The sequence below is a fragment of the Oenanthe melanoleuca genome, chromosome 1 (assembly GCF_029582105.1).
Source record: "Oenanthe melanoleuca isolate GR-GAL-2019-014 chromosome 1, OMel1.0, whole genome shotgun sequence".
Lineage (NCBI taxonomy): Eukaryota > Metazoa > Chordata > Aves > Passeriformes > Muscicapidae > Oenanthe > Oenanthe melanoleuca.
Window position 1 is genome coordinate 29,094,936 of NC_079333.1, and position 134,337 is coordinate 29,229,272.

Genomic DNA, 134,337 nt, shown 5'->3' on the forward strand with positions numbered 1-134,337 from the left:
AGCCTGTCCAGATCCCTCTGCAGAGCTCTCCTCCCCTCCAGCAGATCAGCACTCCCACCCAGCTTGGTGTTTCCTTCAGACTTACCGAGGGTGCCCTTGATCCCCTCAGGTCATTGATAATTAAGTAGGACGGGCCCCAACACTGAGCCCTGGGGGACCCCACCAGTGACCAGCTGGATGTAACTCCATTCACCACCTCTCCCTGGGCCTGGCTATCCAGACAGTTTTTTACCCAGCAAACAGTGCACCTGTCCAAGCCATGAGCAGCCAGATTCTCCAGGATAATGCTGTGGGAAAACAGTGTCAAAGACTCTACTGAAGTCATCCATGGCCTTTCCCTCATCCATTGAGTGAGTCACCTTGTCATAGAAGGAGATCAGGTTGGTAAAACAGGACCTGCCTTTCCTAAACCTGTGCTAGCTGGGACTGATCACCTGGTTCTCCTGTATGTGACACATGATGGCACTCAAGATAATCTTAGGCAAAAGTTCAACCAAGAACCACATTATGATTGAAAGTATTTTTGTATTTTGTATTTTTTATAAGAACTTTATCTTCTTATCCTCAGTGGAGGCCCATGGATCTCCTCTGGGTTTCTGAGTAATTTTTAATACTTTTTTTTTTCCTTCGCAATTAGGCTTAAAATGCTTCAGCAGATTTCAGTGGGGGGACATGGATTCACATCTCATAATTTGGGTTAAACATTTTTCATGTAAATTTTCCAAATGGTTGCATTTTCTCTGGTCTAGATGTCTCACAGGGATGCAGAGGCAGCCAGACCCAATTCAAGAGATCATACGGCACCATGTGTGTTTTACTTACATATTTCTACGTGCAGAGGTGCCTTTCACCCTGCCAATGTAAGCTTAAGCAAACACACCTACAGGCATCCCTCATGTAGCTCATTTCACAAATACAGACTCTCCTTTCTCTGGAAAAGCAATTGCCTCATGGTTGAAAAAATAGATGGCTGTATTAGTTCTAATTCAAAACAAAATGCAATTTAGCTCATTAGAAATTTTGCTCAGCTGTCACTGAAGCTGGTTCATCCCACAGACTCCTCTGAATATGAGGTATCAAAAGGCCTTGAGTGTGTCAACCCTAAACATCACAGAAGACAAAGTGACATAATATTAATATCTAGCAAAATAGATGAAGAATTTTATTTGTTCTCAATGACACTGTCTGTACAGGCACTCTAAACCAAAAATTGGATGGAACAGCAACTGTGCATACTTTGGATGCACAACATGCCATGATGCCTAACAAGAAGCATTTCATGAGAATAAACAGTCACATAAGATTTTTTTGCATTCAGAAGTTAAAACCACAAATTCATGAGACAAAACGAAGAAAGGGGGATCATTCCTGGAGGTGTCTAAGTGGCCTAGGGACAGTTTCATCAAAGCAATTATATGATTTAAATGAATGTACTATTTAAACTACACTTAGGCAGGTGGGTTAGTGGCAAATTAGCTTCTCATTGGGAATCTCCCAGAAGCAGCAGACATGAGATAATGGAAACTTCCACAAGAAGGCTCAAGCTTCAGCTGGAGAGCAGACCAAGGCATAATGCATGCACACATCCCTCCTGCCCCCTGGCACTCTCATCATTGAAGAGGGCAGACTCTGTCTTCTCCCACTCTTCTACAAACAAGCAACAATCCCAGGAGGGATGCCTACAGGGAAGATCACAGAGGCTGAATTTTATGTGACAATAGTTGATCTTCCAGGCTGCTTAATGGTGGGAGATATGGATGGGCCTCTGCAGAGACCAGCTCAGTCAAGGTTAAGGTTTGTAAGCCAGGGGAGAGAAATTGTTCCCAAGAGCTACCTATCCTTCTCCATTGATTAGCTTGCATCCCAGATGATAAGTTCAGAGAACATAACACAGAGACATACATTAGAAAAGCTGACCCCCCACTTACATCATTCTGTCCTCTTTTTCTTTCCTCACTTGTTAGCCTTATTTCCCTGCACTCAGACAGTGTTAGATGGGTTACTCTTTAACCTTTAAGCCAGGGTGTTTAAAGCTCTGACTGATAGATGGGCAGGAAAAATCTGAATTGGAAACAAACTGTTCAAAAATCATTGGTGAGTACAGTTAATTTATTTGTAAAGTTCACTTTCCATTCCATGCAGGCATTATTAATATATCACGCTGTGGTGGTGGTGGGGAGGCAGGCGGGTTCCAGCATCCAGGAGTGTTCTTCAATCATTTCCCTGGTCTGCCTCCTCTGCAAGGATGAAAGAAGATGTGAGGGAACAGGAGTCAGAGAGGTATGTGCATCTGCTTTCTAAGGCTGAGAGGCAGAGGGAGCAAGATGTGGATGTGGAAGCCAGGTGGTGTGTGAAGCACAGTACAGGAGAGAGAGTTGCTGTTTTACCAGGGTGGAGGGTCATCCACAGCACTCACTACTTGTGTCACCTTCAAGGCAGTGAGAAGTTGAGAGGGCTGAAATTCTCCCTGACGCACTGGGAGAGATAAACAGAGTGGGATTTGCCACAACTGAGATGTACACAGGAGCACAGTGCAAACAGGCAAGGCTGGTTGGTGTAGCAGTGAGACATGTTATGTTTATTTCTCTGCAAGGAGTGGAAGAAATCCACTGCACTCTATTGCTCTGCTATACTGGGCAGGGAAGGAAGCTTGGCAACTGAGATCTGCCTTTTAGTCAGTGCAGGCCACCCTTGTACATTTAGACTAGTGGATGAGCCTCTTAGCAATTTCCCATCACCCTTTCCAAGAAAGATAAAATCTCCGCCTTTTAAAAGAACTGGGGAAAAGTAGCCTAAAATCTAAGGTCTCCCCGTGAGTCTCACACTGGACAACCAGACCACACCAAAATACCCTTTGGAAATGTTTTACTGTCCACTCAATGTTTGGACTTATACACATTTTTGCACGAAGGGAGCCTGTAGGTCCAGAATCAGCAGAAAACAGCTGTACCTATGGACACAGCACAGAATAGCAAGCAGTAAGGAATAGAAGTGTGGGAGTTCAGACTCTTTCCTACTTTTTCAGATAAAAACACTAAAGGAGATAAATGCCACCATTTACCACCAGCAAAAGGCAAAAGGCAAAGCTTTTGCTTTCTCCAAGTCCAAATCAGTTTTTCTCTATTCTCAGGTGTCACGGTAAGGTCCTGTGAAAAACCACTTCCCAGGAACTCTGCTTTCCAGAAGTCTCCATATTCCAAACACCTGAAACTGGGCAACTAATGGAAAGCAAGATCTGAAAGTCTTTATATTGGAAGACTCCATATAGGAGAGGAGAAATAACCTTGGTCAGAGCTTTTTACAGTAGCTCCTAAATTACCTGTGCTCCTAAGCCAAACACACATGGCCTTGCATTGCAGAGAATCCCCCAAAGATGACAGTATTCTGTCAGACTCCAAATCAAGACTGAGGGCTGGCTGCCCAGGGTGATGAGGCACAGCTGCCTCCTGAGACACCCTGGGGCAGCAGGAACCTGAGCAGATGTTCCTCCAGACAGCAGCAACCAAAGGCAAACATGCCATCTCAGTAACTCCCATGCTGTCTGTATTTTGTGATAGATCTGTGCCTGTAAGTTGGGCCAATGTCATCCAAATTCAAACAGGAAGAGTGCTTGCTGGAAGACCAAAAATATAATGAAGAAGATGTACAGAGCAGTGACGGATGCAGTACACTACCTGTGGTGCAGGGAGCACTGTACTCCTGTGTGGCAAACTCATCTGCAAAACAGAAGGGAAGGGAGAGAGTGAGCTGCCATGAGCCCTGGCACTGCTGGCAGACGGATGGGTGCCAGAGAGATGCTTTTGCCAGGCCCCCAGAGCAGGCTGGGGCCACCATCCCCAGTTTCCCCAGAGATCCCAGCTGGGGTGGGGCAGCCCCAGTCCCAGCCGTGTGTGGGGCAGTGGCAGCACAGCAGAGCCACCCGCACAGGCAGCTCCTGCAGGTTCCACACAGTGTACCCAAGGGCTGCTCACACACCTCCTCCCAGCACTCTGGGCTGAGGGGGGACACAGAGCTCTGTCACTGCCGCCCTGGCCCAGCAGCCAGCACAGCAGAGGCACGAGGAGCAGCAGCTCTGCCTGAAGCACAGGCACGGCCACACTGCAGGGCCAGAGATGAGCACGGACCCCAGCACCCAGCCCTGCCCCTCTGCACTCCCAGAGCTCAGGGCAGGGCTGGGGCGGCAGTGCCAGGCTGGGGACAGCTGTGTGTCCCCCCAGCTCCGTCCCCTGCCGTGTCCCCGTGGCTCCCACGGGCACTCACCTGTCTCGTAGTAGTCGTAGACCTTCACCTGGGCCGGCTTCAGGCCCCGCACGGGGATGTCCCGCTCCACCGTGAAGGAGAAGCTCAGGCTCTCCCTGCCCAGCTGGGGAGGACAAGCAGCAGAGGCTCAGGGGGGCTCTGCACTGCAGGGGCTCCCCTGTGCCCGGCACTGAGCCCAGGTCCCCGTGCTGTCCCCAGCCACCCCTGCCCTGGGGGGACACAGGGCTGCAGGGCTGGCTGAGGGGCAGGGCAAACCCTGGGACCATTGCCCACCCCTGGGGAGGCTCTGCTGGTGGGGAAAGCAGGGCTGATCTGTGCACAGGGTGGAGGGAACGCCTGCTGAGGGCTGGGACAGAGTTGTCTCCTATGAGACAGACGAGCTGAGTGGCTCGTTCTGTGTTTACAAGCCTGGAGATGTTAGCAATGCTCTCAATGCTATTGCCATTGTGCTGCAGGGCTCCAAGTGTGCCCCACAGCAGCCCTGAGTTATTCCTCACCTGCTCAATGTACAGCAAAACATGGTTTGTGTTCACTTCTGTTCGCTGGATCTGGTGGAACCGTGTGTTTGAGAGCTGGAAAAAGGAGATGTGGAGGAGGTTGGTGATCTGAAGGGAAATCAGTCAATCCTCCTCAGTTTCTCCCTACACTAAAAAGTGTACTTCCCAGGGCACTTGTCACTCTGTGTGAAGCCCCACATACTAAGACTTTCCCCAGCTCCCACCTCCTTCTTGACACAAAAATGGAATGAGGGACCAACATTGTCATGGTTGTCATATATCTCCCAAGGCTCCTGAGCCCCTGATACTAGACCTGATGATCTCCCTCCAGCTTTCAATCTGGGGCTGAAACAGCACATATAACTGCAAGCTACTGCAAGAGCTTAAGGAATGGGAAGGGAATGCTGGTGCTGGCATCCCTTATTCACCCCTACTCTAGATCTGAGGGGTGGGAGACCTGGAGGAAGTCATGGACAGGCCTAGGAGTGGAGAAGATACCAGGAAAAGAATGAAATGCTAGTTTAAGTAAAGAAATTGATGCCACAGATTAAAAACAAATATACTCAAATAAATGCTTCACACAGCACCCTACCTTCCCCACAGAGGACTTCAAGGGGACAAATCCTGACAGCATCTTCACATCAACAATCACCATGTTGGAGACATTGCGCTCCCCTGTGTAACTGAGGAACCAAGCAACAAAGATTCAGTGCTTTGAGTGCAACTCAAAGCTGGGCACACTTCCAGCATTCCCAGAACACATGGCACCCCACTAAGTCCTGGCAGTCCAGCACCTTCTTCTCCAGCTGTGCCAGGTGCTCCGAGTCATCTAGGCAGCTCCCACTAGCCCAGCCCTGGGCTGCCCACACAGCAGGACAAATCCTTCTGCAGAGCCTCTCCTCACAGAAGAGCTGCCTCCTGCCCACTTCCCAGGAATGTGCTGCACTCCCAGGGCTTCCAGACTGCCTCACCACAGGGACAACCAGACCTCCCCCAGCTCCCACGGCTCGACAGGAAAGCTCAGAGCAAACCGCAGACTCACCTGACATTGATGCCAATGTCAAAGACCTTGTGAGCCTTGGGGTCCCCACAGCCCTCTGGGATGGTGTGCACATGGAGCATGAAGGGAGCCTCCTCCTGCGTGGGCTGCACGTTGTACCTCAGGCTTGTCTAGGGGACAGCCAGCAGCTCTGTGTGAGCATGGGTGTGCCTGCCCAACGTGGGAGACAGGGGACCCTCTCCCCACCCAGCCCCCCACTTCTCACAGCTCCTCCACACTGCAGAGCCTTCCCTCCTGCTCTCCCACTCTCTCTTCCACATTCCCCTGCTCTTTTTATTCTCTCCCCTTTTCCCAGCCTTCCACCTCTCCCCTCTCTCCCGTTCTTTACTCTCCTGTACCTCAATGGAAGGACTCAGTGATCTCAGGGTCTTTTCCAGCCTGGATGGATGACTCTAGGATCCTGCCCTCTCCCTGGTCCTGCCTGGCCAGGCCCTCCCCTGGCAGGTGCCAGCTGTTCCCATGCCCCTCACCTGCAGGTAGACGCATCCTTCACCAGACACCTCCACGCTGTACTCCCCTGGCACCTGGGCAAGGGGCACGCGCTGCAGCAGCAGCCGGTTGCTGGGATCCACCTGGAAGTCCTGCTGGAAATCCCCTCCCGACTGCAGGGCCACTCTGGAAGCTGCCCCGCTCTTGGCATAGGTGGCGGCTCCATACAGGGACAAGGCTTGGAGAGCCACCACTGTGTCCTGAAAGAGATGAGTCCCAGCACCCAGGGGATGCAGTCAGCCTCTGCACAGCCTGCCCTCCCACAGGCTGCCCCTTCTGTCAGCTGGCACCCTCCCCTCCATCCTTCACTCTCTGCACTTTAAGTTAAGAAGAAAAGACACACAGAAAGAGCAGCTTCAGCACATCTCCCTTCCCAGGGGCACTACTTGACATAAACAGTCTATAGCTTCTCAAGACCTTGGCAGCCCTGGTAGGTACTGCAGGATCCTTTGCAGGGCTCCAGTTCCCACCTTCCTGACAAGACTTCCTGTGCTCCCAGCCGGCTCTCTGACATGTCCCATCTTGTGACCTCAGTGCGTGGGGTGGGCAGAGGGAAGCAGCTCACCTGGGTGGAGGAGAAGCCTCCACTGGGATTCTGCTGACTGCTGATCCACTTGGCAATCAGGGACGCAGAGGACAGCTCCTCCTGGGCAGGGGCTGGCTGCGAGGTGAGGTGAGCCAGGAGCACGTAGGCCGTCATCTCCACTTCTGCAGAGGGAGCTCGGGAGCGATGGTGCGGGAGATCGGCCTCGGGCTCCTTCCCAGGCCGCTGCCAGTGAACAGAGCCATCTGCACAGGAGCAGGGGAGAGACGGCAGCAATGGCTGCTATTGCACACTGCAAGGCATTCTCCACCTGCTGCCGCTCCAGCTGGCAGCACGGAGCCTGCAGGAAGAGTCTGCCACGCAGGCTGGACTGGGAAGGGCCAGGTTTACACATTTTGCAGGTTTACAGTGAGTATGAGACTGCTGAGCCTCAGGCCCAGACACCACTATCATTGGACATTTACGGACTTGGGCACTGCAGGGAACCAGAGACCTCAGGAGGATGCCACTCCTTCCCTCTGTGAGCAGAGATGCCAGGGGCTGGCAGTGACAAACTCTGTGAGGACAAATGGCCCAAAGAAGGTGAGCAGGGCTTACCAGTCACCTGCAGGTGGGGAAGGCAAAAGGTGTGGGCCATACTCCCTTCACAGTTCCACTACCCACTGCTTGGCCAAACCCTCTGTCCAGCCTGACTTTGGCAGACTAGTTCCAAGTGATTATGGGATTTTCCCTGACCACTCAGAACTGGTGCTGCAGCCTCCAAAATGCCCTGTGTGCTCATTTTCTCTCTCAGCACACCCATCTCTTCTCTGACTGACATGCATTGTGCTCTGTGTTGAGCCCGTGCCCTGGAGGCAGGAATGTCCCTGAGCATTGCCCAGCCTGTGCTAAGCAGTGCCTGGTGTGGAGAGCAGTGGGCTGAGCAGAGGTGGCAGCAGAGCCACCCGAGGGCTCAGCACCCAGGGGATGGTGCCTGGTGCTTCCTGTGAGCTCCCTCGGAGCAGAGAAGGACTGGGCTCTGAGAGGGACTTCCCATAAAAGTAATCCCTTTGCACAAGTCTTTCCTCTCCTTCCACCTTTCCCTACCCACAGAGGCCAGTCCCTGCAGCCACTGCCCCACCAACAAAAGCCATTCTCCCAGGGGAAGGTGTAAGGCTGGGGAAAGCCACATGCCACCAGGAACACTCACCCTTTCTCACAGCTTCCTTTTCAAGGGAGTCAAGCAATTCCTTGCGCTTCTCCCTGTTCCCTGCCAGGGCAAAGGCGTATGCCAGCAGTGCCTTGGTGTACACGTGGTTTTCTTTCTGATTTGCTGCTGTTTCCAGGCAGAACAGAGCATTCCGCACCACTGAGTGCTGGGGAGAGAGACAGAATTAGAGGGCTCCATCTACTACTGAGCTCCATCTTAGAACAACAGGAATTGGGATGGTATCTGTGGATCCTTAGCATCCCACTCTCTGGCCTGACAAAGATTTTACCAGTGCGTATCCTTCCCTTCAGATATAATGATTCCTAGAACAAATGGGCAGCAAAAGGCTGTTCTTTATCTCAAATCTTCTATTCTTTAACCTGTCTTGCTGTTTTTTCCAGTTTGATTTAAAGTCTGTGAAGCAGAGCTCCAATTCTTCTTCCTTGAGAAGAATTACTGGCCTGACTGTGTTCTGGGGTAAGAGGAGTTCTCTGAAATACTTTCTTGCTTTAGGTGTACTGAATACTTGCTTTCCTCCACCAGCTATCACCCTGAGACTCTTCTGTGTTTTCACCCTCTGTCTATTTTGCTTGTTTCTCCTTTTCCAGGAGATTTGGAAAAAATTTCTCTCACTGGAAGTATTGTTGTTTCTAGTTTGGTGTGAACTCTGTGTCCTCACAAGAAAAAAAAGTGTGGTTTCTTGTATTTTCTAGAATGTTTTTGTGATGTTCATATTAGCAATGCATGTATTGGTTGAAGAGTGCAATCACTACAGCAAAGTGAAATGTAGCTACTTTACGTGATCTTATGACTAACAGACACTGTTATGCCACAGCCTTTCAGCAAGACACGACTACTCCTCATTTGTGATAGAAAAGCTGCTATAAAATTGAAAAAGTAGCTCTGCAGTAAGAGTATGCCATGACCTGAAAGCTAACAGCACATTTACAGCTTAATAAAGGGTCTAGAAGGAGAACACATATTTTTCTGTTGCTTTGTGCTTTGACTTCCACTGTGTGTGTACTATAAGATGAAATCGTTTGTGACCCCTTTTGGAGAAGCAGTTCAACTGGTTTTAAGAAAGCAAAGAATAAAACCAAAATTGGTTGTGTCTGTGCCTATTGCTATTTGGAAGGGAAATGCTGGGGAGGAGGGCAGTCTAATGACAGGATATGACAGTAGGCACACATGCTAAGGACAGTGCAATTAAGGTTTTTATGAGGGTTTAATGTGGCTTATTTTACTTATAGAAATACTCTGTATGAGCCTTAATTACTTAAGGACTGTGCTAATCTTGGCTTATGCAGCTTAACTTGCAATGCCCCCATACCCCACTCAGATTGTGACAAACCCCTTCCTTCACATTCAGTGGCAGTTTTGGACTCAGACAGGGAGCTGGGAAACATCCTCCTTTTCCAATATGGTTCTGCCTGACAGCTTGGCTTCTAAACACTGCACATAACAATGAAAGAATGCTCTTCTGGTGAAGATGGTGCCATCCATGCCACCCTACTGACAAAATAATTCCTTCTGCTCCTTCTTGCTACACAGGAAAAAAGTTCAAACACAGAACACTCCCTGCTACATTTGGAGCAGAGGGATTGCAGCAGCCTGGCAACCACACTGGCCCAACAGTGCTTCTGCTGTGATTCCTACCCCAGTTTTACCTGCACCACCACCTTGTCTCAAAGTGAGTGGGCCAGAATGGCCAAACCCACACTGGTCTTAAGTGAGCCTCAGGCTTTTCACAGAGTGCCATGATGGTATTCCCTAGAGGTGCACCTTATTCTTCAAGCATTAAGGATGGGTATTTATCATAAAACTATCTAGAATAAGTAGAGAAAATGACAATGAAGGCTGAGTGTGCCATCCTTTTCTACAGACCTGTGGTGTTGTATCTGCCCAATAGGCCCAAGAGTGGTTCAACAAGATTGTACTACTCTAAGAAACAAAAGGAGATTTCTGTGGGTGTATGAAACCTATTTGGCTCACTTCAGACAATTAAATATTATTTAACTCACTGTCAATCCAGGCTGTATGGAGCAAATCCATTATCATCCACAAAAGAACTCAGAAAATGTTAAGTGAAATGTATATATAGGATGGGACAGGAGGAAAATGGAGGAAGATGTTCCTTCGTCTAGACTTAAATGGGAAGACTATTTAGACAGGATTTCTTCTCTCCAAAGATAAAGGGACCTGGTAATCTGGCTGTGGGGACACTAGCAGGGCAGGTTAGTGCCATCTGTGGCTCAGACACGTACGGTTACAGGCAGAGGAATCTCCAGCAGAGCAATAGTGATGTAGGCTGCCAGTGTGACCTCGTCATTCACTCCACCCTGCAGGGGAACACAAAAGCACTTGTTGATCCCACACAGTGCCACTGCCTTCCCCCTGTGCTACAAAACTACATCCTGCAGGGACCAATTCCCCCTGGCCTCCTTTTCATGCTGAGTCCTTTGGAAGGTGCTGCTGACTTCTTCCTGCTTCTGATAGCCCACATGTATAACACCCCACTCCTTCCCACGCCCCAAATGCTGAAATAACTCTGTTGATGCCAGGGTGACTTATGATCAAATTCCAGCCTGACAAAACCCACGTGGAGCCAACCAGGGGGCTTGTTACCTTCATAGCATTGTTCAGGAGAGTCCCAGAGCTGCGGAAACAGCCGTTCTCCTTCTGCTTCTGAGTAAGCCAGTTCAAAGCATCCTGGATGTGCCTCTCCTCTATGAAGATGTGAGGCCGGGCCTGAGCAAAGGACTTGAGGACAAAGGCTGTGAGCCTGAAAGGGACAGAGGGAACCAAGACATCCTGAGCAGGCCCTGTCTCCATCAGAGGCCATAGGACCCATTTAACTTCACCTCCATTCCAAACTCCACCATGGCCAAGTACAAGAGAGCACTGAGCAATGAGAGGGCATAAAAAGCAGAAATGAAAAGCCAGAGGTACTGAAGCCTTACCAGGTATTGCCAACTTGCCCATAACGTGGCCCAAAGGTGCTATAAGAGCCATCCCGGTGTTTGTACTTCAATTGCCTTTGATACCCTGAAATGAAGAGTGAAAACGCATTTCAGTTGCCACATTGTTTTTTGAGGAGCCATGCAAAGGAAATGCAGCAGACATGGGACACACTGTCCCCCTTGGCTATGGCACAAATGTGACCTATGCTGCTCAGTATTACAAAGGAAGTTCAGGGAAACCCCCAGCCCTGAATATCTATATTCTTGTGCTCTTCCTCTCTCCAGCAACACCTGGAAACTGGCTGTCTGTGGTCATTGCTGCTCTCTGACTTCATGAGGAGAGGTAAATGCATCCCAGACTTGAGAAATATGGAAGAATAGTTCCTAGAGAACTGATTAAAAATGTGAGTCCTACACAGGATAGGAATGCAGAAAACAGGATCATTTTCTTTGGAGGAAATGCAGTTTTGCTGCAAAAATAACTGAGTCACAACAGCCCCTTGCTGGTGGGCAGATGCCCACCTGATGGTGCTGATGTCATTTCTGTCATCATGCCCTAGCTAATGTGGTAAAATACTTTCTACACCTCAGTCCTAAGGAGAATTATAGATCCACATAAGGAGCTGCCATGATTAATGGTTGTAGTCTGATTTATGTCTTTCATATAAACATTTCCTTATGGAGGGAAATCCTGAGTTATTGCCAGCCCTGGACATTTTCTGTGTTCCTGTTTGGATGCTGTTGTCTCTCACCCTGTGTCTGAGTGTAGGATTCCCTCTTCCAGACACTGTCTTATATAGCCCCCTAACCTGGCAGTAGCCTGCTCTTTTCTGGGGACAGCCTCACACAAATCATCCAGGCCAGTGGCCAGCAGTTTCCTTATCCAGTAGCCAAGGGAAGGGATGGACAAAGGCAGAAGCTCACCGCTCACTAAGTATCCAACAGCCTTGGATTTGATCTCCTCACTCAGCTGCCCTGTCTTGTTCAGATAGTCCAGGACGTAGATGTTGGGTGCAAACAGGACCATGTTCTGCTCCCCACAGCCAAAGGGCATCTGGAGGAGCTGGTGCAGGTTCTGCATGGCAGTGCCCATGATGTCACCTGGGCAATGGGACAATTCACAGTGTAAATTGGCCATTAGACTGAGCACAGCCTGAAGTGGCAGTGTTTCAAAATAGCTTGTGACACCTTAAAGAGGTTTCACTTACCCAGCACTGAGAAATATGCTCTGGCTGAGCCATCCACCACAGTCTCTGGGAGAACCAAGGAGACTGTCTCCGACACTGACTCTTCTGGGATAAAAAGCAGATTAATTTGGTTACAATTCCACGTGTATCTACAATTCCTGGGTAGCAGCTATCCATGGTTGAGACACTATCCCCTGAAGAGGGGTTTCCTGACTTCAACAAATCCATTCATCTGTAATTTTGGTGATGAAGTTTCCTATCCTGTAAATTTTGTTTTGGGCCTGCAATACCCTCACACACAGATTGTCATGGACTTCTACATGGCACCATCAACCAGCCTTGACAAATACACCTTTTCCAGCCTATTTTTCTGGCCTTTTCTGCTTTGGTGGGCAGATCTGTCTTACTACAGAGCCCAGTTTGTGATTTTACATCTGTTAAATGAAAGGCATTAGAGATAAGCTTATCAAATCCCAAATACTCTCTCCTTGCATTGACCTGGCCAGCCTCATTTCCTAAAATATGTCCTTCTGCCTCTCTAATTGTAGACATTGTCACATTCTCAGCTCTTCTACAGGAAGAATTTTTTTCACTAACAGTTGGACATACATTTAGTTTGCTCAATTTTATCAGATCCCTAAACCTTTCTTCTCAGAGTAGAGCACTCACAAACCCTTTATTCCACCTTTGTTTTTAGTTTCTACTTCAGCAAAGAAAGTTTTGGAAAAGAAAATGGCTCTTACCAGATGCACAGAGCAGAGAGTTGTATGTGGTTTCCACTTCAGTCCCTTCCGGCTTGGGGAAAAGGGCAAGGGAAAAAAAAAAAAAAAGCAAAAAATGAGAAACAACAGTGACAAAGAAAAGGAAGAAATATCAAAAGGGAAAGTAAAAGGCAGTCTTTGAAAATTCCCTAGAAATTTTTCTCCTCCATGTGCTAAGCTGAGGATAATTGAGGACTGTAGCATACTGGCTAATTGCAAGTATGAAATGTAATAAATTTTCTTTTCTTTCTTATTACTGAGAGAAGCCCTTCAGCTTCACAGGTTGTGATGGAGATGGATGCAAGGGGATGTTATCAAGAGAGCCATGGGACCTGGTCATCCAAGCTGCCACTCACTGTGGCCAGTCTAGCAGAGCTCTGCAGGCTGAGTGCCTGGCACACTGGGAGGATGTGTGTGCAAGAACTTTGACTGCTGGCAGCTAGAGCACTCCAATGCACCTACAAGTGACACACTACAACAACCAAAGTCTAAATGTGTGCCATAGTCAGCTGGTTTATATGTTCCAGTCTTGTCTTTGAAGTCAAAAAAGAATCCCTCTTTTCTGTTGAGATGGGTGAAAATATTTTGCAGAAAACTCAGGAATCAAATGTTTAATAGAAAACTTTTTAAAATCAGAATTTATTTTAGCCACATCCCTGCACCGATTTTTTAACCTCTAGATAGGAGAGTTCCCATTGTTTCACTACTGGTTTCCAGCTATTGCCAGCTGATATTTTTCCCCAGCATGTAAACAATGTCTTCGCTTTGTCACAATCAGAGTACCTTGTCTCTCATTCTTCAGAATGAAAAGACAGAAAAGTATTAAAAGAGCAGGAAAAAAAAAGAGGAAAAAGAAAAAGTTTTTTGGATAAACTGTGACAGAGCTAAATGCTTCTGTTCGAAAAGGCACCTTCTTGTTTGTTTCAGTATGTCATGCTTATATGCAACTAAATGAGAAATCCATTGTTTTTTTTTATTTTCAGCAGGAAATTAAAACATACAATCTTTATTTTTTTGAAAGATTTTCCTTTCCAGATGAGAAATTCCTGGGTGAAAAAACTCCCTTTTCCCAAAGAGGTCTCAGTGAGGCTTGGTTTCTCAAGGGGCGGGAAGATGCCCTAGGGCCTCTGGCACACTCACTCCTCTCTCTGGGATGCACTGTGCTCCAGGGAATATTGTCATCCATGTGCTCAAGGCAATGCAGCTTCACCCCAAGCATGTTACCCTGAATCCATCCCTGCTAATTAATTGTTCAGCCTTGGAGGCTAATCTCCCATTCCATCCTGTCAGGGCTTGCTGTAGATTAATTACCACAGTAACAGGATAGGATGAGCAATCTCTCAGACACCCTGACAGAAGTAAGTCCAATACTTGTTCAGTAATTTACATTCCCCTGCCATCTGTGAGGAAAGACTTTATGGTGCTCTATCTTCCTGTATCTTCAAAGAACAAAACAGTCTTTTTCCTGAAGGGGTATGTGAAATTAGGAAAATTTCCTGAAATGTTAAACAGTTGTTCATGTATTATACATTCAAATCCATTTGTAAATAATTAAAAAAAAAAAAAAAAGCCTAGCAGATAGGACTGTTGTTCCATCATTGCATTCTGGTTAGCAAAACATTTCCTGAAGCTACATAAATGCTAGCTCTGACTTTCTGAAAACAGGAATGTCTGCAATGTAAGGAGGACTTATTATTATATAGATTTCCCTATACAACAAACTGGTACTCTTTGCTTGCTAATAGCATCAGTGGGAGTCTTATACTGTGGATTAATTTTATGACTGGCAATTTATCATGTGAAAAGCTATGTTTTTATCTTTGCAAAACACTGCTTAAGAAAAGAAGTGTACAAAAGAATGTGAAAATGAAAGGTTAGTTACACTGTTTCGAACATTCTTAGAAATGTAATAAAAACAATTCAAAACAGTGATGGTAGCTTTGTTTAGAAATATTTGTAGTTGGTAGTGACTGCTCCATATTCCAGAGTGCAGGCCATGGGCAGGAGGAGAAGCATAAGCTTTCTGTCTAGTGTTTTATTCACAGCCTATCCCTGTGATTTATTACAGGCAAAACCAAGGATTTCTCGTTTATCTCTGATGTGATGTGTCTTGGAAAAGCCTGTCATTATTGCCTGCCTTATTATTCCTGTCCCTCTATGTAATGTAAGACTCTGCTTTGACTGTGAGATGACAACATTATGAGTTATGGGCTCTATGGGCCTGTGTTAGATTTATCAGCTCTTCTTTTGTAAAAGCTTGCAGAATAAGAGTCCCACAAGCCATTATTGCTGCTCTCATGGCTAAACCAGAAAGCCTGTATCCCACAGCAGCCCTTGCAGTTATTATTGCTGTTTCCCTGTGCCACCAAAACGAGCAGACACGTACCTCCACCAGCAGCTGTCTGATGACCGTGTCCTTCCGCCCTTTCTCAGGGCTCTCCACAATGTGGTTCCCACAGGGCTGCTGGTTCTGCAGGGCCTCAGTGGTCACTGAGAACTCCACCTGCCCTGGAGGAAACAGGGGTCAGTCAGCCCTGCCAGGCAGAGCCAGGAAATACATTTGTTTTTGTGCTGGAACTCTGCAGTCCATTACAGAGAAGCTTTTCCAAGAGGAGAACTTAATCTGAGACTGGTTTTATCTTGATCCAGATACACCCTCCCAGATCACCTCCTTTGTGATGGCCACTCAAGCAGGTGCTACTCCATCAGCATGAAGAGTAGTGATGGGGAAGGTCTCATAAATCAAATGGTCTATTTCTGGGAGGCCTCAGAGAAAGCAAGCTTTGATTAAAAATATTCAGACCCAAGCACATTAAGACAAGACATTCTTAGCTCCTCAACTGAAATGTCTGGGTTCTTTGCATGCATTAAGGGAATTTGTGATTTCTATTAAATTGTTGGGAAAGCCAAGGCCTGTAACATGTTGTTTGTTTAGGACCTGGAATCACTACACCCAGTGTAATGTCTCAACCTCAGGGCTGGACTTCTGACACAGAAAAGATCCTTCCAGGTCATCTAGCTCCTCACAGCAAAGATCTGAGGCTATTCACTGATGTCTGATCCCAGCATCTTCTTGTCATCTGGTCTCTTACCTAGAGATCTGGGTGTTACTGCCCAAGCAGCAGTTTTTCTTTCATTCACACAGATGCAGTAGGATTCTTCCTGATCCCCCACTGGTACAGCCAGGAAATCAGTAGATTCAGCCAGAGACACACTGACCTGCCAGTGTACAGAGAGGGGTTGTGAGGTTTGGGCTTGCAGAGAAGCTGGAGTTATTGCAGACAATGCAGTACATGGAAATATTAGTGGGGCTGGTTATACCATGGGACTGAGGACATTATGGGCATTGCAGAGCAATATTGCCTGATAAAGGAGGAAATTACTGAAATTTGTGCAACTGTAGGAGATCAGGGAGGTGAGTGTAGAGAACAGGATCTTTGGAAAGGAAATCGATTCTGGGAAGATGAATAGCACAGACCAGTTGTGCCATGAATTAAAGATCTCCCTCGTGATTTGTTAGGTGGAGGGATAAAACACCAGCAGTGGGAAAGCTAGTAAGGCAACAAAGAAAAGTAGAATAAGGGAACAAGGAAAAGTGAAATAAAGAGCCTGAAAATAGCAAACAATTAGGAAATACAGGGACATAAATGAGAGTGCATTGCAATGACTGGATAAGCATCTCCTTGTTTCAGCTTTATTTCTTATAGAATAAAAATCTGTATTTATAAAAACTGAGCAAAAGTGATTGAGATTCTATGCTAATCCCTTCCCAAATTTTCTCTTGTCTTTGTTTTGTTAGAAAAAATGCAGGTGAGAATGGTGAAGCTATATAGCTCTGCTCAGTGTTTTAGGGACAGATGCAACAAATTTCAGGAGGTCTGCACATTCCAGCAAGTCTTCTGTGAAGTTTTGTGAGATGACACAAAAGGCTAAACACAAATATCCACCCTGGTGAACCTGGAATTTCCATTTGGGTATGCAACGATTCTGTGATCTGTGAAGAGCCCAAGTTGTCTATTTCTGTAGAACAGTGACAGGGTCTCAGTAGCAGAGCTTCAGGCTCTGAATGAAATGCAGCTTACAAAACTTTGTCAGGAAAACACACTCCCTCTTCACTGAGTACAACAAGGATTCATACATATGCACACCTACATGAAATTACATTTGCACATGGGTCATTAGCACCTTGTTAAAGAAGGCCCACTGGAGTCTCCCCATGGCAGCCAGGCTGAGCAAAGCTGTGGCATCCCTTACCCTGATGCAGGCAGGCAGGTAGTTGAAGACGGTGGCTTTCAGCGTGAAGGACTCCCCCCGCACCACAGAGTAGGGCATGGTGAGCTCCACAAAGAAGGGCTGGAAGGCTCTGAGGGATGCTGTTGGGGACAGCCCAAAGCCTGTGTCTGCTGAAGTGCAGAATGCATTGGCTTTCCACTCAGTGATGGTGTCAGGGATGGTCACTTCTAGATCAGCTTTTCCCTCTGAGCTGGTGAGGGACAGAGAACAAGATTTCTGTTATATTCTGGTGCTCATCTATTCTCCTCTCAGCCTACTGAGCAACATCTGCTGACAGCAAACCCCTGACCAGCTGGGATATGGGCATTGGCTTTTGTATGTTCCTCTAAAGCATCCTACACTTAATGTCCTTAATAGATCCCTTTGTCTACTAGAAATAGTCCTCTCACTGAAATACTGACACATCCACTGAGGCTTTAACCTAGTCCAAGGTTTTGGCCTAGTGACCATACTCTACATTCCCTTAAACACTTACTTCACTGAAACTATGTCCCAGATCCATGTCTCAGGGAAGTACTTCCGGACAGTCTCCATAGGATTGCCATCAACCATATCTTCTGCCATGTCATAAGCCAGCTCTCCATGCAGATTCATTGTAGAGACTATTCCAGCACAGGAAGAAAGGAAAAGATGTGTCAAACTCCATGCTAAACCAGGAACATACTTTCCCTCCAGATAGCTGTTACTCATAGGTCAAATTTTCAAATTGAAAGAACAGCTTTGACATCTTGGCCACTGGAAACATTAATTTCTCTGTTGCCATCTCAGTATTTAATTTTTCTTAATGTTGCTGCTTTTCTTACAGAGATTGGCTGGAGTTGAGCATTCTTCTCCCACTGCCAGCAAACCCCTCAGTGCCAAGAAACCATGCATGATGATGTTATTGAGGATATATTTCTACACCAGTACAGATTAAAATGGGAAACTTACTGTCCCCAGATATTACCATGGCACGCAGTTTAATAACCTGGTTGAAGAGCTGATTGCATTTATACATAACCAGAAAAAGAAGCCACACTTAGCTCTCCCTCTAGGAATTTTTAAAAAATGAACATGGGTCTTTACATCTCTGGCCATTAACAAATATACAGGAAGGTGCTTTCTCACAGTGTTGCATAGTGTTGTGCCTTATGAAAGGCTTTTCCATCAGCCTTAGAAGACTTTACATCTTCTCAAAGGAGGCTGTCTTGAGCCATGCTGTGATGACAAATCCTCCATTTCAAAACCAAAGGTCTGATCTCTTATGAGTAGGAGGCTAGAAGCTGTCACTGGACCAAAAGGTAAGTTGTTTAATAGGAGCTGGGGCCCTGCACCATGAAAGTCAATAACTGGAAGTGATATAGGTGAGTCTGTTATATAGTCTTTCTAATCTCAGATCTCTTCAAGGAAACAAGCAAACAAAAGCAGTATCATTCTCCAATCTTCACAGCCACAGAACCTGCAGAGAAGTGACATGTCCCTAGCCCCTCATAGTCATGTAACTGGGGAAGCTGGGAACAGAACCAAACCTCTCAGGCCCCAGTGGTAAAATATCTACCCATGGGATTGTACCACCTTCTCACTTGTCTTAGCCCACTTTTGCCCTGGTTGTTCCTCTAGCTATTGCTAGAATGTGGCTGCCTGGAAGCAAATGCTCCTTTTTTAGGTTTCCATAGCTGGACTCAGATCTGATGGGAACAAAACCCCACTGCTTTGTGCTGAAAGACTCTTTTAGTGCCTACAAGAGTCACCAAGCACAGAGTTCTAGCCAGGCACATCTGGCTGTCTGGGAAGAGGCAGGCAGAGGTGGATCAGTTGCATATTTCAAGACTAGGTCCAGAAGGGAGGGATCCTGAATTAGGTCAGCACATCTGAACACAATCAGATCTGGGTAATTAATAGTCAAAGATTCAAAGAGGGAAGGAAAGAAGCAGGGTGGTAAATTTTAGGAGGTTGTGTGAGAGGTAAAACCAAGAAGGTACTAGAACCACTGTAACTCCTTTCCATCATGTGTTCTGGGTAATGCTCGCAGAGTTCAGGCTTATGGATCTTGCTGCTAGTGAAGACTTTTAAGCCCAATTCCTAGTAAACAAAGAGAAAGAAGAACAAAAAATATGCAAAATAATGGTTTGAAAATGAACTTTTTTTAGTATGTCAAGGCTGGAGGTAGCTAAGTCTGGTATTGATCAGAATAACTAAGGCTTGTATGTAAATTCCAGGTAGGCTGGTTTGACACAGATGTGGAGTCCCTGTCATGTTATTCTCATAGTAAAGCTAAATCTTGACATGATCAGATGGAAAGGTAAGGCCACAGGCCTACCTTGGGGACAACTGCCTGGGTGAAAATGGCATGTGTGAAATGCACTGCAGTGAAGGTACCCAAAAAACTTTGTGCAGGACACTTAGGATGGGTATGCATGGATTTGTGGGTTATCAAATTGACTGATACTTTAATAAATACCTTTTTAAACCAGGGAAAGAAAACATGAGTGAATGAGGAGTTTCTATTATTATGGCACTAGAGGTAATTTCTCAGGACTGTTTCCTTACCCAAGCCCATTTGCAGGTGTCTCTACTGTGAGGAGACATTTCAAACTTTTAATGGGTTAGAGAAGCACTCAGTTACTATTTATAGGCTAAGTGGATGTGGGAACTGGGCTTGGTTATTTTCTTGCATACAAGCATGAGCAAGTTTACAACAAATGAGCTTATTTTTTTATATAAAAGCCCTTCAGGGCAGGTGAAAAGAAGACAGGAGACTGAGTTTGAAAAGGGAACAAAAGAGAAAAACGAAAGGCTGGTGCTTACTTTGAGAATGTTGTAGGCATCCCCTTCACCGTCAGAAGAGATGGGTATGTAGAGAAATCCATTTAATGACAGGTTGTCAAGTGACACACATGGATTTACATTGTCTTCTTCCAAGTAGTAGTCCCTGAAGCTATAACCCTGGCTTTCCTTCAGTGGGAGAAGATGATACACCTGGAGAAGTGCAAATATCAGGGAACAATGCAGCAGGTCACTAACAGGGACAGACACAGCCTAACACCCCATTGGTAAATGCCAGCTTCTAAAAAGCAACTGTAAGGAATGCAACTGCAAAAATACATAGCCCCATCTCCATAGTGTTGTTAGTGAGTACTTGCTTGATTCTTGTACTTGCTCATTTCCAAAAGTGGCCAAGACTCACAGAGCTGGGAGAAAGCTCATTTTCAGGCTTCATGAGGAGAACACTCTTGTCCACTGCACGGAGGGCACACAGGGATCTTGGAGAGGCATGGAGGTGCAGGTGTGTGTCAGAAGCAGGAAGACCTTCCTTGGGTGCAAAACTCAATCTCACCTGCAAATCCAAGAGGAAGTTCAAGCAACCACTTTTTCAGACACTGTTACATTATTATCCTGACTTCTAGCTGTGTGAGGCCTGCTAGTGTCTGATGCATATTCATCTTTGATCAATGTAATTAATAAAGATGAGTGATTTTCTTTTTGTTTCTGTCTTGCCCCACTTTTTATTTTCATAGCTTTGTAGCTTGTTCTGGTCACCAGTCCTCAGTCAACATCTGGTCAGAACATTTAAGCGAACCCATTGTGAATTCTGCCTTCACTCTGGAAATCTAAACTGAGCTGCTGTCCACAAGACAAACACGGGTTGCATAAGCCATGACTTATACTCACTTTATTGGGGAGGCACATTTCAACCTGGAAATCTTCTGAGCTGGCAATGACTTCCCCACTGGGTGAGGTGGTGTACACAAGCATCTGTGCCACGGGAGCAATTGCTGCCTCCACAGGGAAGCTCAGCTGAAATGTCCCATAAGCTGACAGGGAGAACAAAAGGCTATTCAATATACTGGTTCCAGGATATGCATTCGCCTTCCCCAGGTAAAAAAAAAGCCAAGTTCACTCATGCTGAACATTTTTAGTTATCTGAGGCTGGAAAACTGACACATGGCTAAAATTTATGGCTGCTGCCAAAGACACCTGCATTCAAAGGCTGATTGTGAATTGACAAAAGACATGAGTTTGGAGGGCCTCAACCTGCCTTCTAGATTCTCCCCAGTTAACATGTGGAATAATTCCTTGATGCTCCCAACACTTTTTTTCCCTCAAGCTCCAACATCTACAAAAAATGATTGAGGCAAAAAAAGTAACAGAGCTGTTGCAAAGGGTGACAGCAGTCAAGGTTGCAGAGTGGCTGAAATAATAACTTGGCAAGGTTACTGCTAAGCAAGTACTTATCTGGAACACCAAACTATTGCTCCAAACACGGTAGAAAATGCCTGTCTGTGCTGGAAAACTCTTTCTATCTGGGCCTGAGCTTTATGTCACAATCTACACAAGGTGACAGAACATCCCTTGGTACCAGCCCTGGTTGGAGTATAGCCACTGCTACTAGTGAGGATATAGAACTTTGCATAGCACATGAGATCTTTTACAGCCATAATCTGTTTATATCCACTGCAGTGCAACTCCTTCTCACAGACTTAAAAAATGTCTCCCTTTTCTCATTTTCAACAAGACATTTGAAGTTGCATCACAGCCGGTATCAGTTACTGAAATGTGTAATCCTTGGACATTTATGTGAATAAATGTAAACGTGTTGATTAGAATATAGGTATGCATGTGTTTGTATGCTTACAAGGCAGGAACAATACAAGAAAAATAAAAATTATGGGAAGTGGGAGAGTCAAAGAAATGGAGACACTCTTCCTGCTTGTTGTACACATAAGTCTCACAGCACTGGCCAGCATCTACAATCAGAATAGGGTAGAAGGAGCTCAGAGAAAACAGAACCAACCAAAGCCACTTCATCTAAAAAGGCTTAATTTTGAAAATTCAAACATTACGTGCAAAGTTTGAATGAAATGTTAAGTTCAGTGTTTGAATTGAAGTAATTTATCTACATCCCCCCCTTGCTCTAAATTACCATCAGAAATGCTAAAAAGGCATAGATCTGCTCACCATTTCCAGGATTCACAGTCAGATCATGGGTGCCAGCTAATACAATTTGTCCCTTGGCCATCACCTGTGTGACAGAGAAATCTTCCTGGAATTGTTGTTGCCAGTGTTGAAAGGCAGGAGAAGGAATGTTCAGTGGGTTAATTGTAAGAGTGTGAGCAACACCAAGAAGGTGCTGAACAAGTGCCAGGCTGGGATTTACTGTGTCTTTGGAGACAGAAATATTTGCTCCTAGCAGGACCACGTTGATCATACTTATCTTTGCTTTTGTACCTATTACAGAAATAGATCAGGTTGAAATGCAGTTTGCCTCTAACCACACATAACTTTGGGAGTCATCTGCACTTTTCTAACAATTTGGAACAGACTGGAGGTCAAAAAGTCTCATTCCTCTCTCAGTTGCATCATGAAACAGTATGAAGAAAAATTTCAGCAGCACTAGTTTTATAATTGCACAGAGTTGGGACAGAAGAACACAGGCTGCAAAGAATAAGAGCTTGAACAAGGTACCTGAAGTCAGGCAGCAAGCAATAGCCTAAATGCTTCCTGTAATTCCCTCATTTCTAGAAAAATATTCCTTTTGCAGAGTCAAAAATGCTTTAAATTTAGTTATTTTTGATATGGAATATTTATTCCATAACAACATATTTGAATTTCAAGATGTGGGATCCACATCTGTAAAAATGGAAATTCTCTCACTTTTTGTTTACCTTCTGTATGTACATACTTAAAATCAATTTTCCCAAGCAATTGGCATAAACAGGTATCTTGTCCTCTCATGAATTGTTAATAGTTTTGAAAATAAACATATAGACATTTCTAGCATATGTTTTTGTTTTCTTTTTTGAATATCAGCCTAAGCCCCTCAATGTTCTGTGCAATCCACCATAACTGAAGTGTCTGTTTTACTGATATTTATATTGTTCTCCAAAGCTACTCTTGTCTTCTCTGCTAGTGTCATTAAATGAGATAACCAGAAAAATAAATTTAGGGAGAAAGAGATTCTATTTGGATATTCATTTGATTCTTCCTGCTCTTCCAAGGGAGACTGACATGTCATTGTTTGGTCACAGTTCAATCAGTCTCTCTTCTCTGATCCCAAAATGAACAAATTCATAGCTCTTAATGCCAGCATGTTACAGTCTGTTCCAACCAATGTGGTCTCCCGAAATCCTGAACACATTAGACAGAGAAAAAAGAAACATTAGGGAAGTGTATTTAGACTGCACTGCAGGCCACAGTTTCCATTTCAAATGCTCTCCATCATCACTGGCCATCTAGCAGTGCTCTGGTTGCCCATCATGGAACACAGCTACAGGTGACACACTACTTTCTGTGGCCATAGATAAAAGTAACCCCAAATATATCTTACCAAATAATAAATGACAATTTTCTTCTGCTCCCCTATGGCCTCTGGTGTGAGGATATAGTGCACCTGGACTTCTGCTGAGGAGCCACAAGTTAAAGTCTCAGGCTTTGGCTCAATTTTGAGGAAGCTCTTACTGAGGGAGTAAGAGCGAGTGACTCTGCGTGTGGAGTGCTCATAGGATGGTGTCATCCAGTCGCTGTCATAACAGTTCAGTTCAGGTTTATGATCTGCCTGAGAAAGAAAATAAAAGGCTCACAGCCAAACAAAATCAGGTATAAAGTCACATAAAGGTCCAGAGAAAAGCTCTGGATATGTTCTGTATCTGGCATTCTTAGGAAATTGTGGATAGCATGCAGAGAAGACACAGAGAAGTGAGGTGACCCACCAGGAAACTTGCCTTACTTTCCAACTAGCAGAAAATACTGATAACCCATGGATAGGCATTTCTCCACTCACTCGGATTTCCAGAGAGAGTTCTGTGAAGCTGGTAGTGTCTATGGAAAACCAGGATTGTCCTTGCTCATCTGTAGTGTAATTCCCTCTGTATTTGTTTCCACCCACAGTAATCGTGACGGTTTCATTGGCAAGTGGAGCATCAGTGCCATCGACCAGTTTCACCTAACAAAGCAACAACAAACTTCAGGTTTTAGGCCAGCAACAAAAATCAATCCCCGAGTAATACATCCTCTTCCCTCTTTTCCTCCTTGGATATTTCTTGATAGAGAAGAACAGGGAAAAGAATGTGGAAAGGTGAGAGACATGCCCTGAGTTGTCTGAGGGAACAACTGAGAAAATTCTCAGCAAAACACCCCAGTCAGCCCATGGAAATTATCTACTAGGATCCTAAGTTCCTCAGTAGTTTTAACAACAATCCATCTGATGGAACTGTGCACTTGTGTGTTTGCTGTGCCATTCATTGCCCATGCTTTCAGAAGTTCCCTACCATCCCAAAGAGGGGGATCCCTGGTTTGTATGCATAGTCCAACAGGTCAAAGCGGATCCTGCCCATGGTGGACGTGATACCACAGGAGCCTGTTCCAGTCATCTCTATTCCTAAAAGAACAGTAAAGAGGGATCATTAATGAATTTCTAGCAATGTTATTCCACTTCCTTGTGTTTGCCAGTTCCTCCATTGTGGCCTGCCATCACTTTGCGTTCCTCATGTCCTACATACCTGTGCCATCTTCTGTGATTTTGCCTTGTACCTCAATGCTCATCTCGTATCCCTTGCGAAGGAGCTGAAACACCTTGGTCTTCACCACACCAGAAACACACCCACGAGCATCTGCCTAAGCGAGGGATTGGAGAGAAAATTGAAATTCTGTGAACAGAGCTGGTGCCTTGAGGGATGAGAATAGATACCCCAAACCCAGCATGCTTAACTTCCGTTCATGAGATTCCAGAATTTTTCAAGGGTTGTCTCCAAGACCAGAACTTGTGTTCAGCCTGTTTCCCAGTGTTTCATCCATACATTCTTTGCGTTTTGTGAGTTACCTGACACAGAGTATTCCAATGGCCTCCCTGGTTTCCTAGTTAATTCTAGGTTAGGGTAAGGGGTTTGGCTTAGGGTTAGGGTTAGCATTAGCGGTAATGGTTATGGTTAGGGTTAGGGTTAGGGTTAGTTTCCCAGTGTTTCATCCATACATTCTTTGTGTTTTGTGAGTGACCTGACACACAGTTTTCCAATGGCCTCCCTGGTTTCCTTGTAAATTCCCTCCTGCCTTGGCTCTGTTTTTCTTCCTATTTCTTCCATTGTCTTCTCTCTTTATCTTGTTGCCCTTTCTCCTGTATTTGACCCATATACCACCTCATCTTTGTCCCTTGTTCTCTATACAGCCTTCTTATTTTCTCCTCATCTTTGCTCAGTCAGTCTGTCTCACAGTTAGAAATTTCCTTCAAAGAGTCTTTTCTCAGTTTGTGGAACAATACCAAAGACCTCATGGCTGGCAGATGAAGGTTTGTCTCAGTTTCAATGGAGTCAGGTTTTCATCATCAGTTCTGATTCCAGTTTAATGATCCCTCTGCTAAGAGTGCCTTCCTCTGAGATTCTCTGCTTTCCCTAGAGAGAATGCTATCTCTGATGCCCTACTATCTCCCAACATATCTGATCTCTCTTGAGACAACATTGCCCACTAACCTTCTGAAAAACCACTACGTTTTGACCTTGGGACTCACCCGCCTAGTGAATTCTTCACACACAGATTCTGCTTCTTTTCCGTAACAACTTGAAGCAGACTGGGAAAATTTACGGCATACTTGGACATTCACCAAGCCAGGAACAGGCTTCCCATAGGTGTACCTAATCACAATGGGTGGAACAGTGTATCAGATAGACAGTCAATCACACTCACACTCAAACACATCGCCTTAAAGACGTCTGTGGATGATTTTGTAATACTTCTTAAAGGCTGATTAATCTGACATTGTAATGATTTCCATCATTTCCATAGTGAGATTCTTCCATCATCCATGGAAGATACATTCATCCTGTTCTAGGTGGGATGTCTCTGAAGAAAAAGGTTGACTTCAGATAATTTTTTCAGCCAGGAGCATTCCTCTATTACAAACCGCTCAGAGTTCAATGAAGAAATGGAAAGGCAAACAGGTACTCAGAAGGAGTGATTTGTGAGTTAAAAATGACAACACTGGGTTTTCATCACCAATTTAAATGATGTCTGATCTGACATCTTGGTGTATTTGAGGGCTCAGTATTGGCAGAGAAGCTCTAACTGAAAAAACATAAAGATAGAAAGAGAAAATGTGAAATAAACTGGGGAGAGAAAGATGCAGATTTGTTTGACAGTCTTTTAAAAAACACAGGGAAGACCCTTCACTTTGACCATGGAGGCCAACCAGCAGGTTCAGGACTGACAGAATGAATTAAATGTTCACTATATGCCTGGGGAAAGTTTAAAAACCCTCCTCCTCCTCCTCCTCACTTCTTTTGGTCCTCAGCAAAAAGGCAGAGTGAAGGATAAGCAAGAGAGATTTACTGGAGCTCTGTGACTCACAGACCACAGACAGACACTGGAAGCTCGTTGTCCTTAATAGTAATCATCTTTGGGACCTTCACCAGGACCTCGAACCTGGGCAGCACTGGATGGAAGAGAGAAAGTCTGGTATGAGAAGAGTGAATGAGAGCTGTGTACTACACAGCAGCCCAAGCACAGAGCCAGGATCATCTTCATATGAACCTCCCTCTGGTCTTCAGTACAGATCTCTACCCCTTCCATAGGTTTTCTCAGCCTTCCCCACTGTTCAGGTTCAAAGGCGACTGAGGAATTTTGTAGAGCTTACCTTCCCCTGTTTGCAGCACAGGTTAATGTGGCACCAAGTAGTGAGCAGATCCCTCACCTGTGTCCATTCAGAAGGACACACTAGTCCTGTGGTTGTGTTCACTATGCATAATTTGCAAGTGGGACTTGGAGCAGCACATTCACCACCTTTGTAATTTACCACATTGAAATTTCCCAAACCATTAATTCTCTTGGCTGATTCTTACTGTTCTGGAGATCCAGAGTTACTCCTACACTCACTAAGATGCACCTTGGGATATCTTCTTGCATACCCAGAGAGTTCCCATGAATCTAGCCACGGACTCTCAGATCTGTATTTCCAAGTGGAAGAGGCAGTAGAAAAGCCCAATAAAAAGGGGCACAAGTAAAATACATATTTTGCTCCTGAGTATTAAGTTACATCCCTCTTCCCATATTGCATCCTGAAGTTGGTGTAGACCACCAACTCATCATTCCCAGGACTGGACTGAAGCATGTAATGTCCAGCTTCCAGGTGATGCAGCTGAGGGTTTTTCACAGTGCAAGGAAATAAGAGCAGAGTGGGTGCACATCCAGGGAATGGAAAATAACCCTGGGTTATACAGTTTAGACATAATTTTGCCTCTAAGATGGGAGGCAAGGCTCAACATTTCAACTCCAGGGCACATTTCCTCTAAGGACTGTAAGAAAAATAGCAGTAGAAGGGATTCATAGGAAAGAGACTAAAGAACAAAGGAAAGAAAAATCAGTTTAGTAAGAGGCTAACAAGGGTACATAACCTCTTTGATTTTGTGGGGCACTCAGAATGGTCTTTGTGGGAAGAGGAACAGGCCATCCATCACCATGGCAGGTCGAAGCCCATAACCTGGTTTGTGGCCAAATTATTCACCATGCCTGACTTGAAGCCAAATAAGCCATCTCTCATGGACTTCAGTGGCAATCTATGGTCTGCATATTCCAGAAACAGCAGGTCCTGATCAATATTTGGTCTTCATGTAGAGTCAGTGGAGAGCCTGGGAGTGTGAAGCACTGGCCAATTAGCTTTCTCAAATGTGCACTACAGTCAGAATACACATCTACAATCACCCAAGAGGTTTTGTTAGAGAGCTGAGGGTTAAAAGGCTCCCTGCAGCACCATAGTCCACCTTACTCAGTCTCTCCTAGCAGTCTGTTTGTAACATTCATGGATTTTTCCTCAATCACTAATTTTCTGCCAAGCATTTCTGAGCTTTCACAGAGACAAGGAAGAGCAAAAATAGAGAGGACTACGAATGGAGAAAGAGATCTTATGCAGATGATGAGAGAATCAAAATAGTCACCAAAATACTGTCATCTCTTGCTTCATATCTAGTGCTACTTGCCACAAGCTGCTGGACTGGAATCAAGTGAAACAAAAGTCAGCTGAAATTGGTGCCATGAGCCATGCACAGGAATTCTGGGATGTCCTGTGCTCCCAAGAGCAACTACAAGCTCAGGCAGGTTGCAGAGATGCTGTAAAGTCAGCAACCACTTCTGATACTTAGTGCTTTCTGGCTCAGCCCCTATGAACTCCTTTGCCTGTTATATTCAGTCCCTCCCTTCTCCATGTTGTTCCAAGGAAATTCCAAATTAAGCAGTCACAGTGAAAGGCATTACTGTCAAATTCCTCTCCTTACCAAATTCCTCCACACTGAAGGAGTGCTCCACATGGGATGAGAAGCTCTTCTGCACAACTATTTTGTAGGAGCCTTGGATGGGATCCGAGGTGAGGGGGAAGGAGAGCTGTGTGAAGCCCGTTTCTAGTTCCACCCCCTGCCACTGGTACACACGGTTCCTCTGGGGATCCTGCAGGGGAGGGCAGCAGTGTCACAAGACAGCACAGGGACAGAGCAGGGCAGCACCCACTGTATGCACATCCCAGCTGGGAAGCACCTATCTGTAATCATTCAGCAACCTGTGAGGTTCTGAAAGCACTTACCTGTCAATTCTGCATAACTTGCATGCAGGAAAGCTTTTAAACACTGTTCACGCCCAGGGGTGTTGTCTCCCCCTCAGCTCTACCTGCAAGGAAGCTGGGCAAGACAGACTGGAGGAGTAACAGAAGGGAGCAGAATTGATATCAGAAGTAAGGGGAGCACACAGAGAAAAGGGGGAAGTTTCAGCTTCCTTCACTGGCCATACAGCATGCAAAAGTTTTGTTTTTCACCTGCCTGGAATGAAGACTGCTGAAGCACCAGTACACAATCTGCTGAGGAATCAGACACCTGACTTATCTATGGGACTGAGAAATGTGCATGTGTAAGAGTCCTAAGCTAGTGGTAGGTGGGGGAATGGTGACAGGAGTAGAGGAGAGTATCCTTCCACATATAGGAATCCAGCTGAGAGCCCTCCCTTGTGTCTCCATGCTCCTAAAGCTGAAGTGTCACCCCTACCACATTAGTGTACTGCTCATTATTAACTGACTATCAATAATTAATCCCCTCAGCCCCAAATTTATTGTAGAAGTCACTGAAACAACACAATGGTTCTGCATGGTTTAATGCATCCTTTTCAGGCTCCTCAGCAGGATGGTTAATGTTTATAGTCTTTTATTTTCTGCCTGCTCTTTACATTGTACCTTGGCTGTCGCCAGAAGTTTATTTACTCTAGATAGGTGTGTGACTCAAGGTATGTGACTATGTGCATTCACCTCACTGAGATATTATCTCAGGGCTTAGGGAAAATGGAGATGTGGATGACATCTCCCAGTTGGAGGTCATCAGTCAGGGGGCAGAAGAGGGGGCTGTGTTCCCAAGAAGCCACCTGGGAGGGTGGCACTGTCAGAAAAATGGCTCTGGCCACATCCTCTTCATCATCACATTCCAGCCCTGCTGAAAAGCTCACCCCTTATTGTGAGGGACACCACTGGGCTTCCTCGAAAGAGGAATTCAAGCAAACGTTTACATGAATGTTTACAATTCAGGCTGGGCTTGTGAACTTGTTGCTATTCCTATGATGTATCTATAGGGAAGGCCTGAAAGCCAGTTTGCTTTCTTCCTCAAAAAGGTATTCTGTGTTTTTTTAAACTACACAAAGGTTATGAAACTATTCAGCTTGTTAGGCAAAGACACATTTCTGGAGGCAGTGGAGAGAACACTTGCTCCTTTCATGAAATTCCTGTACTTGGTAAAGTGTCATCTCATAGGAAGGGAAGGGACCCCATGGGACAGCCCTAGCCAAAGGTAGTTCTGAGCTGCTCCCCTCACCCTGCTAACCACACCTCCCACTGTCTTACTCTTCTTTCTCCAATATTCACACATCATCTGTGACCCACCAGCTCTACAGCTCTTTTTGGAAATTTATTGATGGGAAGAGAGAATGACAGCACTCTGAAAAGAGGATACATAAAAGGGGCACAGCCTGGTTTTGGCCTTCCTTATGTCTCCTCTGCTGTGATGATTCTCTAGCTCTAGGCAGAGATGGTGCAGAATGGACACAGCAACCCCACACAGCAAGGAACAGTAAAAGGACTGACCACACAGGACTCATTAATCATGTCAACCAAAATAAAATTTGTGCACACTGATTTCAGGGTCCGTCCATGAGCACACATCATTAGCTTTTTGAAAAGAAGATATCCCAAATAACAATTATAAATTTTGGGCTCTCATCTGAGAAAGTGAGTGCTTGAATAATTGAAACATCCTTCCTATTAACTTTTGCCTGCCACTGATGTGCAACCATTAAAAAAAACAACAGACAAAAAGAACTGGGAAGACAGGGGATATCTGCTCAACCTAATTTTGTTTCTTTGGTTTTGATAGCTTATTTAACAGTGGTCTCTAATTTCAACCACACTTGGCAGACAGAAACTCTCTGTTCTGACTGGGAAGAGGAATAAGCCATTTTGATGACCTCTAGCCAAGTGTAGTTCTGTTTGTAGCATGGCTTGTAAAGGTTAATTAGTTTTCTCCTACAGCTCATTCTGTGATCAAAGAACCATTGTTGGAACTTATTTTGATGCCCAGCTACTCAGCCTTCCTTTAACCAAAGGGAAAAGGTCACAGGCTGTGATTTTGCCCTTGCCCCTCAGCCTGAAAACACCACTGGGGACTGGTACCTCTGTGCCTGCACATTCTTCTTCAAATAATAATGCAGTTTTCCACTCACCTGAACGTAGACAAAGGGAAACTGTGGGGAAAGAGCAAAAGGAAATAAATGTTAGAAACATTAATCACACAGAAGTAATTTCCAGATTTGGACTGAAGGGCAGAAGAACAAACTTCTTAGAAGTCCTTTGGGTTGTTCCCTTTCTGTACTTGCTGTTTTTCTTTGGTTCTTGATAGCTAAGGGAATATTTTCTACAATATTTTAGGGCCCTGACCTTCACAGTATGAAGATGTGATGAAGCACAAATTTTCAAAAACTTGTCTGCATGAGAAGCTGATTGTCAAATAAAATAAAAGGTGAGCTTGCACCCCTGACCAGTTCCATAGAACCAAGCTCTTGTCATGCTGCTCTCTAAGTGTGGGATTCCCTCCACTGCAGAAACAACTGCACACCTGTCACTACCAGTGGAAACCTGTCCCACACATTTTTTCCAGTGATGAGGTTCCTGCCCACATGCTTAGCCATGTACTTTGATTTACAAATCTGGCTTTAAACATTAACATGCTTCAGAAAAGGAGGATGTTTTTAATAGAGACAGGTGGAGTGAGTCCTAGGATAGAATATGGAACAGGTAAAACATGGTGTGAGAGAGTATCATAAGCTTTAAAGGTTGACTTCAGTGGTTCTGGATGATGCCAATGGTATTAATTAAGAATTGAATCTCCTGGCTAACAACAAGGAATTAAGGCTCTACCTTCTCATTCAGCGGGTAGAAGTCTTTGTCCAGAGAGATGATCCGAAACTGAACTGAAGAGTGCAACAGAAAAAAATGAAATTCCACTGTTAAATTTGTAGCCATCATCAGGAAATGTCAATATTTCAATAATTTCCAACTCAGATTCATTCCACAGATCAACAGGCTCTGAATTGAGATCTCTAAATAATAGAAACAATTACTTCAGGAACTTGCAGATAGTCAGGGGCAGATAAATTTAGAAGGATAATCAGGTCTTGGCTGAATTGAATTATCTCTTGGGAGTGCCTGTCCTGCTTTGTTGATTCTGGTGCAGCCAAGGGAGACTCTGTTTTGCAGTCATCCCAGTTTTGTGCCTCTACTTGAGTAGAATGGATTGGAGCCAGGGCTGAGATGCTGTGCCTGGAGAATGAAGACTAGGAATGATGAAAGCACCGTGAACTAGACCTCAGCTCACAGAATTAAGGTTTACTGAGTACCTTAGATCCCCCCATGAAGAAATCTGAATACTTCAATACATGTATGGCATGTCTGGAGAATGGAGCCCTTAAGATTTTTTGCTGTCATAGTGAACACCAGCCCAGTTCCTGGTACCTGTCTGTCCAGGCTTGTAGATGGGTTTGTCTGTCTGGACGAAGACCAAGCTCTCAGAATTCTTGACCAGCACCGACTTGCGGCTCTTGTAGTGCAGCGTGTCCCCTGTCACCGTCACAGTGAGAAATGCCACTGATGTGCTGTTGGATTTTGGAAGCTAAGGAGAATGAAGAGGATAACTGCTTTACTGATTCAGCCCATTGCACTGAGTGTTGAAGCTAGCTGGGTCAGAAAGTTCCCTAAAGTGTCAAAAAGACTCAGTGCAGGGAGCAAGAAAAAAACATGATTGCCTTCCTCCATTTATATACTTTTCTTAGGGAAATATTGAACTTGATCTCATTCTATCACATGATATCTCAAAAAGAAAATTAACCCAGATTCATTAATTTGGGTATGGAACCTGTTACTTATATTACTCACCAGCCAGCCTTCCACAGTAAAAAATTGTGAATAGGCTCCAGAAGCATCCATATGACTTCATGGACCTCACTGTCTTTAACAACTCCCCACCTTCCACAGTTTTCACTCCATCCTGATATTTTTCATCTCAGGCTCACACATGTCAAACAAACATGGGGCACATTCTGTCAGTCAAAGTTCCAAAGGACTTCTCTAAGACATGCACACAGAGAAGTATCATGTGGAACACAGAATTTGATAAGGGGGGAAAATTAGCCCTCGTAAGACAACCACAGTCAGTTATCCACATTGAGTTAATTCTTTTGTTTGATTTAGCTTAGGGGGTCTCTGATTGCAGCGTGTGTTATTTCTCATTTCTGGACACTTTGGATCTACTATGCCACATCAGTAGACACAAGGGATCATCCCACAGGGATGAGATACTCACGGAGAAAGGGATGCAGGTGAACACATCTTTCTCGGACACCACGTCATCAATCAAGCTCCTGTTCTCCCCAAGGTACTCGAGTGTGGCACTCAGTGTCACAGACTCGTTCAGGTGGGTCAGCTGAACACAGACTTTCTCTTGAGAATCCGTGTGTATCAGAAAGGGCACCAGCACCATGTACTGCCTGTGAAGAGAGGGAAGCAAGAAAGATCAGACGTGTGAAACAGTTTTAAGGCAACAGTATTAAGTGAAGGGAAATTATCATATCAGCATGCCTAATTCATTGCTATCCCTGCGAATTGCAGGGCATATAACATGAGCATTCATTTTATTTTGGGTTTATACATATTAAACGGTCTAACTAATTAGCCTAAAAGCAAGAAAATGCTTGCAGTTGAAGGAACAATTTCTATGCTAATAGAGAGTGCTTTACAAAGGATGTTTTGTTTGGCTTCACAGCAGGGAGTAGGGACAGTTTGAAAGGTTTCAGGCTGTTAATTGAATTTTGTATATCCCACAATCTCCTTTTGAGACTCAAAGGCATTAGCTAAAAACAGTTGAAAAAAACCACCCACTTTTCTGGCTGCTCCAGCCTTTGCCTATCCAGGTTTCCAGAGCCTTCACATGCTGAGCAAAGATGTGAGTGCTTGCAGCTTGGGACCTTATTAAGACGAGCACACAAAGGATTTCAGAATGTAGTGTTTTATTGCAACTCAAGTGTACTCGCATCTTCAAAGAGCTCTTGACAAAGGTCCCTCACAAAGGACCCTTAAACTAAGCTGCCATTCAATAAAAGGGATCATTTTACTAATAAATCAAATTATTAATTCTGTCCTGGATTAATTGGTTGAAAGATAGGACAGAAAGGGTAGGAACTAGTGAAAACTTTCAGAGTTTGTGTTGAGACCCCTGCTCTTCAGTACACATCTAAATGATCTCAGAAGTATAATTTTTTCATAATTGTGCAGGATAAGGAGATTCTAAAAATTACCTTACCTATTTGTGGAAAAGATTTTTTGTATGATAGAACTGGGTAGCAAAAAGAGCAAATGAACTGTTCATAAAGGGAAAATAATAAGTGAGCTCCTACCACCCAGACTTGAGCACTGTTGGTCATTCTTGGAAAATTCTCAATCAGTAATAAGTAACAGACAGACTGTCGGGAAGAGTTCAGAAAGGAATAGAGGACAAATCCAGATGCATCCATCCAGAGTTACATTTTTGCCTGGGCTCTGTGCTTTCTGGGGAGTCCTAAAGCTATTGTGGAGGCAGTGGGATCTGGGCAGCACCTGCATTTCCTTCAGCATGAGGCAGCACTGTGATGAAATGTGGTGAGGAGCCTGCTGGCAGCTCTGCTCAGCCAGGGCTGCTGCAGAAGCTGTGAAATCAGGGAGCTCCAGCCTCCCAGAGAGTGAGTTACAACTTGTGACTCTCTACTTTCTCCAGCGTTTCCTTTCTTCCACAACCTTCTTGCCACGGCTTCAGCCCATGCTGCCTCCCCTAATGCCATTTCCCCTGCCCCTGTCAGTGGCACTGGCAATGTGACAATAACATCCAGTGTACAGAAAGGACAGCATGACCTACTTCGTGGGGAATTTGGCCTCATTTCTCTTCCTGTTCACTGTTCTGCTGAGATTTTGGCCAACTTGCAGAACTTCCCCTTAGGCTGGCTTCCCTGCCTTTGAAACAAAGATATAAACCATGCTGTTTATAGACCTCTCTTTAGGTGTTTTGGGATGTGTTGTTGAGAAGAGACAGATGAATTAAATTACCATGAGCATTTTAAGTAACTTTGGTCACAAAATCCACGTATAGACATTCCAGGACAAAGAGCATCTGGGCTGACAAAAGAGACCTCAGCATGCAACAACAAGCTGCTCTGACAAGAGAGGCAGTGACTCTGACAGAGGTGTGCATCAAGGAGGAATAGGAGACCTAGAGATGGTGGCTGAGGGTAAAATGGTGAGTTTGTCTATACAGAGAAGGTAATACTGTAGTTCAAGGTGAAATAATGTCTGTCTGTGTATTGACTCTCAGCTACTTACAAGCACCCAGCCAAAGAAGGCAGTGAATTTCATCAGCCCAAGTCCATACCTGCCAATTCAAATGTCATTATGACCTCACACTTATGACCAAATGCAGAGTACTCCCAAGCATGTCCACTGCACTGTGAAACAGCTTTCTTGCTCAACCAAAGCAGGAGAACAGTAGCTTTGGCTGCATTCTTCCAAAATCATAGAAGTTTTATTTACAAAGGACCTCTGGATGTCTCAAGCCCACCTTCTTTCCTGAAACAGGACTTTTCCAAAGGTTACTATAGATGGAGTTTCTACCATCTATCTGGGTCACCTGTTCCAGTGCTGCACTAACTTGATGAATATGTTTTTTTTCCTAGTATGTAATCTGAGCCTTAATTGTGTCTCCTGTGCAGCTGGCCACCTCTGAAACAGAAACAGCAGAACCTAATTCTGCCCAAAGGAGTGATACCTCTACTTGCACAGGACACAGTAATACTGTGTTTTATACAGCATCTCATCTATCCTGCACCCACAACAAAACCATAACCTTATGCTACCTAGCAGTTCACTGCTCAGAACTGCCTCCCTGCTGGGCTCCTGTCTTCCTTCTGTGGACCCCAACAACACCCCTCTTTGTCCCACCTCTCAGCCTTTCTTTGTTCTTCCCTCCCAGAACAGGGCTCAGGTAAGGGACAAAAAGTAGCCTACAAGAAAGATGGAGAGAGAGTCTTGCCAAGGAACAGGACAAGGGGGAATGGATTCAAGCTGAAAGAGAATAGGTTTGGATTGGATATTAGGGAGAAAATTTCTTCACTGTGAGGATGGTGAGGCACTGGCACAGATTGCCCAGACAAGCTGTGGCTACCCCATCCTGAAGTGTTTAAAGCCAGGTTGGATAGAGCTCTGAGCAGCCTGGTCTAGAGAAAGGTGTCCCTGCCCATGGCAGTGGGTTTGGAACCAAGTGATCTTTAAGGTCCCTCCCAGCCCAGGCCATTCCATGTTGCCCATGGGTCTGAACAGAATGGTTTCATTCCCTTTCCCCCTGATGTTGGGCAAGATGAATTAAGATTGCTTAAACATCAGATGACTGTAGGAGTCCAGAGAGCTCTGCCTGACCCCAGAGCAGACTTGTTTGGCTGATCTACCCAGAGGCACCCAAACAGGGCAGACAAGTGAGGGACTGATGGCACAGCGTGAGTCAAAGGTCCTGCAGGCTGGCCCAGCTCCAGCCCTACCTCTGACCACACAGCAAGTGGCACCTTCAGCCATCACTGTGGCAGTGCTCGTGGCCGTGACATCTCTGCAGCATTACAGGAGCCGTGTTGGTGAGACCCGCGCCTCTGTCAGCACAGCAGGAGGAAGGGCAAGGTCCCACCCAGGCAAGGTCCCACCCAGCCCAGAGGCTCCAGGGCAGCTCTGCCTGGTGGGCAAGGCTGGGTGGGCACGCTGGGCTCGAGCCATGCCAGGCTGGCTCTCTCAGCCCAGGCTGCACAGCCCTGCCCTGGAGGTCCAGGGAGAGCGCTGGCACCAGCCCAGCCTCCCTGCCGGAGGAAGGGAATCTGGGTCACAGATCCTCTCTGAGAACAAGCACATCTGATGCTGCCAAGGGAAACAAACTGGCAGGAGAAAGGGGAACAAACTGGAAAGCAACAGGAGGATGGGGAGAAGTAACTCAGGGATTGAAACAAGGACACCCCGGGAAAGGTAAGCACCTGGATTCCAGCACCATGCCCACAACATCCCAGGCCCTGAGAGGCTTCTAGGCTGAAACCTCCTTAGGCAAAGGTGTTGTGAGGATCCAGGCTGGGACTGTGAGGCAGCTGCAGGGCAGGACTGTGGGCACTGGGGGAGGGTGGAGGGAAGGAGGCCACTGGCACAGATAGTGCTGGGGAGGGGTCCCAGGGCTGGACAGACAGGGATTACAGGGTGGGATTGGGGACCACTGTCAGAGCTGTGCAGGAAACTCAGGGCTTGGTTATTGGGAGGAAAACTGAAGGAAAAAGGGAGCACTCAGACCTCCCTCCCCCCTCCGCACGTGTAGCTTACGGTTCTGCGTTGAGAGCAGAATTTCCAGGAAGGAAGAAGAGGAGAAGGAGGAAGATGTTTGGCTTGCTGGGCAGCTTGTCCTTCCCCATGGCGCAGGGCAGGTCGTGGTGAGCCAAGCAGTGCTGCTGTTTTCCTGCACCTTGTGATTCTCCTCCACTGTGTGCTCTCTCAGCCTCTTTATAGCAGCTCTCTGCAAACAGCCCGGGGGCTGGAGGAGATAAGGGCTGGGGGCCAGGGCCCATCCGGAAACAGGGAGAGGCAGCAAGGAGGAGCTGGAACACAGGGACAGCACTTGGCCAGAGACTCTGCCAGTGGGGGAAGGGTATTTATTTGGATAATGCTTATATTAGAAATCTTTGAATGATTCATACCCTGTTTTCCTTAACAAATCAGAAATCTGAGGATATGAACTGTGTTCAGCACATGGTAATATTCCCTGTGGGCAGCATCACAGCAATCTGATTTAAATTTCCACAATATTTCCTTCACAGTTCCTCTTCATCAGCACTTTAAAATATATTGTTTTGAGTTGGAATGACTGTCACAAAAGATGAAATTAATAAGTTAATGCAGGCCATCATAAATATTGATAAATTCCAGTCACAGCATTCTGCAAAGTTTCTTCTGAGCCGTACAGTCCTCACTGCTTTGCCTGGCAAAGATGACACAGAAATTTGATGTGTCCTACACCTCCAAGTTTATGACCACTCTAAAAAACACATTTTCCCTTGAAAATAAGGTAAGATATTGAGCTGTGTAAATTTAATCACCTTAACCCATTTCTGGTATAGTTTCCTCTGATATCTTTTCAGTTTCTATTTTTTAGCTTTGTAGGTGGCTGCCAATTGTCCAAAAACAGAGTGGCTCACTGCTGGCTGCAATTGAAGGAAGAAAGGATATCTGTGGTTATTTGTGAATACTCTCTGTACTATCACAACACCAGTATGTGTGGGAGTCCTTGTCTGCTCCTGAAGTCTGAAGCAATTTTGGAACCTCTGCCACCAAAGGTAAATAATCCCAAGGAAGACGCTTGTTTCTCTAATAGGATCCTGTTCACTCTCCTCAAGGGCTGGAGCACAACCCTCAAGGCCAAAGCCAAGCAATAAAGTGAACTTTAACCTTTGGCTTAGAAGAACAGGCATGTTTGAAAAGAAAAGCCGTGGAAACATTTCTTGAAGTCACTGATATCATGCCTAAGGTGGTCCACACACTTTCACCTAAGAGGAAACCAGCAGCTCTAGCAAAGGAATGTCTCTCCTTGGTGCCTACATCACCTTTGTGTGGTGACAGGTGAAAAAAAAAAACCCACTCTAAAACCTAAGACGTATATTAACAGCAACAGTTAACAAATTGTATTATCTGTTCAGCTAAAGGCAGAAAAAATATTACAGAAGGAAAAAAATCAGTATTGTTATTTTAAAGGAAATCCAAATTATGATATTAGCTTTCCCAGACTGATAATCTAAAGCAAACAAACCCAAAGCAATTTATTTCGTATGACAAAAAAAAAAGTATTATGAGAAAAAGTACTCATATAAATCAACAGGAATAACAGCAACACCCAAAGACATAAAGAGAGGTTTGTCATTGTATAGGAGACAAAATACTTCACAGACCACAGGGAAGGGAAGGTCATCTATCAGAAAGCTTCAGACAATATGAACAATTTACAAACTGCAACCAGCAGGAAGAGGAAGATACACAATGAAATGAAATGCCATGAAACGGCTTCATCAGCTGAACTTCAAATTAAACTGAAAATGTCAGAATTAATGAAGATTATCCACTTTAGTTGCTTGTTGAATAATTTAACCTGAGAGAAGGGCCTGTTGGCAGATGAGCTGCCTTTCCCAGATGTGGACAGCTGGGCTGTCAAATGTAACTCATATTTCTCTGCTGTCATATGAACAAATGACTAAAGTCAGGCATGGAAAAACCAACAATGAATTATTTTCATTTTAATTCACTTTGCAGATTAAATTGCAAACCAGACTGGTAGCTGAACTTTATAAATGGTCCTGTGACCATATTTTGCATGGTGTGAGGTGGCCATCTGTAGGGTGAGCTGTGTGCAAGGTATAGAAAGATTTTCTGTCTCTCTCAGCTGTATTATAACAAACATCCACAGCATGTATAAACTTGGTCTTGCCCCAGAAGAAATTTGTACAGTATGTTGCAAAACAGGCTATAAACAAGGCATGAGAAATCTACAGTGTGTCTGTCTGATACTTACAGTACACAGCACACACAGAGTAGGATAAATTGCTGAAATCCCATTATAAAATCCCTCTAAGGTAACTAGTGGATGATATCTAATAGTTTTAAAACATATAAACAGGAAACTGCTTGCATGTTAGCAGATATTTTTTGGATATTACAGAGAATTGAAGATAATCCCTGATATAGTAATGAATGACAAGTTATTTTAATTTATACTTTAGTAGTACTCAGAATTTTGCCTAGGAGGAGGATAGAAAAAACCAAAACACTTATAAATGTGTCTCAGAACAGGGCTCAGGACAATCAATTATGCTCTTTTTGAGTCATATGAGTCTCCAGATAAAAATTTACCATATAAAAAGACGTATTAAGTGCATGTAGACTTTCTGTTTAGCTGTGGCTGTTAAGTTATTGCCTGGGCTCCCTCTCTCCTCAGTACAGGCATCTCATGAAGGTTCTGGTGCTGGCCCTGAGGTTATGTTTAATCAGGATGAAGAGTGTTGCAGCCAGGTTTTCCTCAGGGGTGCACAGTAGCAGGGCAAAGGCAATGGGCCAAACTTCAGACAGAGAAACGATGAGAACATGGAAGGAAAAACAATTATTGTCCCAAGGGCAATGTAGCAGCAGCACAGGCACCCACAGGTGCTGTGAGACATCCATCCCCAGGGACCATCCCCACTTGGCAGCTCAAGTGCCAGTGTGGAAAACACCCACACTCACAGCGTGCAGGCACTGCCGAGACTTCTCCCGTTTGCATTTAAAGTTCACTCAGCTGTAAAAGCAGAGCTCCAGACACTGCCTCCCTCTGGAGGGCTGCTCGGGGAAGGCAGCAGGAGGTGGCCAAAGCCCCCACTGTCCCCATTTGTGCTTGGCTCCTTCCTGACTTGCTGGGTGCTGTATTGCAAATGCCACGGGGGTCTCCCTGTGCCACAGCTGAGCCAGATGTTTGGCACCCAAGACATGAGCCTTTTGACACTGCAGAGAAGGGCTGGGGCTCAGCTGATGTGTTTGTCCAGGTTTTTGAGTTAGAGGATGCTGCAGGAAAGCCAAACAAGAAAGTCCCAGTGGAGTAGGAGGCAAGATAAATCAGATATTGTCATGTTTAATCCTTTCCCCTGCACCTCTGTTTGTTCTGTCTCAGCTCGTTAGGCAGGGCAGAGCTGACATTTCAGTCGGGGGAAGGTGTGTGAGCCATGACAGTGTAACACACCTGGAGAACACAGCATTTATCAGGAGCCCTCTGAACACAGTGTCCTGCTACAGAGCCCTCCTGGGAGCAGGACAAGACCTCTCCTAAGCAGCCACGGGCTCTGAAGAGAGAGCCAGCTGTGCATCCCAGTCAATGCACAGGACACCCCAGATGTGCTTTACCTTGGCACAGACCCTGGGGACACACCTGGCCCTGACAGCAAGGGGAGCCAGTGGGACCTAGAGCTTATCACTGCTAGAGAAGTGGAGCAGAAAACATCTGGCACAGTTATGCAATTGCTTCCAGTAATAACCCAGCCTTAACCTCCCCATGGGCAGTGAGTCAAAGGGTAGGAGGCTGAAAAAATGTGTGAGGTTAGCACTTTAGCAGCATGCACAGAGTCCTGTCAGTAGCCAGTGGTGATTTTTATTCCCTTCACCTCTGACTGCCTTGTTCATATGTTCCCTCTCTTGTCTCTCAAACAGGACTTTTTAAATCTCCCAGCTAGGTTATATATACACAGTGTGACAATATGGGGTCCAGAGGCCCTGCTGAAATCATGTTCCTCAGGGAGATCCTGGTTGTCCAGCAGGAACAGTGGTGAGCCAGAAAGGAGATCAGTGTGCTGAGCTGCAGCAGTATCAGAAAGGGGAGGAGTGAGACTTCCCCTTGAAGGAGGCTATTAGGTTCTGTATTCAATGTAATTGCTTTTAGGATTTTCTTGGACCTTAAAAGGTGACCCTTTACAAAGTCAAGCAGAAAGAAGCTTTCTCTTGCTGTGAGATACAGGATTAGCTTACACTCTATTGCTTTTCCACTTCAAAAACCCTTGAGGAAACTTTTCATTGCTGCCCTGAATAAAAAATTGAAATGTGAGTGATGCTCCTCAGGAAGCCATTCTGTTTCACAGCCAGTGGTGCCAGAGGTGTGACCATGATTCTGTGCCACCTGGTGATGAATCAGAGGGTGGGGGTCACTTCAGTGCAGACAAAGCCCTACCTCCCTAATTGTCCATCAGGTACAGATGAGCTCAACAAAGAAATAATCAGAGAATGTTTCCTCAGAGCAATTTGACATCATCATTTGACTGAAGGGTCTTCTGAGACATTTGTGGTCTTCTCTGATCATTGGATTGGTTGGCCATTACTCACACTTCATATTTGACACAGGTGCTGAGAAGGAGACCTGAACATCTAAATCATACAGGTGGGGTCTTGCTGTGCACTAATACCTGTGTCACTGCAGGGATCACAGAGGATTTGAGTCAAAAGATGGAGCTCTCTGCACTGAGGACTCCTTTGTCTGATCTCATTTGAGGGGCCTAAGCAAGAGAATGCTTCTAACTCTAGAGCTCATTTTTCTGGAGAGAGGCATTTTTTTTCCCCTCTAGATTTTGCACCCTGCTACCTGCAGGATGAGACTATGGATGAGACTCATCTTCTACTGTAAAAAAGTTTATGTTCACTTTTCAGAGCAGGTATGGTCATCATAAGTTTTCTTCTTAACTAGGACATAACATCAGCCTTCTGCAGATCCTTGGGTGTGGACTCCATATGAGCAGCAAATCAATTCCCACAGTACAAATAAACTCTACAAGGGATTATTTAACACAAAAGATTGGTCTGTCAAAGACACTGTGACGTGATTATACTTAGTTAATTCTCTTTTATTAATAAGAATTGCATTTCAGAACAGCTTTTAATGTACTTCCAGCAGAGCCATGCATGGACATGGATGTCCCATAGGACGTCCAGAAGCTTCAGAGCAGGTACAAGGTCACTGGCAGACCCCACAGTGAAGCTGGGAGTTTCCCATTTATTGTAGTGCTGCTGACTCAGTCTAATGTGCTGCACAGCAATTTCAGCTTTTCCAAACTGAGATGTGCAATACCAGGGCATGTGCCTTTGAGCTGGCAGCAGTGTGGTACCTCACAGCAGCTCTTGGGCCAGTGAGCCTGATTTTATCACATTTGGAAAACACAGTTTTCTCAGTCTGGATGTCTGAAAAATTACAGTAATTCTTGTTTCTGAGGCATGGAACACTCCCCAGACCCCTGGCACCTCAGAGTTATCAGATGACAGAGGAATAAATGACATTCAGTCCAATGGGTGTCCCTGGCTTGTTCAGTCAGTAATTACTACACTTGCTTCAGTTTCAGGTGTGTGGCACAAAACCTTCAGCTGAAACATGACACCAAGGTTCCAGACGCCTTGGAGGTTTTGGAATGTGTTTTAAGAATATCACTGCTCCCTGTGGGAGTGGAAGGCAGGGAGACATGATCTAGATGTAAAAATCTGGAGGGAGAGTGTGAGCATGGGACATTTATTAGATCTGACTGCAGCCAGCAATTATCTGCTTGAGTCAAAGGATAAAGCTGGGTAACAAACATTATCTTTTCAGCATGCAAAGGAAGAGATTGCAGTGGGAAATGGATATTTCATGTTTTAATAGTCAGGTTGGCCTAGCAGGAAGATAAGGTTTTAAAAGTATGATAAAAATGCACTTTTTTTTTTTTTTTTTTTTTTTTACAGGACTTTGTTTCTTCCCAGGAAACTATGTTTGGCAGAGCAGAATAACATATTTGACCAGACCTGAGGGCATTTTTATGAGTTCCATGTGAGGTGCTGAAGCCTTAACTTAATTGGCTTTACATTCCTCAGGAAGATATAAACCCTGTATCCACATCCACTCAGTCTGCTCTCCTTTTCAGCTTTGTTACTGCAACTGTTGATTTCTCCTGCTTTAGTCTAGCCTGATGCTTATTTAAATCAAGTCAGTTGCTACAACCTGTGCTGAGTCAGGAGTGTAAAATTCACAGCCTTTCTTGCTTTCCTCCTCTTCCTCCTATTGCCAATGGTGCTTTCATTTTGGAATTCTGCATGGAGATCAGAATTGCACCCAAAGCTATCACAAATTCCTAATCTGTGGAACTTAAGAAAGTGGTTTTTTATAAAACCAGTATCATGCATATCCTAATTTTGCATATCCTAATTATCCAAAATTGATTGGGGCCCAGGCAAGTGCCCCTTTCCTCACCCTGTCCCTGCTAAGCAGATGCAGAGTGATGCCCACCCCTAAACCCCTACTGCTATGCCACAGGGGCTGCTCTCCCCATCCTCCCCCAGCCAGCAGCCAGGACACATTGAATATGGTCAAAATGCCTCTTCTGTGACACTGAACAAAAGCCAATGTGAAAGGGAGGTTTATTGGTGGAAAGGTATACATGATTGTGCTACAGAACTGGACAGATGTGCTGTGAAAGGAAACAGAGGATCAGACACTAGCTCAATCAACCTCATGGATTCCCAGTTGATTCCTAAGGTGCTTTCCAGGACTTCATGACAGAAGGAAATAGGGTGCTTGATTCCTTGTTCAACATTTATGGTGCTCCTGCAGGTGAAAATCCAAAAGAAAATAACCTCAGTGAGAGCAAACCATTAGCTGCAGGTTACAAAACACAGGGGTTTTTTTTCAAGATACAGGGTAGTCAGTTCTTTCTGTGTGAAACAATAAAAAGCTGGACCAAGGTCTTGCAGCAGGCTGTGCCTGGACTCCTCAGAAACTGCTCATGAGATAACAACCAGCAGAAGTGCTGTGCTGAGCAGGTGCAGACCTGACCTCCATCATACCTCTGACCAGTTAGTACACTCTCTCCATGATTCATGTCACCCTCTGCTCTCCTCAGAAAATGTATTTACTGCCCCAGAAAAAGTTTCTGTTAGTCCATGTGGAAAACCTGGCTTGGACCTGGGAAGCATAGGCTGCAGAGGGAAGACTTTCAAGGATGGCCATAGGTAAATGGTTCTTTGCTATGTATCCGTGCTTTTGAGGAAACTTTGAAGGTATTTCCCAGTCTTTCCATTATTCTGCACTTTGCCTTTCATCCTGGAAGCCAAGCTCTTCCCATGAACAGTGATGTGGTCCCCACTTGGATTCCACTGGTGTCAAGTGTCAGGATCTGGCCACTGTCTCTGCCTGCTCTCTGAGAAGCCTCAGGGAGACTTCATTTCTTTGGGAATGGTTACTGTTCTACTCACTCTGCTTTTGCTGCTTTATACTTCACTTTCTTATCTGCCTGCTTGGTTATTTTCTGGCTTTCACTTACCTTTTTGAATCCTTAGTCTGTTTCTGCAACAACCTCTTTGCAAGGTGATGAGTATTGAGCAACAGCATACTCTTCTGGAGAAAAAGGATAGAAATATTCTTGTTACCCTGGAGAACATTTCTTGTGCCTTTCCCTGGAGGTGGATATAACCTGTGCATTTTTAAACTGGAGATCCTTGAAATGCCCTTTATTCTGGTGCATGTATTTTTACAGCTTTCTAGTCATGCCTGTTGATCACCTTGGGCATGAGACCAAGGTCATTAAAGTGAAATGAGTCTCATCCCTGGCCCCAGATTCAGGTGCTGATGGAGTTCAGAGGAGTGCTGGTGCAGCAGGGCTGGTTCTGGGTCTCCCTTAAAGCACACAGTGTTTCTGCTGTCCCTGTGCCTCCCCCAGACTTCACACTGGCTAAAATCAAAGACATACCTGTTTCATAGTAGTCATAGATCTGCACAGCTGCTGGCTTGGGGTGGGTCACTACAAAGTCCTGCTCAACTGAGAAAGTGATTTCTTTCCTTTTCTTCTGCAACATCTGGAATGGAAGGTCAGGGATCACATCAGTCTTTTTATTTGTACAACACCATCTAGGGCAGACAAGGGTGGTAACTGACCACCCTTGCATATTCCAGATCCCCCTGATGCCACACCTACAGCTATGGGACAGCCATTTCTAAACATATTTGGACAGTCAAAGTGAAACTGAACTGAAAATTAATAGATTTTCTGTCCTGCTTGTATCACCTGATTCTGTAATTATTACATTTCCTGCTGCCAGAGGTGGGAAAGTTGTCCAAAGTGAGTTTAATTTTCCAGGATCTCCCAATGGCCAGGACAATAAAGTCTGGAATTCCAATCCCTCCCATTTCAGACATGGGCATTATATGCCACCAAGAAACTGGCAATCAATTTACAGTATTGGGGTATTGGCTTCTGTTAGTTCTACAGTGCCCTGAGCAAATTATTTACTAAGTAAATTCTGATTCAGGGATTAGATTACAAGCAAAATTTGGCAATGATCTAGTGTAAGAGAAGGAAATAAAATCTTTCCAGAGGAGAATGAAAGCAGTGTTTCCTGTCCTGTTGGAAAGACCAAGGTTTAGAGAAGTCTACCAAAGAGACATACACAAGGGAACCTCTTTTTTGGAGTTTATCTGCCTTTAACTCAAAGGAGAAAGAATTTTGGTTAATTTAAAAAAAAAAAAAAAAGCACTTTGAAATTAACTTTTTTTTTTTGTTTGTTTTTTAGTTGCTGGTAGGACAGGAGTCAGTTTGAAGCTGTCTGGAAGGTTGGGAAGCTACCTGCAGTTTGGAAAGCAAGCAGCTTAGTGACCACAGTATAAAACTGTTGAGGAAGAGAACATGACAAATGTACCATATAGGGTATATCCATATTGTGGTTACACCTATTACATGCTGTTTCCATCCTTTGTGAAATCAAATAGACAGTGACCAGAACTTACATTTGGCAGATAAAGGAGGACGTGATTTTTCTTGTTTTCTACTTGCATCACTGTATGACTGTCAATGAGCTTTGAAACAAGAAAATGGAGATAAATATACTTGTAAATCAAAAAAAATTACAAAACTACAAAAAACAAAATTAAAATTACAAAATAAGTGCTGCCTCAGACCCTACTACTGCATGTCTGTAGTGTTCATTCTTCTCCCAGTCAAGTTTCAAGGGCTGGTAGTTGGCTTTTAGAGTCCAGATGCTGCTGAATAGATTGAAAGGATGGACAGAAACCTACCCCTTGACTTAGCTGTGGGCATGAGCTCTTTCCAAATGCACAAGTCACTGCAATTCACTTGGGGAATTCTGCCTGACTCAGATGTGATCTATGTTTCAGAACTAGTCTGAGAGAGAGGTTTCCCACCGTTTTCCTACCTGGGCAGTGCCAGCTCCCAGCTGCAGCTGCCAGCTGCTCAGGCTTGAGCTGAAACCCCTCCTAGTTTTAAATATAGCAGGGTCTGTGTGTTTGAAGCTCTCTGGGGAGCATTCCCTCCACCCAGCAATGAGCAGTGCAGCCACACAATAAGTTTACCTTATCCAGGGAGGACTTAACAGGAGCAAAGCCAGAGAGCATCTTCACATCAATAATGAGCATGTTGGAGCTGCTGCGGTTCCCTGTGTAGCTGAAACAGCAGAGAGCCCTGTCAGCAATCTCCTGGGAGGCTGATATCATCAGCATATTGATCAGCTTGTGGCTCTTGGCTTCCTGAGCTGAAGTGAAAACACACAGCAATGTTCTCTGTGTGTCTTGTTGTCAGTGCAGCTGGTTTGCTGGTGGCACATTACCTGCATTTGAGGACAATATTGAATTTTGCTGGTCTGTCCTGTGGGCAGGAAGCATTTGATGTCTGTACTGAAAGCAGAAATCCAAAGGACCCCTCTGGAAGGTGAATGTTGTATCTCAGTGCTGTCTGGAAGAGGACAAGAATGTTTGTTCAAGAATGCCAAAGATTTTCTTTGCATTCCAAAAAGACAAGTGTCAGACGTAGTGAGCTTTTCTGGCAGTGCTGCACTTGGTTTTATGTGAAGATTCTTGCTTGCATCAATGATGAGCACATAAGACTTCCAGTCTTTAACAGTGAAGGTGCTTGTATCCAGAGTCACCTCCCAGAAAGAAACCAGAAAGGACTCCATGCCAGAACTCCCCAGGAGCTGGAATGTGGGATGGGGAAAAGAGTGTTTAAATGATTTAGGGGAATCAAGCAATTAACAAAAATAAAGAGAAGTCAGCTAGAAAATCACCAAAACAATGGCTATCTTATAAGCAAAATGTGAGACACAATGAAAAAGAAAGCTGACATTTACTTGCATAAATACACATCCACTGCCATTCATTGCCAGGCTGTATTTCCCAGGGACCTCTGGAAGGGGAGTCTGTTGCAGCAGGAGCCTGTTCTCATTGTTGACAATAAATACCTTCTCAAAAGGCTTTTTGGAAGTGATCTTGACTGTGTTTTGTGAAGCAGAGTTGTAGGTGGCCTCACCATAAGCAGCAAGTGCTTGGAGGGCAATGACTGTGTCCTGAAGAGAAAGAAAATAGTAAAGACAACTGGCTACACAGCAGAGGAGACCAAAGTCACTGCTGCAATACCAATTGCAGTTGCTTCTTTCTGAATTAGTGTACAATTCCAGGGTTCCCATACAAAAGGAGCCATTTCATGCTCTCATATATAGTTTAGGGTAGAAGAATCTCTCTCCTAATACAAGGGTCTCAGAACACAAAATCTGAGCAGCAGAGTGCACTTCTAGAGTTTTCCACAGTGATGAAGTTTTCTGAAGACATACACAGAACATGGGTCATCTAACAAATGGGACTTGGTGTTTTCTAGGCTCATCCCTGACACAAATATCTGTATTTATTGCTGGTCACATAACTCTTGTATGGTTTTAACCTTTCTATAGTTAAGAAGAGGGGGGAAAAAAGTATTTTGGTCTCCTAACGTTTGTTTTCTCTCAGAGACAGCAAGTAGAGAAACAGGACTAGGTAGTCAGAGCCCTGCTGGAAGCCTGAAACAGTGGATTTCTAGGACTAGCTGAGGGGTGGAAGGCAGTTTTGGTACCTGGGTAGAAGAGAAACCTCCATAGGGGTTCTGCTGCCTGATGATCCACTGCACGACCCCTGAGGCCTTTGTGAGATCCTCTTTATTCTGGCTGGGTTTGCAGAGCAGTGCCAGCAGCACATAGCTGGTGATCTCAACCTCAGCTGAAGGGGCATGGTCAAGGAAGGAGGGAGATCCCTCTGATGGAGACCTCTCCTCCTGCTCCCAGTGCTGTGAGCCATCTGAGTGAACAAAGAGAGGAGCCAACACTGAGCACAGGTGTCCCTGCTCTGTCCTGCCTTGGAGTCTCACTGCATCCAGGCCTTTTCCTGAAAAGGACTCCAGAGATCAGTGAATGCACTGAGATTAACTCCACAGATTATTTGCACGGTTTGGTCCATGTGCCCACACTCTCACCATTGTCAAGGTAAGACCATCATAAGATCTGTTCCATATTCCCACTTCCCAAAATCCCCAAATAACTGAAACTCACCAGCTTCTTCCTTTGCTGATTTCTGTAGCTCTTCAAGGAATAATTCACATTTTTCTGCCTTGCCAGCTAAGCAGAAAGCATAGGCCATGAGTGCCTGAGTGTAAACTTCACTGATATTCTTCTCAGATGCAGACTCCAGACAAAAAAAGGCATTTCGGATTACAGGGTACTTAAAAACAAAAAAAAAAACCATATAGGTCTAATTCAGGATAGTAGTCTTCACCTGCTGAAAGATTAATTTTCTTTTAATTTGTTCCTCATCCTGTCACTATCACAGCAATGTGAGTAGGACTTCAGCTTGTATAATGACTTCAGGAGAAAGAATACAGAATTCTTCAAGGAGGGATTTTGCAGGAAACATCAAACAAATCAAATAGCTTTCAATGGTGTTCTTGATGACATTGGTCTGTATATTTCACAGATAATTCTTTCTGCTTACCTCTATGAGAATTATTTGCTCTGCATTTCTGTAGTCAAGAGTTTGTTGTCTTGAACAAATCTAACTTAGTGGTTTCTATCCTCACTGAACTTTGCTGTAACTTTAATTCTGTGATATTATACTAGGTTTACACACTCAAAAAAATGTATACTGTTTGACTCTGTGTCCCCAGAAGGGATATGAAAAAGTGGAGGCTAGCTTGCATATTGAAGTCCAACATCTCCTCTGTAGCTTTGTGCTGCCAACTTTTTGAAAAGGACAGATCAGCTTTTGCTCTGATGGATATTTGTTTTTCCAACATGTCTTTTAGTTCCATTTGTAGATTTTATAGATTTGCCTGCAACAACTTTCTTTACTGAGCTGTTTTTGAGACTAAGCCATAGTTATGTGGGTAACTACCTGCCATGTGTGGGTTTCTACCTGTCAAGTCTTTTCATAGGAAACTAAAGGCTGTCACTAAATGTATTGTGTCTTGCAAATAGAAGATCAAATCCCACTGAGGTTTGTACAGTTTCTGCTCAAAGGCTGGTGGTTTAAAAGGTTTAAGGATGGGGACTTTCTCTATCACAGGAACCAGTGCAGATACAGAGCATGGTCACCTTCTCTGGGAGCTCTCTCCCTCTCTTTCTCTCTCTTTACTACCTAGACAATTTAGCAGATGCTGGACCCAAGGCAACAACTGGGGACCAGTTCAATCTGAAAATCAGGTAAGTCTCCTTACCAAACTGGGGTGCCCAGCTTCCAGCATGGCAATGGTGATGTAGGCAGAAAGCGACAGCTCATCATCTACTCCTCCCTGGAAACAACATGGAGAGAGGAATAATCTGTAAATGTCATGGATGAGAGCCTTTAAGCATGAATTGCCACATCCCAGCTGAGAGGGTGTGGACAGTTCTGGAGGCAGCCCAAAGGAAGGAGAGCATTCACACAGCTCTTGAATAGCTCACAAATCCAGAGAAGCCCTTTGCCATTAAATCCAAAAAAAATCGCTCCTTCAATCTTATAATTCTGTAACCCTGTCTCAGGTGCACATAACATGTGAAGTAGGTGTACAAAAGCTGACTGAGCTGAAAATAGTCATTATAAAATGTGGAGAATTAGCCCTTGGAAGAAGATAGTCATTTGGAGTGAAACATAATTTTTGTCAGTAACAGGAGAACACATTCTTAATGAAAAAGTATAAATTTGACCAAGCAGTAATTCTCTGCTACCTTCAGGGCATTGTTGAAGAGTGTCCCAATGCTCCTGAAGCAGCCATCTAGCTTCTGTTTGCTTGAGAGCCACATCAGGGTTTGAGCCTGGACACGGCCATCAATATAGATGAAGCGGCCAGCTTGTGCAAATGATCTGTACACAAAGGCAGTGAGCCTGCAAGGGAAGGATGGAGCTGTGAGATGAGCCCTGGAAGAAGCAGGAGAAATCAGCCCTCCTATTCCTGCTTTTGGTGAGCATGAAGAGTTACATGTTGGTGGCTTGCTTTCTCTTTGTGTGCTCCTCAGAGAGAGAAGAGTTAGAGGAGTAGCAGCTGGATGGGACACGGGAAGAGTGTCCAGAACACCCTGGTTGGTCCTGCCCACAGAGCACCACAGTGCAATAGGAGACAGCAGGAGCATCAATCAGAAAGTCAGCAGAGTCTTTAGGGGTCAACTCCTTTTCATGCACCTGGCCTAGCAGAGGATGGAGAGACATTTCCTTCAGTGCTTTCCAAGACTCAGTCCTAGACAGCTCTGTGCATCTGTTTCAGCCAGCAAAGCTGCCTCTTACCTGCATCATCATAACTGAATGCAAATTCTTCTCTGAGCCAATTCTGCTCCCAGTCACTCACCAGGTGTTCCCTTCTTTATCCCTGGTGCCAAAGATGCTGTAGGACCCATCAGGACGTTTGTATGACAACTGCTTCTGGTAGCCTGTGAGAACAGGGAAAAGGAAGTGCTCTTGGATGTAAAAGCAAAACCCTATTTTGTTTGCTAACATATTTGTCTGAAACCACAGTGGGAAAGAATGGAAAGGCAGTGTGTAGTGTGTATCTACCAAGCAGGAGGGGAGCCCTGAGGGATCCTGTAAATGGAAATTTGGAACATCTTGTCTTGCAGAAACACTGAGAGAATAGGCAGAGCTCTGTGCTCCAAGTAAACATACAGGATCAGGATACATGCTGTGCCTGAGTGGGAAAAGAGAAGGGGGCTGAAAGACAAAACCTCAAAGGAAACATGGCAGTTGAATGTCAGCAAAAAGGCATAAGACAAGAAGATAAAGAAAAGTAAAAAATGTCTTGTTCAGGGGAAATCCTTGGGTGGCTGGGCTGTGCTACAGCTGTGGTGCCACCTGCCAGGGTAGCCAGGCTGCTGCTGCTCCCTGGCCCTCGACAGGAATTCCAGCATGCACACAAGGTAAGGGCACCACAAAGCTCTCACCGCTCACTAAGTATCCAACAGCCTTGGATTTGATCTCCTCACTCAGCTGCCCTGTCCTGTTCAGATAGTCCAGGACGTAGATGTTGGGTGCAAACAGGACCATGTTCTGCTCCCCACAGCCAAAGGGCATCTGGAGGAGCTGGTGCAGGTTCTGCATGGCAGTGCCCATGATGTCACCTGGGGAGCAGGAGATGAGAGGGGAGGATTAGCACAGCTCATAGCCACTGAAATTATCAGTAATCTCCATTCCACAGGCAGAGTCATAAAAGCCCAGCAGGGGTTGGGAGACTTCTGAACAAACTTGAAGTTCTCAGTGGCGAGTTCTGTTCTGCTTTGCAGCCAACAAAGAATCCTTTTCCTGCCCCTCCTTACATAGTCTAAATTGCCCTTACCAGAAACACTCCTTATTTTGCTGCCACTTCAAGTAGATACTTCTTGTTGGAAATGAAAGGAACTTACAGGAAACTTCTGTTTCCAGAGGATGGAAAGGAATTGCCAGAGCTATTTATTGCAAACATTTATTGCAAAATTAACAGCTAATGCTGCAAAGTGACATTAATAATGCAGATGTATCACAGACCACCCCTTAATTGTTATTTCTAGGAAAGGTGGCACAGATCCAGCAAGAGATTTCTGGAATGAGCTTCTAAAAGTCACCAACATTAAAGGATTTTATGGCTAGTGAGTCATATAACCAAATCCACATCCTGAAAAGGCCAAATAGACTCTACTGGCATCTCTGATTTGTGTGCAGAAAAATGCCATACTGGCATGAATCTGACTGAGGTCATAAGTCAGAACTGTGCTGCTGTTTCAGAGAAAGACTTTGAAATGAATTTAAACAGAATAGTGAAGAGTGATACAACTAATATTTAAACTTCATCTTGCTGAAGCAGAGCATTGCTGGACAAGATGAGAATCAGTCTCTTTTATCAAAAGTTTTCTAGGAGTGGAAACTCACATTTGAATCCTGAAAGAGCTTTCACCTTACATTTTCTATATTTTCTTTTTTTAAAAAAGGTTTTATTAATTATATATTTACCAACAACAGAAAAGGAGGCTCTGGCTGATCCTTCCAAAACATTTGTAGGTAGCTCTACGTCTATATCTTGAACAACTACATCATCTGTGGAGAAAAATATTTGTCATTTGTATAGGAATACTAATTATAACAGTGAAATGCTCCTGGTACCAATTGCACACAAGAGACAGCAATAAAGTGAAACTCACAGCATTCACCAAGGACATGAAGAGAGAAGGGGGCACAGCAAAATCAAAATTGTGAAAAACAGGTCAAGTGGTGTAGTCACTGTCATTGCTCATTGGAAAGCAGTAAAACAGGGTAAGGTTGGTGCTCACAGGTTGTAGCATCTGTGACCCTTGGGGATTCCTTCAGTGACACAATTGGTATTGTGCCACTGAAGAAATTGTTCTGACCCTCACCAGAGGTAAGTGAGGGTCAGAACTGACTTTTTGCCTCTTTTAGACCAGTCAGGAAACCTTAGGAGCTGTTTGCTCTCAGCACTGAGATGAAGTGGAAAGGAACATTACATTTCCTCTCCCATTCCCACCAGGGGTGGAAAGCTGTAAGCTGCAGGTGTCCATGGGATAGAGGACAGCAGTCAACAGGAGTGAATGAAACACAGGACATAATTTGCACAGAAAGGTTGTCTCCCTTTGAGAGCTTCACAGCAGCCTTCCTGCAGCATCTGAGCACATCTGACCAAGGCACAGGTGCTGCAGGAATTTGGCAGCAGGAACCCAACTATTGCACTCATACTAGCTGTCATCTGGCCAGCTCTGGGAAAAAGGGAAGGGAAAGTATCAACAAACACTGCAGGAAAGAATGCAGACTCCAACCTTCCATTCAGCTCTTCTCAAGACAGCAGTATATAAGGCACTTACCTCCTGTACAAATTAAGGAGTTTTGAGTCTTTTCCCTTCTGATTCCTTCAGGCTGCATGGAGATGCAAAGAAGAGACTCAGTGGATGAGACAAAAGAATGCAGAAGAAATTCAGTGACAAAAAAGCCAATCCCTTCCCCAAACTCCTACATCATAAAACAGGTGGATTGAAGCCACAGTTTACAATTTCATGCATGATATGGCTGGTCCTAAAAGGGAGATCACATCAGATGGAATCCCTCATTTCCAGTTTCTCCTCTGCACGAGGGAGACATGCTCTTGTCAACACCCACTGATCCTCATGGTACAGGACATCAGATGGGAGTGGACTTGGTCTTAGATTGAACAGCCAGACCCTCTCCCAGCCAAATGAAGGTGGAACCATACCAGGAGTTCTTCAGGGAACTGAAAAACTGTTACTTGCTTTTGGTACTTCTGCTGTGTTTTAGTTTCTTCATGAAACAGAGGACAAACAGTAAGAGCTGCCAGCAGTACCTCAACCAGCAGTGTTCTGATCTGGGTGTCCCTGTAGTCAATACTGATGTTCCTGGGAGCTTGGTCTCCACAAGCTTCATCATCCTTGGTCTCTGCAGTAATGCTGAACACTACATTACCTTAAATAGCAGTGAAAAAGGGAAGAAAATTGGACCTCTACCATGCAGGATGATTGTCAAAGTAAGAAATTAGATCTGATGAATAAGATGAAGTAGTTCAACATAATGAACGGTCAGTCACTGTAGGTGAGACATATGGGAAGAGAACTAAGCTCTAAAAATGGCAATGATAAACACACTGAAGCTGTGGAGCAGCTCTTTAACCCAGACAACTGGAAAGAACAGTGGCGGGCCAAGCTCTCCAGGTTGGAAAAGGATTAAGTTTTTTCAGGTTAAAAAATAATTAGTAAATAAATTAGTATCCGTTGAATTTATTATCAATACTAATTTATTAGTATTAATAAATTAGTATCAATCTTGGAACAGAAAACCAATAGATTCAAAACACTTACCAATTTCTTTGGGAAAAATATTCCAGACATAGGTCTTTCTTTGCTTGGCACATACACATCCATCATCCTCTGGGGAGATGAGTTTGGCTTGATAATGAAGGGAATTCGACAGTGAAACATTAATCTGAGAACAGAAGGAGTAGTAAAGGGATGAAGGTTTTGTGCCATATTGCAAATGGTGCTTTACTGTTAGAGGGGGTGAGACACTATCTGCTTTCATCTAGAGTTAAGTGTAGAGCAGATTTAAGGCCTAGGATGATGATGTTTGATTAATCATCCATCAGATGTAACCTGAACAGTTTCCCACTTGCTCCTCTCAATGGTCTCAGGGGGAACACAGGATATTAAGCATCCTATGCACACCTGATTCTTAAAGAAAAGGCCCCAGTGAAACCATTGATGGCTTGCATAACTGTGGGTGGTGAATGATACTCTGCAAAGCACTTGTTTCCTTTCTCTATGGATCTTGAGGCAGTTGCTTCACAGACCTGCCCTAGTCACAGTTCACAAGATCTCCCTTTGCTCTGTACTGGTTTCAGAGGACAAATCCCATCAGGATGACCTGCTGTCAGCTAGAATGAGCAGTACTCAGTCAAGAGCAGGTCCAACCACCTTCACCAGTCATTTTGCTGCAGTCTCTTTGAAGATGGGGTAAGGTCTGAGAATGTGGGCAGAAGTACACACCTCCATGCACTGGTCAAGGTAGTTGAAGACAGTGGCTCTAAGCAGGAAATCTTCTCCTCGTATGATAGAGTATGGCAAGGTCAAGTCAACAAAGAAAGGCTGCAAGGCTGTCAGGGAGGCAGGCACAGACATGCCAAATCCAGCCAACTCTTCCACACAGAAAGCACTGGCTTTCCATTTGGTGATGGTGTCAGGGATGGTGTATGAGATGCTGGCGTTTCCAGTGGAGCTGATGGGAATGGAGGAAGGATGAAAGTTTTAGTAAGCGAAAATTTCTGTTAATTGCTTTTCCGTAGTTTTGTAAACCAGAACTACCCTTATTCTATCTGCAGAAATCCCACATACAATCCCTGGAATTTATCACTAAAATCTGAGAAAAGTCAAATTGAAAGTTCTTTTGCCCATCATATCCTTGAGTTTGGAAAGACAACTCAGAGTTCCTGTTCTGCAAGTCCATATTTTCAATAGAGGTGTCTTTCTTCTGAGGAAGGGGATATGACTCTTGGTACACACATTGTGGGAACAGGTGTCTCTAGGGACATCTTTGGTAGATTGATCATGGAAAGGATGGGCAGCAGATGATTAAAAAACTAGGTCTAGGGACAAAAAGGAAGAAGAGTTGGCAAGGGATTGCCACCTTGCAGGACATCAGAGAACATATTTAGTAACTCCTAAAGCAAGGCAAAGATATGAAAGAAGCAGTACTCACTTAATTGGAACTATATCCCAAATCCAAGCTTCAGGAAAGAATTCCCGAATAGTCTCAAGGATCAGTGTCCTCTCTCCTTCCTCCCTACCAGCTTCAGCTGGTAAGAGACAATGAGAATTTAGTAAAACCTGGTTCATGTACTGGACATGCCCAGAGAGGACAGGTTTGAATGCACATGGGCCAGTATGAAGGACAGTAAGTGTTTTACCATTTCCTTCTAACTGAGTCTATACCTAATGGCACACATTAAATTATTAAATGTTGCTTATATGTCTCTCAGGTACATCCTGGTGCCAAAGGCAAAAGAAAACATTGCTTGAAGTGTTTTGGTCTCTTGTGAACATGGGGCCTAGGGCTAGAACTCAGGTCACTTGGCTCTTAACTCTGATTATTGTTCACGCTGTGGCACAGTCTTTTCCACCTAGCTCTGGTCAGAAGGGGATCAGTGTCAACAGTGTTAGTTTTGTGTGACATTCCAATTGCCCACAATTCCCAGTGTGAAACTGGACATGAATCTGAAGTGCAGACCTGAAAGGCTCTTTTGGGCATTGGCCATTAGCTTAAGCTGTCTCATTCTATGCCAGGCTAATATTTCATGTCAAAACCAAAGTGGTTAATGGGTACTGTCCATGTCCATATAACAAGAATACCTCTTCCTTCAAGGACAAAGGTAAAATCTCCTTCCTGACCTCTGTATTACCTGATGATTTGACATGGTGTGCAGAAGCCATGTGTCCTGCATTCATTGCATATGGCTGACGTCTTACAGTCTCACCCGTGCACACAACTGGCTGTCGAACCTTTGAGTTGGTAAAAAATTTAATTCCCATGTCCTGTAAAAAACACATTTTAGCATTAGCCATAACCACACTGTAGCTGAGGCTTGTTCCATTCTTCCCTCTTTCCCATTCCTGTGTTTCCACCACAGAGGTGCCCAGAGACATGTAATGAGACTTTGTGTGCTGGAAAATCACAGCAGGCACCAGAATCAATTAAGAATAGAAGTCTAAGAGGAGAGTTTGTCATGTATGAGTTTTACTAATAGAGTTATTCGCAGAATCTAACACCACATAAACAGAAACTCACTTCAGCATATTTAGGTAATGTACAGGACATTTACCCTGAGGAATTGATACACATCTGGGCCTAATCCAGACATTACAGGTGTGTAATACAAGCCTTTGTGAAAGATGTGGTCAGATGAGACACAGGGCTCTTGGGAGTCTTCTTCTAGATTGAACCCATGGAAGACATAGCCTTGGAAGTCTTGTAGGGGGTGCAGGCTGTATACCTGTGAGGGGTAAGGAAACAGGAACTGTGTGTATGCAAACATCAGCCTTACTTGCAGTCAGATCCTGCAAATTGCCAAAACTGAGGTGACAGCCTGCTGGAAACCATGCTGTTTCCTGGACTGAGGAGTGTCTGAATGGCTGGCATTAGAGGGCAGATCAGTGGCACAAAGTCCAGCCAGTGATGTGCCACAGGGTGCTCCAGTACTGGGTCTAATCTTCCTCAGTATCTTCCTTGATGATCTGGATGTTGCAGCAAGGGTCTGCCCTCAGCAAGTGTGCTGATGGCACAAAACTGGGAGTAGTGGATATGCTGGAGGGTTGTGCTGCCAGAGCCCAGCCACAGGTTAAACTAAATCCCACATGAAAGGGGAATTACAATCCACAGAGAACAAAATCTGTTTATTGCCTATGAAAGATGGCTGTAGAACCCCAACTCAGTCTGATGCTCTCAAGTGGGGAGACACTGTAGTGGAGGAGGAAGAAGCAGTGGAGGGAGACAAGGCATTTGGAATCTTACCATCTCCAGGGACAGCTCTGCCTCTGGCTTCAGGAGCAGCACACTCTGATCCACTGCCCTCACAGCACACAAGGAGTTGGCAGCAGCCTCAATGACCAAAGTGACATTGGAAGCTGGGTGCATCTGCTTTTCAGAGAATTCCAAGTGGACCTGAAATTCATCACACAGATGCTGGCATGGCTGACCCATGCTGCTGGGGCTGCTCTGACTGTGTGTGAGAGAGGGCGAGAAGGAGAGTGGGAGGATATTCTGATAAAGCAATTTTCTAATATTTCTGATAAAGAAGATCTGCCTGGAAGAGAATGTCTGGTCTCCACTGTAGCTGTTGGCCAGACCTCTGTTATAACAGGGACTTAGGCAATAAGCACACCTAGATTCCTGTGATAGCTTAAATGAAGCTTACCTTAAGTGATTTAAAACCAAGTGCGATTCCTTTGCTGTGATTGTCGAAAAAAATCAAACCTTATCATGGCTTGACTACATGCAATAATCTCTACAGTTAGCAAATCATATTTTTCCTAGGTCCATGGCCCATGTTAGCAATTATATAAAACAGATTTTGAATCTATTTGGAAAAAAAATCTATTTCGTATTTGTTTTAGATAAGAGGAAAAATATAGGAGGGGTAGCTAGAAATGGTTAGCTAGAAACATTTTGTTTAATGTCACTTGGTTTGTCGTGTTCTATAGTTTCATGCACTTTAGCTTTTAGGAGCTAAAGATTAGAAAAATCTTACTGGTGAAATCTGAGTTTATAATGATGAATGAAAATGTACCACAAAAACAAAACAAACAAACAAACAAACAAACAAACAAAAAAACAAAAAAAAAACAAAAAACAAAAAACAAAAAACAAAAAAAAAGAGGAAGAAATACTTTAACCCCAGACTGTTATTTTGGCTTTCTTTTCTATGTGTATTTAGTTCTAGTAAACCTAAACTGCATTTTCCAACAAAAAAATGTAAAAAATTAAATTGGATTATGAAGTGGGATAAGTCTAAAGTGTGTTCACTATGTTGAAGAATAGAAAGTCTTAAAACTGAATGGAATACTGGTAGAGTTTAAGAGAAGCAAGAATAAAAAAATATTAAAAAATGGGATTTATGTGGGTCTCCTGAAAAGTTTTCAATGTTAAAAAAAGATACATCTTTTGACAATAAGGCCAAGAGGTAGTGGTAGAGAAAGATATAAGCCCAAAGAGAAAAAAGAAAAATGAAAGGAGTAATGTAGAGAGAAGTGGGTGGAAACAAGAAACAAAACTGGAAATATCTTGTGGATGAATAGACAAAGAATTTGTATTTGTCTGACAGCAGGTAAGGCTTGCCATATCTTAGTGCCTCTCACCTTGTTTCTGAAACACTTCTCAACTGGTAATCGAGCACTGTCTGCCACCAGCTCCTTGTCAGGGTGTAAGGTGTACACCAGCAACCTGAGGGCTGGAGCCATTTTCTCACTGACCACAAGTGGAATGGTGAAAGTGCCATTCTGGCCTGTTAGAAGAAATGGAGGCACCAGTAAGGAAGGAATATCAAAGATTTACTGTAGTAGTAGCTCAACTCAACAGGTATGTAACTGAACCAGTCAGTGGAGTGATCTGGACTTAGATGATAAACTGAACAATTTTCCATGAGCTGTTGGGCCTGCGTTTAATGCAGGTGGTCTCAGATTTATTGTAGATTTGAACATGTGGCCATATTCAGATAGGATCTAAAGCAGACACTCTGCATTCCCTAAGTCATTCTTTGGGAAGATATTTAGAGAATACTATTTCACTAATACCAAATTAAGTAATTGTTGGACTAAACCTGACTTTATAATGATCTTAGTGGTAGTGCTACTATCATGCACACATGCATGGGTGAAGAGAGATACAGCCCTCCCTGCAGCTGCTATATTCAAACACCTGGGTATTTGGTTGCTTGTTTGTTTATTTTAATGCAAAAAACATGAATTGATAACTTAACTTACCAGCTTGGATATTAACTTTAATTTCCCCTGTAAGGACAATCTTGCCTTTTGCCATGCCCTGTGCAGAGAAGATCAAGACATGTATGGGTTGGCAGAGGTTGGAGGGAGAAAGCAGCAATCAGGTTCATTGTGCATCGACAGGACAATCTAGAGTGAGATGATCTCAAATGCTTAAACATAAACCTTAGGGCTTGCTGAATGCTCCCACTGCTGCTGCTGGGGACCTTGTTGCTGGCCACAAAGCAGAAGCAAAAGGAAGGGAAAATAGGGACAGAGAAGACCATGAAAAGCACTCTTCATGCTGTAACTCCTGTGGATGGATTGCCTTGTAAAGCCCTTTCAGCAAACCACCCCACAACCTCACACTCACCACGTAGTAGAAGTTAGATGTGTCAGTTCTCTTGTATCCTTCTGTGTTTAAGACATAGTGCACAGTGATCATCCTCTTCTGCCCACATTTCAGATCTTTCCACAAGGGCTCAATCCTCACAAAACTGCCAGTCCAGGAGTAGAGGCGCTGGACGGAGTGAGACGCTTCTGGGTAGTAAGGCTCTATCCAGCCTTCGTAGTGGCAGTGGTCACTGCTTTTATACACTGCCTGAAAACAAATAAACATCACTAGGGAAGTCATCATCACATTCTGACATCAGAATGATTGGTTCATGTAATGCATATAGATAAGAACTGCATCTGAAGCCAAACTGGTAAGGAAAGAGCATCTTTGCCTGGCAACAACTCAGATGATCGCCTCACTCCTCTTATGGCAGTTTTTGAGAGCTCTAGACCATGAAGAAAGATGAAGTAAACATATTTTTATTACTAGAATTAAAACCTCATCCCATCTTTTTTTTTTTTTTTTTTTTGGGGTTCAGTTTGAGAGCAGCCATCTCTCTGTGTCTCTATTCTTGTTTTGTACTCACTTTCAGACTGATCTCGGGATCAAACATTTCGGATGTGTCAATGCTGAACTCAGCAACGCCGTTATGATCCGTGGTGAAGTTGTCAGTGTTCCTGTTATTGACAAATAGCTGAATAACCTCATTGGAAATTGGAGAGTTGTCCTTGTCTGCCAGCTTGATCTGTAAAAGGGAGTGTGAAATATGTTGAGTGCATTGTTGCCTTTCTGCATGCAGATACTGATTTTTTGTACTCCTTTGCTCTCCAAACAGCAGAATTACTTTTTCATCTTCCTTCAAAGCAATACTTGACAACTGAAACGTCTCTCTTCACTTTCTGGCAGCTATCTGATTTATCTTACGAGGTTTGGAGTGGGAGCTTCCTCAGTATCTGCCACACCACTGATAATGTCCTTTTGTGGAGTGAGAACTTTCATCTCTTTTGTCATCAGATCCTTCTGACTATACATGTCCAGTTTAAAAAAAATATTTTCTTTTCTCCCTTCTTTTTTTTCTTCCTTAGTTTTGAGAGTCTGCTGCTGTTATTTTCAGTGTCTGAAAACCTTTTTTCCACATCTTTGTTCTGAACATTTTTCTGATTCTGTCTACCCTATCTCTGCTGTTTAAGTGTTAAACAAACAAACAGCAGAATAACATATCCCATTAAGTATATTTTATGTTGCTAGAAATGAGCATTCATTCAGATTTTTTTTAAGAAAAAGAACAGAGTGGGAATGGGAACCAAATAATAATGTTATATAGACTTCACACAGTGGAAAAAAACCCACTCTTGAAAGACAATGTCATCTCCTTTCAGTGCTACTGGTTGTCCTTTTCCTTTCCTCATTGACAAAAGCTGAACTAAAGGAGAGAGATTTATCCCTACCCTTTAAACCACTGACAGAGTTATGTGGGTATTATCATGAAACAAAATAATGAAAAACTTTTCTGACACAGAAACTGTTGTTATTTCCTTAAATTCCTTTCTTTCTTTTTTCCCCTCATCCACCAGTGTTTTTATTCATGTCTGGCTGACATGTGATGGTCAGTTCTGAAGGGAGAAGCAGTGATTTATAGCAAGCTTAAAATGCAAGTCAGAGAAATGCTAATTAATGAATTGTTCTGACTTGAAGTATTTCTGGCAGAATCAAGCTCAGAATAAACTAATAGTCTTCAGTATTCAGAATTACCAGTAGGACATTGCATGTAACAAAGGAAGATTGGGGAGAACACCCCCCAAACAGTCTCCTAGATGTTGCCATCATTGTTTAGTGATTGCCTGCCAATCATCTTCAATACAAGCCCTCCAAGCTCTTTCTTACCTGTCCAAAATAAGGAATTCCTCTCCTGTAGTGGCGATCCATGTTCTCAAACTGTATGGTGCCCATCACCCGAGTTATGGAAATAACCTGAGCAGCTGTAAATTGCAGGCCTGGAAGACATGCCCAGAGCCATGAGAACAGACACACTTTGTCCTGCACAGAGCATCCTCAGAGTTTGCCTGGAGATGGTCACTGTGCTTGCAGAAACGAGACACTCCTGCACTCAGCAAGCAGAGGCCATCTCCTACTCTCCTTTGGCCACACTTTTGCTGTGTCTGTCTGTCTGTCTGGAAGGGATTACCTGTTCCTTTCTCTGTCACAGTGGCTTTCACATCCAGGTTCCTCACGTAGCCAGTGCGATGCAGCTCAAAGATGTTGGAGCTGAGGACCTGGGAGAGGCAACCATCTGTGCCCAGCTGGAAGAAAAAGGAAGAAAACAAAGGATCATAGCTTGCAAGGGATGATGACAACACACAGGACATTTCTTCAGTCAGTGATGTCTTTTCCCGGTGCTTTTAACATGATTTACACATGTTTATGGGAAACTGAGTCATGAAGAAGAAACATGTCAATCCTTCAGGACTGCAGGAAGCCAAGAAGGGAAATGAGGTGCCCTGAGCTCCCAGCTAGTCACACAAGCAAAGTAGGGTGAAGAGAAGCATCAAAGAGAGAAAGCAAAGTGTGATGGGCAAAGGGAGAGAAACCAGCATGCAGAAGAGAGGACAAGCATCAAGAGGAGTAATAATTATGTATCATACATTTCTGGTAAATGATTGACACACTGGGCTTTTCTTGCACCTCCCATATGAATCAAAATCCCTGCACACACTGAGCTTGACTTTCCCTTCAATAGGCTGGCCATAGGTGTACCTAGGGGAAGAGGAAATATAATCTGATGAGGTCTATGAGCTAATGCTAGAAAAATAATCTTAAGCTAATGTATGCAGGAATAGGTCCAGGGCAAGCAGTGATCTGGGAAGCCAGAGCATGGAATAGTTCTTCTTGCTTTAACAAAATAGAAAATACAATTCAGAAATCAAAATTAGTTCTTTTTCACACCTAAACCTATGAAACAAAGCTATACCTTGACTCTAAAAACAAATGCCTTTATAAACATAATGAACAGACATGGCTACTGACCAAATTAAGACTGTTGTCTCCAATCTTCAGCTTACACTGGTGTTCCAGGCTCACTGAAATCAAAGCAAAACTCCTCATATCTGCTAGGGGATCAGGATTTCAACTCTGGATTCCAAATTACAAGATCTTGTGTTGGTATAAGCAAGGTCCTTCTAAAGGATCAAGTTTGTAGGGGGAGTTAGACAGCTGGAACCATAACAACCCCACTAGAATTCAATGGTGCTCTGCTTTATGAAGGTCTCCCTCTAAAGTGGTTGTTGGGAGTGGACACATCCTACTTTACCAGGGAACCTCTCAAAAGGTTTATCTACCTTGTAGAACACCATGTGCAACCAAAGTCTTATAAAATAAACTGAGATGAGGACACAAATAAATGAAAGCTCCAATGACCAAGTCGACCCTCACCAACCTCTTCTGGGTCCCTGCATATTTTGGCTTTTCTCTAAGCCCTGGCTCTTCCCCAGACCTTGGGAAGTCTTTCCACCTCAGCATATTTCCTAACAGCTCTGCACATGGTACTTACAACCCACAGACTTTCACTGTGAACTCTGAATCCAGGACTGTGAGGCTTTCTGGTGCAGTGACTGTGACATCAAATTTTGGCAGCACTAAGACAAAGAACAAAAAGGAAAAAACTCAACACTGTCATATAAATTTGCACACCCTCCTAAGATGAAAGCCAAAATGAGGATATATCTTATTTTTGGTCATAGAGGGAATGGGATCTCTGAACTGGGGTGGCAATATGATTAAGAACTGGTCTGATCTGCAAAGGCTTACTAAAGTACTTCTGCAACACTTTGAAGAGAGGACAGGATTTCTGAAGTGAATCCTGTGATGTCCAGATGCCTTGCAGAGCTTTGGTGAAGAAAGTTGGACATAGCTTGGAAAAATTTAGTTTGTCTCACTGAAATTTGCAATCAACTTGCTGATTTCTTATAAAGATTATTTTCCTAGCTGAGTGTGTGAAAAATTGTAAATTTTTCTTGGGTTTTGTTTTTTTTACTTTTTAATTTCCCCAGTTCTTAATGACAACTAATTGAAGCTGCATTTGCCAGGAAGCAGTTGGAAATTTTAGCAATAAAAAATGTTGCTTGATGGGCTCATCTCTAATAGTGTTTCCTACACTGAATAAAAAAAAAAAGGGTGGCATTTACCGTATTCCTCCACAAGGAATGAGTGATTTGTTTTATTTCCTGACTTCTTTACTACAGTAATTTTGTAGTTCCCCAGGATAGGCTCCTCAGTGAGTGGGAATTCTAGCTGAATAATGTTCATCTCTGACTTCACATTTTGCCACTGCAAGATCCTGTTTCCCCTTGGATCCTGGAGCAAAAAAGAATACAGACTCATGTTTTTTTTTTCTTGGAAATCTTTTGCTACTAGCACAGAAAACCAGCAACAAAGAAGAAAACAGAGCAGGTTGCTTTAACTTGCTGGAGAAGCTGCTTAATGCACGTGTATTGAGTTAAATTGTGCCTTTGTACTCTGGGTATTTGAATTATTATTAATGTTGTTAGATTCTCATCTATTATTCCTGATTTAGGCATTCTCTGCCAGCCTACTTATTAGTCTCAATCATCAGGGAAAGTTGCACAATACTGCTCTTTCCTGCTCTTTAGTATATGTTGCTCTAGATTTGTGTCAAGAGGGGAGAGAGAGAAAATCTTCTTTGTGCTTTCCCTTCAGCCAAGTTTATCCCACACAAACCTTGGCCTTTAACAACCCCAGCTTTTTTTTTTCAGCTGCCAGAAGAAGGAAAGAAACCTTTCTTCTGCATTCAGTGGGGTGGCATTTTCCTCTCAGCATATGTTATGCTAGCTAGACTAAAGAAAACTCATTCACACCATTTCCTTGACTCTTTACAGCAATGACTGGAAGGAAAACATGTGGAGGGCTCAAAAGATGTGTGTTCTCACTGCAAAGAAAATAAAGTTCCCTGGTTTCACAGTGTAACATGGAAACTTGTAAGTGTGCTCTCTAGACATGAACTGTAATTATTTTAAAAATCACCAGAAAATGCCATGAAAGTACTGACATAGTTGGTAGTGGCATTCACAACCTGTATTTGTTCATGGAATTTATCAGCACTAGACCTACAAAAAGATACATCCCAAAATAATCTGAGCAAATTGGGGGAAGGGGAGGGCAGACATAAGAACACTACAAATTTTGACTGCTGGAATGATTATAGGTGTTCTTTTCATGTCAAGCTCAAAAAGCATCCTGGGTTTTTTTGTGGAGCTTCTGTTAATTTCTGCTGGTGTACTCTGCAGCAAGATTTGTCGTATATGGGCACATTCAAACTTAAGGACATGTGCCTGGAGTAATGTAGTACAAAGACAAAAATTTCTTACCTGAATTGCAATCAAAGGGTACTGAAAGAAGAAAAACAGGAAGAAGGTATTAGGTGGCTGATCAAACACAAATTATTTTCCTCAGGACTGGGAGAAGTCTATAATCAATAATCAGCATAATACCATTAATCAGAGGTCCTCACCTCTTGTTTAACAGCAATTTAATTCAACAAGAAGCTTGCATAAAGGAGAGGATGAAATGAGAATGGTTTTAGTACAATCTCAGAGCATATGAGTGAGCAGAATTATAGAGGTGCACACAAACCATGATTTGGGCTTCTCATTAGCAACATCTCTTTTGCTACGCTGTGCTGTCCCCTGCATTACAAGCACAGGAGAGGAGGCCAGTGAGGACCTTTCCATTAATTTCCTTATGCACTGTGAGCATGAAGAGAGACTGCTGGCAGTGGAAAGAATACCTCTGAGGAGATAAATAATTATGGCAGCAACTTTTCCTTTCATTTCCCGCATTCCTAAAATAGGCACAGTGCCAGGGGGATGATTTACTGATGCCTGCAAGCAACTTTTGCTGAACTGTAAGAGCAGGAAACTGAACCATGAGCTTTCTGGTCAGAGCTAAGATAATGTCTGTGGCAACAAAGTGGAGGGGGTTTTGAGCTCTTTCCCAGAGATAACAGAAGGTGTTGAGCCAGGAATTCAAGCTCCTACAGACTTGCCTTCTTCCCTGTGAGTCTAATGAAAGGGTGGATTACAGCATGTGCTCAGGAAATCAGGTTAATTCTTTGGCATTTAGTCTCTGCAACATCTCATTTTATCCATAGCAATCCTTTATGCTAATTTGAGAAGAAGTTGTCTCCCAGCTGGTCACTCACCTTCTCCTGCACAGGTTTAAAATTGAAATCCAGGGCAACAACACGAAACCTCACTGGAAAGGCAAGGAACAGGGTGTTAGCATTGATCATAGTTTGTTTGGCTGAGCATGGTGTTTTGCATTCACTAGTACTCCCAGTTTCACAGGATCTTCCAACAGTCCTGCTTGCACAGGATGCACACAATAAAATGCATCCAAAGGTGGAAGAACCCTACATAGCCTTTGATTAAGGGTCTTTCCCCTAGCGTCGAGTTCTTGTGCTCTTTCACAAAAGTTTCCTTTAATGTTAGTAATGAACAGGTAGTTTCATAAAAGTTTAACCTCACAGAAAGGGATGACTGAAGAAATAAGGACTGCATTACCTTTTCATAATTTGATTGTGTCTGATGCTTGCCCCAGCTCAAAACCAAGCCATTGACCAATAAAAAGCCCATATTGAATGCCTTGATGGCACCAAATTCCAACTGGAAAGCTTTTCCTCATACTAAGTATCTATGTAGATAGAGGTCATCCTAATTAAAGTAAAACTAATTTAATATATTGGCTGCATTATGTGACTAATCTCTGGGAAGAAGTCTTCTTCAGTTGTTTCCTATAGTGTGTGCTAGAAACCTTGAAGCCTAGAAATGAATTGAGGAAAGGATCTAGAAAAATGGAGCTCTCTTTGATGGCCAGGTGAGAAGCATGAATAAGGGGATAGCATAAGTGCAGGAATACAACATGAAAGTCTAAGTCCAAACACATCAGAGGCCAGAAGGTAAATAGCATAATTTTGTCTTTAACTGCTTATAATTATTTTTAAAGTAACAGATTTCTCTCTTGTTGTTTAGACTACTTTGATGCTGACCAGCACCACAGAGGGAAGCACTGTTCTATGCCAGGTTCTGATCTAATCACCTCTTCCCACTATCCTGGCCTGCCATCAGTAATGAAACAGCAGCAGTGATAGCTTCTGCCACCTGGGATGAAGGGATGAAGAAAATAATGGAGATCATGGGATGACAGTCTCCTAAAACCCTGAAGATGATTCCTTGAGCTCCACAGCAAATAACTGCAATGGTTTTAAGAGAAGCTCTGAAGAAACTGCCTGGAATGTAGCTCAGCCTGAGAAACACCAGACAGAGAGATTCTGAAGGAGTTGCCTCCTGAGGCCTCCAGACAAGGTGGACCCTCACCAGTCTGTCCTGGTTTGTAGATGGGTTTGTCTGTCTGCACGACGACGATGCTGTCCGCGCTCCAGACCAGCACGGACTGCCGCTCCTCCAGGCTGACCGTGGTGCCCCTGGCAGAGAAGGAAATGAAAGCCAGAGGTGCAGAGTGCACAGGAGGAATCTGTAAGAAACAGGAAAAACGGGGAGGTTGTTAGGCTGGAGGTAATTTGCTCCAGAACCTGTTGAACAGCAATGCCTCTGGCCTGGGTTCCTACAAGGAGACACAATCTCTTCTACCAACTTCATCATCTTTCTTGGGCTTTATCATATCACTTATGTCTACAAAAAATGCCTCCTTGTCTGTACTATGCTACTCTCCTATGCTTCCTTTTTCCTTTAACAAGTCTTATTTCTTTCTCTGTTTGTTCCTTTCCTGTGCTCTCTGCTTTAATTTTCTTGTCCCTGTTTACATTTCTTTTCCATGGGGACATAAATTAAAATTAACTTACCTTGAACTTGAAGCATTGCAGACCACTGCTTGCTGTCATGGTTTTCTTAAAAATAGTGGTATTAACAGAGCTGTATTCTAGGATTACTCTGACAGATACTGTCTCATTGAGGTCAAGGAGCTGCAGGCAAACTTGACCTGGAGAGTCATTCTGGAGGACAGCAGGCACCATCAGGACATACTGCCTGTGAAACCCAAACATCAAAGGGATCACTTTCACATGAAAAGGAGAAACAGCCTCAACAGCTTAAACACATAACACTGTTATTATTCAGTACCCACCAATTACTTTAGATTAAATAGGACACACTGCCAGTGCTCCTCACTCTGTCCTACAGCTCTGAACCAGCCCAGTCCTGGTATTGCCCCCAGCTCTGGTATTGCCCCCAGCTCTTGCCCTTTTGCCCTTTACCTGAGCCCTGGGCCCTCCTGGTTTTAGCAAAACACCCTGCTGCCACTACTGCTACTGCCTTTTCTGTACACACATCAACTTCCATGGAAGTTCTGCAGTAGGTGGAAGGTCCGATCATATTAAATGAGAGCAATTCACTTGCCATCCCCACTCCACTATAGCTTTCCAGATATAAAAGATGAGCCTTGGCAGAATTTAATTTTTAGAGAAAAATGGATAACACTGATTAGCACTGTCTTTAAAGCCTTTTCACAAATACTGATAGTAGTAATAGGGTAGTTCTTACGGCTCAGGTTCCTTTGCAGCTGTCACATGCCAGAGAAGAATAGCCAAAAGAAACTTCAGCCACATTTTTCTCACTGGGAGACAGAAGAAAGAGATAAGTTCTCTTCCCATGAAACAATTCCTTGCCTACTAGTTTAACAGCTCTGCAGCATTCTCACCCAGTGCTCCAGAGGAAAGGAGTTTGCTCTTCAACTCCTCCCTGGCTCTTCCTTTGATGTTAGTGCCTTTATAAACTGCAGCAAGGGGTGGAGATCCCAGTCTACCCTACTCCTTGCAAGAACCTCCCCTAACACTACTGCAACCAAAATCAACCACTGTCTCAAGACATTTCACTGCACTTCCCTGAATGCCTGCACAAAATCCCTTTAGTGGTGTCATTTTCAAGGAAAGGGGCTTTGGGGTTTACACTGAGACTTGTCACAGTACTGAAATGCACAAAGTGACCTAAACACGAGTCAGTGTGTCAAACCAGATTAACATTTGAGGGTTTTCCCCATTGGAATTGGAATTTCCCCCATTCTTGGAATTTACCAACTGGACTGATAGTCTGGGTGAAGTAGAACAATTTTCTATACTTTGTCACCAGATTCTGGCTAAAATAATACATCTACCTCTTTTTTCCCTTGCTTCATAGGTATTTTGAAGATTGACCAAATGGAAAAATAGAGAAACTGTAAACAAAAAGAGATCTAAAAAGTCTTAATTACTTCTACCTTAGCCATTGAGCACTTGACAATGTTGTTGAAGTTTGATTCATTTCAGCTTGGAATTAGCCAGTCACTGGATCTATGGGAATTTGTTAGTTCCCCAGGGTTCCAATTTTCACACCTGTGTGGAAGTTAATGGAGTTTTTTATTAAGGAGAAGGAAGTTCCTTTGTTCTTTTGTACTCTGAAGAGAAAGCAAAGCACTCAGGTGGGCTGCTCCCCACAAGAAAAACAATGCTGGAAAGCAATTATTTGACAACTGTAAATAATTTTTCCCAATAATGTTGGTACTAGCTCTGTCTGGCATGAAGGTTGTGAAGTCAGGTTTCTCCACAGTAGCCTGCTGTGCTTTGCATTTGAGGCTAGAACAGTGTTCAAAACTCTCCACAGTTTTGGCTCTTGCTGAAGATTGCTTGCAGAGTGCCACTAGTCTCTTTGAAATCCTTCCTGGAAAATGGGAGTGAGTGAAGGATTGGGTGGCTGCTTGGCAGGTCCAGGGGCAGAGTACCTGTATGGGAATGTGGTTATCTGTAACATACTGATATGTTTTATGGCTGTCTCTTCTAGTTTCTTGCTAGTCTGTGAAACTTTATTCAATAGAAGCATAAGACACATAGGGCAGTTATGAAATGTTTTCCCTCATGCCTTCAAATTTTTCACAGGAGTATCAAACCATGTGGAAATGGAACATGGTGGAAGTAGCAGGTGGCTCCCCAGAGGTCTCTCTGTGGCATGGTGTGGGTGCTTAGAGCACAGACAGCAGACTGAGGTTCTGTCCTGAAAGCTCACCTCACTGTCATCTCTGTTGCAGAGGATCTCTACAGGTTCTACATTTAAGGAGCTCCCCTAAGGATCAGGCTTTGTTTTCTCTGCAATGGGATACCCATACCAGGAGCTGCCAAGAGCAGAAATTCACCAACAAGGGCTTGAACTTGAGCTGACATTGTAGAAAAAGGAGATGACCAGTACTGCAGGTTCTTGCTTTTCTTGGCTTTCCCAGGTAGTTGTGAATTTATTGCAACATAACAAAGTATTTGTTCCAAACAAGTCAATTCTACAATCATCACAATCCAGAAGCTTTCTGAGTCTACTTTTGAGTGTTTAATTAGAGGGTTAAGTGGGTTAGGTGACATTCAAAGGTTGTAGAAGAGAAGGGTATTTGTGTAAAACTTACTGTTATAATGAGCAGGCATTTTGCCCCAAATATAGGCTGGACTGTGGTTTTGATCACACACTATTGTATCTCCAAGAGCTGGTCCCAGTCACAATGTCTTCTGTGCACATGTACCTTCTGAGCAGTAACCAATTGAAGGACAATTTTTACCCATGTATCTTATATCCAGATAATGCACTGCACTAGTTTAAAACCTCCACTAATCACAATGAAGAAGGTGCATCTAGTAAGGAGATAAACAAACAAAAAATGCAATAATCTGTAATAGAAAAGCTATTGGATTAATTGGTTTGCAACCAAACAAGTCTGCAGAGGGAAAAAAGTCACAGTAGCAAACTATCACAGCAAAGGAAAAGAGAGGTCATCCATCTTCTTGGCTATAACATATAATAACTTATCTTTTACAGGAGAATCAAACAATGTTCCATTGGATACAACAAAAAGGTTGTTTTCATGGCATATATTTACTAAACCATTGACATTTGTTTTTGATGGGTTTTTTTTATCATTATTGTTTCCTGACTGCATGTTTTTGCTTGTCAAATCCTACCTACTCTTTTAAACCCAGCTGCATATGTTCCAGAAGTTTGTGAAGATTGCTCTGTGGGGAAGTTAGAGATTCATATTTCATCACCAGATCTGTGTTTCACAGAATCATGGAATGGTCTGGGTTGAAAGGGACCTTAAGGACCACCCAGTTCCAAATCCTTTGCCATGGGCAGGGACACCTTCCACTAGAGCAGGTAGCTGAGCCCATCCAGCCTGGCCTTGAGCACTGCCAGGGATGGGGCATCCACAGCTTCTCTGGGCAATCTGTGCCAGTGTCTCAACAAGTTCACAGTAAGGAATTCCTTCCTAATATCTAATTTAAATGTGCTCTCTTTCAGTTTGAACCCATTCCCCTTTGTCCTGACACTATATGGGCTTTTAAATAGTCTCTCTTCATATTTCTTGTGGCTTCAGGTACTGAAAGAGGTTCTTGGTTTTGAGTAATGTTGGAGAAATATCTGAATACAGACAGATTATTTTGCATTCTTGACTCAAAAGGAGGATTTTGCCAGTCTAACTTTGAGTGTTACCTGAGCCATAACTTCAGACCTCAGTCACTTGTGTTTAACTGTAGCACAGAGAGATCTGTGTGTTTATAGATGGAGAGCAATGAGAAGGAGCTTTGGCACAGTAGAATGAGCTGTTTGATTTAGTTAAATTTGATTTAGTTAAATTTGATTTAGTTATCTTTGTTAAAAAATGTCCCACCAGCTAAGTACAGATATCTTTCTGCCACTGAAACAGTCCTTCTGCAGACATAGTTAGATACCAAAATTTGTGCCTTTGTGGTTGTATTTTGGTTTATTTGATGCACTAGATATGTTCTACCAGTACAAGATTATCTTTACAAATAAAATCTGTCTTGCTGTGAAGAGCTATAGTGATACTACTCAATGGCAATTAATTTTTTCATATAGGGCTGCTCAGTCACAGCAATTTCTGTGTCTTTCTGTGTGATTTCTTGACCTCAAATTTCACTCACTATTACTGAAAAGAGCCTTTCTTTCCTGTGGGTATCATCAAATGGCTTGAGGAAAATTACAGCACTCTTTGGAGCTCTGTGGTTTTTTCCTGTTTTTGAAGCATTTGAAGCTGCTAACATTTCATATAATTCTAGTACTCCTTCTCACTCACACAGTCTAAAGCCAGCTTGGATGTGCCTGCAAGATCTGTAACCAAGTATTTGTGGTGTAGGCACTGTCAGCTGTCATGTGAACGAGTTAATTGCTGCAATCAGGAGAAGATCACTGCAAAGAAACTTGGTCATTACAGCTACAAAAATTAGTTGAAAAGCACTGAACCAATATATGATTTTGGCTATGACTGCTTCCTATAAAACCAGCTTTAAGAAGATTGGATTGTAACAATTGGTTTAGGCATAGTAAAGGTCGAAATGGTTGGTTTGGCCCAGGTGTTTGGGGAACAATGCTGAAACATGGCAACTACAGATAAAGTTCTCTTGGTCAATAGGGTCTCTAGTCAAGCATGCAAGATTTCTTTCATTGTTCTAAGATATGTGAGCCTTGGCAAAGTCCTCTAGCAGCTAAAAGGATGGTGAGGTCATAAAAGAAAATGTGTATATCCCTAGTGGAATAGTCACAAGTTGCAGTGATTTTGATGAGTGATGGGATTTTTTTCAACAAAACGTGGTGGTGGGGAGGGCTGCAGTTTATTTCAGTGGTCTGTGATGCCTGGAGAAGGCAGCCCTATAAAAGATGAAGGCAGTTGAAGGTCAGCCAGTTGCAAGGCTCCAGTGACTCTGCTGAGTGTGGATGGGTCATCCATAACCTGTTTTCAAAACTGACACCTTTCTCCACATGTGTGTAGAGACTGAGATCTGAGCAGGAAAAACTGTGAGCTGCAGTATTAAGCCTGTCTTTGCTGCCAGTTTTGGTGACAAATGCCTGTGAAAGATGGGTGAAGCTGGAATCTGACTACTGCACCTGCACCTGCACAAGCCTCTGAGTGGAAACTGGTGGATATACAAATTAAATCATCTTTCCTAGGTATACACAGATTACCTGGCAGTTTTCAGGCTAAACTGCAAATACAGTGCTATAGTTAGGCTAATAACAGAGCCTGCATTTCTTTTGGGAGTGCTTTGCAGTTTTACTGCCCTTGCATGGACAGGAACAAGAGTTTTTCAGCCCTCCTTTCTTTGTGGTCCTTATAGGCAGCATCAAGTGTTCAGTTCAAATATGAAGAGGTCACCAATAAAATATCTGAATAAAATCTCTAGGACTTAGTAAGGTCATTGCAAATATAAATCAGGTTATTATTAAAGGAGTAAAAGAAAATACTTAACAGTGAGCATCAAGTGTGGAACACTTGACATGTAATCCATAAAATGTAACTACTTAAGGTGGGAAAACTAGTGTGGCTGCATGTTCCCCCTAAACCTCCCATGCCAGCAATCAGCTCATGACTGGTACTGAGAAATCATCTTGTGCACCAAGAGCTGGTGCAAGCTGCAGGTGATATATTGTCTTTTCTGGCCACCAGAAAGGTGCCCGAGACCAGCCATGCTGAGGGATGCCCAAACCATTCTCTGTCCTTCTCACCTCTGATCAAACCCCTAACCCTTTGTTTCTATTTCACAGCTGTGCACAGCTGTCCTCTCTCCATAGCTGCAACTTCTGCACTCTGAAGGCAGAAGCATTTGCTTTCATTTCAGGAGACAACTCTTGACAGGCACATGTAGAAAGAAGCAGCTCTGTGAGGCATTCATATTGCAATGGCTTTTCTCTGCTTTATGGAAAGCCTGTTCTTTAATTTCATTCTGAAGAAATGTCATAAATGCATTTTAATGACAGATCTGTAAGTGTTTGAGACTCCATTAGTCCCTCTTATTTTCTTCTTCTTCCCTCCATCAATTCAGAGTGGAACAGCCTTCCCTGGCTGGATGCCCTTCTTCTCTGAATTGGCTTGAGAAGGGTCATACAGTTCTGCTTTCCCTTAGGAATTCAGCCATCAGCCTACAGATCCTATAACGGTTTTACTGAGGTAATCGTACCCATAAAGTCTTTTTCTGCAATTTCAGAGACCTTTGACATGACTTGAATCATCTGTCTGAACTGCAGGTTGGTCTGTGAGAACTACAGAGGAGTAATGTTTGCACATGTGTCTTGGATGCAGCTTTATGGGCCAAAGGAAATTTCTTGCACATATTTTTTGGGGAAATTCTGTATGTCTAGTCCAAGTGCTCTGAGAAGGGAAGGGTGGATCTCACTTCAAGGCTGTAAAATGATGTTATCAGAGCCAAGAGCTCATGGAGATGAATGCAAGACATAAGACCTACATCTTTTAGAGCAGGGACTACCTCTTCTTTGGAGTCTGTCTTCACTGTAGGCATGATGTACTGCTAGGATTTGAATGAGAAAGAGCTTGGGGTTAGGAGTCTCTCACAACTGGCTGATAACACTCAATGTTGGAGGCTCAGTCTTTTTTGGCTACTTTGATCTTTTTGCCATTGACCAACATCTTGCTTCTAAATCCATTTTTTTGTTGGTAAAAAGAATTTTCCTTTCCACTGCGACATCCCAGAAACTGAACTTGTTCCAGGCACATTATGGAAGGCATGAAAATGCCATTCAGAGCCTGCAGCTTTCTCTCCCTTTATCTGTTATTATTATCTGCTTGGCAGCAAAACAATACTCCTGTGTTACCTGATATATTAATTGCACTGCTTTAAGTACACCCCCCAGGGAGAGCCTGTTTGTGCCTTCAACCCTTGACCTTATGCCTGAAAAGTTTTTTGATTCATTCCCCTCACATAAAGGCTATTTCTGCTTTGTCTCCAGTGAAAATATATTCTGCAGCTATATATTGAAATGCTGAGCAGTGTACAGAACAAGCTGGAAGATGTGTCCTTGATGGAGACTTGTCAGACTTTATTATCTTTTATTATCTTCCTAAACAGTTGAGGTTTCCAAGCTGTCTCAGGGCAAACAAGCTGGCCTCAGGCAAACAGGGAATAAGAGAAAGTCCTGATTGTCCTCTTTTGAAGAACTAGGGGTTTTTTTTATTGTTATTGACCCATAAATGACCAGCACTAGGCAAAACTGCCTGCTGGAGAGTGTGGAAATGAGGGGGTGACTGGAGCATCACATCCATGCCTAGTGTCACTCAGAGTTCCTCATATCACAACTGCTTTGCTATTACACAAAACAGTGTCAGAGTTCTGGCACTTTATATCTCTGGGAAAAACTTCCAGAGCCTGTCCTGGCCCATTCCCATGGACTACAGCAGATGGGTCCTGTAGGAACTGCACCTTTTTGCATATTGAAAGTGAAAGGGAAGCTTGATTAATGGTAATTTTAGAGTTCTAGAGCATCTTTCTAACTACGGCAATCAAAGAAAAAAACTGAGTGTAAAGGTGTTTGTCATTTTTGGAGATGGAATACAGCCCTTACCATTTTCTGATGGATTCATATGGTCCTACAAGCTCACTATCTGAAGCTCCTTTCAGTTGTTACACCTTTTCATCTGACTCACATTGAGGTTAAGCAAACTGAGTTTGTGAAGCAGCAGCTTCATGAGAAAAAAAAAAAGGGTCACTAGTTGCATTGCAGTTAAAAGAGTTAAAGAGGTAAAAGAAGGCTGTAAAATGCAGATTTTGCTAGGTACTGCTGGCATTGTTTCATCCACTGCCTCTCAGCCTGGAGTTTTGGAAATTTGTAGTAAAATTTAAATGCTGTGCTTTTGAAAGCATCTGCATTTCATATCAGTTTCCATCTGACCAGGCTTGCAGTTGGCCATTCACTGGGCTGGCATTAAACAAAGGCTTTTGTTCAGCAGCAGGCTGAGTTTACACAGCTGAGGAACGTGGATTGAAGCAGCCTGACTGACCCCTCCAGAAGCTCACACAATCTTTTTTGCTGACAGGGATGGGAGAGCAAGGGGGAATCTGGGGTCAGCTGGCCCCTTAACATCCTCAGAGTCATAACTTACTTCTCAGCATGTGTCTGTCTGCAGCAGAAGTCACCACAGGTCTCATGCAAACATGCAAACATCGCTTTCAGTGTGACTTTTTGGGTCAAGGGTTGTGCCCAGGGGTTGCTTCTGATGGGAAGAGAAATGCTGGGGATAGAAACTCAATGTTTTGAGCAGAATTGAAAGACTTGAAAGCCACTCACCTCACAATATCTTTTTTCTCAAAAATGTCATTATTTTTTTTTTTTTTTTCCACAAGGAAGAAATTCCACCAGAATTGTCAGGGAAGGAACTGTTATTGTCTCTTGGTAAACCAAGCTTGTAGGCAACTTTAAAAAACAAAACAAAACAAAACAAAACAAAACAAAACAAAAAAAAAAAAAAAAAAAAAAAAAAAAAGAAAGAGGAAAGACCAGAAAAATTGAGAACTCCATTCCCATGTTTCTGTCCATGCTAAGGAAAATAACCAGAAACAGGTGGCACATGTGCTCATAGATGTTGTTTTATGCACCCATGTGCCCCTTCAGGCTCTCCTGCATGCACACATGGTGCTGCCACATGAAAAGCTGCTCTGGTGCTCTCACATGCCAGGAGGTGCATTTAGAGCTGAGGGAGTCAGGGCACAGGGCCAGGTTCTCAAGGGTGTTAAGGCACTCAGCTCACATCAGCCAGAATCTAAATTCACAGAGATTTGCTTCCTCTGTCAAATTCCTCATCTGTTTAGAGCAACTCTCTAGCTGCTTCCCAAGGTTTCCTGGGTCCTGGTGTTGGCTGAATTGCTGAATTCTTCTTTCTTTGCTGGTCCCCAGTGCCACTCTCAAGCTGAACACCCTTGTGCAGGTTATTTTCTGTTGGGTGGCTCTTGGGACAGGAGGCTGCAGTTGTTGTCCTCCCCAGGTCCTTCCAAACCAACATTTGTTCTCTCCCACAGCTTCCAAATTTCCTCTGTATTTTTCTGGGATTACACTGAGCCTGAGGGTCTCTGCCATGTCACAGAGGTTCCTGCACTGTGAGGCAGGATTAGTTTCACCTGAGCTCTCTCTGGGCTAGCCTGACATCCCACTGAACAGTGCTCTCTGGGTGTGCCCTGAACTGCTCCTCTCCTGCCTTATCCTGTGTTCACACAGCTCTACACACACCAAGGAGTGGAGACTGCAACAAATACCATTGCCAATCAGAATGTTTTATTACAAAGGACAGTAAAATATGAGATGCTAATCTGAAGAAAACATCTCCTTCTAGACAGAGGCAAAACTGGCATAAAAGTTGTCTTCCTGTGATTAGAATTCTGTCATCTGTAGAAGATTCAGTTCAATGGCTGAATAAGGTGAGGATCAAAGTAATTTCTTCAGATTTCTTCTGGTTTCTTTCCTGCTGGATAGTGGAAAGATCAAAACAAGTAAAATCTACAGAAGCAGCAGCAGCAGCACATTATTCTCTGAAATTAGGATTTCTTAAGAGTAATCTATGGCCCAGAACACTCATTTCAAGTGTGTAACTTTATACAAATCTCCCACTGGAATATGTCATAAGTTTCAAAACAAGATGGATGGTCAGAGTTAACAATTGCACAATATATCTCTTCCCAAGGAAAGGACTTTTCTGCAGTTTCTAATCCACATTGACTCCAGTTCTTTTTGCAGTGTGGGCCAGAATGGGTCATTCTGATCTACAGCAATATGGGATTTGCTTATTCCTCATTATTCTGCATGTTTTTCATCGTGCTCCCAGAAAAAAAAAAAAAAAAGAAGTCTCTAATCCTCTTCTTTTTTTACAACTGCTTGCCTGATACTTTCTGAAACATTACCTCTCCTGGCACACATCTGATTTCAGCTGGAAGATGGGGAGCAGGGTGTGTTGTACTCTGAAAGGGCATATTCATCTGGGAAGAAGAAAGGAAGAAGACATTTGGATGAGAGTGAGAAACCATTCTGACCCCAGTCTATCTGCACCTGTCATTAACATGCTACAAAACAGAAGACATTTGATAAATTTTGGGATAGACTCCCACTTGTCAAGGCACCCAGTTGCAAGGGTGCACAGTCAGACCAGTGCACTGTGACCATGTTTGTCAGGACACCATTGCTGTCACCATGCTAGATGTGGAGCAGGTGGCAGAAAATGCACTCCAGGGTCAATTCTCTGACTACTACTACTGCTGCTGCTAATCTGCTAGGATGCAGCTCAAGAAAGGTGGCCAGGCACTTATTTTTCTAGTTCTAGTTACTTAAACTCCTCTTTTGTTAAGTGGCACTGTCATTCCTACCTAAGTATTTAAGTTCCACTAAGGAAGATCCTTTTGCTGCAGCCTACTATGACAATATTGAGTAAAAAATTTAGTGAATGCAGTTCAGGGAAGTCAGGAACACTGCTGCCTCTGAGTTATTGATTTTAACCATCATGTCCAAACTGTGGAAAGAAAGTGGAACCACATGCCTTTTTGGATGTGTTTTGTAAGAAAGAAGCTCTCGTGTATCACTTCCTCAACTGCTTTATGTTGAAATGAAGCAAGAAATGCAAATTCAGGAGGGCAGGCACTGTTTGTGCCCTGCACAACCTTTGCAGCCCAGCAATCAAAACCAGCAGAATTGCTAAGTGGGTCTCTCCTCTTGTCTCTCCTTTGTGTCCCACAGGTTTTACCAAGGCCTGCTGGGTCACCTACCTGTTTCATAGTAATCATATATATGTACAGGCACTGGTTTGATGTCTGACACAGGCAGGCTTTGCTCCACACTGAAGGAGAAGCTGATTTCCTTCTGGGACACCTGGAAATGGCAGGACAAGAAGACGCATCAGAACTTTTCATAACTATCCCTAAGGATAAGGTTGAACAGGTTAATTTCTGAATCAGGCTGTGTGACAATGTGCCATTGTACAGCTCCCTCCAGTCTGTAAACTGGATGGTAAATCAGATAATTGTCTAAAAGCTGTTGCTAATCATGTGTTGTTGCTAAAATTGCATGCTCTTTTCTTTCCTTCTCTTCCTCCTCCTATTTCCATTGCCAATTACCCCAACCTAATTCCCTGTTAGTGTGGTTTTCAGCACATCAGCATTCATCCCGTAATCAAAAATTGCTGTTAGTTTCTTTCCTTGCCTTTTCCCAGCTAAAATCGCCCCTAAGAATCTTCTCCCTACGTTTCTCCATTTGATTACTTTGACTGCAAGACCTCCATTATCCCCTGTGATGTTGGATTGAGTAAAGCACCTTTACACCTTTAAGGCATGGGTATTGTTAATATGCTATTAATAAGATTTTTCGTTTATCTAGGAGCCTCTTTTAAACTTCCAGTTTAATAAAATTGAAGGGGAACCTCCCAAACTTACCTTCTGAAGGTAGAAGAGAATGTGGTTGTTCTTGATGTCTGCACGATCCACAACAGAATTCTCGTGCCGCAGCTTTAAATGAAGCAAAATACAGCAATGTTAGCAGGGGGGACTGGCCAAGGAGGCTGAGATTCCACAGCAAAGTGCATTTAAAGTGGCTGCTGAGCTCCTTTTATGCCACCCCGCCATCTAGTCGCCAAAAAAAGAAATGCAAGCTGAGTGTTTTTGTAATCTGATGTGTGCAGAGCAGTCTCAGTGGTGAACAGTTCCACCAGTCAGCTTTGATACTTGTGGCTTTCATCACCAACCTAAGAATTCTCTCATTTCAAAGAGAATTTGCAATTAATTTCTACAGTTCAAGCTGACTCACTTGCTGGTCCATTGTATGTTTCAAATAAAAGTTTAAAAACATTCAGAAAAAATGTGAACAAAATTATTTTAATGTCGAAACATACAAACCTAAAATATTCCAAACTTTTAAAAAGAGCTGCTTTCCCCCAAGTGTATATGAAGAGGAGTAGGATGCCAAACAGAATAGCATCTTAACAGAAAAAATCTTCCAAAGAAAATGCATTAGTTTCAGGCCTGAATGATTATAAATACACAAAGGTATGAGTAGACTCTACAAATAATTTCATTCTTCTTCTAATCTACTTGAAAATTACAGCTCATGACTTGAAGGTAACTCATCTATTGTGAACCTAAATTGTATTAGGAACCTAAATGAGGTGCTTATCAGTGTTGTCCCCAGAGTTGTCATCATCATAACCAAATTTCTGGATAGTAAAGGAGGAGGATCAACCTCCTTTTTTTGGTTGTTTGCTAAACTGTACTGTAAAGGATGAAATAACCTTTGTCAAAGGGGTAATAATGCAAAATGCCAATTAAAGCAATTTAACTATGGCAGAGGTATTTCTCACATAGATTCTGTTAGGCTGTGTGACTGCAGACTCACACACACAGACAGTAAGGAGTGCAGGGAAACCCCGTGAACTGAGCAGAGCCCCTGGAACACTCTGACCTGCCTCCCTTGGTGCAGTGACCTGCCCATTGTCAGTGTCAGACCCACCAGGTGAGCCAGCAGCAGAATACCCCAGATCACCTTGCAGACTGAAGGGGAATGCTGCCTGCAGACCATGGGGCTGGGTAAGGGATGCTGGGACTCAAGGAAGAGTTATTACAGGGAATTTAGGGGGAGAACCAGAAGTAACAAAGAGAGGGAGAAAATCCAGTTGGAAGGAAAAGGGGTGGAAAGTGAGATAAAAGAGGCCAGTTGCACATGAGCAGGTTGGTGGTCAGCACACTTGTCTGCCCTGCACCACAACCTCTCCTGCCTTCTTATTAATCTCTGTTCCTGGCAATTTTCCAGGGTGAAAGGCTCTGTATTCTGTGTGAACATATGTATGTCAGCATGTGGCCACTAGTGATAAACTGCAATAGCAGCCAGCTGCTGAGTCAGCCATAAACTCTACGCAAATCCTGCAGACACCAGAGGATCCAAGGCAGCTACCAGAGGGACCAGGGTGTCTGAGCCTGTTTCTGGAGAATCCATAGAGTCTCTGGGAGGTGGGCACTGGTCTGGAGCAGCTAGTGGAGACTTCTCTGCATGTCTCTGTGTGTATGTGTTTGACATCACTGTGAAACCAGGGGACCCCAGCTCATGTGCTGCAAGTTAAAGAATGCTTATAGAGGCCCTCACCATGCACACATGTGGGTGGTGGGCACCTCAGCTCCAGGCTGAGGCTTGAAGGATGCACATGTCCAGGTGCCAGCAACTCAACAGAGCAAGGCTGCAGGGGCAGCTGCTGGGCAGACTGAGTGCAGCCACCACAAGGAGCCACATTGTGTATTTGCATGTATATATGTGCTTGTGTTATTTATGTATGTATTTATTTATTTATCTTTTCCTCAAATGAGATTTTAATCTGATCAGGCAGAAAAGGGAACAGGATAAGGCCATTTGTGCTATCTGTGTTTGTGGAAGTGCTGTCTTTCCTGTCTACTGATCTGTGTGTCACATATATTATGTATATATGGATATATATGTGTAGTGTGCATGTCTGCTTACTGGGAATATACACTGAACTTTGCTGTTGGTTGGACCTGAGGATATGAAGTCTTATCTCTCCTGGGCCACTGGATTTGGTGACTACTAACAGAATTGTCTCTAACACATAAACAGCTACAAATTTGAAACACAATATGTGAGAGAAGGCTATGCCCAGGGACTTTGCAGAATTCCTGTGGGCTCAGATTTGCTAATCAGAGACTATGTTTATCAACTTCCTGGTTTTTTTAGGCTTTATCATTCACATTGGTCCTACTTTTTACCTTTTTCAGGGAAGATTCTTCAGGAACAAATCCTGAGAGCATTTTCACATCAATAATAGCCATGTTGGAGACATTGCGGTTTCCTGTGTATCTGAAATGAGAAAAGTTCTGTCAGTCTGGTCTGCAAATGGAAAGGAGACCAGTGAATGACATTTTTAGCTCCCAGTAATCCTGTTTTTCTTCCTACAGCTGCAGAGCAGCAGTTAACTGCCTGTACTTGATCCTTTCTTGGATACTTTACCAAACAGTGAATGCAAGGGGGTAGGTCAGCAAAAGGAAATTACCTGGCAGAGAGGACAAGGTCAAACTTTGGTGGAAAGCTGCCTGTGCAAGACTCATTTGCTGTCCTTACAGACAGAGAGAATCCTGCAGCTTTTTTTGGCAAATGGATGTTGTATCTCAGGGTGGTCTGAAAGAGATAGGAAGTGTGAGATGATCAGAGACTTAAAGCACAGCATGGCATATGGAGAGGAATAAAGCGTGGAGAGCCCCCCTGCTCAGGTCCCAGAGGGTGGTGCTGAGTCCCCAGCTTGCTTACCTGCACATAGACACAGCCAGTGCCATTCACCTCCACTCTGTATCTCCCTGGAATAGTGGGTAAGGAAGCCTGCTGCTGTAGGAAACGGTTCTTGTCATTCACCTGGAAAATCTTACTGGGGGTCTCCATGAAGTGGACTCCAACAGTATTAAGATTTTTTTTGGAGAAGGTGAGATATCCGTACTGGGCTAAAGCTTGGAGAGCAACCACAGTGTCCTGAAAAGAAGAACATGATCCCCAGTTAGATACCCAGGTGTAAGATGGTATGTGAGGTCCAGAGAGCATCATGACAAGAATAATTAAGGGACTGGATTGTCTCTTACAAGGAAGGGCTGACACAAATGGGTCTGTTCAGCCTTGAGCAGAGACAACTGAGAGGGGATCTCACAAATATCTGAAGGGAGGCTGTCCAGAGGATGATTCCAGGCACTTCTTAGAGGTGCTAAGTGATAGAAGTAGAGGCAATGGGCAGAAATGGATGCACAAGAAGTTCCACCTGAGCATGAGGAAGAACTTCACTATATGGGTGACCATGCACTAGAACAGGCTGCCCAGAGAGGTTGTGGAGTCACCCACTGGAGATACTGAAGAACTGTCTGGACACAATCCTGTGCCACGTGCTCTGGGATGACCCTGACTGAGCAGGGAGGTTGGACCAAATGGCCCACTGTGGTCCCTTCCAGCCTGACCCATTCTGGATTCTGTGATTCTGGAGCAACAGATTTTAATTATCGCAGAAGACCTGGGATAATGTGTCAGCAGTGACTGCTGTGCATGGCTAATTTGGAATTCAGGTAAATTCTCATTGCTTAAAACCAAATTATGTGTAAAGCTATGAAGGTCATGGTGTGCCTTTGACAAGGCAAGCACCAGTGTTGTTCAAATCCATGTGCAGTCAGAAAGATTTGTCATTTATCAAGATTCAGCTTGCAGACTGTACTGCTCCAAGACACTTTCTTTTTACCACACCCAGTTGTTACCTGGGTGGAGGAGAAGCCACCATATGGGTTCTGTTGTTTGATAAGCCAGTACACAATGCGGGAAACATAGGATAAGTCTTCTGGAGTGAGTTTGGTTCTGTTGAGCAGAGCCAGGAGCACATAGCTGGTCATTTCAATCTCAGCAGAAGGGGCACGGGAATGGAAGCCAGAGAAGTGTTCTGCTGGTGGCTGGTTTTCTCTCTGCCAGTGAACAGATCCACCTGAAAACAGAGAAGTAGGGTGTAAAAAAAATGGAAAAATAAGTTTTTTTCAGATCAGTCCTGAACTGGGTAAGTTTTACTTGCACTTACCAGCCCTGACAGCTGCCCCATCCAGCTGCTCAAGGAAGAACTGGCGTCTCTCCTCTCTGCCAGCCAAGCCATAAACATAGGCAAGCAGGGCCTGGTTGTACAGGTTGTGGACCCCACTGCTAAAGGCAGTCTCCAAGCAGTTCATGCCACTCCGAATGACAGGATGCTGGTAATGCAAAACACAGTAGGGTTACTTGGATTCGTGTCTCCACACAATACGTTTTAAAGACTTCTATCATTGCTTAAGCTGCAATCTCTGACTCTTCATGGCATTTTTAAGGGCCTACAGAGTGTATCCTGTAAAAAAATGCCCTTCCAGTCATGCTGCCTCCTTTCTGCATTTATTTAGAGGCAACCAGAATAAGAGAGCACTGTTTCTTTTCCTGACTCATGAGATGATCCTATTCAAGTGAAACCTTTGTCCCTTTAGCAATAAGATGTGGACTGTTTTTACAGAACTATGTAAAGTGTATTGAAACCTCATGATTAAGCAGGCTCTCTCAAATGGATATTGCTCACTTGCTAGCTATAACTACCAAGGTAACTCTTCAGACCTTTTAGCCTTATCTCTGTGAACTCCTCTTCATCTCAGACATCACCAGCACACTACTAACCATGTTGTGTCTCTGCAGCTTCACTTAAACCTGTGGCACCAGGTTTTGGAGCTTCCTATGGAAATACTGGAAACTAAATTCATGTGGCTATAGGGCTCCTTGATTCTGCATAATGTTTTCGTCCTGTTGGTCTCATGTACCTTGATGGTGGCCCATACCCCATGTCTGAGAGATGTTAAAAAATCAGAACATCTAGAACATGTTTGTCAGATTTGGAACAATGCTCCTCCTTCCCATTATATAAGGAACAAAGCCAGCATAAAAACAAGGTCACAAGTATATGCAGGAAATATATCACAGAGAACAGAACTTGGCTCTCATTTCCCAATGCTTAGTACTACAACCAGCAGCTCAAAATTCCCTTTCATTACTAAGATTTCCATAGGGAAACAGAAACACCACTTGGAACTAAATGTGCAAAGTGAGTTTGTAGACTGAAGATTTGGATAGCTTGAACTTTGGACTGGGCAAATTCAGAGAAAATTTCAAAGTGAACTCTGGATGGAGTGGGCAAATTCAGTCTGGTTTTTGCACCTACTTAGACAACCATTGTCTAAAATAGCTGGATTCCTCAGGGGTGTTTCAAGTGAATCCATAGGTACTGGATATGTAGCTGATTTGAAACACACATTAAATACTTGCAGGGGACTGCAGGGTTCTGAAAACACCTACAATCAACTGCTGCTCTACCATCAGTATTGCAGCTCCTCATTGTAAAAGAGTGCTGATGTGAGGACTGTGATTTGTGCAGTTTGACAAAAGGCTGATTGGGCTAGCAGCACCAAACACTTACTGCAGCAGAGTGTCCAGCCTCCAGCAATGATGCCACAACATAGGCTGTGAGGGAGTACTCAGCTTCTTCTCCACCCTGATGAAATATAAGCAAAGAACTAGTTAGGACAAATGTCCTAGAAGGAAACAGCATATGAATTAATCCATAGGTCAAATATTAGTTATATTTGAGATCAGCAGTAATTTCTGTCTCCCTGTGTGCACAGGAACAAGAAAGATCAAGCTCATACAGGATAAAGCCAAAGTAGTTGGTTGCATCTTCTTGACTTTCGTACCTGTGTAATAAAACAGACAATAGCTTGTGGCTGAGCACACAATACAGTGGTGGAAAATGAAACCTGAGACTTGTAATTCAGAAAGTTCTGCTTGTTTTTACCACATCATCAAGAGCACACGTAAGAATCATGCCCTGCTTGCATAGTAGAGACACGAGATGACAGTACTAGGCAGAGTAAGGGTCTGGTGAAGACTAAGTTTGTGTCTTACCCAAATAAAACCAGACTGCAGGACTGGAAGTTTGCAGCTATACTTATCTCAGTTACCTTCAAAGCATTGTTGAAATGTGATCCAGCAGTTTCAAAGCAGCCATCTGACTTCTGCTTGCTTGCCAGCCAGATCAAAGTCTGAGACTGGACGTTGTCATCAATGTAGATGTAGCGCTTGGCTTGCTCCAGGGACTTGTACACAAAGGCAGTGAGCCTGCAGGTGATGCAGAAACAGAAAACAGGTGTGGTGTGAGCAAGACTAAGGACACTCACCAGTGCATAGGATGTGCAGAGAAAATGACATTAAAAAAACACTTAATAATGTTTGAGGTAAAAGAAGTGTTTTCTAAGTTTTAAATAAATAATATACATAAAATACTTATACTAAAAACTGGCCTGATATGTCTCCATTACTGTGCCCAAACCATTCTTTTGGAGTAATGGTAAAGTATAGATGCAGTTTGATGATTAATGTCAGCAATTTCAGTCTTAGTTAATTGAATTATGAAACAAACCAGGTTGGAAGGGACTTTTCAAAGTCTCCTGTTCAAACACCTGCTTAAACTAAGGCCAACTTCAGAGCTGTGTCAGGCTTCTCAGTCTTTTGTCCAGTCATGTGAAGGTCTCTAGGGATAGAGATATCCACATCCTCTCTGGGCATTTGTCTCAGTGCTACAGCCTTCTCCTGGGGAAGATTTTTATTCCTTCTGCCCACTTGGAGTTGTCTCTGTAGCAGCTTGAGTGAGGACAAATTCTTATCCTTACTCTGCAGCCCCAACAAGAGCCTGACTGTATTTCCACAGCCCCCATCTAGGCAGCAGAAAAGTTTATGCAGGTCTCCCATTAGCTTCCTCTTCTACAGGCTAAAAAATCCAGACCCTTCAGTTTCCTGTTGAACATAATGTACTCCAGCTCCCAACCATCATACCATCTTTTTGCTGCTCTCTTTCCAGTTATTAATTTCTCCTTTACTAGGGGATTCCAATTATTGAACTATATTCATTTAGTCTATTAAAAATAAGAATCACTGAATACTTGTATTTTTCAAAGCCTAAAGATCCTGTGCTGGGGAAACAGAGAGTGTCACCACTTACCACACACTCCCTTCTGCATCTCGTAACCCAAAGGAGCTGTAGGATCCATCCCGGTGTTTGTATGATAGCTGTTTCTGGTAGCCTGAAAACACAATAAAGAAGACACATTTTCTAATCACAGAAAAGGGTTAGTTCTGCTGTTTGTTCAACTGAAGCAGTAAGACTTTTGGATTTTTGTCAGGTAACGTATGTTTGGTGAATAATGGAACCACTATGAATTCCAGCTGCTTTTGCTCCTGGAAGAACAACATGCTGCTTTTGGGGTGCTCCCATTGCCTGCTCCTATGCAATTACTGTGGTACTGGAATTCTGAGATCAGTGCTCACCACGGAGAGCTGAAGAGTTCAAGGCAAACAACCACAATACTAGACCACAGAATCACAGTTTATATGGGTTGGAAGGGACCAACAATGGTCATCAAGTCCACCTGTTAACCAAGCCCCAAAAATCACACCACCTGCCTGGCAGCATTGTCCAAATGCTGCTTAAACTCTGCCAGGCTTGGTCCTGTGGCCATTTCCCTGGGGAAGAAGATGGAAGAATCTGAAAAACTCTTACCTGTGGATAAATAACCAGTACCCCTGACTCTAATCTCTTCAGTCAGCTGCCCAGTTTTATTCAGATAATCCAGGGCATAGATGTTGGGTGTGAACAGGGCCATGTTCTGTTCCCCACAGCCATAAGGCATATGGAGGAGGTTATCCATGTTCCTCAGGGCTGTACCCAAAATGTCTCCTGAAGAGTGAAAAGTGTGAGAAGTCAGCTCAGCTCAGACATGCTGTTGTTACATAGCATTACACATTGCTCTTTGCTTTCTTATTATGAACCCAAGGGCAATGACTAATACAGAGTAATCATAGTAACCAAAGACACATCACAGAAGTGGTGAACTGCCCCCATTTTTCTTATCTAGGTGATGGACACCTGGGAGAAACTGAGAATTTGGGAGAAAAAAATGAGAATAAATACTGGCTGGCATGGCTTCTGTGAAACAGCTATGGGTCCTTGGAAGTGTTAGATTTCCCTGCCCTTTACAACCTGCTTCCTGCTTTTGCACATACATGTGAAAATGTTGTGTGGGGTAGGATGGTGATGGGCTGCAGAGGCTGCATCACACAGACACCCAAACCAACTCTGTTTAGAAAACAGACTGAGTTCAGAACCTCAGAAAAATCTCACTGAAGAGAACCTTCAAGTCTTAATAATGACTTTCAGATTAGTAGAGTTGATTTGGACCTGAAACTTTTATTCTATGGGGGCTTATTGACTTATAAATGTTTTTCATTATGCAAAATGATAAATTGGAAATTATGCAGTCGGTAAAGTTCTGAAGATTTCTTTCCAAGAAATTAAGATAAATTTTTTCAAAGAAGTCTGCCTTATGCTACTTTTCATCTGAGTCAGCTGTTTTACTATTCTGAACTGGATATGCTAATGCAGTGTAATCTGAAATGCAATATAAATGGAAATTATTGGACCATTTTGTCCTCTCTTGATATGAGAGAATTGTGAACAAATTTTTCCTCTCACTGCCATTGTGTGAAGCAGAAAACTTACCTTCCAAAATCAGGAATAATTACTTCTTCAACTTTACATAAGATTTGTGTGTGTATACATGATGGCACTTGGTGCAACACAAGAGAAACACCATTTTGCATTTAGTCTAAGTACTAAACTTACCAATGACAGAAAAATAAGCTCTGGCTGATCCCTGCACTAGGTTTCTTGGCAGGCTGAGAGACACTTGTTCAGAAATCTTTTTGCCTGATGAGAAAATGTGAAAAGAAAAATTGTTAAAATTATGGGCTTTTTTTACAGAAGTCTTGACTGTTGTAGGCTTCAGTCTGGGTAAGGAAAATGCCACAGAGACTTGCCCAATGAGCCAAATGGATCTGAAAATCCTGAATTTTAGCCTAGCACACTGGCCCTGTGTCCTAGTCACCCTGGGATACCCTCTTTCCTCCCCTGGAAGGGCCTCTGGGTTTGTAGGACAAGATCTACAAGACAGTGAAGCAGTTCCACTTAACTCCCTGGAATGAATGAATAAATGAATGAATGAGTGAATGAACTTGGCTGACCTTTTGCACAGATGAGGGAGCTCTGAGTCAACTCCTTTTTAATACCTTCAGGCTGTTTGATTGCAGTCAAGTGGTCAGGAAGAGAAAGAAAAGTGCAGAACATCACCATGAAACCATGACATTTAGCAGTGTAAGACAGTATGTGAATATGGTTATCCAGACCATGCATTTCTTGTACCCAGCCCTACCCTAGCTCCACTAGAATATCTCTTGGTCCATGGCTCCCTCTCTCACACAACATCCTTTCCAGAGCACCTTCCAACTCAAAAAGCACTTTAAAAATAGGTATTTAGAAGCTCTGAGAGGGACTCTGTCCAATTAATCCTATGTAGCTGTTGCTTTATGATGCTCAAGATAAACCCTTTTTATATCTTCCCTCCACCCTCCTCCCTAGTATTTGAGTCACAGGTGCTTAAAAGCAAGGTATGGAATCTCCTCCCTTCTGGCAGGACATGTGCTCATGGTCCCAAGAAGGAGACAGTGGGAGGAGGACAGTGGATACATCATGGTTTTCACTCTTATTTGGATATGGAGAAGCTGACTGTACACAGGTACTGTACTCCCTCCTCACTGTACTGCACTCCCTCCCTCCTACCTGCTTCTAACCCTCAGCTGCAGGAATTCCAGCCTCCATGAGGCAGAAAGCACCTGCAGGTTTCCTACCATACCTCTACAAGCAGGGTTTGAAGCAAGGTGTCCCTGTAAATGGTCTTCTCTTCTGGAGATGAGCTGTTCCCAGTGCCTCTGGTGTTCAGTTTGGCCTCAGCAGTAATCACCAATTTCACCTCCCCTGGAAAGCCACCCAAGGAAACAAAGCTATCATCAATGTCCCTGGTTTTGACTGCCTCTTCTAGGCTGATGAACTGCTGAGAAATGTATTTTCTCTAAAGACAGCTCAGTAAAACCAAATTTCATCAAGATTCCCCATCTGTTCATTAGAGGAAAGGAGTGCCTGCCTGGGGCCCTAGGATGAGGAATGAAAGAGGGGTCATCCTGGCCAAAAACTGACATTCACCACCAATTTCCACCTCTTCTTAGCCTTGCACTGAGTTTTCTCTGGCCTAGGGCAGTGTTGCAATAGTTTAATTTTAGCTCTTCTGCCTTTATTCGTATTTCAACTCTTGGAACACTTACACATGCAAGCAATTACAACTGCTTTAAAAAAAAAGACAATGTGGACTTGAAGGCAGTGTGGATTAACACAGCTATAAAACTGGGAAGGAGCAGTGTCCTTACTGCCCATTGAGAATCCAGTCCAAAATTATTAGCAAATTTATTAGCAATTAATGGAGCTGCCCAGAAATGCCTGCCTGTGGATTATTGGTGCTGCCCCAAAGGGTGGGAGTAGAAAGATCAAAGAGGGGTACATCAGGGTGGTAAAAAGACAAACTTACCTAGTTTTCTGGGGCTGACAGACCAAATATATGTCTTTCTTTCATTGGCACACACTGTTGCTGTGTTGCCCCCTGATGAAAGGATCTCTGCCTCATAGTCACTTGACTGTGCCAGTATGGCACTGATCTGAGACAAAGAAAGAAGGAGCAAGATTACAAATGAAAGAGAATTACCTTAAAATCAGGCTGCAGAGAAAAAGGAGGCTGCTGCATTACTCAGTATTTATTGTGTTTGTACCCATACCCTCCTTCCAGAGCAAAAAAATCTCTGGGAAACAAGAAAGCCACAGAGGAAGTGAAAGGGAACTCGATATACCTGGGCACACTTGTTGAGGTAGTTGAAGACATTGGCTATTAAATTAAATTTTTCCCCTCGAGTGACAGAGTATGGCCGGGTGAGGTCCACAAAGAATGGCTGGAATGCTGTCATGGAAGCAGGTGGGGAGATGCCAAAGCCAGCATCATCCTGCACACAGAAAGCACTGGCTTTCCATTCTGTGATGCTGTCAGGAATGGTGTAGGACACATCAACCTCTCCTCTGGAACTGAAGGGAATATGAGACACAGAATGAGAAATGATCTCTGGAATTTTTCAAGACAAATTATAGAATAGGTTTTCTGCTTGGGTTAGAACTTCAACTCACTTTCTACAAGATATCTTTCCATATATTAAAAAAAATGTTATAATGCTTGAAGTAAAGATGAATGTGCTAGTTAACTACATGTTAAAGCACTCAAATACTCAACTTTTAAAATTTAGAAATACCAACTATTGAAAAAACAGAATGTCCAACCACACAGATTAGAATCAATAAATTTAGATTAATGTTCTAGAACAACATCTGAAGGCATAGTTAAAATGGAAATATTCTTATTGCAGATGCTGTGATAGCCTGAAAGAAAATAAAATAAACAGGGCTTTTTTGCTGCTGAATTAAAAATTGGATGAAAAATAGCAAGCTCCTTCCCTCTCCTTATTTCACTCTTAGGCCCTATTTATTTCTCCCCACCAGAAAGACAGGGCATGGAATATTTGTCTGCAATTGTCATTTATCAAGATGGGAAAAGCAGACCCACATCTACAAAACAACCATAAGTTCCGTGGCTCTTTCCTAGAGTCCGTTTTAGCTAAATGAATCAACTCAAAAAGGAAGAAAGAAGTGAAGACAAACACACTTACTCAGTGCTAACCAGTTCCCAAATCCAGGTCTCAGGGAAGTATTTCCGAACACTGCTGAAGCCACCACCTGTTTCAGCAGTCATTGACTCACCTAGAAGTGGGGATGTGATTAAGGGATAGTATTAGAGACATCAGGAGAGAAGAATCTGAACTTCTGTCAGACAAGCTTCACCACCACAAATCAACACTAAGTATCCTGTTTGAGCATTTTATTATTCTACACCCCCCATATAACAGGGAAGGTTCCAAGAGATATGGGGATATGTGAAGAAACAATTTCTTACCTATTCTTTTTTCCCATGGGAATATACTGGAAATATTAGCTATTTCACAAGACATTTCACTTTATTTCATACTGAAAGGTCTTGTTACTCAGTTGGGAAAGTGTGTTCCCCATCCTCTACAACTAGCTCTCTTTGATTTGCAAATGGGCACCAGCAGCCAGTATTGTCATCAAAGCTTAAATGCTTTAAATGACTTAAAATCACAGAATCATTGAAAAAATATCTAGGTTGGGAGCACCTGTAATTCCCTAGTCCAACTTTTTGAAGTAGTACTAACCTCAAAGTCAGATCAGATTGCTTCTCGTGCAGCTCAGTTCTGAAAACCAGTAGGAAATTCCAAAACCTCCTGGAGATCCCCTTCCAATGTACTACAATTCTCATGAAGAAAAACTTTTTCCTGATGTTGAATAACACTTTTCTTTGTGGCAACTTATTTCTGCTACTTTTGCTCTTTTACTGAGCAATCTGACTTGATGGAGAGATAATTGCAACTTCTGCTGATCTATAAATGCTTTGGAAAGTATGTGCTAAGTGTGCCACATGCTCTGTGAATCCTTGACTTTAAATATTTAATTGAATTGTGATTCAATGAAAGGTTCTGACCTGAAAACCCCTGAAAAGCCAATATCAGTTTATAAAAGAAGCAGCACCACAGTATTCCCTGCCTTTTCTGTATGCACCTGCAGCAAAATTGATTCTACTGCAAGGACTTCCAAAAGGAGATTACAGGATGCAATTTGGGACACACAGGCCTATTTCTCAAAACCCCCCAATATACTGGCTGTTATTTTATACAGGCAACAGTTTTAATGACCAGGTAGACTGAGACTGGAGCTACAAAAGAATGAACCTTCTTTTACCTGAGGCCTTGAGATTGGCATCATAATAGTGAGAAGGGGGATTTTCCATATCTGATCTCTTTTCATTGCACAGAACTGGTTTCCGTAGCACAGAGTTGGTGAACACTTTCAGACCCATATCCTAAATGTGAAAGAATCTATCAAAACACTCAGGGCATTCACTAGCAGTGCATGTCACTGATTAACATTCCTCATTTTCCCCCTCATCCCATTTTACCCCATTCTTTCAGTCTCAGCTCTACCCTGCCAGCCTCTGTGTATTTCTTATGGAGCAGTGACACCTTGTGTTCTGCAAAGAGCAGTGATGATGAGTCTGATATTGGCCTTAGGGCACAGAGACAGCAGGCAGGGGAGGCCAGGGAATCAGGAACCAAGTGTCCTGCATCACAGATCTTTACCAGAAATGCCTGGAGTCATGAGCCAAGACCAGGGTCCTGCTTAGGAAATGTCTACTGAGCTATAGGCAGCGACCCAATGATTTTCCAGCAGTGATTTTTAGACCTCCTGAGTAAGTGATGAGGAAAAAAAGGCAGAAATTGGGTGATTGGAGGCTTTAGGCAGTTTCAGGCATTAGCTGCCTTCTCTCAGCAGTAAGAAGCACCACCTGGGAAAGTTGAATGCTAATGCAGATGAATTCTTTTGGAATCCCTCCCACTTAAAGAGCCTCCCACACAGACCACATACCTTGAAAATCCTGTAGACATCTCCATCACGACTGGCATTCACAGGTTCAAAGTACAGCCCATCAGAAAAGATGGTTTTGGATGGGGTGCACTCCTGTGGCCTGCCATCTTCCAGGTTGAGCCCATTGTAGTAATAGCCATATAAATCACCCCCACCAAGCTGGTAGTACACCTGGGGGTGAGAATGACTAGTGTGAGCACGAGGAAGGTCTCAGGCAGGTGCAAAATCACAGATATTCAAAGCTTTTGGTGTCCCTGAACAATCCTGTAGACTTTGGTGGGCTTAACTAGTGGTGCCTACCTAGAGATGAACAAGCAATTTGGACTGTGCTGTACCCTCCTCCTTCTGAGCTGCAGTGGTTTTGTGAACTTGGAGATACACTTGAGTCAAGCAAAGAGAAGAGTTTTACAAGACACTAGCTGTCATCTACAGCTTGTGTTCTGGCCCCAAGGCCTATCAGAGCCATAAAAACGCAATTTTAGCATAATGACTCCACAGTGAGGAAAAATGCTGCCAAGAATTTACATAAGACATATTCTTGGGATATATGTTACTCTGCCATGCTTCCCAAAAGCAATCAATTTCTGTCTTTGAAGCTTACAATTGCCTTAGACCCTCCTTTAATCACAGATGTGCGTTTCCAAAGGAAGAATAAAAGCACAGAGACATCACAGGTGGGGCTGGGCGGTTCCTGGCTCAGAAGAAGGCAGGACTGGGATGTGACTTACACTCTGGGCAGACAGCTCCTGCCCAGACTGAAGGAGGACGCTCTGGATTGCCCGCAGGGCGCAGTAGGAGTTGGCAGCAGCTTCCAGGTGCAGTCCAACTTTAGAGCCCGGGAGACCCTGCTTCTGAGAGAACCTGAGCTGGACCTGGGGATGAGCAAAAAAAAAAAAAAAATCCGAGAGAACGGCACGGGAATCAGGGGGATTGGATCGGAGCAGGGATTTTATCCCACCTTCCATCGGCGCTCGCAGGACGGAGCTGCCACCGCCAGATGGCCCTTCTGGATCCCTCTGTAAAACCCACATAACCCCACAGCCACCCTTCTCTGTGCAATTTTGTCGGAGCCTGACCCTGTGCCAGTCCCAGGGATGGCTTTCCATGAGACCAGAAAGACCTGCACCTTTTCCCCTCCTAAATGCCATCCCCAGCACAGGGCTCTTGGTGAGATCATTTCCTGAGCATTTCTCAGCAAACCCTGATGTACCCCTCAGTAAGGAAGCAAAGTTTCCACCTTGTTTTTGAAGCATATGTCACTGTGTATCCTGGAGCTGTCAGCCACTATCTCTCCGTGAGGATGCACGGTGTAGAGCAGCAATCTGGCGCTGGGGGCAAGCTTCTCAGTGACAGTCAGTGTGATGGAGAATGTGCCCCTGGAAGCTGTGGAAGGAGCTTGGATCAGGCAAGGACAAGCCAGCAAAAGAGCTTAGGCAAACCTCAGCTTTGGTGGAAGGACCACATAGTTATTCATGACCTATAAGCACCTCTAAAACCCAGGGAATTGGATATCAGAATGCATCTCTCAGTGGCTGAGGGACAGCTCCCATCAGCAAGATAAGGACACAAACTGGAGGATGCTGAGACCAGGGTGCTTTGCAGAGAGAGGTCTATGCTGGGAAGAAGTTAAACATGGAAATCTGTGCACAGTTGCTATGAGAAGAGCATAACATTGCCTTTGGGTCTCAAAACCAGAACCTCTCACACCAGAGGAAGTACAGCAATATCCCGAGTTAAAAGAGAGTTCTCTTTACACTAAGAAATATGAAATTCTCTACATGGATGAAAACTACAAGTGCATGGACAGGGAATTATGCTTAAGACCAAAATCAGTAAATATGAAACAAATCCTATATATGGAGAGGGGCTTACTTAAGCCACCTCCTGAAGTGAGCAAATACACCAGGTTCTGCAAAAAAAGTTATTTTTAATGATGAAAGAATGAAGGTCAGGATCACTGTCATTTGTGGGTATTTGGAGACTTCTGAAAGGGCAATGAATTTCGAGAGTTGACTGCTAAATATCCCTTTCAAATGGGACACTGATTATTCCAAACTTTAAAATGTTTTGTTATTCTAGTTGGTGAAGACTAGGATGTCACACAATAACTGTGAGACCGTAAATACTCCTTGGCATTATAAAATAATACAATAAAACAGATGAAGGCTGCATCCCATATGTTTGATCACAACAAAATACCTTTCTATTAACAAGATAAAATCGATTATGATATGAGGAGCTGGCTAGATGTTGCAGCAAAAGAAAATGATGCTTTAAGCAGTAACAGGTCACAGGGATTTAGGAAATAGTGCCTGATTTAGCCACAGCTCTCTGCTTTCATCACGTGCAAAACTTTTTATTCTCTGAAGTACAAGTAGCAATATGGTCTGGAACTTACCACCAGAAATGCTGACTTGCTTCTGGCCACTGAGAGTAATTTTTCCTTGTGTCATCACCTAGGCATAGAAAAATCTCATGAAAGGAGATCAAAAGCACCTCCTCCCTTCCACCATGAAATCATTGATTTTGAGTATTGTTTTGAGAAGCCTTGAAGGCCATCTGGGTGAGCCATGATCCATAACCACTGATCTGATCCCAAGATTTCTGCCTTACAGGGAGTTCGAGAGAAGGTGAAAAAAAGTGTTTTATGAGCAACATTAGGACTTACTACATAGTAGAAGTTTGTGTGTGTGGCATTGTGGTAGCCCTCTCTGTTCAGGACATAGTGAACATTGATAGTTCTCTGCTGGCCACAGCTGAGCTCCTCTCTCACTGGCTGGATTTTCAGAAAGCTGCTGGTCCGTGAGTAGAAACGCCGGACAAGGAACGAGGCTTTGGGCTCCTTGTCAATCCCCCAGATAAAGTCTGCACATTCATGTGGTGCCTGTTTGACCTGCAGAACAGAAAACCACGCATGTGGAGTCAACAGTGTGGAAAAAAAGAAAATGCAAGGCAGGTGAGAGGCAAAGGCATCTTTTCTGTAAAATATTCTGTTGGGAAACTGATTTTGTGAGGCTGTTTAAGCCATGAGGAAGAACTGGTGTGAAAAATTTTTGTTTCACCAATGTAGAGTGAGTGGCCTTCTGGACACCTTTAGGCATCCAGATCCTATGGCACATTGCAATAGGGGGGTTATTTCAATTTTTTTCAGGCTTGGGACCAGTTGCATAAACTGCTGGGGCTTATACTGAATTAGAATTGCACGGCTCTAAGTGACACACTTTTTCTCAGCTCTTTCCATCACACCAGAAGAAAGGCATGACAATACAAGAAGACCATGTGATGATAACAGGCACGAGTTTGTGCCAGCAGAAATGCAGGGAAGCAGTCAGCAGCAGTGAGAGATGCTGGCACACACCAAGGCTAGATGGGGAAGGCAGTGCAGTCTCTGAGGAAGGTCCTCAAGCACACAGAATAAAGAGAAGGAAGATGAATGCACAATGAGCTTCTGAGGGGAGGGAAATGCAGGGAGGGACTGAAGATCACTGCAACCCAAACACAAACCACAGCTGGGGTGCAGTGTGCCTCTTCTCAGGCACTGGTGTTGTCTCATATGAGCTCCACAGGGTTTGCAGGTATCCCTTCTAAACCCTCTCTCCCATGAAGTGTTTATTAATGAATTAGAGGGTAGCCTGTGTTTACTTACTGTCAGCTTCAGACTGGGATCAAAGAAGTTGGATGTGTCAATGGAAAAAGCAGCAGTGCCGTTTCTGTCAGTGGTATAGCTGGCCAGATAATCCCCATTGAGCTCCAGCACCACTGTGCTGTTGGCAACAGGCTCACCATTCATACTGGTCACAGTGACCTGAACACAACGAAGGAAAAGCCCAAGGAATTCAGGAAAAAACAAAGAACAACAAAAGAAAAGCTCTGTCTACTAGAGGATGCTCACTTAAACACTGAGGGCTGTTGCAGGGAGTAGGAATCAAGAGTGAGCTGTGCTGAATAGGCAAATGCTCCTCAATGTTTGAGTTCTGTAACAGGAAAATTCTCATCAGTGGGGAATTCCCATTAGTGCAGAATAAACTGTGTGTCACAAAGGGAGGAGGAGTGTTTATTGAAGAACATTGATTAACTCATCTAAAGCAACCAGATGGCTTCATGGCCACAGGCAACCTGTGGAGCTCAGTAGCATGTTACTACTCCCACACATCTGTGCACACCCACTGTCTCCACTGCCTGTCAGGATGATGCTGGTCATTGTCCTTTTTGTGCCTGGCTTATCCTGCATGTGTAGGTTGCTAAGAAGTAGGAATGTGCTCCAACATCTATACTGCTATGAGTAAACTTCCCTGGGATTTTGTGATGCAATACAGGGTGAAATGTACCTTTAGCTTAGGCATAACCATTCCTGAAGAGTTTTCTTGGAGACTCCTCTTCCCCACTCATATTACCTTCCACTTACTCACTTTTTAGGCATCCTCTGACTATAGCAGAAAAGAGACCCTGGCACGCCAGGTGTGATACAATTTTCTTTTTTTCTCTAGGAGTATCAAGAGAACTATGCAGTCACTGTTATGCAGCATTATCATGGGAAGCTGACTGCATACTCAGGTGACAGCCATAAATGGGGCAATACACAGATCATCATGCTCAACTCAGGGATTTTGGGTCTAAATGTATCTTCTCATGCACCTACCTCACCATGGTAAGGAATTCCCCTCTTGTAATAGGTATCCATGTTCCTGAACTGCACTCGGTCATTTTCTTGGTTGACCGAAACATAGTCATAAGCTTTCATCTGGATACCTGTGAGACACAGCCAGCACAAAGGAGAGGACACAGAAATCAGACAAAGGCAGAGAGGTGTTCCTTTTCAAAAGCTGTATGGGGTGGTGATGCTCTGGAGGGAGAGCTACACAGAGAAAACCATAATTCCTGCCTGTCTGCCACACAGAGGTGGTGCAGGGGATCCTCTCAGGTAGATCCATGCACTAGCTTCAATCTGTTACTCCCAACATCCACTGCTGTTACCTGTCCCATTTTCAGTGACGATGCTTTCTACGCTGAGGCTGGCGAACATCATGGCATAGCTGCGGTAAAGCTGGAATTTTTTGATGGAGATGACAGTGTTGAGGCAGCCATCCTTTCCCAGCTGAAACAGCAGAGCAAAGGGGAAAACCCATTTTTATTGAGGTTTGCAAAATTGCTCCTCATTATGTATTAGTGCTCTTAAGAGCTCCCTGCCTACCTCACAGTTCTTGCTCCCCAGCTCCCACCCCAGATGACTGTTTTGGTATCATTTACTCTAGCACCTGGAAACTTCTCTCCTTATCCCCTCTAGCCTTCTCTATGCTCATGCTCCTTCTTAAACCCATCTTTCATGATGCTTGTGGCCACAGCACATTGAGTCTGAGCTGGTAGACAAATTAATCATTCATTTAATATTAAGTGTCCTCAAAGACTCGCAGCAGAGACCTGCTGATTAGATTTGATAAGAATACAGCCCCAGAGTTTCAGAAATGATTATAAATTTACAGTTTCATAAGCTTCCCTCTTTCCTACTGATTCTCTCTGAGGGAAAAATCATTCTTTTAGTGAGGTCTTTCAGCATTGCCTGTGAGATAGTGAGAAAAACCACGCCACTGAGATTGTCTCTCTGGCGTTCCCTTGGAAATTAATGTGGCCACTGAATACTGTGCTACTGTATGCTGGGTAGTGAAGCTGACAGGGAAGAAAGGGCTTGTTATGTATCATACCAGTCCAGTGACAGATTCACAGGTTTTTTTCCAGTTTTGTTCACACCGTGGACTGTAAAAGTGCTGCTGACACACATTAATTCGGGCATTCCCTTGCACTGGCTGGCCATAAGTGTACCTAGGAGAGGAAGAAACATGAAAATTCAATCATAGGGATTTAACACGAGACCTGGAAAAGTTGCAGAGCAATGCAGACTCTAAATCCCTCTGCAGTACCCAGAGCACAGGCAGAAGAGCAGTTGGGAGTTATAATCAGTCAACCCTAGCAGAATTCCCTTCTACCATTTTTAGGCTGTTTCTGCCATTTTGTTAAAAAAAATCCCTGCTTTGCCATTGTTGTGGTGCAGTCATTCTTTGAGGTCTGGAAGCTGGAAAGTGGTGCTGGACTCAGGATATCATTCCCTGCAGCTTTTTCTCATTAGTACCTTACACAAGGCAGAACATATTGCAGAAGGACCCTGCTCACCCTTTTAGCTCCTGGCACCCTGCACTTTGACAACATCACAGCCAGCAGTTCTAATGATAAACTCTCATTTTCTGTAAAAATAAAACACAGCAGCTAGCAAGTAGGAAGTGCTTGATTTGGACACACACAAACTCACCCAGTTTGAACTCTGCTATGTAGCAGGAGAAGAGATATCTTATTTTATATCATAAAAGTCATAGCCAAAAGGAATTGCTCTAAGCCACATTCTGAACCAGCAGCAGGACCCCTGCTCCCCAGCACAGCACACCATCCAATGCCTATTCCATTGGATTTCAGCTCTGATACTTACGAAGCACAAACGTTCACCCTGACTTCTTCATCAAAGAAAGAAATCGCCTTTGGCCCAGTGGTGGTCACTTCAAATTTTGGCAGCACTGAGAATGTAATGTGAATATGACTGATCAGCAATTGCATGCCACACACACGTGTGTGTGTGCGTAAGACAGTAAATAAAACAGTTGGCAAAGGCATTTTCACCAATAAGGGAGAGGAAGTGGATCAAAGAAGAGCCTAACTAGGAACTGGCTGTATTATATTACAATAGAAAAGAAGAATCTTTAGTGGCAAGATGAGTAACTTCTTCAAAATTAAACAATAATCATACTAATAACTACAACAATCACAGCAAAACTCATGATAAATCGCTTTAATCTCTTTTCTTAAAGAAAAATGAGTAATGCCAATGTCTCAAATTAGTTAAGCCCTGGAGAACAAAAGCTATTGTGCAATCCAGTTGCACTGAAGGAGAAAGGCAAGAGATTAAGTGAAATAATAAAATCAAATATATTGATGACACCACCTCTCCTCAACATATCTTTTATCCCAGGTCACCAGCAATAATGACAACACAGCTGAGAAAGGCTTGTTTCTCATGGCATCAGTCCACCCAGCTCTCTCCATGTCTTTCTTTTCCAGGCATGATGTGGAGAATTCAAAGGATAAACTCTGCCCTAGCAGCTTTGATCTGAGTTAGGCAGAGCCTCACTGCTAGCAGAGGGTAGTTTATGAGCCTTTGCTTACCATATTCCTCCACTCTGAAGAACTGGTACTCTTTTTCACCTGACTTTGTCTCCACAGTAATTTGGTAGGACCCCAGAATAGGCTCTGGGATTAGTGGAAAGGAGAGCTGGACGATTCCGTGCTTTGATGTCACCTCCAGCCACTGGAAGATTTTATTTTCCTCTGGATCCTGGAAGAAAGGGATGCAGCAAAACCTTTATCACCATTTCCTGCCCTTCTTTCAAGGTCTGTCTTCTGACATATTGGCTAAATGCCTCACTAAGAGTGAGAGGCTAAGACTGCTTTGGGGCTGGTGACGTGTGCTCTGACTTCCCTTCTCTGCTTGTGGATTTAACAAACCTGAGTTCATGTTTAGCTGGGAATTAGCTACACTGACAGATGGCCTCAGATCATTCAGAAACAGCTCCTGATTGGGACATAGGTTGTGTCTCTATGGACACAGGCTGCCTCTCTATAACACTGGTAGCTAAGTCTTTCTGACTCAACTGCCTTTGTAAAGCAGGAATATTATGCTGGCCTCTCCCAGAAAGTGCTTGGAGATGATGTGCAGTGATGTGAAATGTGGTAGAAGGTGATTCATTGTTAGCCCATCCCCATGAGAACATGGCATTTCAGAAAGTCACTATTCTTATGCCAGTGTGTGAGAATGAGGCTGTTTCACCAGTAATTTGCTGTAGTTCTCCCAGGGTAAGCCTGGACAGAACACTCCTGTTTGAGCTCTAATGAAAGGCAGAGCAGGAGCCCCACACTGTCTCTAACAGCTCCAGTTCTGCTGATTTCTTCTCCTCTGGTGCTTGATGGAGGATATTGCCACTGTTCAGCCTCTAATCCATTGGCTTTAGATGATGTGCTCTGGATGAGCCTCTCTCAGCTGTTGGCTCTATGGGGAGTGATGAAGCATAGTCTTTCCAAAGGAATTTGTGCTTTAATTTCATGTTGTATCTCTTACCTGAATGACGATTCTGGGATACTGGAGGAGGAAATAAAGGGAGAGAAAAAAAATTAATAAAACAATAATCTAACAGTGAGGGTTGATAAACACTAGAACATAAGGAAAACTGTAAGCAGCTTTTTCTGGATAGAGAAGACGACCAAGGAAACAAATGACAACTCATATCTGTAAAAAAGAGATAATTTTAAAAGAATAACCTGTTTGTGAATTGATCTTTTCTGCAAAAATATCTAGTCTTTTTCTACATATCTGGGACTACAAAATCAGTGTGCTGTGAGAGATTTCCACAAATGCTTTCAGAGCCTTGCCCTCTACAAAAGCAGGGAAATGATGGAGTGCAAAGGTAAAGAGTTACAGCTAATATACAAAAAATACAAAATATAAAAAATATTAGGAAGCCTATTCCAGGCCCTTCTTATTCAATATCTAAGTGAGAGAGTCTCAGTGAGGAGGTACCTTAAGAGGGTGCTTGAAAAGTTTTGACTGAAAAGTTTTGGCCACCACTCACACTTACCGTCTCCTGAACAGGTCTGAACTGGGTGTCCAAAGTGACTACACGAAACATCACTGAAAAAGACACAGGACAGAAAGGATTACAGAATCATCAAGGTTGGAAGGAACCTCCAAGACTGTCTAGCCCAACCATCAACCAGGTGTCAAATCTCCAAGTGTCACATGCAGATGCCTCTATCATTTTTTTTATTAGCAGTGATAAATCATTTTCAATGCAGAGATTTGCCCAGACTTTTTTTTGAAAACTAAAGAGTGCCCAGAGAACATGAAAGGATTATCTTAGCCAGTGAAAAAAGAAAACCAAAACAAATGTCAGCTGAAATATCTTCAATTATAACCCACTTGAAGTTAAAGCAACTTCTGCAGTAAATGCAATTTACTGCCTTCAGTCTTGAAGGACTCCATTCTTTGGAGCATTTCCTAAAAAACACCTGTTTATACAAACCAGTTCAATGAAAAAATCATAGAGAAGGAAGAATTTGTCTTTTTTCTAAGTGTAGACTTAGAAGCAGCATTGAAGTGTAATTATGCTGAAGACATAGCTAACTCCAGTGTCATTTAAATATTGTGATGGAATCAGCACTTTGAGATAGATGAACATTTAAGGAGAAGGAGTTGTTGACAGGAAATGAGGTGCTTGCTTCATTTTTGTATTAACTTTATTATCTCCAAACGTAACCTATTATTTTCTGTATTTTTAAGGATAATTTTTATGTGATTCTCCTCAAGTAAACCTGAGACCCTGTAAATTTAATTAACTGAGGACAAACACATGAATTCTACTACTTTGTTGCAGTGTTGTGAATTGGTTCTATTTTTCACTAACTTTGATGATCCCAAACTCAGATGAGATGTTTATTCCACAAGGGAAGGTTTCTGCCACCCTTGACCCACCCTTGCACTCAATTTTCTCACTTTTCTCCCTGACTCAAACCCTTCATCCACCTGTTTGTCCTGGCTTGTAGAGGGGTTTGTCTGTCTGGACGAAGACAGCAGTATCCACATTCTGAATGGCCACTGATCTTCTCTCAGCTAAGTCGACTGTGGCACCTCTGGCTGAGAAGGAGATGAATGCCACGGGATCAGAAGTGGCAGGGGGAACCTGGAGAGGAAGAAAACCCCAGAGGAAAAGTGGTAAATGAGGCTCCCTGATGCCCAGGGTTTTAGAGTAAGACACTTTCAGTTGAGTCATAAATAGTTTATGGGAAGTCATGAGGAGCCCCACCTTTGTCAGTGAGATAATTTCTGGGAATTTCTGCTGTGGAAGGCCCACAATCTGTCACCAGGCAATAAGGTTTGAAGCTGTGCTCTGCTTACATGCCTTTCCCTGCTTACATGCAGGTTGCCACAGCCGTATACCTTTAACTCTGAAGTGTTTTCCCCTGCTGCACTCTGGAAGATGTGGAAGATCTCACCTTGAGATTCTTTTTCTTTTGTGTACACATCTTGTGTACACAGTCATGGGAAAGGGAATAACTGTGACCATATGGGTTCTCTTGCTTGATACTTAAACAGTTCCATAAGAAGCATGATGACAATCTAAAGCTTCTTTCTATTCACCCTGTGAATGGAGATGGAAAGTCTTTCTCCAGCTCCCTTCTACAATCCATAGGTCTTTTTTTCCCTATTTTGTCAGCCTTTCCAACAGTTCATCCTATTTTAAACACCTTGTCTTCTTTCCCGCTGACAAGGAGAGTTGCAATCAGAGCTATTTCCAGAACAGGAGACAGTACCTCGAACTCGCTGCACTTGAAGAAGCCGTTCTGCACCACGGGCTCCTGGAAGAGCGTGCTCCGGGCCGTGCCATACTCCAGGACGACGCTCAGGGCCAGAGGCTGGCTCAGGTTGTGCAGCTGCACGCAGGCCGCCTGCGGAACGCCGCTGCGCACCACCGACGGCACCAGCAGCACGTACTGCCTGCGAGACAGGGCACGGGCTCAGCTGCAGGAAAGCCAGAGCCAGCAGCAGAGGGAAACGCCACACAGGGAAGGAACCAGCACCATTGGCACCAAGGAAGATGTGGCGCAAAGCTTGCTCGAGCCAGTGGAAGGATTTCCGTTTCTTTCAATGGGTTAGAAATAACACGCTAAGAAAGTACAAATGTCGGCTTTTCAATCCCTCACAATTCTTTCTGAGCTGAGGGACTGGCTTCATTCTGTGCAGTGTCTCACCCAGCACCTCTCCATTCCAGGTGTTTACACAGCTCCAATTACTGAAGTGGCTAAAGCAGAGCTGCATTTGTCCTCCCATGACTTAGGTGTGTGCTTAAACCTCTGCAGACATCCGTAAGGAGGAGCAGCATTTGGCTTCTTCTTGGGGTCAGTGAGAAAAATACTAGCTAAGGGTTGCAACCCTCAACCTCAAAATTTCTCATTCTCTATCTCTGGATTAAAACTGACATAAGTCTGTCCACTTAATGCACAAGAAGTGATCTTGCTTTTCTATTTTGCAGAAAATTACAAGGAATGCTCAATCTAATCCGTATGCTCAATTCTGTTTCCATGCTTCTCCCTGTGTTGTTTTCTTTGTTTCTTTCTTCCACTGAAGTTTTTATTTATACTTTTTGCCTCTATAATTCAAGCAGCCTTCCTTCCTCAGGGTACTCCTCTGAAAAACATTCCTTCATATTTGCTATGTTTGTCTAAAGCTCTGTTGCTGTCCACTGGTTTGCTACCCAAACAACTCTTCCCAAACAATGTATGACAGAATTCATGAGTTAGTTTTGTAGCACAACATGAATCACGTAATTTTTTTCTTTCTAATCTGATCCTTTCCCTTTTTTCCTCCCACAGCTTTGCCAGCTCACATTGCCTTTATTTTTATTTTCACTTGCCCAATTCAGGCTGCATGAAATTCAAAGAACAGAATTAAAAGTATTAAAATTAGTAGTGTATTGGAGGAAGCTAAGCTGTCTTTCATGGTGTTTTCCTTTAGAATTTTTGAGAAGAGGGTTTAAGCACTAATGTTGGTGTATTTTTGAACACTGTGGCTGAAATCTGTTTGCATAAAGCCATGGACGCTGACAGTGCTAATATGAGTACTAATTGTACTGGGCTTGCCATTCAGCATGGTCTTAGTCCCAGGCACTGTCTGGCCTCCAGCACCTTCCTACACACTCTGCTCTCTCTGTGCTGCTGATGCATATCAATCCTAATTATTAGTACTACTTATTAAATCTAGTCCTGAGTCTCCTTGCCGCTTTACCCATGCACATCACACTTCAGCTACTCAGGTTCCAGGTTTCTGTCATTCCCACCAGATTTCACAGCAGTTTTATGATGGAGAGCACCATTCCAGACCATGCTTCAATGCCTCCTACTTCTAAGTTAGCACATTTAAGGATCTATGTCTCAAATATCCTGTTTGTTATATAGCAGTGTCCCAGAGGCAACAAGCAGGTGAGAAATATAATAAAATATATTATCATAAAGACACAGAATGTGTGACCACTTACGTTTCAGAAGACACTATGGGAAACCAGTTCAGGGACAGAATACAGAGAAGAACTCTTGACCACATGTCTGTGTGTGAAGAAATACAGAGACTGACCTCAGGCTGACAGCCTGTCCCTGGTTTTTAAATTGGCCTGCAATGGTGCTCCTCCTCCAGGGCTTCAATCATGGCCTAATAAAAGATATTTGCATAAAATTTGCATACATCCAGTTTCCTCCCCTCTGTCTGTTCTCACACTCCTTGAACTCCCCGGTGACAGCTTTGGGGAGCTCTGGTGTTTCACACAGCTCTGTGTTTGCAAGCCAAACCGGTTCCTGCCTGTATGATTGTTTCATTGAAGCTTGCCTCTCTGATTATCCCGTCATCGGCTGAAGATTCCTCAGCTTGTTTCAACTTGTTTCAGCTTGTTAGTATTTGCCACTGCCTAAGTGTTTTCTTGTTCTGCAAAGGTGTCACGCAACAGAAATAACCACAACACAATCTTTTTCATGTCTGCATGGGAGCCAGCATGGGTAAAAACACCCCAACACTCTGCAGCTGCTTTCAGAATGGCACTAAAGGAAACTCCTGGTGGCAATCTGGATTTCTTACTGCAGACACCAACATTCAGCAAGGAATGATGTTGGCTAGTGGCCTGCAATTTTTGCCAGCGGTCAGAACAAGTATATTTCTAGGGAAAGGAATCTGATAGCATTACTTCATTTGTTCACTCATCTGTCAGTCTACTTTTTCCTCCTTATCCCTGCTCCCCTCATTAAATGTCTTGTTAGTCTGTTGGTGAATTTTAGTAAAGCTGAGAAGAAGTTTAAGAGTAATTGGTATACAGAACCACAAAATAATGTAGATAGAAAGGAAGTTCCTGACATTCTATGCCTGAACCTCTCATTTTAAGCAGGGCTAGCTTCAAAGAAGTCATGTTTTGAGTGTCTGGATGAATGGAAAGTCTACATCATCTCTGGACATCTGCTCCCATGCTGAATCACCCATGCTGTGAGCACTTCTCCTTAAATCAGAATTTCCCAAAATGTAGCCCATGTCCACTTTTTCTTGCCCTTTCACTGTCCACCTCCAGGAAGAATCTGCCTTTTTCTTCTCTATAATCCCACTTTACATAGTGTACGATTGAAATGATGTCCCCAAGCAGCCTTTGTTTCTCCATGCTGAATTAAATGAGGTTGTTTCCTTCTGTGGGTTTGTCCCAGTCCCTGATCATCCCCATGACCATCCACTGGGCTCCCTTCAGTATGTCAATGCCTTTTTTGAACTGGATGCAGAGCTTCATTGTGGTCTCCCAACCACAGAACAGAGGGGAAAAATCAGTTTCCTTGACATGTTGGCTAAACTCTTGATAATACTACCAAGGAAACAAAATAATCTATAGAAATTGGGCATTGGATTCACACCCTTACATAGGAAATGCAAAAAAAAAAGAGCCAATTTGAAACAAAATAAGGTAGGCCAGACAGCAACAATCTGTAACTGCAACCCTGGGGAAGTAACAGGCAATTTCCTTTCTACTTTGTCTACTCAACCAAACAGATGATGAATGGGAAGAGGAAGCTGAGTATACTCCAGGAGTAATTAGGAACATAAAAAGGAGCTGGGGCACTGAAAAAGGTGTTGGGCAATGCAGAGAGGGCATGAAGTTATTTCAGGGGTTAAGGGCATGAGGAGGAAATGAGGACTACTATAGTAATGTGGTGTAGAAATTGATGTGTGCCTGTTAAAAGCCAGATTCTACCTATTTCAGCTTTAATGGTAAAAGATGTTCTTTCAACCATCTAGCTGATGATTCAGCCACACTTATTTATTATTAAATAATAAATGTAATCATAAATGAAATTATTCTTTCCATCAGCACAGATGATGTTTAAAACTACCCATGCCTAATCAGGTTACCTACTCATCTTTCCTAAAACCTTTCTGATGACCAAGTTGGGACACAAAGGAATCTACCCTGCTGCTGCTGGAGCCATGTGAGCTACTATTCCCACTATTTACCAGAGAGAAACATGGCACAAAGCTTCCCAGAATGATGTGGCCTTGCAGTGACAATGCTGAGTGGCAGGTGAGTGGTGTGCAAAGAGGTCAGGCACCCTGAAGGAAGCTGCTTGTATTGGTTGAAATGAGGTCAGAGGACAGTTATCTGTATGTCATAGATATCTGCAGCTTTGAAGTGCCTCAGACCCCATCTCTTACTTTAAACAGGAACGAAGTAACAGGCAAAATGAATTGAGGAGGGAGGAGGAAACAGCAAACAGCCCTAGGATCCTGGTGTGAATTGCTCCAGAAGCTCACTCTTTATTTAAATGCACTGTGCATTTAGCAGGATGGCAAGAGGGCTTTCTTGTTGACTGCCAGACATGAAAAAAACCCCAAAAACCCCATAAAGCATTAGAAAAACTGAAACCCTGGAAGAAACTACGCTCAGAACAATTGAAAAGCAAAGTGTTTCCCTGTAAACAAGCTGTTGAATTCATTACTTTAGTCAAATTACTGATTCCAGAGGATCTCTGCATTGTAGCAATGTTGTGATAAGAACACATCAGTACCAAGACAAGAATAATTCTTAAGATCCCAGTGCAAGGAAGAAACTATTCCAGGTGTCTTTGGTAGGAAGGGAAAAAAAAGGAATTTTCAGTTTTATTATTAAGAAACTAGGAGCCAGAGAGATCAGGATTTAACATGGAGAGATCATGAACCTCACACTAAGCAGCAGTTACAAGAAAGACACAGAGAAAGTTCCTTGATACTGGAAATCTTAAACCAGTCTGTGGATCTGCTTTGTATTGGCATAAGGAAAGATGTAACTGGATATCACAGTTTGGCTAGAAATTTGAGGAAATGAGGAACAGTGTCAATTTCAAGCCCAAAGTAATGTAAATACAGATGTATGCTTGATTTTCAAATTGTGTCACATGCCTTTTGGACAGCAGAAAATCAACATCTTCAACTCACTCTGTCCAGACTTCAGAAAGTTACTGCATTAGCTCTCTGTTATTAAGCAATTTTATACACACATACTTTCCCTCCTTCATTTTTTTCTCTAGATGACTCAAAGTGGTGATTGGAGTTGCATTGAAAACGTTTTTCACAGGTTAATTTTCTTTCAAAGAAAGTTGAATTTGCCAATACATTTTACCAGACTAAATGCACTTGCCTTCTTTTCTCTTTCCAACTGGGCACACATAAAGGCCAGGGCAATGTGAAGTTTTTCAACCAAAGCTGAATCCACTCGTTTTCTGTGAGTATTTCAGGGTTTAGGATGTACACTGCTGTAACAGAGCATTCTGTGAGCCTGTGACTAGTCACATACAGCACCCCAATTAGCTTGGGTAGGCCATGTCAAATATCCCTACACTGTCCCAAAATGCCCAATATATCCCTGTGTGCAGAATCTAGGCACTAGATACAGTCACAAATTAGAAAATAAAGCAGTTGAACAATATCCACCTGACATGCAGAATGCTGCACAGTCTGAATGTGGAGCTGAGACATTCAAATTCTTGGTCAATACAGATCTAAATCATGCCTGTTTCCCTTTTTTGTCAGAGAATCAGCAGGAAATTAATGAGAAACATGAGCAGCTTTTAGCAGTGAAGCCTTGGATTTTCCAGAAGAGTGAGTAATACATAATTACTCCTTCCTGCTCTATGGCTTCACTTTATATTTGCTTAACACTGCACAGCAGGGACTGTAAGTACTTTCTAAGTCATAACTTCACCTGAGATGACGTACAGACAATCCACCACACCCCACACGTTACAATACCTGTTTTATTGCCTGATTTCTTTACCTGGAAGAGGTGGGTTTGAAATCAGAGCCCCAGCTTCCACTTGACTTAGGCAAACACTCTCACAGCAGTCCCAGGCTATTTACTAACCTGCCCTTTTCTCAGGAAATTATAATCTGAGATATGCATTCCCACAACACATTCAGCAAATGCACTGTGATGAAACACCTTGTTTTAAAAAGCCAGCATGTCTCTGAAAAGGGTTGTGCATGTCTTAAAGTCTACATACTTTGGATAAATTTGCCATACAGCCTTCTATTTTTTCCAAGGCATATCTTTTTCTGCAAGCTTTTAGGTTTGCAAGTGAAAGTATTTCTCAGAATGTTCACTGGCAAGAGGCCACAGTGTAGAATATTCTGTATCATTTCATGCTGAATGGATGGAACATTTTTCTGATATTGCTCATTTTCTGTAGTAATAAAGATCAGATAATGTTAAACATTGTAGCACTGTTCTATTGAGAAGAGCAAAACATAAACTATTCAGTACCTGAAAGGTCTTTTTTACAGATAGACTGTTAGTAAATTAACTGCTAAGCTTTCAACACCATATTTATTGAATATGTTTTAGTTCTGCTCCTGAAAAATTAAGTATTACAGCCCCATATGTCACTAAACACTTGAAATTCCAAGTAATTTTCTTTATCTATAAGTAATGTAATGTACACAGACATCCTTGAAAAACGCTTGCTGTGTCTAAATGATGAAAACAGGAGAGTGTAAACATAGCAGGGCAGGCTAAGAAAAAGAATGTTTAAAAAAGACCAGCAAAGACAATCAAAACCAGTCATCAGTCTTTCTTCAGAAGCAACAGAAATGGGAAGCCTGCCAGAGAATCCACAGGGCCACGTAATGAGGAGAATAGAAGAGGTCAAGCAGAGTGCAGGAACAGTGCCAGCAATCAATATTGTCACTAATTGGTTTAGGTAAGCTAATTATTATTTAATATTATTGTATTTAAATGAACTACTTGACATGAAAAATTCATATCATAAAACAAAATACCCAACAATCCATGAGGAAGGCAATTTTTGTGCTGTACTTATGTTGCTGACATTCTGAACTAGCTCAAAATCTTGGAAAAAAGTGACATTTCCACTGTAAGATTTGATTGTTACAGACCTTTGTCATAAGAAATCATGAACATGTATTTCATTTGATCATAAAGGGCAAAAATGTGTGACAGCAAGGCTTTTAAAAAGTAAAAGTGATTTTTACCTCAGTAGAAAAGCTTTCCTGTCTTCACTGTTTTCCTTGCTTCCTTATTCATATTGTTCTGTACTTTAGATCAACATGACTGACTCACCAGGCTTTAAAGCACCTAGACAGCAGTGGAGTTAAAATAAAGAAACCTATTTGAGAGCTTCCTTTTTGAAATGTCAGATGTCAAATCATCTCAAATTGTGTCTTCTGATACAAAGAAAATGAATGAGTTCACTCTATGTTGAGGTTCTGAATAATCTCCCACTCCTTGTAGTTAAAAGACCTCATCTGGGCTTTACATCTTTTTGTTTTTTAGAGATCAATACACAAGCCCCCACACCAGTCCATTCAAACCCTTCCCATCTCATGGAATCCTCTGGTTTTGCCCTTTCAGAAGCATCCAAACTCTACCAGTCAAAGCAAGAGTTTGCAATCTTAGGGGAGAGAAATGGAAACCCAAAAAAACATTGCTGCTTTCACTTCTTTGAGTCAGCCCAGTTCAGGGAGGACATTGAGGTGCTGAGAAGCACCTTGACGTGGCACTTTATGCCATGCTCTATTTGACAAGGTAGAGGACAGCCAGAGGTTGGACTCAATGATCTCAGAAGTGTTTTCCAGCCTTAGTGGTCCTATGATCCCTGCCAATAGATATTTCACAAGATCTGCCCAGGCTGAGGCTGTAGCTGGTCCACAAGCCAGAAAAGACCTGCTCACTCTAGAGCATCATCTAGAATTGGGTTGGAACAAGAACCTGTGGGCAGCTGTTCCTCAGCTGCAAGGTCCAAAGAAACAAAAAGAACAGGGGGACTAAGCCATGCAGGCAACCAGGCATCTTGATCATGAAACTTCAAGCTGTAAACACTACAAAGACCAGATTATATAATGGATAACCTGAGAACTAGTTAACGTGGTGCCAGTTGTTCAGGAGAATTGGTAGCTAAAACACAAAAGAGATCTTATATAAAGTGAGGTGATCCCTCTTTGTATGTTAAGGCCTCATTTTTCCAGTCTTTTAAACAATGCAAAAGCAATAGCTCCAAGACAGCTCTCTCAATGCAAGATTTCCATTTAGTACAAAGCTTTTTCCAGGGACGTTATTTAATCCAATGAAGGCTTATAGACTTTCTTCTGGTGATGTGAAACAGCTGCTACATGCAGTTTCAAGTCACATGCACCTGCTGTGCTGTCTGCTGTAATTCTGCAAGGGGCAGCACTTGATCTAAATAATCTGCAGGCAAAAGAATGCTGGAAAAGGCTTTCAAAATGACTCTTCAGGCAGCACAAACAAGTCTTCTGTATTGCTCTTTATTTTTCTGAAGAGCCAGTCATTCTTCCAGTGACCAGGGACCAAAGACTCTGCAGATTGAATAACTTTGTGTGTCCATCTCCCTTTTTCCAACCAGTAAGATCACACTGTAGGTCATTCCCTTAAGGATCTTGCATTTTCTGGGAGACTCACTTTTGGGGGTACAAAACCCTGACACTGTTGATGCCATTTGGGATCTGGGGAGTGATCTGTGTAGAAGGTCTGTGTGGTGGCCATGCATTTATGTGTAACTGTGGTGTGTGTGCTTAGCAGGAACAGCATCCTCAGCCTCAGTACTAGTTGCACCAGGAATTTCACCTCTGTTGGCTGACAAATTCTGCTCACCTTAGCACTATTCTGCACTGTGTCCTTTAAAAGACACATTTAAGCACTCAAGCACAAGAAGAGGGCTCTGTCTTCTGTCTGATTAGGGAAGACATTTCAGTAGAAGGGATCTTGAAGGCATGATCAGATCTTGAAAACATGTTATGTTATTTGCAGACTTTGCAGACTTCTGTGTAAACTCATTATTCCACTCTTTTTCTAGGAGGAAGAGTAAATGATCAGAAGCATTAGTGTCCCAGTCTCTCTTAGAAATTTTTAAGCACTCCTAGCTGCTTAGCTGCTGAGTTCGTAAAAATAAGTCCACAGAGTAAAAAAAAAAAAAAAAAAAGAGTTGCATAAATCAACAAAGAAATTCTTTGATATATAATTTGTATTCAGTGTTCCTAGAGATCCTCACATGTAACTGCATGGCTGAACATGGGGAGCCCTTACACTGTAGACCATGTCTCTGGGGGCAGCACATAACCAAGTAGCGGCTTTAAATTCTTGTAGCCAAGAAACACGTCAAACCTTTGCAGCAACAAGTGGAATAAGAGAATAAGTCAAGATGTGGCCCAAACCTGCATTTTTAATGCAGCTTCACTTCTAGTAGAAGTGCCTTTAATTGTAGAACCAAGACCTATTCCCTTCGCTTGTATTTGTTATATTAATTGCTGTAATTTTCTGTGTGCCTGAATCTGAAAGGAGCAAATGATCTTTCTCTCAAAGCAGTGAATACAGCTCAATCAATGCTAAAAGCAAATGCTTTGAGCCCCTGATGCTCAAGGAAAACTTGAATATAGCAAGAAGTGACCTATATCCCCTTCCAATCTACAATCAGTTTTTCTGGGTGCTGGTGCTGCAGTACAAGGAGGGTATTTCTACACACTCCTGTTTTAAGATGTATACTTATTAAAATCCTGGATCACACTGTTTTGTTGCAGCCTTCTGACCCTAAGAGCTGATAAAAATAGCTGTTCCTGTATGAATACAAGAGCAAGTCCAGCTACATAGCTCAGGACTCTCTTGAGCAGGTGGCAATGAGGTTCTCTAACCACAGACCAAAGCAGAGCTGGTTTGGAGAGGATTCTGCAGTAAAGTCTTCTCCAGGCCCAGTGAACCACACTAACTAGGTGTGCAGGAATATTATCAGCTCAGGATTATATCTCTGGATTACTACCTAGTAATTAATAAGCAATTGAAATGTCCCCAGCCATCCTGGGGCTGTCAGGAATTGGGAGTGGTGGCCATGGGTGTGGTGAAAATACAGACAAGCAAAGATAAACCAAATGCATGCAGAACTGCCAAGGCCAAAATCTGATGTTAGGCCTCAGTTTTCCTTGGCATTCCCATCCAAAGCCACAAAACCAGAGTTCTGTCTCTGCTCTAACACCTGACCACAGAGGTGACCACAGCCAGCCAGAAAAAGGCCAGCTGCCACCTAAAGCTTGCACAAAACAAGAGGCCACCCTGAGAGCTATTGCTGTTGACAGCCCTTTTCCTGGTTCCACCCAAACCAGAGCTCTGTCTTTAACACCTAATCATCACTATCACCTCAGCCTGTTGAAAGGCTACAAAGTCAAGAACCTAAATGCACCATGACAGTCTGCAACTCTCCCCAAATACAGTCCAAAATTGGAAATATCCGGTGAGTACTCCCATGGAAAGGTGACAGAAAGGTCTTACTGGCTTTTGCTTTTTCCTCTGTAGCTTTTCAGCAGCAGCACCAGCACTAAAGGCTGCCTGCTTGCCCAGCCAGCTAAGTGTACAACCACACTCTCACTTCAACAGAGCTCCAAACCCAAAAATGCTGGTGAGTGCTCCAACACCAAAGGTGTCAGAACAGCTGTTCCTGGCCATATCCTCCCCCAGTAGCCTTTCAGCAGTGCATCCAGATGGGAATATCACCACATCAAATAAGGTCAGATACTCAGAACACCTGGTGATGATTTCAAAACAGTAGGTGACAGACCAGAAAGGGGTTGCTGGCCTTTACCTTCCTGCTGTAGCCTGCTCTTTCCCTGTGCATCCTAAAAACTGCAGCACCAACACTGGAGCCATGCACCTGCCTTCCTAATTTAAAAAACAATCAGGTTTTTTTTTCAGTTTCAAATGACAAGTGGTACTGGGTGAGTTCACTTGGGACCTTAGCCTGTGCTGGTAGTGCAGTTTGCCAACAATTACAGCAGTTTACAGCCTGCAATAGGAGAATGAAACCAGCAAGAATTTTCTGTCCTGGCACTTTTGTGTGGGAGCAATCCATCTTCAAGGTTATTAATTTTCAATAGTTGTTGGCTATTAAAAAATCCAGGATTGCACATTTAAGTGAGAAGGAAAGTGCATGGCCCCACTGTTTCTGGTGTGGTTTGCAGCCTGCATGATGTAAAAAAAAGCCAGATGCAACAGTTTTCTGGCCTGGCAGCTTTTCTGTGGGAGCAGCCACTGGACATTTTCAGTTTTGGAGCTGGAATGTGACTCGAGTAATGAGAGTTATGTATGAGGTGGGCAGGAGAGCCCCAGAGCTGGGGGAGCAGTTTACAGGCTGCAGTGAAAAAGAGAAGGTAGGCACTGTGCTCTGCCTGGGTGTTTCTCTGGAGCAAGGTGTGCCCGGTTTTGGAGCTGCCCTTGGGGTCTGTAAGGGAACATGGAGTACATGGAGTTTGTTAGGTGAGTGCCTCGCCCCATCTAGTGGCTACACAGAGGGGAAGGGAAAAGCCAGCAGCAGCTTTCAGTCCTGCACTGAAATAAAATAAAGATTTATTTTTTGAAATAAAATAAAGATTTATTTTTCAAGGGATCTACAGGTCCTTTCCCAAAGCTAACATGTCCTGGGGCTGTGCTGCAGCTCCTGAACAACACAGCACAGGCACCAGTGACAGCCAGAGCTCCTGCCAGAGCCAGGCTGCCATTCCATCCCCAGCAGCTACCATGCCTGCTAGGACAGCACCAGTAGCTGGACAAGACCTTAGAGCATCTTCCAGTACCTAGAAGAGACTTTCAAGAAGGCTGAAAAGAGACTTTTCACTATGGCAAATAGTGATGAGACAAGGAGAAATGGTTTTAAGCTGAAGGAGGGTAGGTTTAGCTTATATCACATTCCTCACCTACCCTAAACCTTCCCACTGAAGCTTTTTGAAACATTCTGCTAAAATTTGGGGTAAGTTCAGAGGTGAACAAAATTATTTTGCCTGGTGCTTAAAATGATTGATAATAATAATTTTCCCATTCCAGTCCCTGCAGTACATAATCACAGAATCAGAATCACAGAATGGTTTGAGTTAAGAGGGACATGAAAGATGATCTAGTTCCATGCCCCTTGCCTTTGGTAGGCTTGACACCCCCTAGGCATGGCTAGGTTGCTCAATGCCCTATCCAGCCTGGCCTTGAACATTCCCAGGGATGAAACAGACACAGCTTTGCTGAGAAACATGTGCCAGTGCCTCACCATCCTCACAGGAAAGAATTCCTTTCCTAATGCCTCATCTGAACCTTCCCTTGCCAGTCTGAAGCTGATGCCCCTTGTCCTGTCACTCCATGTCCTTGTCAAAGCCACACTCCAGCTGCCTGGAGGCTCTATAGCTACTCACAGGGGCTCTGGGGTCTCCCTGGAGCTTCTCCAGGCTGAACAGTGCCAGCTCTCTCAGCCCATCTCTATAGCAGAGGGGCTCCAGCCCTCTGGTCATCTTCATGCCCTCCTCTGAACTGACTCCAGCAGATCCACATCCTTCTCATGATGGGGGCTCCAGAACTGAACAGTCCAGTTTTATGTGATTCTTAGAGTATCACATCCTCGTGTGCAGTTCAGACCAAGGTAAGTGTTTCCCAGGATCTATGATCAGTACACTGGTGTGTACTCCTGGACGGTGCCAAGAATTATTTTTTTGTTTCCTCTCTCTGAGTGCACCTCTGTGTTTCTAACAAATGAGCTATTGTAATTCACACAACCCAGGTTTATTCAGCACACTGTCAGACCTTGTTTATTGTGCCTGAGTGCTGTCAGGCTTATTTATTGTTTTCTGTCCTTTCAGGTCTCCTGTAGGAAGGCACAAAGAGCCTCTCTTTCAGCACGTTCACCTCTCATATCAACAAAGTGCTGAGTAACACTGTCATCCTTCCTCTGCCTGGTGGCTTAAAACTCATGTCAAGTAAAACTCATGTCTTGCTTTTGTTTCTGAAGAATTGGTTTTGCCTCCATAGATGAAGAAGACCCAGACAAGCTGACACATTTTTATAACACATTCAACACTAAATTATGTTAGTCTACATGGCATTTCTCAAATTTGAGTCAGCAGAGAATCAACAAAAAGTCATTTCTAAAGAAAAGTTTTTTATATAGTCTTATAAAATTTTTCCTGCTAATCAAGGGTTCACTCTGTTTGAGTAAATGCTTCAGGGGAATTTCAGTAATCACTTCAGCTGTGCAAATCTTTTGAGTGCTGCACTTTCTTGAAAGAGGCAACGTTGAAATAAAATAAATATTTATTTTTCAAGGGATCTACAGGTTTTTTCCCAAAGCTCAAAGCAGGATTTGTGCAGCTCCTTGAGATAAAATAGAAACACACACCTCATCTCCTGCACAAGTCCTCCCATCACTTGCAGCGGTGACCTTTGAAAAGTGGGTTTGAAGAAGGATGGTTCAGAAGTTTGGCAGCACACCTCTGCTGACCTTTACTGAGATGCTGCTTGCTGCTGAGCTGTCATCACTGTGCATGTTCCTGCTCTTGGTGCACGTCAGCTGCCCTGGGAGATGCTTGTACTTAAATCCCTCCTCCACTGTGGTGTCAAAGTGGAGCTGTGCTCCTGCACATTGAGAATGTGCACAAGCCAAGAACCAGAGCTCAGCTGACAAGCTGTAACTTCCTAACCACCCACTTGGACATATATAACTCTTTGCCTAAGGGCTTTCATTTAGCTTTGGACCCCCTGTGCTAGTGATGGTATTCATGCACTTATTTAACTTCATGTGCCTGTGTCTGATGTCAATTAGCCCACCCTGATAAATGAAGTGTAGAACAGAAGTAAATGTTTGCAGGAAGAAAGTTTACATCCTGTTTATATCTTTCTTGTCTCTGAAGGAAAATAAACTATTGTCTCATAAATCAGTCTCTATGAAAAACTCATCATATCATTTTGCTATTGTGCAATCATATTGCTGCTGCTGTGGCAAGAGGACACAGTCTGAGGGTTTGAGCCAGCCAGTCCCAAGTAGAATTCATTCTACATTTAAAACTGGGTCAAAAAGTGTCCAGAGTGAGGAAAAAATGTACAAAGTTCAGACATTGGGAAAAACTTTTGTGACATTCAAATCAGGACTTATCAATGACAGAATTTTACCATTGCTTTTGGTTTTGAGCTTGTTAGAAAAATATGTTGAGTTGCCAGCATGCAGTGTAAAGATAATATGCCATCATGTGTAGAAATGAGGTGGAATAAGGGTTGTATTTCTTCTTGAACAATGCTGAAGTGCTCTTTCTAGAAATGGCAGGGATTTGTAACCCAAGAGGTACCATGCACCTGAAACTGTGGTCACCCATTTTCTGATGAGCCTGATCTATTTCATCTCTGCTTCTTTTTGAGAGGTCTATTTAGCATAATGTTGTGAAGGACAGAGAGAGAAGTAGCTTACTGTATTAATACCTGCTTTGGTATTTTGGTGAATGGGTCAGGGTTATAATTCCTTTTCCATACACACAGGAAAAAAAAATCTTTGCCTTCTCCAAAGACTAATTCTATGAATTACTTTGACTTTTCTGTGATGCCCTCATTTATCCGTTCAACTTCATTGTAACAATATGGTAGAAGGTGATCTTCATTTGATTTTTAAATTCCTTCTACCTTAAAATTCAAATAAAATTGCTTTCATCTCACTAGTTTATTAAACACTGTATGTTAAAACCAGACCATAACTATTCTCAGTGTTAGGAATTTTTGTTCTGGCAGAGGGCATACATGGAACTTCTCTCCTGGCGCAGCTTAAAGAAGCCAACTGATTTATAGTCACATAAGATTCTGCAGAGTGTGTAATCTTCAGTTCTACATTATCACCCTGTCCTCAAACCTTCCACCTACTCAGTGCTAATCATCTTCTTGCTTAAACATCTGGTCTCTAGACAAGCAGAAATTGTGCTGAAATATTAACTGTGAGGTTGCTCTTCAACCTCTCACATTATCACTCAATAACAGATATCAGAGAGACTTCACTTTGAATAAATATTGTATGCACTGCTATGTCTTTGGAAATCTTTGTCCTTTGCTAGAAAGTAGGAGATACCCAGCTGCAAGATCAAAACTGTAAATATTTGAGACTGAATTGCACAAGATGTGCTTTCTATTTGAACTGTAACAGTGGGATTTGCCAGATTAAATACAAACATATTTGATGGTGATGTTTGTGTCTGAGCTCACTTTTTTTGCTGTTGGAGAGAAAGAGGCACTTTCAGAGACTGATTTTAGAGGACTCTGATCCAGAAATTGATCTTTATTCCACACAATATTGTAGAGATACAGACTGGGTAGGTTCTGGAACAGGTTACCTGAGCCCCCATTCAGTCTCCCAGGGTGATCCAGGCACTCCTGGACTTTCCTTTAAAAATGTTTGCCTGAGTTGTTACCAATGAAAGGGAAAGACCAGGTGCTATGTTGAGTTCAGTAGAAAAGACACACAGAGGGCTAGTTCCTCTATGACTGATGATTCTTTGTATCTGACTCTTCATTGCAGCTTCTGAAAAATCATGTACCTGCTTTAAGTTGCTCTATTATTGGCCATGGAGAGAAAAAAGAATCTCTGAAGAACATATTTTCTGCTCCAAAATATGTAAAATCATTTCTTAGTGGTGTGACCCCACTGCAGGTACCTCTGTCTCTCTGTTGGTTATAGACCAATACCTCAAATTATCTACTCAACTTTAAGCAGGATGGAGTGAGATGGGATTAATCTGACCATTATCAACCAAAACTCAGACTCCATATCTGAAACAAGATTTTCATAAGATCACTCTGAAGGTGATGAGATTCCAGACTTAATTTGTTTAAAAATTAATTTAAAAAAAAGTTTTTTTTAAAAAAAGGAAGTATCCTTTACCAAAATAAATACTTAGAACATGTTTCTGAGCAATATGAGACCATGTAGTTTAGGCAGAAGAGATTACCTATAAGCAGGGAAAAATACCTGCCAGTGACAAGCTAAAATCAGATGTCCTTAAATGATTGATTCAAAAGTGACATAAAAATTCTTTCAAGGTAGAGAGAAAATGGGAAGAGCTAAATGAGCAGAATATAATCAGTTTTCTCTCCCACTCACTATTATTATTTTTCCATCAGAGCCTGATGGATAAAGTGCATCTTAAAAATTCAGCACTCCACTCTGATGGCAACAGGAAGAGTTAGTTCTGTCATTTGCAGTGTACACCAGGATATTATCTTGACTCTCAGGACTGTAAATGCTGCTGCTGTCATATCACAGCTTTAATGGGCACTTAGAGGGACTACTTGGGTAAGCTGGATTCTGTGTTTGAATTGCTCTTCTGAGTTCTGGTTATGTCACTAACTACACAAAGTGCATAAGAAAGTAAATATTGTGGAAAGGAATGAGAGGACAACCATTGTGTAAATAGGGGAATTGCTTATGTGTCTAAAACAGGATTTCAGATGACCAATTGTGCAGTATTATTATGCAGTTTCTACATATCATTAACAGCTTCCCTTTGTAATCTGCATATTTTCTAAAATAAGAGTCCTTTGATGATAGTCCACTTTATTATGGTTGGCTATTTTTCTAATTACCAGAATCAGTGCATCATTATTTTTGCTGTTAATGATCTGTGAATTTTTTTTCCTTTTGGGTGTTTTTCCCAGCACAACACAACACATTGCTGTAATGGATAGTATTGTTTTGAGAACAAAATTAATTTTCCCAGTAACAGTTTCCTGATAATTTCCCATTTTCTGCTGAAGCCCAGACACAAGTTTGTAATCTCTCTTGTGTCAGAACACTGTCTGCATGTTCTGGAAATACTGAGACTGAACACATTCTCCAATACCAGTGTTGCAATGATTTATACTGGATCCTTTTAAGACTGAATCTTGGTGCTTTGCATGTGCTCAGCCAGTTGTGCTTGAGCTTAGGTGAGTCTCAGGTCTTCAAATCTCAAGCAATGCTTTAGAAGTAAATGAGATACTTCTTATTTACTGTAAATGTAAAGTGTAAAATTGCACATTTTGAGGCTGGAATACCAAAACTATAATGCAATAAACCTGAATTCATTCAGGAAAATATCTGCTAGGAGTCAAAATGGAGAACAGACATTCCCAAGCACAGCAAGCAAGAGAAAAGAGAAGGGCTTGTAAGGAACAATGAGTGTGGGTTTTATATTGTTTATGAGATAACAAAGCCAAACTCAATGTTTTGGATATCTCCTTTATGAAAGAAGGACTAGCCGAGTTTGGAAGTACAAATCCACTCTCAGTTCAGTCTTTGAAATATGGATCAAAATTGTCTGCACCAAGAGGCATCAGTCAGCTCTGCTCTGCTTATGTTTCTTGAAGCCATCTGCTTTGTATCTCATTGGGACTACTGCAAAATTGTTTTCTGCCATAAATTTTGAGTGACCTCTTTTCACCTGAAAATGAAAGACATAAGTTGAACCTTACTAGCAAACCAAAAATTCCTGGGTCTGGCTAAGGCTGTGCTACTCTAAAGGGTGACTGCTTCTATCTAGAATAGAGCTGGTAGAGCTGTGGTCAATAAGACTAATCCTATCACACATATTGCTGGTCCAAGTACTAAAGTGGAAACTAAGCAGATAAGTTATATCAACTTGAAATGAAATTTTTAAGACATTTTCTGTTGAGGTGGTCAAATGAAACAGTTGTGTTGAACTGTAAAATCTGATCTCTTTAGGTCAGAAATCAGCAGAAACCAAGATGAGGATTACATGCTGTTCATTAAATGGAAGATTAGGAACAGCTCAGTGTCAATCCCAGGGAAAAGGAATATCCCTGGAATAGAGAACAATGGTTCAAATGCCTCCAAGTCATTTCTAGTGAAGGGAGCCCCACTCCAAAGTTTTGGATGTGCTCTGTGCCATCCACTGTGCTGAGCTGGATGGAGGACACAGGCAGTGTCACAATCTCTTCCCCATCTGTTAACCATGGTTAAAAGGTTCATGGGTTAAGTGCCTCTGGAACCCAGGTACAACTCCAAGGTTTAAATATTATTTGGGACACAGAAACCTGTTTTTCCTTCATAAGCCCCCTTCAGAGAGCTCTTATTCAGGATCATCCTTCTTCTCCTCCTGGTGTGCACAGCAGTCTGGATTCATGCTTGGAGATGAGAGGGCATCAAGATGCTGTGTCTGCCTTCCTGTGCCCTTCTTTGGCATGAGATCTGGATCTCTGGACCAGGCTGCCCCTCCATCAGTAGCACCTGGAAAGCTGTCACAAGTCATCATCAGTCACCAGAGATATCAGCAGATTCATGCTTGTTCCCTGTGGTAAACCATGAAATTTTCATGTTGAAATTTGCCAGGATGTACAGCCCAGGTGAAGCCATGATTTCAAGGCAACCTGATGCATATTTTTAGAAATAAATAAATAATCTCTCCTCAGGCTTGTTAGAGCCTTGTGTCCGTGCAGTGAGGTTTCTTAAGTCCACAAGCTGTGGGACCAAAGCTCCATTCTGCCTCCTCTTCTCCCAGCTGAGTGGGATAATGCACAATGACTATTCCTTGATTTTGCTGCTTGGCACATATGTGCAGCCACATAAGAGCTTCTGGGATCATGTTGGCACATTGGGTTAAGCCAGTAGGACTCAGGCTGTGATTTCTCCTCATCTCCATAGTAACCTCTCACAAACTGATATTTTACCCATATGCAAATGCTAACAAAGAACAGATGCAATTCAGTGGTCTAGGGTGTTATGTTAAAAAACCTCCTATACAATAACTGTGGTTGTTCCAGTTCCAAGCTGGAGTTCAAGCTGATGAGCATTTGAAATCTTTTGAAACTAATTTTCTATCTCAGGTGAAATGGGCTAAAAATATCTATTTGTTTCCCCTGGTTCCCATAACAGCTTGTCAACACCCTGGAGGAAAGGGATGCCATCCAAAGGGACCTGGTCAGATTGACAAGGAGGACTCTTGTGAGCCTTGTGAAGCTCAACAAGGCCAAGTGCAAGGTCCTGGAACCAGAGGGAGGGCAATTCCACAGCCAAAACAGAGGACAGGTGGAGAATGGATTGAGAGCAGCCCTGAGCAAAAGGGTTTGGTGGCACTGATGAACAAGCAGCCAGCAGTATGCATTCACAGCCCAGAACCCAAGCACACCCTGCATCCAAAGCAGGATCCTGCCCCTCCACTTCCCTCAGGAGACCCACCTGGAGAGCTGCATCCAGTCTGGGGCTCCCAACACAAGATGTGGCCATGCTGAAGCAAGTCCAGAGGAGGACAGGAAGATGTTCAGAGGGCTGGAGCACCTCTGTAGAAAGACAGGCTCAGAAAGCTGGAGTTTTTCAGACTCAAGCAGAGAAGGCTCTGGGGAGAGCTTAGAGCTCCTTCCAGTGCCTAAAGAGGCTGCAAGAGAGCTGGAGAGGGACTTTTTACAAAGGTGTGGAGTGACAGGACAAGGGGCAATGACTTCATACTGAAAGAGAGAAGGTTTAGCTTAGAAATTAGGGAGAAATTCTTTCCTGTGAAGGTGGTGAGGCACTGGCATGTGTCTCTCAGAGAAGCTGTGTCTGCTTCATCCCTGGAAGTGTTTAAGGGCAGGTTAGATGTGGCTTTGAACAACCTGGTCTAGTGGAAAGTGTTGAGGCTAGATTTCCTTTAAGGTGTCTTTCAACCCAGAACATTCTATGATGTATTTTTGTGCCTTATCAACATGAATGCTTTCAGAGGTCTTAGTCAAGTACAGTGTATGTACAAACAGTGTTCTTCTCCCTTCTGCTTCAATAGAGTTCTATTGTCTGGTTTGAAGCTGGAGTTCCCTCTGTGCTCCTTTAGTTTCCTCAATGGGTCCCAAATTCCCTATCTGACTTGGCATTGCTGCCCTGGTTGGACTCTTGCCACCCTCTGCCAACCAAAACCCTGCATGGCCCTTTTTTGGTTATGCCATCAGTCAGCCTTGTCATGAAAACAACCTCTCCAACAAGCAGAACCTTTCAAACTGAGGATTTCAGGTAACTGCTAGTTATATGTATTGCTTAGTCTTCAGGGTATTTATTTCTCTGATGTTAATTATAGATTGCTGTTTATTTCTACTGGCCTGGATAAAGCTGCCAGTTTTTTAGAAACTGAAGGTCTGAAAACAGTACAAGCAATACAAACAATACAGGGAAATGAGAAATTGACTGTGACTCACAGCTTCTACATTTAGTTTCCACCTACACTGCTACACTCAATTAACTCCTCCAAGGCTCAGCTTCAATACCCTGCAAGAGCCCAGTAGTGACATAGGAGAGTGATGGTTTGGGCAACCTTAAAAGAAAGGGGCTTAGATATTCAGACACTAATAGTTAAACACTGTAAACAAATGAAAAATCTGGATTAGTTGTTGATTTCTACCCTTACCTAGTGATGACAGCTACTTGGTCTCCTCTGGACCTTTGCCCTCCCAGCCATAATATTCATGTGATTCAAGCCAGAATGGATGGGAAAGATTAAGAACAGAAATCCTTCTATCTCTGCAGTGAGAGCCACCTGAACAGGGAGGGAGGACACAAGAGAAGGGAAGCTATGCCAGGAGGAAGGATGCTTTGTTTGCCTTGTAATCACTGCCAATAAATGGGTAGAGAAAAAAAAAAAAACAAACAGGGACAGCAGGAAAAAGAATAAACAAAATGTCCTGTGCCCTATGTCCACATTCATGCCAGTCTGCACTGCCTGGAACTTTTCAAGTAGAGGCTGAAGACTGAAAACTACCCCAGGAAAAGAGTCTCCCACTTTACACGATCTTTGCCTGCACTCCAGCCAATTTCTCATGCCCATTTGGGCGTTTTCCAGGCCACCCCAGTAGGGACAATCCTCCCACTGTGAGAAAAATGTAATATTTGGCTTGTTAAATTGACTCTCACTTCTGCAGCTGATAATCAGGGAACTATTATTTGTTAATCATCTCAGTCAGGAGCAGGCAGCCAAAGATTCTGCTTGAGTTACTTTGCTGAATCAGCCAAAAAAACCCTCTTCTGCGCTGCTCTATGGCCCCTTTTCATCCCTCCCAGCCTGACTTCCCTCTCCAGTACACAGAGAGCAAAGGGCTGGGGTCTGTGCCCAGGGACTGCTTGAACTTGTCCTGTCTCTGTCTGTGCTTTGCTAGAGTGCAACCACAACATTGCAGAGAAAACAAAATCCTGTGGAGGCCTGGGTCACTCTTCCTCAGTGGGAAGGAATGGACTGCACCTAACACAGTCCTTAGGCTGCAAAACTAGTCCCATCTTTACTTGCTTCTTCATCCCAGCCACCAATAACAGTTTTCCCTGGAGCATTGCTATCCTGCAAGTACCACAGCTCTCTCCAGAACCCCAAAGGGAAATGGGGCAAGCCTTCATCCCTCACATCCCAGCTGCCCATCAGCCCAGCTGTGCTGGGTTTGTGATGTCAGCAGCATCTCTGGACCATTTGCAAACTGCATATTGTGAGGCACACAGTGCTGCCCTCTGGGGCAGCTTCCTCATGCTGGGTAAAGGCAGCACTGGACATCAGAGCAGTCTGCCTGGTCCTGAGTCACTGCTGCCAGCCCCAGGGGAGCTGCACAGCTGATTCCTGGTGTGATGGAGTGCTGCAGGACAGCTGCATCACCTCCTGGCTCCTCAGCCTCTGACTTCACCTGGGGATTCCCCATGGCAGGGCATAAGCTGACCCTGCCTGGGGCTGTGCCCATGGAAGCTCCATGCTGGAAGCTGTGAGCTCAGGCACCAAAGCCATCCAGAACCCAGACAGAGCTGGCTTGAGGCTGAGCAGCCCATGAAAGGAAAAGAGTAGCACACAGAGGTGAGCAGGATGTATTCCCTACCACTGTATCCAAAAGCCAGTGTTTCATAGGTATTGCTAAACAGTGGAAAGGTGCTTTCTCTCACAGCATCCTAGGGCCCAGCTTTCTTCTGGCAGCCACATGTGTGCTTTCCCAACCTAAGAAGGCAAGCTCTGGGCAGCAGAACACAGGGAAGCCTCATTCCCCTGAGCTTTGGAGGAGAAGCAGATTGATGGTCTGGTTGCTAAACTGGAAGCCTCAAGTTTGGCTTCTACTCCAGGATATCCAGAGAGATGGGGAATGGCTGTTACAAGGAAACTCAGTAAAGATGCATTGAGATTAGTGCAGCACCCCTGCCTTGTGCACAATTTCACCCTTGGCCAATGCAAAATGCTTTTTGTTGCAAATACAGTGTGTGAGCTACTGATGCACACTGCAGGGTGAGAACAGTGTGCAAGCTAATATGTACTGTACATGGATGCTCCAAATGGACTCACCTTGTGCAGTTTCTCTGTGACCTTGGAAACACTAATTCAGGTTCTCCCCATCTGTGAGAGAAGCCAGGTTATGCTCCTCTCCAACCATTTTTGGTTGGATTTGACTGGAAGATTTTCAGACATGTTTTAAAACACAGGACAGTCCTGATTCCTGAAGTCAGTGGGACTGTGATATGGACAGGTTCTCACTTGAAGCATGTAAAAAAAATGTTCCTTTTTCTCTGCCTAGGTTCAAAGAGTGCACTGATTTATAAGTGAATTTTATGTAGGTTCTGATGAAAAATCTTCCTTAAGAGGAACTTCGCAGGTTTATAATTTATCATTGCTGCTTTGAAGTCCTTTACATTTGCTACAAATAACACACTCCATGACATGTTGGATGAAAAAGTGCTTTCAGCTATGCTTGGTGATCCAAACCCCTACATTGTAGAAATCAACAGGCTCAGAACAAAAGGGAAAAAAATTCCCAGGAAGATTTGACCTTATACCTTTTTAATAGGACTGTGGTGGTGTTTTTATGCCTACACTTTGAGCAGTCAAGACTAGACACCATTTTCCCTTGGTCAGAAGTTTTTGAGAACTGCTGCATTTTTGATGCAGTGCCAGCTCACAATTCATTTTTGCTGCACCCTTTACAGACCTGATTTGTACTATAATATTTTGACACAATGAAAAGACTGTTCCAATTAGAGTAGTTTTACTTTTAGTCAATAATATTATTTCTAAAAATGTAAATGTTCTAGAAATAATAAACACGGAAGAGAGGCTTCACTTCTTGATGAAATATAAGTGCATGAATTCCCCTGACCTAATTTCTGGTACACTCAAATATGATGCAGTTCAGAAGTTCAGCTTGTGTTTAAATTTTGTTAAGTTTATGTTCTGTTTGAGACAGATGGCCTGAAACAGATGGGAGAAGTCCAGTGAAGAGGGAGAGGAGGTCAGTGTTCAGGATGGAGTAAACAGAACAGCTGGGGAAGAAAAAGCAAGACATGCATTAAAAGAATCAGTATTTTGTACAAAGCCTCACTTTTGATGGGTTTTTCCCCTTGGTGTCACCAGCTTTCACCTTGGTTGTTGTCTGAGCACAGTCCAAAATGTTGTTGGATACATGGAACCTGATGAGCATCACCTGCTGTCATCAGCTGTCCCACACATGCTGTGGGTAAAACAAAAATTGGGCACTGATGGCAGCAGTGACTTCACTGGTGTGACTGAAGCTATCCTAAAAAAGGGTTCCTCCCAACCAGGAACCTGGAGATGTTGTTTTAATTGTTCTGGGACAATTTTCACTCATGGAACAAGAAGGATTTAGCTACTCAGGCTGGTATGAAAGCCATCCAAGATAATTAGAATTGTCTTAGAAGTCCTGAATAATTTAATTTTCAACATCTCTAAGTCCAAACTGATGGGAAAGCATCCACTCCTTTCCCCATATGAAAAGCCTCTTGCAGGAGGCAGACTCTGCTCTGCTCCCCAGGCTCAGGATTGATCCCAACAAACATTCACACCTGTGACACCAGTGAGACTGTAAAAATCCACCCAACATTTTACTCACATCTTCTGTGTGTTTCTTCCTGCTTCCCCTCTGGCTCAGATTTTCCCTTTCTGTTTATAAGCTTCAATTCTCTCCCTTCCTCTGTGAACCAGCTCCCTTTTTGCAAAGGTCCTGTTTTTCACACCTTTCCCAGTTGTTCCTGGATCCTCTCTGAACTTTCTCACAGTGTCTGGCTGGAAAACTTGGCCAGGTTTTGTAACCTTATTCTTGAGACCCTGGTCCTTGAGAAGCAAACATGGGAGCTCTGCAAAGCAAGACAGCACAAGGCAGATAGGAGCAGCTGCCACAGAGTTGTGTCCTAATAAATTATCCCTAGTCAGGATGTTAATGATACTGGAGATAGTCTTAGCCTGTCCCATTTGTCAAGTAAAACATGAAAATGTTCTAAACTGCTTCACAAGCAAGGAGAGGTCTTGGCTGGTGAATGGATTATAACTTGACCTCATTCATTTACAGTTGAGATATCTTCAAAAACTGCACTGGTTTAAACAGAAAAATAAATTTCATGGCTTGCCAATGCGAATAGCATATTGTGGATTTATTTCTAACTTGTGAGATCTCTGAAATAGTGCAGTGGAAGAGCAAGAGAGGTTTGGATGTTTGTATAGAAAACTTAGTTATGTGCTAGGCATGTGTTTTAGGCTTTATTAATTGAATAAAGCCTTTTGTATTATTATTGGAAGAAGAAAGATAGGAAGATCTGCTCATTTTATTTAACTCAAACAAAGCAAGATCTTTCTTTGAGATAAGACTTTATTCCCATAACAACTCTTGCACAAGACCAAAATTGCAGCAAGCAAGTTGTGAAAGAAGAAGCAGTAAAGAAAAACACCCTTTGGTCAATGAGATGCTGAAAGCATTGCTCCAGTAAGTGATTTCTTTAAATGTGCATCATCTGGGTACTCAGGAAATGCCTGAAAATGCTTTGTGTGGGTGAATCCAGAGGACTACTGAAAAGTAGTTGGAAGTACATGAGGCAAACCAAATGAAGTGACACATTCCCTGGTGCACAAACACGTGATGTCATTGCACTTTTATTGGATCTATAGGAAAGCCTCCTGATGAGCAGCCTAAGGAAGCAGGAGGTGGGAAAAGTAAACAAAGGACAGCATGACATTGGGTGCTCACAGGCAGAGAGCTGTGCAAAATCTTCTTATATGAAAGTTTATTCTGATTTCTAGTTTTTGCACCTTTTTAAGAGAGTAAGCTGGCATAAGCCTTCAGAGATCAGGTTTAGCATATCAACCAGTGAAGGCAAAACTGGAGCCTCTGTTCATTGAACTAATTCTGACTTCTTATCCAACAGTGAGCTTGACTGGATATGCACAAAACCATGTTCTGTTGCTTTTCAGATACCCTGGTGCAGGAGAAACAGGAATTTTGGACAGCAAATTAACATGATTATGCAGAAGCTGTTTCATTGCTTACTTTTAGCTTTAATTATCCATTTTAAGATTATTGTTTACATGATTATGCATTTTTTGATTGGTGTTTTGATGCTGTTTACATGCTTTGTATGAGCTTTTCAGGTACAATGATTAGTTGCTGTTTAGAACCTTGCTGCTTACTTTTAGTTTGGGTTTTTAAATTTTGGTGTTTTGTCTTTTAACCTTTTCTTTTTGAATTTAGCACAATTTATGTTTTAGTAGCCTTGAAGAGTGTTAACAAGTTAGATAGGCAGCAGAAAAACACTTAAAAATGGCTTATTTAGTGCACTTGTTATAAACATTGGTCTGAACTAAGAAATATGCAGAAAAACAGCTAGGCAGTAAAATATGGGGAAAAACAGCTAAATATAGTTTGGCTGGTGCATATGATAGAGACCATGGCCCAAACTTGTTCAGACATGCCACTGTGGCCCAGACTTGTTCATCATTGCTACACCCTGGGGTATGCTGATGCCATTCCTTCATGGTGGCACCTTCCTTTTATCCCTCCTCAGTGACCTCAGTGCCTCAAAATCTGGGCTGTAGAGGGAGACAGAACTGACCACTGGTGCCTTCCACAGGAAACACAGTGGCTGAGAGCTGTGGTGACTTGTCTTTCCCTTTTCTCACACAGCCTTGTGTTCAGAGCACCATGTAGAGCAAGGCTCAGTGTTCCCTGCAGGAAGGAAATTGCTTTAAGCAACACATCAGGAAATGTGGGAGGATGGTGCTTCCAACAGTCTTGTCCAGGCTCTTCCCCTCTGCCTCTGCAGTCCCAGTGGCCAATTTGTTGTGTTCAGTTCTCCAGAGATTATTTAAATGCCCTGTAAGGAGCATAACATTCCATAAATGGAGCCAAAAATGGGGATAAATTGGTTGGCTCCAGACAGGATTCCCAAGGACTGCCAAGGAAGGCACCACTTGGGGAATAGAAAACACCCATCAGGGTAGGGAAGAGAACTGGTTTGGAGTTAGTAACTCCATCTAGGCATGGAGTTACCATGGCAGGTCTATTCCCAGCTGCACTTTGTGTGGAGCTTTTTCCAGCAGTGATGCTTTGGCAATGTTTACCCAATTAGGAGATGTGGTACAGGGATTCTCAACATGACAGCCCTGCTGGGGCTTGCACAGATATAAATTGTTCTGTGCTCTTTGAGGCATCTCTGAATGTGCCAGTGGACAGACTGTGAAATTCATAGGTAAATTCAACATTAAACAGAGTCCTCTGCAGACTTTAGGCAGATGGAAGAATCAGCAACTGTAAAAGGACAGTAAAGATTTATATTTAAAATATCTAGAGAGGCAATTCAAGCACCTGGAACCTCAATTAACAGAGCTTCATTCCCTCCAAAAAACTCTATTAAGGCAGTTCAACAATGCAATAACTTGCCTGATGTCTATGGTGAGACACAAGGGGCAGATTAGAGGAAACATATGGTCTTGAATCACATATGTAAGGCAAGAAACATATGCTAAAGTCTGTTGCAAGGAGATTTTTCCAAGAGTAAACAACAATTAATGAAGCTGGAGGTTTGAAATTCCTCAGTCTACTACTCTTGCCAGAAATGTTTTGTAACATTTTAAAGTGAAAGGCAGTGGAGTCATAAAGCTTGTAAGTATTATAAAAACCACAAATTACAATATAAGTGCTCATGATGGAAGGAAGCCTTACAATAAAAAACTTTTTAAAACTAAAATCTTACCTGATAGGTTTCTTCTGGAATTTCTTAAGTTTACTACCATTATTTTATTTTATTTTATGCTCTTCCTACACTAGTTGGAGTGTAAAAAGGTGAAAAAATTCACATAGTTTCAACAGCCCAATATGTTTTTTTTTACTTTGTTTTGTTTTATTTTGCTTTGTTTTGTTTTAATGATAGCTGGGAGGGATGTTATAGAAACATTTCCTCATCTACTCTTGAACAAAGATAGTAAAAGCAAACAATGTTGCAATTGTTACTTTATTTTATTATATAGGAATGTGCTTGCTGCAGTAGGAATATCTGAATTCAAAATGAAGATCTGGCCTTAAAAAAGACACATTTCCCAACCTCACATTTTTCAGAAGTTTAATGGAAAATTTTGAAAAGAATAATTTTAAGTTTTAGCTAAAAAAAAAAAAAAAAAAAAAAAGGAAGATGATGTGAACTCATGATGTGAACTCAGGCTTCAATAATCTGACCAGCTCTTCCCACATGTCACATCATCAACCACTTTTGCCATCTCTGGACAATTCTACTGTCAAATCAAATCCCTTTCACTGCATCAGTACAAGGAACTGTACTGCAAGATATTGCTTGCAGGCTCTGCTGCTTCAAAGCTTCTCTGCTATCTTTGCCTCATCTAAGTGCATGACCCCTATCTGTTTGCAAAGGTTTGGAGAATAATTCAAATTGGAAGGAGCCTCTGGAAAACCCAGCCCAGCTGTCTGATAAAAGCAGGGCCAACTTCACTGTCAGATTTTGTTGTTCAGGGCTTTGCCCTGGGGAGTTTTGAAAGCCTACAAGGATTTTTCTCAGCCTCTCTCATTATTAAGGATTTTTTTCCTTATGTTTAATGGGATCTTCTGCAGTTGAACCTTCAGGGGTTGTATCTTGTCCTTCAGCTGAATCCTCCTGGAAGATGATGCTGTCCTCCTTGTGACTGCCCATCCTGTCTCCTTCTCTGGAATTATTCTAGGTGAACCTGCTCTAGCAGGGAGGTTGGACTAGACAATCTGCAGAGGTCACTTACAGCCTGAACCCTTCTGTGATTCCTATTCCAAAATCCTGGTTTAGCTGTTCTTATTCCTCTTCTGCTCACCTCATCTGCTCCAGACTTTCTTCTCTTTGTTGGGTCTCCTTCCTGAAAATGGGGTCCTTCTCTGGTCTTGTCTCTGGCACCCTGGACTCCCTTCTCCCTTCCATTTTCTGGGAAAGTTAGGAGCAGCAGAGAGGAATCTCCTCTGTAGTCACTTCCCAGAATGTTTCCTCACAAAGTATACTGCTTATGAACTGGAAAATCATAGAATTACAGAATATTTTGGGCTGGAAGAGATTTTAAAGATCCTCTAGCTCCAATCCCCCTGACACAGGATCAGATTGCTCAAAGTCCTGTCCAACCTGGCTCCCCTGGATGGGGCATCTACAGCTCCTTGGCAGCTTGTGCCAGTACCTCACCCCCTCACAGTAAAGAATTTCTTCCTCATGCCTAGTCCAAATCTCCTCTCTTTCAGTTTAAAACTGTTCCTCCATGTCCTGTTTAAAAAGCCCAGTTTAAAAATGCTATTTTTTTTTGTGTTTCTAGGTACTGACAGGCTGCCATAAAGTGTCCCATGTGTCTCCCAAACGTGTCTCTGATGCAATGACTGTCAGACATGGGCAGGAGGAGGAAATCTGTGGAGCTGGCTTGGCTCTGCAATGCAGCAGAACTGCCATGAACAATAGCTTGGGAGAAAAGTGACTCTCCCAGTGTTGCAAGACTGTTCCCTCATTTTTTTGCCAAAATTTTCATTAGTATCATGTTGCATCAGCCTCCAAATGTCTTTCCTTTTGAGAGAGTGTTGCACAGTCTGACAGGCCCTCCTCGGAAAATTCTTAAGTGTGTTTTTCCTCCTATTTCAGCTTCATCCTGTTTCTGTGATTACTTTACACTTCAGGCCACCCTGCATGAACTGATGTCCTCTGTTTCCATGCATCACACACTTGCAAGCAGCCAGCATCTTGGCTAACCAAGGTACCTGTGTCTCCTCCTGCTCTGCACAGCTCATCTCTGACTGCCTCTAAGCTTTTCTTATCCCTCTCTGTTTGATGCTCTTCAGTTTCCAGTTACACTTCTCTGTTCCCCTTCATAAAAACATGAATTGTACTAGAACTCTCTTCTCCACTCCATTTCCCTTCTATATTTCACTGCTTCTATCACCCTTCATTTCTCTTCCATTATCTGTCTCCTAGGCTCTCTTCTCACCTTTCCTCTACAAGAGATTGGGTGAAGCTTCACAGATCTTTAAACTCTTGGGGAGAAGTGGGTAAGTGCCTACCACTGCCTGTTCCCCTAATGTACTTTCATTTCTTCACTTCTCAGAGGGAATAACACCTGCACTTTGTTTTCTCCTTTTCCCATCACTCACTCTGAGCACTTTCATGGCTCTTAACTCCTCTCATTCATCTTTTTTCTTGGCAAATCTATTTGGACCCTCACCAATCCAGGACCCATGAGACCAAAATCTGCTCTGACTGCACAGTTGAAGCATTGGCAGGAAGTTGAAGACACTACATTTGATTTTTGTTCTTTTCTTATGTCTATTTTTCCTTTTTTCACTCAAATTTACCCACAAGAGCTGAGGATGGGAGTGAGAGTGGGGGATAGTTAACCTGGGTTAATATGGTCCTTCTGAGGGCAGACTACAGGGCAGAGGAAGTGTTGGCATTTCTGTTTTTCCAGATCTTCAGATGCTCCAAGCAACTCTGGCAGAGCAGAACCTATCATTAGAAAGCTCTAAGTGAAATAATTATATGTACATCTGGACAATCAATTTTTTTTCCTGAGGTTTGTATAAGACATACCTCAGAGCCTTGGTTTGATAGGAGATAGACCCAGTTTTCAGGAAAATGTGACTTATTTCAGGATTGGCAAGACACAGGATGAAAATTTAGGTATCTGAAATGAATCAGTGATCAGTGATCAGCACCACAGGCTGTTTGTTACTATAGATGATTGTTTAGCACAGGCTGTTCTATTTTGGGTTAAACAAGGCTAATCATGAAATTATCTATTTCTTTATTTAGCCTTGTGTGTCTGTGCCTTTGCACTGTGTGCACAAGCAGAATAGGTAATTGTTTATGGAAAAAAATTTGGCTAGAGGATACCTTTCTTCTTTCTCATGGAGATACAGGGGATCCAAGTTGCTGTGTTGGGTTTTTTCTGCCCAGGAAAGTAAGAGTGTACTGAATGACATGGGGATTAGATAGGATAGGAAAGCAAATACTTAGGGCTACCAAAATATTAGGAGGCACTTACTGTGTTGCATTCTAACCTACTGTGGCTGAGTAGAGTCCCTGCAGGGAAGTTTGTAGCTAGAGACCCTGGTACCCTGTTAGGGTACAGACTACTTTGCAGGAAAAAGAAGGATACTTTGGAGAAAAGAAAAAGCCAATGCTTCTGGAAACTGAGACTTGCTCTCCATGGATGGCTAACATGAGTCATGACTTGCTGAGCATTTAGGGTCTCTTTCTGTTTCTAGTTTTTCTAGCATTTCTAATGTTTACAGTACTTCTATCTACCTGATGCCAGATAGATTAGATGCTGTGTGGAAATTCTGTACTCAGAGGGGGCTGAAACTCTGGAACAGGTTGCCCCATTCCTGTAAATGTTCAAGACCAGGTTGCAAGTCTGTTGCAAGAACTTTATGAAAAAGCAGTAAATGAGCCTGTAAATTCTTGCTTGCAAAATTCCAGTCAAAAGAGCCTGTGTCATGCCTACTTTCCTGGCATCAGCTGGGAAAGGGTTAATTTTCTTCTTTATCAAACCATGGCACAAACTATTGGGAAAATGGAGATGACTGGTGGGAAGATGTGCAGTGAGTAATGTCTATATGTGATGCAGTACCATAGTTTGGCATCTGAGCTTCTTGAAGACACAGTAACAGACAAAGAGAGGCAAGAGCTGGGGCTGTCAGCTACAAACCCCCCATTTTGGTGCATAATATAGTGCAGGGCTCACATTTCTCCCTGTTTTTACTCTCTGCTGTTTTATTCATGTTTTTTTTTTTCCCTCTTGCTCCTCACCCCATCCAGAATAATAGAATTGGCTGGAGCAGGGACATGTCACTTCTTGGTTGATTGTACTGCTAACAGAAAAATCCAAACAAGCCATGCTGCATTTTACTCCTGAGGCTTATTCTTGAGAAAACTGTTATTGCTCCTGGGGAAGTCAATGGAAATCTAATTAGTACCAGATGTTTAGTAATAACAAGCACTTCCTTTTGGGAGAGCCAAACAAAAGTGGTGTGAAAACTATTAATTAATTTGGTTTGACTCTGTCATCGGGTTATTAACTAATTCCAGCCATGCTAGTCAAGTTAATACTGGCTCTGAGAAGGAGATTGTCATGCTTGGCACAAAAGCCATAAACTCAGATTAACCTGTGTCTGGGCACACAGCTCACCTTGCCAAGGGAAAAGCTCAGCAACTTCAACAGCTCCTGGGATTGCTGCTGGTGCAATCTACTAGACTAGAGACTAAAGACTAGACTTTATCTCCCTACTTGAATAAAGACTTGAGCTCAAGCATTTTGTAGATGTTAGATCAGGGCCCAT

At 43.2% G+C, this 134,337-nt stretch overlaps 3 protein-coding genes and 1 long non-coding RNA gene across 7 annotated transcripts; 1 reads left to right on the plus strand and 3 right to left on the minus strand.

The window, feature by feature from the left end:
- Positions 1-2,091: 2,091 nt before the first annotated feature.
- On the minus strand, positions 2,092-37,411 carry LOC130261168 (alpha-2-macroglobulin-like). 3 transcript variants are annotated; one of them, XM_056507320.1, is made up of 36 exons: positions 37,147-37,411; positions 33,083-33,266; positions 32,236-32,392; positions 31,642-31,694; positions 30,948-30,968; positions 28,475-28,643; positions 26,556-26,640; positions 25,720-25,843; positions 24,719-24,833; positions 24,488-24,597; positions 24,001-24,162; positions 23,548-23,775; positions 22,179-22,242; positions 20,892-21,034; positions 20,407-20,556; positions 20,028-20,198; positions 19,211-19,301; positions 17,716-17,842; positions 17,202-17,430; positions 16,040-16,166; positions 15,334-15,455; positions 12,930-12,981; positions 12,208-12,291; positions 11,924-12,100; positions 11,000-11,084; positions 10,665-10,821; positions 10,304-10,378; positions 8,040-8,205; positions 6,872-7,095; positions 6,288-6,506; positions 5,800-5,927; positions 5,350-5,440; positions 4,758-4,832; positions 4,261-4,363; positions 3,675-3,716; positions 2,092-2,237 (listed from the first exon to the last, which is right to left on the minus strand). In XM_056507320.1, exons 1-36 carry the CDS (start codon positions 37,386-37,388, stop codon positions 2,212-2,214), a joined length of 4,578 nt encoding a protein of 1,525 aa, XP_056363295.1. In that variant the 5' UTR covers positions 37,389-37,411; the 3' UTR covers positions 2,092-2,211. The 3 variants fall into 3 exon arrangements, with proteins under 3 accessions (XP_056363295.1, XP_056363203.1, XP_056363126.1); XM_056507228.1 differs by having other exon boundaries at positions 19,208-19,301; XM_056507151.1 differs by having other exon boundaries at positions 19,202-19,301.
- On the plus strand, positions 36,603-38,937 carry LOC130262386 (uncharacterized). The gene is made up of 3 exons (XR_008842118.1): positions 36,603-36,804; positions 37,638-37,885; positions 37,973-38,937. It is a non-coding gene; the product is annotated as an uncharacterized LOC130262386 (long non-coding RNA).
- A 4,720-nt stretch (positions 38,938-43,657) lies between these two features.
- LOC130261765 (ovostatin-like) lies at positions 43,658-68,618 on the minus strand. Its single transcript, XM_056508340.1, has 35 exons — positions 68,539-68,618; positions 67,842-68,025; positions 67,357-67,513; positions 66,183-66,235; positions 65,350-65,370; positions 64,150-64,318; positions 63,516-63,600; positions 62,611-62,722; positions 62,154-62,268; positions 61,853-61,962; positions 60,555-60,713; positions 60,005-60,232; positions 59,635-59,692; positions 59,011-59,156; positions 57,668-57,817; positions 56,979-57,149; positions 56,559-56,691; positions 55,859-55,955; positions 55,150-55,378; positions 54,466-54,589; positions 53,955-54,073; positions 53,461-53,512; positions 52,598-52,681; positions 51,556-51,732; positions 50,967-51,048; positions 50,353-50,509; positions 49,863-49,937; positions 48,703-48,871; positions 48,231-48,451; positions 47,476-47,691; positions 46,957-47,081; positions 46,703-46,793; positions 46,121-46,189; positions 45,087-45,192; positions 43,658-44,734 (listed from the first exon to the last, which is right to left on the minus strand). The coding sequence occupies exons 1-35, from the start codon at positions 68,601-68,603 to the stop codon at positions 44,673-44,675; spliced, it is 4,371 nt and encodes a 1,456-aa protein (XP_056364315.1). The 5' UTR covers positions 68,604-68,618; the 3' UTR covers positions 43,658-44,672.
- An 8,443-nt stretch (positions 68,619-77,061) lies between these two features.
- On the minus strand, positions 77,062-105,080 carry LOC130261643 (ovostatin-like). Of its 2 annotated transcripts, none has more exons than XM_056508136.1 (36): positions 104,974-105,065; positions 103,253-103,436; positions 102,465-102,621; positions 101,521-101,573; positions 101,004-101,024; positions 100,055-100,223; positions 99,324-99,408; positions 98,548-98,665; positions 97,823-97,943; positions 97,488-97,597; positions 96,495-96,653; positions 95,517-95,741; positions 95,247-95,304; positions 94,086-94,231; positions 93,577-93,720; positions 92,849-93,019; positions 92,165-92,285; positions 91,021-91,111; positions 90,157-90,385; positions 89,841-89,967; positions 89,115-89,236; positions 88,447-88,498; positions 88,049-88,132; positions 86,927-87,103; positions 86,369-86,450; positions 85,332-85,488; positions 84,791-84,865; positions 83,384-83,549; positions 83,073-83,293; positions 82,093-82,308; positions 81,839-81,963; positions 81,555-81,645; positions 79,224-79,295; positions 78,561-78,663; positions 77,706-77,780; positions 77,062-77,269 (listed from the first exon to the last, which is right to left on the minus strand). In XM_056508136.1, exons 1-35 carry the CDS (start codon positions 105,036-105,038, stop codon positions 77,728-77,730), a joined length of 4,350 nt encoding a protein of 1,449 aa, XP_056364111.1. In that variant the 5' UTR covers positions 105,039-105,065; the 3' UTR covers positions 77,062-77,269; positions 77,706-77,727. The 2 variants fall into 2 exon arrangements, with proteins under 2 accessions (XP_056364111.1, XP_056364197.1); XM_056508222.1 differs by having other exon boundaries at positions 77,069-77,272; positions 104,974-105,080.
- Positions 105,081-134,337: the final 29,257 nt, after the last annotated feature.

Coding starts and splice junctions, on each gene's coding strand:
- LOC130261168 (XM_056507151.1), bottom strand. CDS start 37,388: ATGGGCCCTGGCCCCCAGCCCTTATCTCCTCCAGCCCCCGGGCTGTTT. Junction 25,844..26,555: donor CCAGTGTCTGTCTGTGGTCT/GTGAGTCACAGA, acceptor CATTGTGATTAG/GTACACCTATGGGAAGCCTG. Junction 3,717..4,260: donor CTACGACTACTACGAGACAG/GTGAGTGCCCGT, acceptor TCTGTTTTGCAG/ATGAGTTTGCCACACAGGAG.
- LOC130261765 (XM_056508340.1), bottom strand. CDS start 68,603: ATGTGGCTGAAGTTTCTTTTGGCTATTCTTCTCTGGCATGTGACAGCT. Junction 47,692..48,230: donor GAGGTTTCTCTTCTACCCAG/GTACCAAAACTG, acceptor CTTTCTCTTCAG/GACACAGTCATTGCCCTCCA. Junction 46,190..46,702: donor TTAAGTCCTCCCTGGATAAG/GTAAACTTATTG, acceptor CTTGTTTCAAAG/CTCATTGACAGTCATACAGT.
- LOC130261643 (XM_056508136.1), bottom strand. CDS start 105,038: ATGTGGTCAAGAGTTCTTCTCTGTATTCTGTCCCTGAACTGGTTTCCC. Junction 98,666..99,323: donor AGGGTGAACGTTTGTGCTTC/GTAAGTATCAGA, acceptor TTCCTCTCCTAG/GTACACTTATGGCCAGCCAG. Junction 82,309..83,072: donor GTGGCTTCTCCTCCACCCAG/GTAACAACTGGG, acceptor TCTTCTTTTCAG/GACACTGTGGTTGCTCTCCA.